We start from the raw sequence: 144,179 nt of genomic DNA on the forward strand, positions 1-144,179 counted from the left end.
GAATAAAGAATAAAGTGACGGTGACGGGCGCCCGCCACATGCAGTGTGCAGTGGCGGTGACTATCAGTGTAGTAATACACGGGCGGCTAGGCAGAGGCGCCTTTACCCCCTACACTTCCTAACCGTGTTGAGGGTCTTAACATATCTGGGATGGCCTGAAAAGGGGGAGTCATGTGTTTCCTAGAGTATTCTCTATTTAAGTTTCTTACTTGAGGGAAGGCATAATCTTGTCCTAAAATGGACAAGTCCCCCATTGAGACAGAGAATTCTTAATACTTGATCTTAAGTCTAGGGTTTTGGTCCTTTTTCAAAATCTCCTTTATCATCTTCAAATATTATGGGTCATGGATAGCTTCCTCCTTAGCTAATTCAAGGATAGCATTACTAGGCATTAATTCCATAGTCGCTAATGATTCCACCATTGAAGGTTCCTCCATAATAAGATAATTGAGGAACACATTGCGACTTAAGGCATCAGTGACCACATTCTCCTTACCAGGTCGATACCTGATCTCAAAGCATATTCTTGCAAAACCTCAATCCAACATTGTTGCCTAATATTGAGGTCAACTTAGGTGAAGATCTATTTGAGGCTCTTGTGGTCCATGACCAAAGAAAAGTTGTTGCCAAGAAAATAGTGTCACCAATGTTTGAGAGCATCAATAACTACTAACAACTCCAGGTCATGAGTAGCATAATTCTTTTCATGGGTTTTTTGCTTCCTCGAAGAATATGCTATAGGATGACCTTGCTTAGTACAGCCTAATGTAAGTGAGCTAGCATCTATGACAACTTCGAATTCATAGCTCAAGTCAGGGAGTTTCGGAATTGGTGTTGTCACTAAGCTATGCTTGAGTTTATCAAAACTTGATTGTTCGGTGGGCATCCACACTATGGCAACCTACTTTTTTAGTAGATTTGTGAGGGGTGCTGCAATTAAGACATAGTCCTTAATGAAGATCCAGTACCATCCTTAGTGGTTGGTGGAGGCCACTCTTTGACATCCTTAACCTTTGTAGGGTCTACAGAGATTCCCTCCTCTGTCACAATAAAACCAAGATATTTGATCTATCTCTTAAGGAATGCACACTTTTTCTTCTTAGCACCCCCCTCCCCCCCCCATGCCATCCCCACCCCACCCCCCCGCCCCATGACATGACACGACGCGACGCCCCCCCCCCCCACCTCCCCCCCCCATGACATCCCCACCCCACCCCCCCCCCCATGACCATGTCACTACGGGCCCCCCCTCCAAAATTCGGCCCCTCCCCCTTCCCCCCTCAACACACACCACACCATGTCACGACGTGCCCCCCCCCCAATGACATCCGCACCCCACCCCCCCTCCCCCCCATGACACGACACGACGCGATGCGCCCCCCCCCCCCCCCATGACATCCCCCCCACCCACCATGACACGACACAACGCAACGCGCCCCCCCCCCCCCCCCCCCATGATATCCCCCTCGTAGGGGCATTAGTCAATCCAAAGGACATTATTGGGAATTCAAAATGACAATATCTAGTATTGAATGCCATCTTAGGAATATCCTCATCTTTGACACGGATCTGGTAGTACCCTGACCTCAAATCAATTTTGAAGAAGATTTTTGCTCCCTACAATCAATCAAGTAACTCATCTATCCTTGGAATAGGATATTTATTCTTAATGGTCACTTGGTCCAAGCCTCTATAATCGATGCAAAGGCAAAGTGTTACATCCTTTTTCTTCTAGAACGAGACTGGAGCCCCCCAAGTAGAACTGCTGGGGCATATGTACCCTTGGTCCAATAGCTATTTGAGTTGTTCTTTTAACTCGATAGCTTAAGGAATGGACATCTTGTAGGGCCTTTTTGCAATTGGTGCAGCATCTAGCATTAGCTTAATCTCATGGTCAACTTTCCTAGGTGGTGGTAATTCTGTCAATTCTTTCAAGAATACATCCACGTACTCTTTTAACCATGATGGTCCTTCATTGGAGTCCTCTACCTGTTCCGACTTGTTTAGCTTGATCAGATAGGTGGATAATCCTTTCCTTATCCCTTGAGCTATTCGCATTGCCTTGGCTAGTTGGAGCTTTGGTTTACCGGCTTCTCCTTGAGTTGTAACTAACTCACCTTTAGGATTCCAAAAGGAAGCTTGGCCCTTTTCACAAAGGATGCGAGCATCGTAGGGGACTAGCCAATCCATCCCGAGTAGGCACTCATGGACCCCCAAATTCATTACCCTAAACTTAACAAATGTGGGCTCTTTTCTGAGTAGAAATTCCACCTTAGCAGTTTGTCTAGTGCAAGTAATTTCTCACCCATTTGCTAATTTGACAAGCGAAGTAGGTGCAACTAAAGTGGCTATTCCTAACCTTCTTGCACAAGCTGGTGAAATGAAAGAATGAGTACTGCCATAATCAATCAGGATTTTGAATTTCTTACCTTGGTAATTTGATGGAGTTTGGATCACCAAAAATTGGCAATTCGGCCCATTTTATGGAGAGTGGCATGAACTGATGCCCTCTCAATCTCAGCTTCCATGGACAGGTCTTCTTCTTCACATTGATTTCCTTAATGGCGATATTGGAAGTTTGTGCCCTTCCCATTGCTACACAACTACGGCCATGGGTAGTAGCCCTAGCTTTGCCCACTGAATTTTCCTTAACAACGATCTTCACCAAGTTTGAGACACTCTCTTTTGAAATGCTCAGGTTCCTTGCAATAAAAACACCGCAGATTCTAGTCGTTTCTTTGTGTGGGGATAAAGTCACTAATTGCATTTGCCTTCGGATTCTTCCATTGACCTCGACTCTATCCTTGTGTCCTTTTAAATTGAGCTTTCGACATCCCTAGATTCTGGTCTTTGTGAGACTAAGGTCTATTATTCCTAGATTTTGGCTAGACTTCTTGGGCAATGGGTCCTGCTCTTATCAATGCATCTTGTAAATTTGAAGGAGGCATTGATTCCAATTGAGTGTTCATTGGTGGATTTAGCCCATCACAGAACTTAGAGACTTGTTGGAAAATACTCATTGTCGGGGTGTATTTTAACAAGGAGACAAATTTTGAGTAGTACGCCTCTAGAGACAGACCCAACTATTTCAACTTAAAAAACTCATTCATCTTCTGAGTTTTGTATGCAAGTGGCATGTACCTTTACGGCATTGCTTCTTTTAGCTTATCCCAAGTTACCATGCTTTCCATGACTGCTTAATCTTTACACCACTGCTTCCACCAAAGCCTAGCTTTGCTAGTGAGTTTGAGCTTGGCAATCATAGCCTGGTTTGGAGGTGTTGTTCCTACTACATTGAAGTAATCCTCCATGGATTCAATGCATATTTTAGCATCAGCTTCAATAGACTTCCCTTTCCCATCAAATTCTGGTGGTTTGATTTGTTTGAGAAGTAATCCTCCATGGATTCAATCCATATTTTAGCATCAGCTTCAACAAACTTCCCTTTCCCATCAAATTCTGGTGGTTTGATTTCCCATCAAATTTTGGAGGTGTTGTTTCTACTACATTGAAGTAATCCTCCATGGATTCAATCCATATTTTAGCATCAGCTTCAACTGACTTCCCTTTCCCATCAAATTCTGGTGGTTTGATTTGGTTTGATTTCCCATCAAATTTTGGAGGTGTTATTCCTACTACATTGAAGTAATCCTCCATGGATTCAATCCATATTTTAGCACCAGCTTCAACAGACTTCCCTCTCCCATCAAATTCTGGTGGTTTGATTTGTTTGGGAAGAAACTTCTTCTCTTGAGCCTCTGCCGGGCTTAGTGCGTGAATAGAATTCTAATTTTACATTTGGGGTTGTCCCTGGATTCAATTTAAACTTTCGCGTTAAGATTGCATTTACACATCTCTTCATAACTTGTCTCAATGCACATATTATTTTTCATCAATATTGTGCAACAAGTTAGATAATCATAAAATTCTCATTTATTCATAAAGAGGCATAAGCCTCAAGTAAAATTATTTGGGGATAGAGAGATAGGCTAGGATGGTTTTTCTTTCAAGAGATACATCAACGCCAGGTTAAGAATTCCTTATTAAATTCAGCTACAAGGAGAGAATAGTAATATGGGTTTGGGGAATGAATTCGCAAGAAGCGATAAGTCATGGAAAGTTTAGGAAATCCCCATTTTTGATAGCCATGATGTTTGTTTCACCCCATTACTTTAATTCTATCTACCGGCAAGACTTTGACCACCTCCTCGTAGATGTAGCAAGTCTGTTCTACCTACCAAAATCCGATGTGCAGGATCGAGTTTATACTATGATGAATAACTTGATAATCTTCAAGTCCTCTAACCATTTTAGCCTCTTAAGATTGTTTTGAAGATAGGCAAACCAGTTGGGATTTATGTAGCAATAACTTGCACTCCAAGTCCAACACCTTTCCACATACAATGGTGAAGGGTTGTAGAGGCAATCCAGGATCCCCATCATGTCGGTTCTTCTGCAATAACTTGAAGAATTCATAGTAGTCCCGAACATGATATGAAATATGAGGAACCTACTCCATGCCTCGTAGGTCTAAAAGCAACAACAATCTAGAAGTGAGTAAAATAAAAATGTTTTCTAGTGAAAACATCACTTCACTCTTCCTAATTTATTCTTATCTTGATTGTGTTACTTGTTGGTTCACTCTAATACCAACTGTAACAAGTCCGGCCCTTAACACATTTTTGTAGCCCATCGGGAGGAAAAATCTAAAGGATGCCGCCTGACACTTGAAGAATGTCACATGTTTAGTTAGATAGCACCTCTGAGTCTTCCTTGCAAGGGAGTGTATTGGACAACCCTCTAAGAATCGACCTGAGTTTTTTAGGGTTCTAACAGATAGGTCATTCTAGCAGCCTTCTAGCATCGGTCTTCAAATGATCCATTTTGCACAGAGAGCATCTAAACCAAAGCGGACCCATACCACACTTGGTTCAAAGGGAATGGGGAAATGAGAGGGATGCACTACTCAACCTCTCTGTCTATAGGGCAAAGTCCCATTCCAGCCCCCTAAAACAGTCTGAGCTAGGGTTCTAACCCAGACATCCTAAGGTCAACATCTTTATTAACTTTTCAAGAAGTCTCCCAACTCACCAAGACCACCCAACCATTGGGTGCAAATGTAGATATTGTGTTCAACTCCCCTTCTTTCTATATTGTTCCTTCTCTTCCAACTTTTCCCATTAAGGACAAGGAATACATACTACTATCAGACATCCAAAGGCTCTTTAATCGCAAGGAGGATTATTGTTTAGCAATCATTGCAGAGGCTTCTGATGCTACATAGTTGATGTTGAAAATGAATCCAATGACGAGTTACTTAAATTGGACACCAAATTTGCATATGACAAGTTTATTGATGATGGGGATGCCCTTTCTCTTTGTTTCAACAAGGCAAAGGATGCTAAGAAAGAGTTGGGATTACTGATGAGGAGTTTAACCATCTTCAAGATCAACTTGGAATTTCCAATTTTGGAAGAGAGCAGTCGGAGTATGTTAAAGAGCTGCAAGTTACCAATGAGACATCATCATCAATTAATCCATGGAATCCAACTAAGCTAGAGCATGATGAAAACCAATTGGTACTATTATCTCTGATTTTTTAAGATACATTAACATATTTAAGTTTGACTTTCATTTGTTATTCGTCTTTTTTGCATTTGGAGAGTGAAGATTCTAATAACTTATTGGGATGGGGCAAAGGGTCGAGAGCTGGTGGTAGTTCATTGAAGGATGTTGCACTTAGCCATTCCTTGGAAAGGATTGATCCTCATGTTTTCTTCGTATTCCATAACATCTTCTCAGAGGAAGCAACATGGCCTATACTATGTATTAAGGCACTCACAAGGCTACTTGGTTTCTCCAGGTTATAGTATAATGTGCAGAAGGTGATGCTTTTGGAGAAGACAGCCGCAATTAGGATTTCTAGTTATAGTCCTAGTTTCTCTACTTCTAGAGCAGGATACTTTTTGGCCCTCTTGTCTTATGCATTGACATCAAATCAAACTAATATAAAATCCAAAGTTGGCTATAAGAGAAGAAAATTTCTATGTTATAGAGGAAAGATCCCTGAGGAGGAAGAAGATGTAAAAGCTCTTAAGAGCTAGCTTTGTACTTTTTTATCTTAAAAATACTATGAATTCTCAAGTTTCATTGTCATCTTCAGTATTCATTCTTTGAAGTTGTCCATCGAAAAAACCAATTGAATAGCTCCTCAAGAGCATTGCTTTTCGTAACTCCTCTTCCATGTCTTGTGCTTTGAAAAAACTTGCAAGTGCTTGATAGTGGGATTTTTCCATGCCTTGGCCACTATAAGTTGCTAGGGGGCCTTGCTCCTCTACAAAGTAAGGATGTACTACAATACAAGAGAGTAACAATCATTTTAAACCATTGGAAAATTTATCTGGATTAAATATTATCTCTCTTACCAAATAAAATGTGGTATCCTTTTCTCTCCATGGCTCCTTTATTGCTTGAATAAGACTTATAATTGAACATTTGAACTCTTTTCGATATGTGTATGTTATCTTTTGTTGCTTAAGGAGCTTTAGAAAGACATTGAGGTGTCTCCAAATCTTCATCCTTAGAAATATAAGTCGCAGTGCTTGCAATGTTTGTCATTATTCCACATAGCTCTCTCCAATACTCCCAAGTAATGCTCACCTGTTTTCTTGTATGATTTCCTAAAAAGTGTTTGGCTTTTGAGCCTCCCATAGAGACAACCAAGACATCTCTTGTTTTTCTTGAAAGTGTTGGGTCTTTTCTCAAGTAAACTTGACCCCCATAAAAACCCATTTTTGATTGTAATGCCTCACATTCTCATATTTAAAGAGACAAGCTTAATTGAGTATGCATAGATGAAATGTAACCTAAGAAGTTTGTTAATTATTCTAATCTCTGCATGCAAAGTATAAATATAAACATTTCTAAGAGGAATTGAAATAATGGGATCCCATATGTCTTCTATGTTTTTAAATTTACTCAAATCTATATAGTCTCTAGTTGGGGCTCTTCTTGCGGGACGCAAGCTACTCCAATATTTAGGCCCAACACTTTTCATGCAATAAACATAAGGATATTTTACATTTGCCCCATTGCATATTCCAAGCATACATTTGATAGTTTTTAAGACGATGCTCATATGCCATTCCATGTTAGAACTACCAACCCCATCAACCACTAACATTTCTCCTTCAATTTCAAACTTTATAATGTTTGGAATACCTAAATGAGTAAATAACCATTTCAATATTTGATGATTCTCAATTAGTACCTGAGCTACACCAACCCACCAAATCTCCATTTGGGACTGGAACTTATGCACTGGTACTTGAACCCCACCATTATTGTAGTCCAATACCTTGTTCATGATGCAAATGTTGACTCTTTCCATCTTTTGTCCTTTTTGAATATGTGTTTCATCTAACTTCAATGCAAACTTCAAAATACCATGAGATTCCTCTACCGTGAGTTTATACATATGGACTATTGCAATCTTCACTCTTGTTAAATCAACCCTTATATTGTTAAATGCATTGTATTCAAAAATAGATTTTTTTTTTGGGTTTTAGTTTGGCGTAGACCCTTCACTATGAATTTTTACCCCAAAAAACATGTGGAATCTTACGATTCATCGCAGTCCTTGCAGCTGATACTATAAGAGCCCAAGGTAACCCAAATACACTTATTCTATTACATTTAAGATTTTTAAATCATAATCTAGAGATAGCATGATAACCTTTTTGACTAATACCACAGTATCACGTCTCTATAATTTCATTTTGTTTTATTGTGTCCTTCCTTCAAGTGTGTGATCTTGTCTCGTAATGACTTATTACTATTTTCCAAAATGTCAATCTTATCTATTAGCTTGAAATTCTTGTTTGTGTAATTTATATTGCTTTTTTCATTTTGTGTATTTGAGTTATGTATGTGGAAAAATGTAGAGCATAGCCTTGTACAATAGCCAAGCATCTTGTCGTAGCCTTCTCCAACATGTTTTATGTAGTCATGAATATTGAAAAAAGGAGGAGGCTTATTTGTAGAAGGGTCCTTGGGACTATATGTTTCTTTTCTTGTATATTTGCAATTTTTTAGTCTCCATCTCATCTGTGAGTACTCAATGATGTATACTTCTCCAAGATGTATAAATTGGGTCTACTTGAATGGTAAGTTTGTACTTACATGTGCTTGCATCTGTGTTACTTGAAGAGGTGTTGCTAGACATTTTAGCAAATCAATCACAAATGAATCTCATAGTCATAAAAAAGTAAGCGCAAAGAAGAGAATGATGAAAGAGAATCGTATGTGAAAAGAAGATGCAGGAGTAGGCGAATGCAATTTTGGTGCAAATATCTTGAAAATACAAAAGCTCTCAAGTTTCAAGACAAAAATACTCGAAAAGGTGACTCTTACATAAATCAAAATATGATGGCAATCAATGACTGACCCCTTCAACGAACCAAATATTTTCTCATTAATCACATTTAACCAACCAAATTTGGCGGTTTCATTCTTTCAAAATCTCAACTAATTAGCAATTTAATCATTAGGTGAGATTTGAAGTCAAGTTTGGGCCTTGTAAGAAATTCCACCTCATCATAAAGAGAGGTAATTCAAAAATCAATAAAAATGGCTAAATTTTCAGAAAAAAGGTTTTTTCCTTTTTTTCCAAAATACAAAAATTAGCATGTAGCCTTTAAATTGAAAATTAGACTTAATTAAGGGTTTAGAGGTCACTTCTTGGAATTAAGTGCCTAGTGCTCAAAACTTGATGGCTCATACGGAATCGATTAGGATTAATGACATAGTCTCTTTTTATCAAAAGACAAGCCAAAAGACTACGTGAAGCCCTAAATTGTGCCCGCCACATTACGTTTGAAAGATTTCCACATATTCTCCCTCATTTTTTTGAAAGAAACTTCACAAATATCGCAAATAAGGATGGATGAAGGTGAATCAACATCACAAACAGAGATGGCTGGGGTAGAATCAACACCACAATGGAGATAGCTGGGGTGGAATCAACATCACAAAGGGAGATGACAATGTCCGGATCATCATCAAAGAGATACATGAGAGAGGCATATCACCCCCATGTTGAGCTTGATCGTGAGTATGAACCATTAAGTAAGAAAAACAAACCATGTCTCATGTCTTCCACATCCAAAGAACTTTGTAGGTTGCAAAAGGAAAGAGGAATATAGATCTATGGACTAATGGAAAATTGTATCCAAAAGATCCTTTGCATAACTCCGTGCCTCCATTTAGGGATATTACATCCTTAGTAAGCTTCGTTTGGAAATGGTGATAATGGCCTCTTAGGATACACTAAACATTTGGATGCTATTAGCAATGTACACAAGTTAAAAAGAGATTTGTTAGAGAAGGAGAATGCCTATTTGAGGCAAACATTAGAGCAATGTAAGCCCAAATTACTCAAAACAAGGAGACTATTTTAGACCTGGAGAAACACAGAGATCAATTGAGGCTTTAAAAAATAATATTAGGGGTTCACAAATGATGCAAGAAACTTTGAAATATTCAAGACATGAAGCTACGAAGTGGTGGTATTAAGAAAAGAATACATGCATTGAAGTAAGTAAGCTCTTTGTTACTTTTTTCACCATCTCATAAAGTATTTGTAAAATAATTTATGATAACTGAACATTTTTTACTGTGAATACATGGATATCCTAAAATCTAATGAAGAAACAAATTCAAGCATGGAGGCATCAATTGAACACTTTAAAATGCTTCTAGATAAGGAAGCTATCAAACCAATCTTGAAGGATCCAAAATATTGAAATCTTGCAAAACAAGAGATTGAGATTTTCTTGAGAGGGAGTCAACTTAGCTCAAGTGATATGCAAGCTTTGTGGATGAGGTGGGTATATCTAGCAGGGGATACACAGCTATTTACAAATCTCTTTACAGGAAATGAAGGAATCTAAGTTGCAAGGATTGATATTGCCAAACCCAACATTACTCATCAAAAGAATGCAAAAACAAGTGAATGATCAAGTTTTACAATTCTTGGGAGCTCCATTTCATATCGAAGATACGTATCATTTGGCACCAAGGGAGGCAATGGTTTACAACAAACACAACAATATATTTTACAACTTGAAGGCTCTACAGTCATACTCTATTCAATTATTTGAGGTAACTCCTGAATGTGATAGTCTCTTAAAATTTGTACTCAAGCTCGATGAGTGCCAGATTATGAAGGATAAAAAGCTAGAATGGGTCACCATTACCAAGATCAATAGGGCACTCGATCCAACAATTTCAAAGCACAATCCAAAATGGTTTAGTGTCCACTCAGAGAATAATATATTCTCTCTAGGGTCCTTTGAGGTGAACAATATATGTTAAATTGGAAGTTTACTTATGCTAATACTATTGTTTTGTCACATGTTTATAATATGTGTGTATTCTAGTTTATGTCCAAGAATTTTGAAATGTTACATTGGATTTTCCACAAGACAAATATACCCCGAATCATTAGTGAGCAAAGCAACGGGAGAATCTTGGACGTGGAAGGATTTGGAAGATTCAAAGTAGAGTGGCATCTAGGAGGTGATTTGAACACCCTAAAGTGCATGTGCAATGTCTCAAAAGGGTCCAATTCGAAGAGCCCATGCATATATTACATGCATGCTACAAAGGAACTTGACAAAAGGAATTGGAAAAAGGCACCCAATAGACACCTCAAAGATCCAAGTTTGAGAGCGGTTTTAGATATTCCCTTGCCTTGAGTCCATATCTACACAATGCATGGTTTGTGCAAGATCATTGAGAAATTGCTTTTCTTATATATATGTTTTGCTTGGACAATGCGATCTAGGTCTATGCAGGTTAAGGTGATTGTAGCACTTGAGAAGGCATTATTAGATATTGGTTTGCATGGTGGAAATGTGAAGATTGAAAGGGGTGAGAAAAGGTCAAAGGATTGTTGAGACATGCCAAATAAACTCTCCATTGGGGGTGTGAAAGCATGAAGATTTTAATCCCCACTGCCCTTCAATAATCCTAGTCAAGTAAAACATTCCACTCAAAGAATTCAATTCAACAAGTGGAAGTGCATCCACAATGCAATCGTGGACCATGCTAACAGTGGTAAAGCACGATCACGCAAGGCCAACATTTGGAAGTCTTTAGATACAATCCTTAAGTTTTGTGGCATGCATGCATGGAACTCAGTTGACTATCAGGCCTTTGAAATAGCATTGGAAATTTTTAAAAAGTCAATGGTTAGTGCATGGACTAATCAACACATTACCCACTTCATGGTATGGTATCTTCATAATATCTGATAAAGTATAGTTACTTAATTACAGGTGCATGAAGCACTAATCTGGCATCCTTTCTTATGATTTGATAGCACATTGTATATAATCATACCCCTTGGTTTGCTAAGGAATATGGTAGTTTATCAGTATGGTCAACTCAAAGTATGGAGAAAACCCATTATCACTGGCTATTTCAGCCATACAAGACATAGTGGAGGAGTAGAGAGAGCCAATAGTTTAGAAGAATTACACCAATGGACATATAGAAAACTTGTCCATAGAGCTAATAGAAAAAAATCACTAAGAACATCTAAAATCAAAAAGCAATGCAACATTTGGAGAGATAGAGAAGAAAACAATTGTGGGAGAATTCTGATGCATCGATTAAACATACCGTGTGGCGACAAACTAGACAAAAGTAAGGAAAAACTTGGATACCCATAACCAACAATTCCTCGTAAATACTTGAGGTGTTTGTAGAAATTTTGACACAGAGGAACACATAACACTTATCTATTTTTAGAAGAAACATTTTACATAACAAATATACCACTCACTTTTTTTGAAAAACTATTCTTAAGTATACAACAATGAAGCTCACTCCTCTACTCTTGTTGGTCTCTTTGAAGATGGCCCAACTTCTTCTTGTAATTGTTGCTCTAGTCTATTTAAAGATTGTCGATCAATTTTTGGAATTGATCTACTTCTAAGCAAGCGCCTTTTTCCATATTCTGCAAGCATATTGGGATCCTTGATCCCACTCATCAGTCCAAATGATGTGTATGCTAAGTAAGTGGTATTTTGCATGTAGTCTTTGGAAACCAAAGTCTTGACAAATAATTCTCATAGCTTCCTATTTCTCCAAAAAATTTTATCTTGTCTAGATTCCACCTAATTGGATACCCTCTAAGATATCTTGATAGGCCTAGTCTTCAATGCAAAAAGAGGAAACTCTGCATTGTCCCTTGAGAACTTGTGGTGGAACACAATGAACTTTGGAAAGGTGAGGCCTTTGATGTAGTGGCCCAAGGCAAAGTCCTTGCCTAAACCTCCCTTCCATTTTCCACCCACATGGCCAAGGAAACCATCTTCATACACGACAAACTGACAAATAGCAAACATACCTAGTGAGTCAGGAAAATTTTTATGAGAATCAATACGGTTTCCAAATGAACATAGTTTGTGAAATAAACCTTTTGATTTTCATCTTAATTGAGCAACTCCTCACTCCATATTTGAATGGATGATTGGCCAATTTGCAAGGACTTAGAAGTCAAGTCCTTGTTTGATCTGCCCAAGTGAGAAACATTCAATGTTTTTGTGTTGCCTCAAACTCTTCCTCTGAAGGAATGGATGATTCATATCAGAGTGCATCCTTGTATATCATAGTCAAAGTCTCTACTTGCTGCGAAGAGGTATTATGTTTCCTTGACATTTGAATCCACAAGTAGATACTTATCCCAATCCAATACAATAAGATTAGAATCTATTTCTAGATTTTGTGCAACAATGGCTAGGCACTAGTCCTCCTTAAAAAGGGTCGTGTATATCGGACAAGAGAACATATTGCCTTTTGCCAATAGGAAAGGATGGGAGAAGAGTTATGGGAACTTCACTAACATCCTCCTCAAACTCTTGCTCAACAATAGATCCCACCACCTCTGTGTTCTCTCTTCTCAAAGCTTCAACATTGAGTTGAGCACTTTGTTCCCTCTCATTGGACACATCTACTGGTTGTGAAACCTCTTGCACTCCCTTTGTCTCCACTTCACATGGCTGTTGTGTATTTTCTAGGTCTTGGACAAGGTCTTTTCCTTCATGCCCTAGCAACACATGTAGAAGGCATACAAACCCATGAAAGTACTTGATGAGACAGCACTTCTGATTGTGTGCATGGCACTGTAGGTCTACCTTTTTTATGCCCTCAAAAACCCTTAGCATTGCCTATAGAACATTTTCCTTTGGGGCTTATCACCAAAGGCATCATCCATGTGAACATACTGCAAGCCCTTGATAGGAACCTCTCCACCAGTAGACGTCTACTCCAAAAAAAGTGGCCTCGTATTCTTCAAGGTAGACTCGTGAGGCCTTGATCCATTCCTCTGCATAGACAACAATAGTAGAAAACACCTAGGATACTTGTGGTAGCAAACGCTCTTGTCCCACTCAACCAAGGAAATCTACAAGCATCTCCTCAAGTTTGTGTCCACTCCTCCTAGGCTCTCGTGCCGAAGCACTAGGAGTGCCTTCAATACTAGCAGGCTCTTGTGCCACAGTGTTAGGATTGGCTTCACTCCTCGCAGGCTCAGGAGTCCCCTCCATGTGTTGCACCTGTGGGAGCATCCATATATGCAAGCACAACTATATGAGAAATACCAATCAGCAAAGGGGGACCCGGACAACAGGAGGGGGGGGGGGTTTCAAACCCTTGAAGCCCACCCTTGTGTTGTGGGGGTCCTTAGCAGTTTGGAGCGGGATGGACCCGCACAACGTGAGGGGTGTGGGATCCAAAATATTGAGGCCCCCCCTCACATTGTGTGGGTCCTTTGGGTGGTTTGGGACGGGCACGGGGAAAAACAACACAATGCAAGGGGGGGTTCAAATCTCAAGGCCGCCCCTCGCATTGTGCTAGTCCTTGGTGGTTGTTTTGGGATGGGGGGACCACACAGCATGGGGGGTTTTCAAAATCTCAAGGCCTTCCTCTCACATTGTGTTGGTCCTTGTTTTGGGACGAGGGGACTGCATGATGCAACAGGGGGCCCTTGAGATTTTGAAACCCCCCTTCTCGCATTCTATGCTTTCAACGATCGGGGGAGGGGGACCAAGAGGTGCAAGCTACTAAACCAAAACAATAGAAGTCCAAAAGAGAGTGCAACAGGGACCGCACCTTAGGATAGAGAGTGAGAACGGACCTTCGATCAAGCAACACAAGCCAAGGGGGAGGGAGGGAGGGAGAGAGAGTAAAGCGATAGAGAGGGAGTGAGTGAGTGCAAAAATAGGGGGTGAATCTACTCCTGGATCGGTTCTTTATAGGCTTGAGTATTGCACACATGGCGATTACATGCACATTCACTACGGCATGTGTGGTGCAAGGAGCCTCGCTAGTGGATACGTGGTGCCTCACTCATTTGTTCACATGCAAAGGGACCACGGTGCGAACACATGGCATGCCCTTTTAATTCTGACATGTGTGGGTGCACATTCTTGTTTGCTGATGTGGCATCGAGTTACGTTGGCACATGTAAGCATTATATATAGCACAAAATTTGATAGTCAATTGATTTTTCACTTTGCACATTGCAAGCCTCTTGAACCTCCATAGCTCTCGGCGCTCATCTATGGTGGTGTGTCTCTCCCCCTACGAAACCTGCACAATAATGCAATATGGCCCTAACAAGCTACAAGAGAACCCTCCCCTCACGTTATGCAGGCCCTGCACAACATGAGGGGGGGTGTGGAAAAATCTCGACATGTCCCCTTCATATCATGTCATTCCCCCTGGCAGGAATGCACAATGTGAGGGGGGGCCCTTTTAATCTTGTGACCCCGTGCCCTCCCGTTGTGTGGTTCTCCCCCAGCCTATCAAAAGCTGCACAATGCAGGGGGGCAGGCCTCCTATTTTGTGGCCCGGTCCTCATGTTGTGCAGTTCCTCCACCCTCGCATTGTGCGGTTTCCTCTAGCCCCATAGACTACAAGGGGGGGCTTCTAATTTTGGGACCCCCTCACATTATGCAGTCACAGGGACTGTAGAATGCGAGGGGGTCCCAATATTAGTAGCCCTACACGGGGCTCCTAATTTTTGGACCCCCCCCCCCCACGTTCTGTGGTCCGAGCCTCCTAATTTGGGGATCCCCCCACTCCACCCTCGCATTCTGTAGTTCCCCCCACCCCGCAAAATGCGAGAGGGTGGCTTCTAATTTTGGGACCTTGCTCTCTCGCGTTGTGCAGGTTTGGTCTCTTTTATCCCATTTCTCTATTTTTTTGCCCTTTCCTCATTGGGAGTTCTAACATCAAGGAATATCCTCTAGGTAGAATGTGCCAAGATGATGCATCGGCCCCTAGGAAGTTCTAATACTATGTTTGTACTCTTTCGTAGACATGGCTAGAACAAAGCAGACCACGAGGGTAATATCATCCAAAGACCCGCACATTGCACATCAAGGAATATCCTCTAGGTAGAATGTGCCAAGATGATGCATCGGCCCCTAGCCCAAGCTTGCAGCAAGGATCTAGTTCCAGGAAGAGGATCCCCTTGTAGACCAAAGCTCATCGTAAGCAGTACCAACAACATGCCTCAATCCTTAAAGAGCTAAGGAGGATCATGCACTACCATGAGCTTGCAATTGTGAAGATGCCATTTACTAGTATTGTTAAAGATATATGCAAACCAAACAACCTAAACTTCCGTTGGCATGCCTGAGCACTAGATTGTCTGCATGAAGCTGCCAAGGACTTCATGGTAGAATTTTTTTAGGACTCCTACATTTTGGCAGCTCATGCCCATAGGGTGACAGTGATGCCTAGGGACTTCACATCCCTTAAGTTACTTAAGTTCAGATACGATAAGGTGCTGGTCCCACAATGCATTATAGGCAGGAAGATGAAGGGAATTTTAGAGATCCCTCCCCTCAAAAAGAGCAAGGAGGTAAGGGTGGATGATGTCACACCCTTGCATTCGTGCAACAGAAGGCTAAATTCCCAAAAGGTTGCCTAGGAAGAAAGGGAGGCTTGTAAGACAGAGGCCAGGGAGAGAGAGGCATGTTAGCATGCATGAGGACAATTGTGAGGCGCTTGAGATGCTGAGTCCATTTTTTCATATTGTGCTGCCTCTAAGAAGGCCACACCAGTAGCAACTCAATGCCATCTACTTTAGCGAGAAAGATATTCAACCTTCAAAAGGAGGTTAACGATCGTGTGATTACGGCAATCTTAAGGTATCATGAAACTTTGAAATTTTCGCATAGACACACTCCAATGAGCGGTTGCTTTCCAATAATACAAATTTAAATGGGAAAGGGGAAATACACATGTGATGGTAACTTTTCAAGGGATCAATCAACCTCAAAACAAATAATCACTACAAAATTTTAGGAACAGAGATCATGATAAATTCAATATGCTCCATAATTTCCTCTACCAGAGACTAGGCAAAAGATATGCACTTGAACTAATTAAATGTAGTGAATCAACCAAATCACAAGTCACAGAGTCTTAAATGTGTAAACTAATGGTGCATGAATTTAGATTCATGGAAACAAAACCAATGACATTAAAGATCTAACCTTGTATTGATATGGCCTACAACTCTAAAATGCCTCCATGGATTAGGCATCACAAGTTCAAGTCAAGTAATGACTATATTGACATGGATTGGAAGCACAAAAATATTTAGAAGTGCATGCAAAAGCCATTGCAAACACTTGTGGTGGAAGAAATGGGGAGGACTTGCCTTCTTTGATACAAAAGAGCTACCTTGAGATCAAAGGAAAAATAATTCTTGCTTCGAATATGGGGCACTACTTCTTGTGAAAAGGGCTATGGAAAAAGAATGCTCTGAATGCTATAGAGCACAGATCAGCATCAAAAGTGCATGCAAGAGCCATTGCAAACACTCGTGTGGGGAGAACTCACATGCTTCAATGCAACACAGTTAGCTTGAGATCAGAGGAAAGATAAAAATAATTATTGCATCTTCAAGTTAGGGGTGCTACTACTTGCTTCTCTTCACAGCATATTTGGAAGAAATAGAGGGAGCCTTGGCACTATGGGGGGCGGCATGTTGAAGAATGCCATCAAAATTAGGAAGATGGTGCTTTGGTGAGATGCTCCAACATTCACAACAATGATGACAACCTTTATTTGGTTGAGAGCATGTGCTTGCATTCAAAAAGTGGCGGAGAGGTTTTGGGATAGAAGACCACCCCTCTAAAGTTTTCAGTGAAAATGGAGGTTTCCACTCAAAACTGGGTACCCCCTCCACATGGCCTGGAGAGGATCCTAGTTTTCCCTAGAAACACCCTAAAAACCCCCTCTCAAAAACCATCATAGGAATAGCTCCTATGTTTGTATTAGGAAGATCATGGGGAGAGAGAGAGAGAGAGAGAGAGAGAGAGAGAGAGAGAGAGAGAGAGAGAGAGAGAGAGAGAGAGAGAGAGAGAGAGAGAGAGAGAGAGAGAGAGAGAGAGAGAGTGTGTGTGTGTGTGTGTGATTGATTTCAATTCCTTAATTCAAAATTCTTTTCCAAAGAGAGAGGGAGAGAGGGGAGGCCATCATGGATAAGCATTAGTGCTCACCAAACCTCTCTCCTTGTGCCGCATAGGCTTGGGGGCTTTCTCCTTGGTTTGGGAGTCACCCAAGCAAACCTCTAAATAATAATAGTGAAGATGGATGAGATTTGAGCAAAATTTATGTTCTTCTTGGATGGGGCATGGTGAATTTGGGATGACTTTTTCATACAAGTGTTTGCTTATTGGGTTCATGACATTGGCCATTACTTTATCAAGTATTAATATGTTGCTACTGCCAAGTAGGTGCACAACACATGTTGAGTTCAAAAGACTTTTTGATTTGGATTCCTTATTGAGGTGCAATATCCATGTCCAGAGTGACCTTGCTAAGTTCTTTTGGTAAACAAGATTCATTATGTGGAATGAGCAATTTACAATACACATATATGCTTTCAAAGCCCTTGATAGGGACCCTTGGAGTCATAATGTTGAACAATGAGACGTTTGATGGCAAGGTTGTTTTGCTTGGTGGGGATTTCATACAAATTTTGTCATTTGTGCTAAAGAGTTCCCATGATGATATTGTAAACACATCTATTTGTTATTCAAGTCTGTGATAGTACATCATTGTGTTGTAGTTGTCTTAGAATACACCATGTAGAAGATAGATCATGGAGGAATGGCTTCATCAAGTGGTTCCAATGAATAGGGATGGAAAGTGTTCTAATGGAGTTTTGAGGATATAGATACCCCCTCTAAAATGGTTTTAAATAGCCATATTATTAAAGAGTTGGTTACTTGTCTCTAATTTTAGAGAGTACTTCTTGTGCTCCATGACTCAAAAGTTTCTACTTTGAATAATCATGCATTGTGCCTTGTGCTAGGGGAGAAGAGGCAATACTACAGTCCACAAACAATCTGGATGAGGTGATTTAAAAAATATTTCCAATACTTGGTTGAATACTTGCATTCTTTGGATCTTGGGGGTGGTCTCCCTCATCGTTTGTTAATGCTCATTCTTGATTGAATACTTGCATTCTTTGGATCTTGGGGGTGATCTCCCTCGTTATTTGTTAATACTCATTCTTGGTTAAATATTTGCATTCTTTGATCTTAGGGGTGGTTCCCCTCCTCATTTGCTAGTGCTCGATAGAAATGCATGATGCTTTGAAACTTGAATTTGATGAAAGGGTTGTGTAATGGGATGAAGCTCATTTGCAAGGCATTCACCACAAAAGTCATTGATGTGGAAATTTTCATGGGCATAAACATTGGAGATAGAGTTTTATTCTAAGAATTTCCATCATTCCAAGCATTGCACATTTGTCTTCATTCCAAGAATTGCCATCATTCCAAGTATTATGCAATTGTCATTCACAATGTGAAGCGAGCAATGCCTTGTTCGGCTTGTGTTTTCCATGACAATGAACAAGTCCCAAAGTCAAAGATTATGGACATTGGGCCTATACTTGAAATTTTTAGTTAGCAACTATAGTTTCTTTAACAAGAGTGAAATCACCTTGTGGCCTATAAGTTGTTTGTGAGTGCAATTATGTTGATATGTCTACCATAAACATTGTGCATAAAGATGTATTGCAAATACTTAAATCATGAGAAAATTTTGTGCTTGCATGATCTTTGTGAGACATTACTTTTGTTTGATATTTTGGTATTGTGTGATCATATTTGGGTGCTACTATGTTGTGCAAAAAAACCATGTTGTTTCCTTAATTTTGGTTTTGGTTGTTTCCTCACTTGTGGGTTTTAATAAAATTTTAGTCAATTGAAAATTTCCTTCTCATTTGGTAATTCGTGTATGTCTCATTTTGTTCCACCTCCAAAAAACTAAATATGTGACTCTTCTGTCTTGCATGTTTTTTGGTGGTATCACTAGTGATCACTTTATCTAGAGATTGCTTTGCTAGGGTTGTGGACTAGCTTCCTAGGAATGTGAACATTGACATATATAATCCATTATATATTAAGACTAGACATGACATATACATTCAATGCTTTCATGTATTGTCTCATGCTCTATACCCTATTGTGATGTGTTCTCATATGAGCAATATATCACATTCCTAGGCTTGTTATGAGTTGCTTGATCTATCTTGATCGGTGATGTTATATCAACTTTAGAGGGTGTGCAATGCATATTTTAGAAATGTGAGGCAAGGTACTTCATTTGACACACTTATGTTTGTTTGATTTCATACATCTACAATGAATATTTACTTACTAGTCATGTTTGTTTACATGGAACAAGATAGCGAACTAGTGTTGCTATAAAGAGTTAGCTTGCACAATTTGCTAGCACTTCCCCAATGCACTTGGTATGATGGATTGTGTGAGCCTCTATGGCCACCATCGAGTAAGCACAAATTGGTTTTTTCTTAGAATGGTGCAATTGATTATATTTGTTTGGTTTCATGCTATATCCTCCAATACTTTTGTATTGTTGGGGTCAATATCAATTGTTTTTCGCCTACATTACATTAACTCTTGCCTTTTGATTTTGATATTGTGTTTTATGTGTTGTACACTAACTTTGTTGCACTATGTGTATGTTTATGACAAGTCATTTTTGAGTGTTGGAGATAATTCCTAGTATATTGTAGTACATATATTTGCTATTTTTAAGCTCTTTTAAAATAAGTAGTAAGTGTGTGCAATTTGTGCAAGTGATCAAACATTTTTGCACAAGACAAGCAGCATTTCTACATGATATTGCAAGTTATCGTGAAGCAAGACAATGAACTCCACTTCTTGAAGTGCATGAACTATGGCATTTATTCATCTCATAAGAAAAAAATATTCATAATTTGTTGCACGAATCAAGATACCATATTGAGCATAGCATGGTGCTTTCACAAAACCATGCATCATTTGTTTCTTTTTGTTGGGTAAAAATGGAGTATTGCACCAACCAAGCAAGGTGTAGCCTCGCAAACTTCACAAGCCCACCAATTGCTCAGTTAATTGGCTTGACCAACATTGTTGACTAGGTCAACTAGTTATGCTAATAGTTTGTGGAGACAATGGATGCTATTTTCAAGCTCATTTTTGTTGAAGCTGCTAGGGTAAAGGAGCCAATATATTGACAACTAACTTCTGCTCCTTTAACTAGGCATTATAAGAAACAATTTAAGCATCTACGGTGATATAAAATTTCACATTAAGGATGGAAAACTCCAACTTTATTTTGGTGCCTTGAAAAGCCCCAAATCAAGTAGACAAGAAAGAAAAGCATTATGCATTTCAAAAAAAAGGGGCTTGCTAATGGGTAGCACACATACACCTATAGAGGGACAAGACTCATGTAACTCTTTTTTGACCAATAGAGGCCATATGTTTGTCACTATGCCCATCCTCAATTGACATAGTTATGCAACATCAATGCAATCATTGAATGGGCAAAGGCTCTCATCTTATAAATAGGGGGCCATCACTTTACTAGCCACCTTATCGTATGATATATCCACGAAAATGAATCGGAGTTTTGTGTTTTACCCTAGGATAGATCCTTGAAAATGGACTAGAGTTTAACAGAAAAAATTGCAACATTATTTTAGGAATTTCCACAAAACTTATGGGCCTAGATTCTCCAGGTGCATCACACCAGTGTTTTCCTAGTCCTTTGCACTAGTATTCAAAGGTAGGATTCATATGGCAAGAGGATTCATGGGTGATTGAGTCACAAAAAAACAACAATGAGAAACTTCAAAGCTTTTGTGTGAGCCAAACATTTCTTTGTATTTAACTTAGACTTCTTGTAATGAACGGATTTGCTATTCACTTATTTGTTAAAAAGTTATGTGAAGTAAATATTAATTGATATTTCTATCATGGATATTTACTAATAAATGGTGGTGGCTTATTAAAAAAGATATCGCCTACAAAACAAACTCATACAAGACCTTTGTGCCTAGTTCTTGTGTCGGTGCTCTGCATTAATGTTACTAACACTAAGCTAACAATCTTCGGTTTAGTCATTAATCATAACTTGTGTGTGTGTGTGTGTGTGTGTGTGTGTGTGTGTGTGTGTGTGTGTGTGATATAAAGTTTATCATAATAATGAAGTTATATGTATACATCATATATTAAATTACAATTATGATGTTTATATACAATTATAAATAGATATAATTGATGTTGTAATTACATTTAAATTATAACATCATATTGAACTATAATTGTATATTGGTAGCATAATTTTATCACCTTAATATAGTGATTAGTATACTTGTTAATTAATATGATATAAATATATTAATCATGACTTAATATAATTATATTGTACTAATTAATATATATATAACATAATTATAGAGCATATATTATTGATGTAATATTTTATATATATATATATATATATATATATATATATATATATATATTATAATTGTACAGGTGATGGAATGATAAATATTACTTAATATATTAAAGTTATAATTATATTACATCTAATATATCATTTGTATATATGCTACATGCATATATAACAATATTATGTTAAATCATCATTATAACATATTATAATATATATAAAGATAAAGATACTACATATAGAAGCCATGGGTGAGGTGTGTGAGGTGGGATGGTGGACGCATGGGCAAGCCAAAGTTCTACAAGGGCTCTGTGTGTTTTGCAGGAGGCCTCTATGTGCAGCACATGTTTGCCTTGTTACAAATTTTCCTTTATTTACACTTTTTAAAACCCACCCTCGTGAAAATAATGAGACAACAAACAATGATTTGTTATAGGCTTCAATTTGATAAATAATATAAAGATTAAGTCATTGTCAAAGAGAGAGAGAAAGAGAAGCAAAGCAATGGAGATTGCCATCTTCCCTACAACCTTGCCTTCATGACTATGTGCTCGCTTGTACCTGCTCCGATTTGCAGCTGGTTGTACCCACTTGGATTAGCAGTTGTGTTGCTCTCTAGTGAACGCTTGCCAACATGATGGATCTATAGTTATGTTGCCTTGTAGTGAACCCCTACCATCACAACATAGAGAGAGAGAGAGAGAGAGAGAGAGAGAGAGAGAGAGAGAGAGAGAGAGAGAGAGAGAGAGAGAGAGAGAGAGAGAGAGAGAGAGAGAGAGAGAGAGAGAGAGAGAGAGAGAGAGAGAGAGAGAGAGAGAGAGAGAGAGAGAGAGCACCTACATGTAGAGAGGAAATCATGTTCAATTACCTCTGGATGAGATTGAAGAAGAGGTGGACCTATGCAAAATTCGGAGAGCATCAAAAAGTTGGCATCCATGGCCTCTCTTTATACCCTTGTCATGTAAAAGGGGGATTGTTGAAAGGTCAAGTTTTGCAATTCCCTGTACCCAGGTGTCTCATTGCCCATGCCTTTTGATGGTTAACTTGCCTACTCAGTAAAGAAAGAGAGATACCGGGAGGGAGGCAAAGTATCAACCTAGTAGAGGTTTCTACATTTGCACTATAGTGCATAGACATATATTATGATGAGAGAGAGAGAGAGAGAGAGATGGCAAAAAAATGTAACTCTCAATGTTATAAGGAAGAAAAAGAAAAAAGAGGAAGAGGAGGATATTCTTGGTGTTAAAAAGAGGAGAGAGAGAGAGAGAGAGAGAGAGAGAGAGAGAGAGAGAGAGAGAGAGAGAGAGAGAGAGGGCAAAAAAATGTAACTCTCAATGTTATAAGGAAGAAAAAGAAAAAAGAGGAAGAGGAGGATATTCTTGGTGTTAAAAAGGAGAGAGAGAGAGAGAGAGAGAGAGAGAGAGAGAGAGAGAGATGGCAAAAACATGTAACTCTCAATGTTATAAGGAAGAAAAAGAAAAAAGAGGAAGAGGAGGATATTCTTGGTGTTAGAGAGAGAGAGAGAGAGAGAGAGAGAGAGAGAGAGAGAGAGAGAGAGAGAGAGAGAGAGAGAGAGAGAGAAGCAAAGCGATGGAGACTGTCACAACCTACCCTACCTTCATGAGTATGTGCTTGCTTGTACCTGCTTGGATTTGTAGCTGTGATGCCCTATAGAGAACCCCTACTAGTCCTAATTGTGTGCTTGTTGGATGTGCATGCTCAGATCTGCAGTTGTATTGCCTTGTAGTGAACCTCTGCCAACATGACGGATCTATAGCTATGTTGCCTTGTAGTGAACCCCTACCAACATGACACACAGATAGTGAGAGAGAGAGCACTTGTAGGTAGAGAGGACATCATGTTCAACTATCTCTAGATAGATTGAAGAAGAGATGGATCTATGCAAAATTGGGAGAGCATCAACAAGTTGGCATCCATGGGCTCTCTTGACACCCCTATCATGTAAAAGGGGGATTGTTGAAAGGCCAAGTTCTGCAATTCCCTGTACCCATGTGTCTCACTGCCCATGCCTTTTGATGGCTAACTTGCCTGCTTAGCAGAGAAAGAGAGAGAGCGGGAGGGAGGCAAAGTATTAACCTAGCATATGTTTCTACATTTACACTATAATGCATAGGCATAGATTATGATGGGGTCGAGAGAGAGAGAGAGAGAGAGAGAGAGAGAGAGAGAGAGAGAGAGAGAGAGAGAGAGAGAGAGAGAGAGAGAGAGAGAGAGAGAGAGAGAGAGAGAGAGAGAGAGAGAGCTATAATGGAGGATTACTTTGTATGCCAAACCTCTCTACTTTTGCTGCATAGGCTTGGTGATTTTCTCCTTAGTTCGGGATATTATCAAACCAAAGCTCTAAATAATATATAGAAAATATAACTTCATATTAGAGAATTTGGAAAATTTCCAAGTTCCAATTTCAAATAAGTGATAAATATTTGATCACCTGGCTAAATCTCGATCCATATTTGAAAGTGAGATTTGGGAAGGTAGCTTATATAGTATTTAGAGTAAACTCCACCTTTAAGTAAGACAACAAGATTTGACCATTGTGGTCAAATAATAAAGGTATTGGGGCTTCCCAAAGTGCATGGAAATTCCCAAATTCTCTAATATAATGTTATATTAATATTACTTGATATATTAAATTTATAATTATACTATATTTAATATATCAATTGTATATATGCTATATGTATATATAATAATATTATGTTAAATCATTGTCATATTATGAAGATAAAGATACTAAATATATGTTAAATGGTGGGAGAGAGAGAAGCAAAGCAATGGAGATTACTCGCCCTACTTGCCTGCTGACTGCGTACATGACCTACCTTCATGACTATGTGCTCGCCTATACTTGGTTGGATTTGTAGTTGTGCTACCTTGCAATACCTTTGAGTTTAAATGTACTTTCCCCTTTGCATCCAGTCCATGCATAATGTGAAATAGTACACAAGGAAGCATGAGAATCATGAGTGCCACCTAGATCAAATGGAAACCCATTCATGGGATCATAAAATCCTTCATTAGTGGCATCCTCTTCTTCATGAACTTCATCGACCATTGGGCAAGCATCAACATGCTGTAGATTTCCCTCATGTTCCTCTTATTCTTCAACTTCAACATCTTGAGTGATCACCATATTGATTTTGAATTTTTGCACGAGAAGTTGGCATCGATGGCCTCTCTTGACACCCCCTGTCATGTAGAAGGGGGGTTGTTGAAACGTCAGGTTCTGCAATTCCCTATACCCACGTGTCTCACTGTCCGCGCCTTCTGATGGCTATCTTGCTTGCTCGGCAGAGAAAGAGAGAGAGAGTTGGAGAGTGGCAAAGAATTAGCCTAGGAGAGGTTTATAGATTATGATGGGCTTGGAGATATATATATGGCAAAGGCACGTAACTCAATGTTATAAGAAAGAAAAAGAAAAAAAGAAAGAGAGGAGATTTTTGGTGTTAAAAAGAAGGGGGGAGAGAGAGAGAGAGAGAGAGAGAGAGTGTGTGTGTGTGTGAGAGAGAGCGCGAGCTATAATGGTGGATTACTTTTGTATACCAAGCCTCTCTACTTTTACCACAGAAGCTTCAGGATTTTCTCCTTGGTTCGAAGGGTGTAAATAATATATTTTCTAAAATATAAAAAAAAAAACACCATGGAAAACAACACAGTGGTAGGGTGTATGGCCCAGGTGATCAGGCAAACACCATGATTTGGTGACATCATTTGCGTTCAATGGCAATCCCGCAGGAGGAAGGTGCGCCGCAGCAGCAATCTGCAGTCCTTAATGTCCCAAGTCCACTGGCGCAAGAATTGGTTGAGGTCTCTCTCTCTCTCTCACACACACACACACACACTGTGTATCTGTCTATCTATCTATGCGTGTGCGTGCGTGCGTGTGTTTATTAGTAGAAATGATGCATTTACCAAGTAATTACAGGTACATGATATGCTTGGTTGTATCACAGAAAATCTCACGATACTGTACTTTTTTAACTGGCGGAATTCTGAACTAACGGCATGATTTCTTGTTTGTTAAACAGTGACGTTTATCAAAACAGATACACGTTAGTAAGCTTGCGCTTCACCACTTGTTCCGTAAGACCAGCACTTCTCGTAGATGACTGCACTTTAATGTACCTTTTTACTGGCTGCAATTCTGTGAGATTGATTTTTCATGACTTAAAGGAGAAAGATTTCATAACAGAAATCTTAATACGATGAAAGCTTGCCCTTGGTTGGGTAAAAAGGTTTTCATGAACCCTCCAGTCTACCAGATCGTGGAGCGTTGCACCTAACTCGGTTTAGATGTCCGTAACATTGATTGAGGCGCTGTCGTTCTTCCCACCTGTGGATCTTTGGATTCTAGTAGGGCTAGCTTCAGTTTGTCTTCACTATTCCCTAATCTCTTTCGCTTGCATCCCCTATGGGAGTGCAAAATCTTCTAACAGTAAACATAAAGCACCTAAAAGCATCTCCATTGAAATAGAGGTATGAGAATTCTGTGGTACTTACTCTCATTGCCCGTGTTTTTGTTGGAACTAATCCCTATAGGGACCTAGTGCTTTGATCGCATCAAAGATTTGGGAAGCTTGGCACTCCTACATAGGTTGCTCTCATTGGGCTTCACACTCCAAAGCAGCATGGAGGCTTCTTCTTGGGGCTGAGGTATAACCTTCCTTGAGATGATGATGGAGGCCAATCATTTCATAGGTTTTTACCTGGTCATGGGCATTGCTCTTCTTCATTCACATGTTCAGGTGAGAGGGGGTGCTTCTCCTTTCACCATTCAGCGGTGAGAGGGGGCAGTATCACTCTCTTGGTGCTTATAGGATCTTGATCATTGTACTGATTTGGTGAACTATTCCCGTACGAGGGTAGTACTCAGCTGGTAACACTTCATTGTGCATAGCACTCTGTTTGAGCATAGCACTTTGCATTACTCCTTGTATCACCCATGCATTGATAATGTGTTAATGTGCAACGAGGCACTTTGGATACTTGTGTATGATGGTTCCTATCCAAGAATGAAAACTCCTTGCACCATGTAAGCATGTCTTTAGTTTACCTCGTGAAAGGAGCGATTGACTTTGATCCACCATATTCATAGCACATCACCATTGTGGTAGTCTACTATGGCGCATTTATGGTAGCCATTACTTGATAAGCTAAAAAAGATGTGTTGCACATTAAATCTTCATTCGCTCATTAAAACAGCCCCAAAACTCAAACTTTGCCAAAGTTTTTGTATCCCATAAGCAAACATCCAAACTTTGGGAGGATCCACATCTGTAGGTTTTCAACCATCAGCCCTTCTTCCATTGGCTGTCTAGCCCATAGGGACTGCTGCCACATCATCACCATCCCTAGGTGCTGTGTCCACTGCTGCCATCTACTGCCTTGAGCTGTTGGTAACTTGATCTAGTGCCACTTGACAATTGCATCTATAGTTTGTGTAGGCCGCCCTACTATGAAGCCTCTTCTTGAGCATCATACAGCTTGTGTCTACTGTAGTGCAGGCCCAGTTTGCATTAGATTCACCTTCTTTAGTTGTCAGTCAGCCTCCTACTGCTTTGGGTGATCGATTGCCATTATCCTTGGGTGGTTAGATTGCTGCATTTACCAGTTGCAGCCCCAGAGATTGCTGTTTTTTGGTTTGGTTTTCAGCCTACTGCTTTTCCACTTTTAGCATCATCTTAACTCTAATTGGTGGCTATATCCCTTAGAATCTGTCTTCGGTGGATGTCACTGAAACCAGTCTTCCTTCTGTGGATGGGTGGTAAATCCCTGATTACAACTTAATTACAGCAGCAAACACTAAATGCAAATCTGAAAATACAAATTTACCTACTGATCTTGGAGAATGCACACCCGATTGGCCCCAAAATTGGCGCCCCTTTTAGTATTTCTTTAGCTTTATTGAATAAAAAGTTGATTTACAATGGGATTCTCCCAATCTCCTTCGCAATCCAAACTCCCCTTGCTGTCCAAAGTGACCAGCAAGTCTTCAATCTAATTTTGCCCCTTGATTTGGACACTTAATTGGCCTTCACCCACTTCATAGACGATAGAAATGCCCCAAATTCAATGGCCAGTCCTTCACCTGAATTTAGTTGAAATTCACATTCAGCCCTGAAAAATCCCAGTCTTGGAGTTGTAAATTAGGGTTTACAGTAGAGAAATCTGAAATTTCTTAGCCTCTGGTGATCTGAATGCTGCAATCTTTGGAGTAAGGCTGTAGAAAGGCTGAGAGATGAGAGAGAATGCTGAGGAGAGAGAAAATTCAAACTTTCTTTGTGAAGAAGTGAATAAAATCTATCATGTACTGCTGCTGCCCTGTCTCAACAGCTTGTAGATGCAAAGAACTAAAGAAAATCAGTCATTTACTGTTGCTGTCCTGTCTCAACAACCTATAGATGCTGTTATGTGCTGTTGATTGGTCTTCTCATGCCCTTGGTTGCCTCAGATTGCAAATTAGACCAACAGCATTTTCTCCCTTTCTTATAGACTGAATCCACTAAAAATGCCCCTCTCCAACCTCTAAAGAGTTTTTCAGTCTTGCATGGGTATTTTTGACAAGTGGTAGCCTTTTCAAATGGTTTTTCCGACATTATTCATAATTAAATATTAATTTTCAGTATTTAAATATTAAAAATTAATCCAACAATTATTTTGGTGCCCTGAATAATAATCTGACTGGCCAATAATTAAATTGTCTAGGCAACTTCCATTCCCGAGTGTCTCTATGTCATCTTTGACTATCGGATTGGCGTTAGGTACTATTAAACACCACTTCTCTAGTGTCACCAATTGATACTTATGGCCAAATGAATGACCTTGGCCAACAATTGATACAAGATACCACCAAGTATTTGTGCAATATAACTTATAGCAACTTTTGCCTTTGATCTCTCGTGATTTTCTCGGGTCCCGGGCTCATAAATTTACTCTAACCCTGGCTACACCTTACACTTGCAACATTTACTTAATCATGTGATTAAAAATTAATCCACATGTTAAGTGAGATTTCAAAAATACATGTCCTCATGACAGTCACTCTCCAGCTACTCCTATTGCTCTGCCGATCTTGTGCACTCTTTCCTTCATTTACAACATTCATTCACTTTAGAGTTCTCTTTCTTCTTTGTTTGTGTTTTGTGTTTTGTTCTTGTGTGAGTTATTGTGTTTTAGTCATGTTTGTACATTTTGTGTTTTCTTGGTGCAAAACCTAGCATCACTCCACATGATATTAGAGCGGGTGCTCTTCTAAAGAGTATCCTGCGGTTATTGTATAGACTTAGTTTGTGTAAGATATATGAACAATATGTAACCAATTCACAATGCTTAGACTTCTTCTTTTTGGGATCCCATAGTGTCTTTTTAGGCTTCTCTATCACGGAAGGCTTTGAGGAGACATAATGGACTCCATGAGGAAGACAATGCCTCCCTTGTTTCTCCTTTTGGTATGTAGGATTCGGATCATGACTGGTTTGAATATGTCAATTTCAGTCAAGGAGGCTCTTGAAGTAGGTATATATCCACAAGTATACTTGACATTGTATAGAGTTGGTAGTCATTATTCTTGAAACCCTCCCATCTCTACCTATTTTGGTCAACACCTAGATTTTTCATCTACATATCAAAACTTAGATTTTCTGTTCTCTGCTTTTAATAGCTTAGTATTACATTCCACATTTGCATCCAACACAATAGGATTAGTATCTTTTGTTTTCATTTCTAGATCTTTTTCTGTTTCAGTACCACATGTTAGCTACCCGTAGGTAAATGCCACTTTGCACTCTGGTATATCGTTAGTGGGAATCCCACCCATTAACATTATGCCTTACTGAAACTAGCTTTCCTTCTTGGAATGGGTGGTGATAACCTGATTTAAGAGTTAATTAAAGCAATAAATATATGCACAAAAAATGAAATACACACTTTACAATAGCATTCTTGGATACTAGACACCCTGTTGGCTCCAAAATTGGCGCCCCTTGCGGTATTTCTTTAGCTTTCATTCAATTGGAAGAAGTACAACTCGAGATTCTTCAATCTCCTCCTGCTAACCAATTGCTCTTGCTGTCATAAATGACCAGCAAGCCTTTTTGGTCATTTGCCCCTTGATTCACCCAGGACTTCTTCTCCAATTTGACCCTTGGCTGGCCAAATGCTGCCCCAAATCAAATTGGGATGGGTTGGCTCCTGAAATCCCTTGATAATCCTCAATTATCAGCTGCTGATTTTAGTCCCTTGAGCCTTCAATCTCTAGCACGGATCCCAAGGTGGCTGCTAAACCCTAATTTTTGCTGTAAATTAGGGTTTACTGCAGAAATTACAGATCAGCCCACCAAAAACGGCTGAGATCTCCTCCGAATGGCTAAGAATTGCTTAGAATGGCTGAGCATAGGCTGAAGGAGATGAGAGAATGCTGTAGAGAGAGAAAATTCCGAGATTTGTCACGAAGAACTGATCAAAATCAGTTGCTACCCTGCTGTACCAGCCCCAAACGGATGCATCAACAACAATAGGAGCATCAGAGACTGTGATCTTCAGGAGAAAGTGCATCAGCAGCAATTGTCAGCTTCCCAAGGTCAAGATTATGCAATCTCCATCACCAAAATGGTCTCCAATGGCTGGGAATTGGCCCCAAAAGCTGGCAGCAACAGTCCAACACCTCTTTTCAACAGCTCCAAAATTAAAAAACGAGATTTCCCTCTCCCTTCAGCCCTATTTAGCCTTTCCTCCACTTGTATGGGAAAGTTTTGCCAAGTAGCAGCTTTCTTAATCCATTTTCAGCAATTTCCAGCCATTTAATTAATTTTCAGAATTAATTAATTCTGAAAATTAATTCAGCCCTTAATCCATGCCCAGAAAATTGACCTTGCCCATCCAAAAATTAATTGGCTAGGCCATTTGCAACCCAAAGTGGTTCCATGCATTAATTGACCCTTGGACAAGCATTAATCCATTAATTAATGCCTAGTCCCTAGTGTCACCACTGACACTTAATGGCCAATTAATGGTCCTAGGGGCAAACTGACACCAAAATTCACCTTGAATCTAACAAGTTTAACTTGTTACAACTTTTGCCTTTGACGCCCATCTTTTTCACAGGGTCCTTCGGCCTTCAATTGTGAAAAAGTAGCTTGCACCTCACATGTGCAACACATGTGCATCTTTTAATTGCACATTTGATTAATCCTTTAATCAAATGTCAATTAAACATAAGCAAAGCATAAAATTTTCACGTCCTCGTGACACTTACACACACATGCAAGTGAACACATATGTCTATCCTAGGATGTTTATGTCGGGTATGCCCTTCAGTCCCTTTGGACTTGCACCGACTATTTTGTTGGCTCCTTAGACATAGGGATATCCATCCTTTGCTTAGGGTGCGTTGCCACACATCCATGGGTCACTCCCACAGCAATTTCCATTCTCTACTTGTAGAGTCCCTATCTCACCTTATTGGGCTATTCATGCAACTACCATGCCCATACCCAATTAGTCTTGATCCACTTATGGATTCATTGTGCACACATCACGTCTACATAGTGGGCACTCTAGGGTTTAATTCCCAAGTGTTCTCCACTTCCTCACCCTATCCACCCTACCCACTGTACCCATCTTATTTCTTCCTCAGCACTACGCTGACCAGCCCTTGCAGAAGGCGACAAAGTGTTAGCAGAGAGCAAGGTAGAGGCTGCATGGGTGACTTTGGAAGCTCTCTCTCTCTCTCCCAGGCTGTAAATTGACTGAATGACTGAGATCCAACCCCAAAAACGTTTTCTCAGTTTTCATGGGCATTTCTACCAAATGGCAGCCTTCTAAATCTATTTTTCAGCATTATCCAGCCATTTAATTAAATTGCAGAATTAAATAATCTTAAAAATTAATTTTAGCCGTCCTTTTGACCTTGCCCAAAATTAAATGTGCCCATCCATAATTGGCTAGGCCATTTGCAACTTGGAGTGGTCCCCAACCTCTGTTGACCCTTGGACTGGCATTAAACCACTGATATTTCTTGGCCAAATAACTATCCTAGGGTCAAAACTAACACCAACTGACCACTAAAACCCAGTTAGGATAACTTACCACAACTTTTGCCTTTGACTTTTACTGTATTCTCAGGGTCCTTGGGCCGTTACCATGAAATAAGTGCCATATGCATCACATGTGCTAAATAACCTTGCATATTTGATTAATATCTTAATCAAATGTTATTGGCAAGATTAGAGTATCTCAAAATTTCACGTCCTCATGACATTGCTATCTGCTCCTGACCTACTTGCAGAGTCTTGAGCACCCAGGGCTCTTCCTTGGGACCTGTCACCTCGTTAGTATCAACAGACCATGTGGGATTCGGGGATCCTTTCACTTGATTCCAATCTAGAGGGTGCTAGAAGATTTGCATGGATTGTACCTAGTGTATTATTTGTGTCAGCTTTTATGGAAGATTATACAGTGCATTTCGAGTTGGAGAGTTGGCAAGAGGCTCTAAAGCATCGTAGCAGCTTGCTAGCATTGACTATAATGAGACTTGGACCTTATTGGATTATCAAAGCCACAAGAAAGTCATCGGGACCAAGTGGATCTTTAGGACTAAATCAAAAGCTGATGGATCTTTGGATAAATACAAGGCTCACCTTCTAGTGCAAGGTTTTCGACAAAACATGGCATAGATTATGAGACCTTTGTACCCACTGGACGATTGAGATCATTTTGCTTGTTGGTTGTTCTTGCTGCTCATCATGGTTGGCCAATCTATTAGATGGATGTTAAAAGTGCTTTCTTGAATGGCTATTTGAAGGAGGAAGTCTATGTGGAACAGTCTTCGGAATTTTCTTCTACTGACCATAAAGCTCTTCACGGACTGAGCAAGCACCATGTTAAAGAGTTGAAGCAAGCACCATGTTCTTGGTTCCATAGGATAGATGAGTTTCTAAGAACTCATGGATTCTATTCTACCCCTTATGACCGTTCGAGAGAGAGAGAGGCTATTCGATTCCTTTCACTCCTACGGCGTTGCAGTTGGCTCCACCAAGAGACAGTGGTTGTTGCCCACCACCCATGGCTTCACATGAGCTACATCTTATCCCACTCTTCTACTCAGGTTTGAGAGGCATGTTGGGGTCTAGCCTCTGTTCCCTTGCAGCCCTAGATACCTTCTTTGGCACCACAGGTGGTACTTTCTTCGTCATCAAATGCTTCGAAGATCGTGAGCCATGAGTTATTTGATTCCCTATTTCTCTTAGAGGGGGGCTTCAGAGGGGGATCCCATTCTTTTAGCTTTAGAGAGGGTCACTCCTCATCGTGCAGTCCTTTGCATATCTTGGCGAAAAGCCTATTTGTTCTTTATCTTCCCTTTGATGGAGTGGTCAATATTGAGCTACCATCTCACCTATTGATACCTAGGATCCACACGTTCTACCTAGTTTAGGGCCTTGGATGTTTCAGCCATGACTTGATGGTTGGGCCTTTGTATTCTTACAAGTTACCAGCATGGAGACAGAGAGCTAGTGGCTTTTCTCCTGAGGTCGAATTTTGGGCATCATTAGCATATCTTGTCTATTGTTCCTCCTTATAGATTTCCCTTCAAGTGGAATACTTGGTTTACAGGGTTGACCATCTCTCTCTCTCTCTCTCTCGTTGAGAAACCAAATTTTCAGTTTACACACTTCAGTTAGGGTTTTGCATTGATAGCCCCAAAAAGGGTTGATGTCCACATTTTGGTCTTTTTTTTAGTGGGTGTCCACATAGTGGTGCGCCACCCTAGATAACTTATGTCTATAAATAGACAATCACTTCATTCATTCTACACCACCTCCGTCATTCTTCACCCCTCTTCCTCCGTCACTCCCACACTCTTCCCTCTTTACTCTACTGCTGCCCATATCCCTACTGGAGGACATCGCTATTCACGGTCACTCTTTTACTCCCTTCAGGCTTCACTATATTTGCGTTTGGCTGCTTGGAGACCTTCTCCATATCTGGCATCACCTTCCCTAGCCTAGCGTTAGCATCTTCTTGCTTGGTGTTACCCCACATTAGGCATTAGTTTCTGTAGCCCCAAGTACTTGCGTTTTTGGGTTGACAAGCATTCAGAGGCTATGTTTACCCTCTTGGTGGCTATCCCTTCATTTAGTGTCATCATCCATTCCTTGGTGTCAACATTTGGGCTGCTCTCCTTGTGTTTGATAGTTCCTCGACACACTTTGGGATTTTCGTTTTGTTGCCTAGGCCATCTCCTCGGTATCTGAGGACTGTGGTTCACTTGCTCGATAGCTGGTGATCATCTTCCACATATTTGACCGCATCAGAGGACTATGGCTCGCTCCCTCGAGAGTTGTTCTTCACCTTCCAGTGATTACTTCGATAGCCCACTGCTTGGAGGACTACATTTTGCTCCCTTCACTGTGCAGATCTCCACTGGTGCTACCGCGTGATGCATATAGGACAATGCAGCTATCTTTTGAGCTTCAGCTCCACTGTATCAGCTTTTCTTCTCATATATCATCATTGTGTTCTTGTGTTTTTGAGTTTCTCTTCTCTCTCAATGTTTGCCGTACGCACATTGTGTTTCTCCTTACAAACCCTACCAGCTCTTTGGTCTCTTTGTCATTTTTTGACGTGGTATCAAAGCCAAAGGTGCTCATGAGCCGTGAAGATCCTTTGCATCAGATAATAGGTTGCGGATTCGGCATCATCTACTGAATTTCCCCTTCATCTCCACTGTATCACCAGAAGACAAAGATACCATTCTCTTCCTTTCCCGCCCATCCTCCCTTTACAGGTTGACACTCCGATGCTATGACTTCTCCACACATAGATGAACAGACCACTGGGTGCTCCTCTTTAGACATCACTAGAACCCCCACCGATGCTTTGCTCCTTACACGCCTGGAGTATGTGTCTATCTCGAGGTATTCGTTGTGCCACCTCTCCCTTTTGGGCCATAGAGTTTATTCTACACTGGCTTTCAGATTTTCATGCTCAAGGCAATAAGATGCATCCAATGTTCATGAAGCCCTTTCAAGCTACAGGAGGATCGATTGGTACCAGACCTCCTTGCGCTTGCCACAATGCACCGCAGGGGTTGCCACTTCTTCTAGGGTTTTAGGAATGCCACCTCGACAATCCACTGTTCTACAGTCCGCTCCATTGAGAGATAGTGATTGTTGGCTACTGTCCCCTCGAGAGTCCGCTCGTTCACGAGACAGTGAGACAGTTTGACTCCTTCTCTTACTTTGGCTTTGCAGTTCGCTCCAATGAGAGCCAGTGATTGTTGCCCACCCTTGGCTCTCATCTTTCCCTACCCTTGACTACTCAGGTTCGTGAGGCCACCTCTGGGAGTTCTACAACATCTTCAATACCTGAGATACCTTCTTCTTGGCATGACTGGCAGTGCTTTCTTTGTCTTCAGATGATTTGGAGTCTGTGATCTATGAGTTTTTAGATTCCCTTTCTTTTGTGGAGGGGGATTCAAAGGGGGATGTACTCTCTTTGCCCTTAGAGGGGGCTCCTTCTTTGGCTTTAGAGGGGGCTTCTATGTCTCCACCCTTAGGGAGGGTACCTACTCATCACGAAGTTGTCACCCACCATTTACTCTTTTGGGATGGCTGTCCAGAAACCACTTCCTTAGTTTACATACTTTAGTTAGGGTTTTGCATTGACAGCCCCAAAAAGGGTCGATGTCCACATTTTGGTCATTTTTTAAGTCGGCACCCACACAATGGTACGCCGCCCTAGACAGCTTATACCTATAAATAGGCAGTCACTTCATTCATTCTACACCACCTTAGTCATTCTTTACCCCTCTTCCTCCATCACTCCCACACTCTTCCCTCTCCACTCCACTGCTGTCCATACCCCTACTAGAGGATATTGCAGTTGCATGCCTATTTATAGAAAGTTTGGGGGATAACTCTCTAGGATCATGTTTCTTTTTAAAATAAAAGGTTTGCTTCATTAATTAAGAATGTTTTGGAGCTGTTTAAGTCAAGCTAATGTGATTGATGCTCTAAACACAAAAACACAATACCAATCGTATGACAAAGCACAAACTGATAACACAGAACATAGTTAGGGTTAGGATAACTCAAAGACAATGAACACTAATCATAGAAACAGGAAACGGCCGGAACGGCCCCTAGGCATGCGGAATCGCCGTCCTTGGCACGAAGCCGTTATGGGACACGTTGCAAATCGATGGAATGTTCCTTGTCCCATTTCAGATGGGGAACACAGCAGGGAACGCGTTCCCTGTCTGAAACAAGACAGGGAACGCCACGCGTTTCAGACAGGGAATGCCACGTGGCACCCACTTACCTTCGGCCGGCTACTGCTCCCGCCTAATAGTCTGTAGACTGCGACTGTGCATTTCCGCCCGCTTCGTCTACCCGTTCCCGCCCCCAGTGACCAGTCCGCTAGCCGCCAATCCCCCCGTCTCCTCTTGCCCTCCAACCTCTCTTCTTTCTTCTTCTTTCTCTTCCTTCTCTTCCTTCTCTTCTTCCTTCTCTTCTTCCTTCTTTTTTCTTCCTTCTCTTCACTTCTCCCTTCTCTTTCCTTCTTCCTTGGACCTTCTCCCTTGAATCTTCTTAAGTCCTCTTCCTTCTTCTCCTCTTCTCTTGAGTCTTCCTTCTTCTCTAAGTTTTAAGTTCTCCATTCTTCTCCTCTTCTCTTCTTCCTTCTCCCTTCTCTCGAGACTCGAGTTCTCGCTTCTCTCGAGCCATTTTTATTTCAATTTTCAGCCTGAAATGGCTTCATTTTCCCACCTTGCTCATCGGGCTGGTGGTCGAGGAAGAAGGTCCGATGATTAGTCATGGTGGGGAGAAGTAAATGCTGACCGCCCATTGAGTGGTGGAGGATCTTGACCATGGACTTGCAAGCTTTGCCCATACAAGCGAACAAGTGGAGCAAACAAGGTAATCCATTGAGCCGAGCATTTGTATTTCGAATTTTTATTGATTTTAATTTTTCAAAGTTACTTAAATATTAGAATATGGAATACCAATTGCCACTTGTTCTGTTTTATGCATAATCAGGTTCGAGCTCATCTCCTACATGAGCCAAATTCAGAGGTACAGTTTTGTCCGAATGTGACCTTGGAGAAGCAAAGGGAGTTTCGTGACCGTGTAGTAGGTCAACAAGCTTATCTTGCATCTAGACCATGACGTGTTGCAGTTAACCCTGCAACTTTTGTGACACCATCTTCATTAGATGTGTCTAGAGTAGGGTCAATATCAAGAAGTGCTACCTCCACACCTACTGCAGGCATTCCATCGGCCATGGCATCAATAGCGCCATATGTTGCACGTAGATAGAGGACACTTGATGCTAGTTGGGATCCCAAGAAGAAGGAAGAGGTGGGTATTTCAGTGGCATGTTTTTTTTATCGTGACCACATTCAACTTCGTGCAGCCAGGTCAGAGTATTTTAAATTGGTGTGCAAGAAGATTGGTGAGTATGGCCCTTTGTATGTACCTCCATCATCAGAGACCTTACGCACCACTTTGCTCGACAAGGAAAATTGCCTTGTTGAGCAAGCAGTAGTGACTAGAAAGAGCCTGTGGGCTAAAAATAGAGTTTCCTTGATTGCTGATGGTTGGAGTGATACACGCAAGCGATCCATTCATGGTATGGTTGCTTATTCTCGTGGGAAAATGTATTTCATATCTTCACATGATGCATCGGGGATAGAAAAGTCAGCAGATGTACTTGCAACAGAGTGGGTTACAAATATTGAGCTTATTGGCCCAGAGCATGTTGTGGGATTTGTTGCAGATGGAGATCCCGCAAATAGGGCAGCAGGTGCGATTATTTAGGGATATTATCCGCATATCACAGTTTCATATTGTATGGCTCATTGCTTGAACAACCGACTAAAGGATATTGGTAACCTATTATGGATTGCACTTGCCATAGAGCAAGGAGCTCAAATGGTTAGCTTTGTTTTGAATCACCGGTTTCTTTGCCATCACTTCTCTTTGTGGTAAAAAAAGACACTTTTAAAATACTCTGATACCAGATTTGCCTTTAACTTCTTGATGCTAGGCAGATTAAGAGAATGCAGTGGTGCCTTGAGGTAGTTATTTCTTAGTGATGAGTTCATCTCATCAACATTGGCAGATACTCCTACAGGTATCTTATGCTTGGAGAAACCAAATAACTCCACTTTTTGGGATGATGTAAAGCGGATAGATGCTATGGTATCACCTATTGTGCATTTATTGAGGGTTATGGATACTATGCAACCTTGCATTGGCAAGGTATATGAGACTATGGATAGGTTGAATGAAAAGTTGCAGGAGTTGGCACCAAATGATGAGACGTATGAGGAGATACGCCATTTAGTTGTGACGAGGTGGAACTCCTATAGCTCACCCATGCATGCAGTTGCATTTGTTGTGGATCCTGAGTTCCAGGGCAAGGGTCAAGAGAATGACACTGAGGTTATGGATGCATGGAGGCTTATATTGTTTCATCTAGTGCCTGATCATGGCAATAGACGAAAGATTAGAGATCAGCTTTCATGCTATAGGATCTTTCGGCGTTCTTTTGGTTGTGGGGATGCACAGGAGGATCGTTGTAAGATTGGGGCAGCTTTGTGGTGGGAGGACTATGGTTCGGATGGTCTTGAGTTGTAGCAACTAGCCATCTGTATTTTGAGTCAGTTAGTTAGCTCCTCTTGTTTGGAGCAATTGTGGAGTACATATGCTCACATTGCTTCAAAGAAGAGGAACCGTCTTAGTGAGGATGTTATGTAACAGTATGACAACAAAGCTCGATCCATTCACAGAGTGGGAGCTGCAACAAGAAGAGGAGACACATGTTGATGTTGAGGGAGATGCAGCAATTCATGGTACACATAATGATGAGGCTGGCACTTCAGGAGTAGCTAGAGCAGCCTCAGATTATGATGATGATCTTTGATTTAGTTTACTTATCATGAGTCTCATGATACATGACACATGTACATTGTATATGATGTTATGATCATTGATGACAGTGTGACACTTGGGCTATTGTGCTATGTCGATATTATATTTATACTTGCAGTCTTGCAGTTGCCCTTTGGGCTATTTTGGCATGCCACATTTTGCTTTAGTCTAGAGATTAGACTTTATATTTGTAGTCTTTTTTGGAGCAATGAGCATGTTTTTTCAAAGATTAGACTTCATATTTATAATCTTTTAAGTTTTTTGGCAATGGTGCCATAGGCATGTTCTTTTAGCTTAGACTTTAATTTTAGTTCATTGTTCATTGTTTTATCATTTATGGCATATGTATTATGCATTTGATAATTGAATAGCTTACCTCTTGAGCCTTGTAAGTTGCAATTCAATTTCTAATGAGGAGTTTTAGAATGATGCATGATATCTTAGAGTTAAAACTTAAAATGATTTGTCCTTATGGATTATATACCTTGGTTTTTACACTCCAAAGTCCACATGGATTATGAGTGAAATATTAATTTTTTTTTCACGAATTTTAATTTTTTAATTGCCATTCCCATTCTCACGTCCATGTTCCCTAGGTTTGGCGTGCCTATTACCGTCCCCGTCCTCGTTCCCTGTTCCCATTTCCCGTTTCATGTTTCATGTTTCTATGACACAAATAATAATGAAATGAATGAGTACTAAATATACAATGCTCATGCAGCAAACACACTATGCAGAGAAATAATATTGTACAAAAAACTCCTATATCTCGAGGATTAGGGCAGGGATAATGAGGTGGAGAATGTGTTGTACTTCGAATGGATCCCAAAAAGCAACAAGGCAGCCTCCTGATGTCGAACACCAGCAAACGCAGCCAAGGAAGGCTGGATTTGATGCAGACAGTAGTGCAGGAGAGAGAGAGAGACTAAAAACGTAGGTGAGGAGAGAGAAAACAGCAAAATGCAGCCTGTTTAGGTTGGGTGACAGGTGTAGGAGAGAGAAAACTGCCAAATGCAGCCAACAAAGGCTGGGCAACAGCTTGTAGGAGAAGGTGACAGCTGAGGAGAGAGAAAACTATGCGGGCGGTAGCTCCAGACAGCAAACGTAGGCTGGTTGTGTTGGGAATAAAGGGTCATCGTGCCTTTTACGGTGTTCGGATGTGCATGCACCCTTACACATGTACTTTATATATATTATCAAAAACCTTAAGTGTTACACTTAGTGATTATACCCATATTGAGTCTCTTGCTCTCTATCTTCCTCACTCTCTACTCTGCACTCACTCTCCCTCTCTCAACTCGTGTATCTCGATCCTTGCGCACTCTGTTAACAAACTGGTATCAGAGTAGGCAAGGAGTGCACGCTTCTCGAGGCGCAATCAATCATGAGTTGGACAGGTGATAGGTTGGTCAAGTGGCATGTCAATTGCCAGCAGGCGATGGCTTGGCAAGTAGGCAACACACTGGGTGAGCAAGCAATGGGGGTTGGACAGGTCAGCCATGACCAAGCAGGCGGCATGTGGCAGGTCAACACAGTCATTGCATCACGATTTGACAGACATTTTTCGTCATTTTTAAAAATTATTTTCTGCAATTTGTTCTCCTTTCACTGACGGGTGTTCGCATGCGCAAGCTCAGTGTGAAATTTTGAGCTGAAAAATTGGGGCTTTTCCCAGATTTGGGGATTTTGATGCAAAACAGAACAATCTGACTTAGAAATTGCAAATTTGGTGCACTTTTGTTTGGGAAATTTGGGCCTTTTCACATTTGAGTGAAATTATGTCAATTTCACAGAAATTTGTGCGCACCGGACCCAAGAAAATTGGGGCTTTTGCAGAATTTCATCAATTTTGCAAGAATTGCCTGGTATATCCACTTGGGTACATATATTGATTCAATTTGGGCGGGTTTGCCTTTGAAAATTTGGGGCTTTTGACGGCAATCATCAAATTTGTGTCCGAGAATGCATTTGGAGCAAAAATTGCAGCAGAATTTTGGGGATTTCACATGCAATTGGTGCATTGGCCTATAAATGTGGCTATAATTGATTGTGGAGTGTAGTAGCAGACATTCTCTAATTCTGAAAATCAATTTGTAGATCTGAAATTTCTGAAATTTCTTGTTTTTTTACTGCTGGTTGGTATTTTTAGGGAACCGTGGTCATTTGTGTGACATTTGGGCTTGCATTTGTTAACATTTGAGTCAATTTAGTGCTGCAAATCATGGCTGGAAACAGTTACAACAGCAGCCTTTTGCACATCAAGAAGCTTGAGGGTGCACACAATTTTGCAATATGGCAAAAGCAATGCTACAATGTCTTGGTGCAGAAGAAACATGTGAAGCCCATCAAAGCGAAGGGAATAAAACTGGTAGATATGGAACAAGAAGAGTGGGATGATTTGGATGAGCTTGCTCGCTCTACCATAGAGCTCTTAGTGTCAAACAACTAGCTCTTTAACATTGAGAAGCTGAATTCTGCTTATGAAATGTGACAAAGACTTGAGGAATTGTATGCTTAGAAAAGTGTAGAGAGCAAGGTATATTGGCTGAAAAAGTTGATGGACCTTCGCATGAAGGAAGGTACATCCATGTCTGTACATTTGAACGAGTTCAACTCAATTTTCAGTTAGCTATTTGCTTTGGATTTCCACATTGATGATGAGTTCAAGGTTGCTTTCTTGCTATGGACTTTGTGTGAAAGTTGGGATACTTTCAGGACAGCTTTGAGTAACTCAAATGATCATCTGTTATATTCTGATGTGGATAGTTCTTTGCTGATGGAAGAACTCAACAGGCAAAATAATTCAGTAAACAAGTCTTCTAATGCATTGCACACTAGGGGCAGATTTCAGCAAAAGGGCAGTTTTGAAAATAGAGCATGCAACAAGTCTCGTGGCATAAATGTGGAGTGTTATCATTGTGGCAAGAAAGGGCACTACAAACGGGGTTGTTTTCAATTGAAGGAAGAGAAAAGCAAAAGCAAAAACACTGAAGACAAACAAGGCTGAGAAAAAGGACAACCAACCTGCAAAGAAAGCAATGTGAAGATAGAGGAGGTAAATGTAGTCACTCATGAGAATGACAGTGACAATGATGTACTTCTTGCTTCTTCTTTGAGTGCACATGCATTGATTGCAGATTCTCATGAGACATGCATACTTGGATACTTGATTCAGATGCGCCTTTTCATGTTACACCACATCAGGAGTGATTTTCTGACTATAATGGAGGTGCACGTGGTGTTGTCCACTTGGGGGATAACTATGCATGTAAAATTGCAAGTATTGGCAGTGTGAAATTGGAATTTTAGCATGGCTCCGTGTTTGTTTTGCATAATGTGAGGCATGTACCTCAGCTCAAGAAGAGCTTGATAAGCACAAGGCAGCTAGATGATGAAGGCTGTCACACCACCTTTGGGGATAGCAAATGGAAAATTTGTAAGGGCTATTGTATCGTTGCCAAGGGCTCTAAAAGTGATAATTTGTATCCTTTGTATGTCTCTAGTGTGCGTGACCATGTAGTCGTCATAATTGAGTAGCCAAGTGTTTCTTTGTGGCATAGTCAAACTGAAATGAAAGTGCTTTCTCGTTTGGGTTATTTGCTGACTTTGAGGTGTACTGATTTTGAACAATGTGATGATTGTATTCATGGTAAGCATGCTCAATCGTCACATAAAATCTCTCTCTAAAGTCTTTACCCTTAAGAGTTGATACATTCAGACGTATGTTAGATGCGAGGGTTATCTCTAGGGGGAAATAAGTATCTCTAGGGAAAAATAAGTATTCAGATGTACTTTTGTTGATGATGCCACATGCAAAGTATAGATTTATCCAATCTGTCATAAGGACTAGGCATTGGATAAATTTAAAAAATTTCTGGCACTTGCTGAAAATTAGACCAACAAAACATTAAAGTGTCTTGGCTCTGACAATGGTGAGAAATTTGTGTCCAAAGCTTTTCCGGACTTTTGTGATAGCAAAGGGATTAAAAGGGAGCTCACCACCCCTCACAATCCACCCCAACATGGTATTGCAGAGTATATGAATAGGACCATTTAAGAAAGGGTTCGTAAAATGCTGTCACATGTTGCTTTACCTCATGGATTTTGGGCAGAGGCTGTTATGACAGCCATACACTTGATTAATCGGTTACCAAACAAGTCTTTTTTTTGGGGGGGGGGGGAGGAGTCCCTCAAGAAGCGTGGTTGGGCAAGCTACCTTCGTATGCTCACTTGAGAGTGTTTGGCTATGAGGCATTTGTGCACATTCGTAAGGAAGAACACAACAAACTTGAGCCAAAGTTCTATAAATGTATTTTCCTAGGATATGGTGATAAGGGTGAAATGGGTATAGGTTATGGGATCTCGAAAAAAGGAAAACTATACGTAGCAATGATGTTATCTTCAGGGAAGATTGCATACACAAATAGCTTGAAAAGACTGAGGAAGTCAGAAGGGTTGTATTCGGAGAAGATGTATTGATAGGACAGCAAAGAATGCCCGCTAGACAACAGCAAATACCTGCTGTAATGTTGGGAATAAAGGGCCATTGTACACACCCTTAGCACATTTGTACTTACATATATATATATCTATCTAAAAACCTAAAGAGGTACACTCGTGATTGTACCCACAAGTCATGTTCACTCTTCTCTCTCTACTCTGCACTCTCTCTGTCTCTTTGCTGTTAGCAAGCACTGCATGTCTCGATCCTTGCACCATCTCTAAGTTCAACCTGTAAATGGTCCTAAAAATGTAGGGAATGATGCTGAAAATGATCAGCAATATATTGCCCATGATTTACCACAATTTCAGCATGAACAGATGCCTTTGGCACAACTAGAACCAGCTGTACAACATGCTGAACCTGTTGAACAGCAAGCTGTTAATGCAGATTTGCAGGCTGAACTGCCAGCAAATCTTGATAATTGGGTCCGGAGATTGGCCAGAATGCAAAGACAGCCATATAGGTTTGTTCCTGGTGTCATTTATGTGGCTGATTATGTCATGTTGACAGATTGTGGTGAGTTGTCATGCTTCAAGGAAGCAATGGATAGAAAAGATAGCAAGAAATGGCATAAGGCTATACTGTCAGAGATGGAATCTCTCATGAAAAGTGGCACTTGGGATTTGGTGCATTTGCCTAATGCAAATGAGTTTACAAAATGAAAGTCACTTCTAGTTCTTTGCCAATGTACAAAGCATGATTGGTTGCCAAAGGGTACAAGCGAGAACATGGAATTGATTCTGATAAATTTTTTTCTCCTGTAGTCAAAGTGATTACTTTGCAAACCATTTTGGGTTTGGTTGCATCTGAAGATATGGAACTCATACAAATGGATGTAAAAACAACTTTCTTACATGGTGATTTGCACGAGAAGATCTATTTGCAACAGCGTGAGGGTTTTGTTGCAAAGGGGAAAGAGCACATGGTATATAAACTCAACAGGAGTTTGTATGGGCTGAAATAGGCACCACAAGAATGGTATCATAAATTTGATACATTTATACAATCTCAGGGATTACATAGATCTCAAGTTGATCACTAATTATACACCAAGAAGGCAGCAGATGGTAACCTTATTCTCTTGGTTTTGTATGTGGATGACATACTGATTGCATGCATGGATGCTTATGCTTTGGACTCCTTGAAACAAAGCCTACACAATAGCTTTGATATGAAGGATCTTGGTGAGGCTAATCATATTCTTGGCATGTGTATACTCAGGGACAGATCGTAGGGTCTTCTCTATTTGTCATAGCAGGAGTATGTTACTAAAGTTTTGCAGCGTTTCAACATGGAGGGGAGAAAAGCCATTTGTGTACCATTGTCTCCATATGTAAAAAATTAATGTAGATGAGAGCTCTACATCTGATGATGGAAAGGTTTAGATGGTCAAGATTCCTTATGCTTCAGCTGGTAGCTTGATGTATGGGAAGTAGTGAAGGGTATCATGAGATACCTTAAGGGCACAAACGACTTCTGCATTTGCTTTGGAAAGCAAAAGTCATGTGTTATTGGCTTCATGGATGCAGGCTATGCTAGTCATATTGACTGCAGGAAGTCTACTTTAAGATATATGTTCACGTTCACAGGGGGAGCAATCTCTTGGATATCCAGGTTGTAGAAGTGTGTTGCGTTGTCTACTATAGAGGTAGAGTATGTGGCTGCCACTAAGGCATGCAAGAAGGCTTTATGGCTTTCACGCCTGGTGAGAGAGCTTGGCATTATAGAGGTTCCTTTCCTCCACTATGATAGTCAGAGTGCTATCATGCTAGTATGGAATCCTGTCTTTCATGCAAAGACGAAGCACATACAAGTGAAGTATCATTTTATCAGGGATGTACTTGTAGCAAGAGCATTGAGCTTGTCAAGGTGCATATTGATAATAACCCTGCAGACCTTCTCAGGAAGGGTCTTCTAGCAGAGCGGTTTACTCATTGCTGCCAGATGATGGGGGTTGGATTGTATATGTATATTTCAGTTTTGTATATACATAGATTTAGCTGATTCTTTCCTCTATCTTTAGGCACGTTGCCTTTAGGTGGGAGGTTGTTGGGAATAAAGGGTTATTGTGCCTTTTGCGCTGTTCGGGTATGTACGCACCCTTACACATGTACTTTATATATATTATCAAAAACCTAAAGTGGTATACTTAGTGATTGTACCCACATCGAGTCTTCTTCTCTCTATCTTTCTCATTCTCTACTGTGCAATCACTCTCCCTCTCTCACTGTGCATATCTTAGCCTTGCGTGTCTTGATCCTTGTGCACTTTGTTTATAGGTTGATGATATGGCAGGCTGGCGATAACAGGGAAAACCAGCAGTAGCTGTCAGTAGGCTAAAATCAGCTTTGAATAGTGGGTGGAAGGTTGGAAATAGGCACCAAACTGTTGTAGACAGCAATGGCTAGCTGGGACTGCGATGTCCTTCGCATTCACAATGTGGGCAACAAGCTGAAAGAAGTGAAATCTGCAAAAAGGAGATTGAGGGAGATTGGTGGGCTACATGTGTATTTATAGAAAGCTTGGGATACCCAAATTAGGGTTTTGCATGTGGGACACAGTAAGCCTCCGAGTGTTAAACACTAGCAAATGCAACCAAGGAAGATTGGATTTGATGTAGATGGCAATGTAGGAGAGAGAAAAACTGAAAACGCACGTGAGGAGAGAAAAATTAAAAACACATATGAAGAGAGAGAAAACAACAAAACGCAGCCTGTTTAGGTTGGGCGATAGTTGTAGGTGAGAGAAAACTGCCAAATGCAGCCAGCAAAGGCTGGGCGACAGCTTGCAGGAGAAGGTGATAGCTGAGGAGAGAGAAAACTGTGCAGGTGACAGCTCCAGACAGCAATCACAGGCTGGTTGATGACGTGGCAGGCTGGCGACAGCAGGGAAAGCTAGTAGTAGCAGTTAGTAGGCTGAAATCAGCTTTGAACAGTGGGTGGAAGGCTGGAAATAGGCGCCAGACTATTGTAGGCAGCAATGGCCAGCTTGGACCGTGATGTCCTCTGCGTCTGAGGTGTGGACAGCAAGCTGAAAGACTTGAAATTTGCAAAAACAAGGTTGGGGGAGATTGGTGGGCTGCATGCCTATTTATAGAAAGTTTGGGGCACCCAAATCAGGGTTTTGCATGTGGAACACAATAACTCCCTAGGATCACGTTTCTTTTTAAAATAAAGGCTTTGCTTCATTAATTAAGCATGTTTTGGGGCTGCTTAAGTCAAGCTAATGCATTTTTAGCTCAACACCCCCTCTCGAGCCCAAAATAGAGCCATGAGAAACCACTTCTTTAGATTACACACTTCATTTAGGGTTTCGCACTAACAATTCCAAAAAGGATCGGTGTCCACTTTTTGGCCACTTTTTCAATGGGTACCCACATAGTGGTGTGCCATCCTAGATAGCTTATGCCTATAAATAGGTAGTCACTTCATTCATTCTTAAACCACCTTTCTCTTTAGTCATTCTTTACCACCTTCTTCGAATACCACTACCACTTCTCTTCTCTTACTAGCCCCTTCCACTGCCCTCACACTCCTTCAGGAGAACATTGTGGTTTGTGGCTCGTAGCTACCTTCACCCTTCCTCTTCTGCTTTAGGCGCCCTATTCCAACATCAGGTCTTGCATTTGGAGTATCTTCCACTTGGCGTCACCATCATTTGCTTAGCGTTAGCACCCTTTTCCATCAGGCTCCACCTTCACTTGCGTTTTTCAGGTTTGAGGCCTTCTCCTTGCCTAGTGTCATCATCTCTAGGTTGGCGTTAGCATCCTAATCTCTGGCAACAGTCTCCATCATTGAGCATCAGTGATTTCATCACTCGTCTATTACAGGGGCTGTTGGGCCTTGCGTTTTTACAGCTTGACTTCTCCTCCATCACATGGCGTTACTCCTCTATCACAAGGGCTACTGGGACCCGTGTTCTGTAGGCTGGCTCCTCCTCCATCACTTGCGTTACTCCTCTTTCTCAGGGGTTGCTCGGACTTGCATTTTTGCAGCTTGGCTCCTTCTTCATCACTTGGCGTCACTTGTCTCTCACAGAGGCTGTTGGGACCTACGTTTTTGTAGCCCCGCTCATCTTCCATCATCTAGTGTCATCATTATCTACCTGGCGTCAACATCTGGGTTGCTCTCTCTACGTTTGACAGCTTTGATACTCTAGGATTTGCGTTTTGTTGCTCAGGTCACTCCCCGGCATTAGAGGACTGCAGTTTGCTGCCTTGACAACTGGTGATCATCTTTCACATCTCCGACAGTATCAGAGGACTGCGGTCTACTCCCTTGATAGTTGTCTTTCACCTTCTAGTGATTATTTCGATAGCCCACTGCTTGGAGGACTGTTTTTGGCTCCCTTCACTATGTAGATTTCCCATGGGTGTTGTCGCTTGATTCAGAGAGGATAGTGCAGTTATCTTTTGAGCTTCGGCTCCATTGTATCAACTTTTCTTCTCATAGCATGATTCAGTGCATCATCACCATGTTCTTGTGTTTTTGAGTTTCTCTTCTCTCTTAGTGTTTGCCGTGCACACTGTGTTACTCCTCGTAAAACCTACTGTCTCTATGCATTGTCACTTATTTTGACATGGTATCAAAGCATACCTGTTATTTTTGTCATGGTATCAAAGCATAGGAACTCAGAGAGGTAAAGACCCTATTCATCAGAGAAGGCACAGATAAGTTGTGGGTTTGGCATCATCTACAGATTTTCCCCTTTATTTTTGCTTCATCACCAGGAGGCAGAGATACCCTTCTCTTCCTCGCCCACCCACCCACCCTTTTCTAGGTTGACACTTTAGTGCTATGACTTCTCCATAGGCAGATGGACAGACCACTGGGTGCTCCTCTTCCGGCAACACTAGTATCCCCAACGTTGCTTGCCAACTTGGACCTTTACTCCCTACCCCACTAGAGTATATGTGTCTACCCCAAGCACTCATTGTGCCACCTTTCCCTTCTGGGCCATAGAGTTTATTTTGCACTGGCTTTCAAATTTTTATACTCAAGGCAATAAGACGCATCTGATGCGCGCTATGCCCTTTCGAGCCATGGGAGGGTCGATTGGTATCATGGCCTCCTCGCGACTGCCACAATGCACTATGGAGGTAGCTTCTACTTCTTACGAGATTTTGGGAATGCCACTTCGACAACCCACAGTTCTACAGTCTGCTCCCTTGAGAGACGGTGATTGTTGGATACCGTCCCCTTGGCAGTCCGCTCCTTTGAGTGACAGTGATTGTTCGACTCCTACTTTGGCTCCGCAGTTTGCTCCACTAAGAGATAGTGACTATTTTCCACCCTTGGCTCTGTTTGAGCCTCAGCTTTTTCCACCCTCGACTACTTAGGTTCGAGAGGTCACATTTGGGAGTTCGACACCCTAGATACCTTCTTCGGCACGATCGGCGGCACTTTCTCTGTCATTAGATGATTCGGGTCTGTGATCCATGAGTTTTAAGATTCCCTATCTCTAGTAGAGGGGGCTTAAGAGGGGGATGTACACTCTTTGCCCCTAGAGGGGCTTCTACTTCTTCAGCTTTAGAGGGGGCCTTTGCACCTTCACCTTTGCTCGGGGGGGGGGGGGGGGGGGAGGGGAGGGAGGAGGGGTACCTACTCATCATGAAGTTTGTTATCCACCATTTACTCTTTTGGGATGGTTGTCTTCAAGGAGTCATTTCTCCTACTAATACCTAGGATTTTCAGAGACTGCCTAGATCAAGGCCTTGGAGGTCTAGCCGCAACTTGGTGACAAGGGCTTTGAATTCCTTCTAGCATGGAGTTATGAGGGCCTTGGAGGTCTAGCTGCAACTTGGTGACGAGGGCTTCGAATTCCTTCTAGCATGGAGTTACGGAGCTAGTGGTTTCTCTCCCGAGTTGGAGATAGGTTCTTAAGTACATCTCGTCTATTGTTTCTTACTACAGGTACCTTTTAGGTGGATGGATCTCCGGGATTCTCTTCCTTTTCATTGTATCTCTCTTTGCTCCTCTTTCTTCATCCCTTTTTGGGCTTGAGAGGGGGTGTTGAGAAACCACTTCTTCAATTCACACACTTCATTTAGGGTTTCGCATTGATAGTCCCAAAAAGGGTTGGTGTTTACATTTTGGCCACTTTTTCTGTGGGTACCTACACAGTGGTACGCCACCTAGATAGCTTATGCCTATAAACAGAGAGTTACTTCATTCGTTCTTACCACTCTCTTCAGTCATTTCTTCACCCCTTCTTTAGTCACCACCACCACCATTTCCCTTCTCTCACCAGCCCCTTCCATTGGTCTCACACACCTTCGGGAGGACATTTTGGTTGGTGGCTCTTGGCTGCCTTTACCCTTCCTCTTCTGGTTCAGACATCCCGGTATATTCAAGTATTTCCTAGACCAGTCCGTGTTCCATCGTTAGGCCTTGCGTTTCGGGCATCTCTTACCTGGCGTCACTATCCTTTGCTTGGCATCAACACCCTTCTTCGTTAGGCTGCACCTTTACTTGCGTTTTTCAGTTTGGAGGTCTCCTTCATCATTTGGTGTCATTCATCTATCATAGGGGCTGTTGGGGCCTGTGTTTTTGCAGCTTGGCTTCTCCTCCATCACTTGGTGTCATTCGTTTATCACAAGAGCTGCTAGGGCTTGTGTTTTTGCAGCCTGGCTCCTCCATCACGTGGCATCGCTCGTTTGTCATAGAGGCTGCTGGGACCTGCGTTTTTGCAGCCAGACTCATCTTCCATCATCTGGCGTCATTAGTATCCACCTGGCGTGAGCATCTGGGGGGTTCTCCTTGCATTTGATAGCTCCGACACTATGGGATTTGTGTTTTGCTACCTAGGTCACTCCCCAGCATTAGAGGACTGTGGTTTGCTCCCTTGACAGTTGGTGATATTTTTCCACATCTCTGACAGCATCTGTGGTTTGCTCCCTTGACAGTTGCCCTTTACCTTTCAGTGATTGCTTCGATAGCCACTGCTTGGAGGATTGCGTTTTGGTCCCTTCACTGTGCAGATTTCCCACAAGTATTGCCACCTGATTTAGACAGGACAGTGCAGTTATCTTTTGAGCTTCAGCTCCGTTGTATCATATTTTCTTTTCATAGAATGATTCAATGTATCATCGCCATGTTCTTCTTGTGTTTCTGAGTTTCTCTTCTCTCTTAGTGTCTGCTGTACTCTGTTACTCCTCGCAAACCCTACACTCTCTGCATCATCGCTTATTTAGATAAGGTATCAGAGGATACTTGAGCTGTATCACAAATTCCTGTACCTTGAGGATTAGGGCAGGGGTAATGAGCTGGGGAGTGTGTTGCACTCTGAATGAATCACGAAACATAGCAAGGCATCCTTTGGATGTCGAACACCAGCAAATACAGCCAAGGAAGGCTGGATTTGATGCAGATGGCAGTGTAGGAGAGAGAAATACTAAAAACGCAGATGAGGAGAGAGAAAGCAACAAAACGTAGCTTGTTTAGGCTGGGCGATAGCTGTAGGGAGAGAAAACTGCCAAATGTAGCCAGCAAAGGCTGAGCGACAGCCTGCAGGAGAAGGCGACAACTGAGGAGAGAGAGAGAAAACTATGCAGGCGGCAGCTCTAGATAGCAAATGCAGGCTTGTTGATGACGTGGCATGCTGGCGACAGCAGGGAAAACTAGCAGTAGCAGTCAGCAGGCTGAAATAAACTCCGAACAATGGGTGGAAGGCTTGAAACAAGCGCCAGACTGTTGTAGACAGCAATGCCCAGCTCGAATTCCGATGTTCTTTGCGTTTGGGGTGTGGGCAGCAAGTTGAAAGACTTATGAGAAATCTACACAGCGAAGGGAGCAAAATAGAGTCTTTCGGGCAATGGGCTATTGAAGGAATCATTGGAAGATGAAGGACAACTATTGAGGGAGTGAACCGCAGTCCTCTAATTTTGTCAGAGATGTGGGAGATGATCACCATATGTCAAAGAAGCAAATTGCAGTCCTCCGATGCTAGGGAGTGACCTGGGCAGCAAAATGCAAATCCCAGAGTGTCAAAGCTATCAAACACAAGGAGAGTAGTCGAGATGTTGACGCCAGGTGGATAATGATGACGCCAGATGATGGAAGATGAGCGGGGATGCAAAAACGTAGGTCCCAACAGTCCGTGTGAGAGACGAGTGACGCAAAGTGATGGAGGAGGAGCTAGGCTGCAAAAACGTGCCCCTGAGAAAGACAAGTGATGCCAGGTGATGGAGAAGGAGCCAGCTTGCAAAAACGCAGGTCCCAACATCCCCTATGATGGACGAGTGACGCCAGGTGATGGAGGAGAAGTCAAGCTGTAAAAACGTAGGGCCTAGCAATCCCTGTGATAGACGAGTGATGAAATCACTGATGCTCAATGATGGGGACTGTTGCTAGAGACTAGGATGGTGACGCCAACTTGGAGATGATGATGCCAAGCAAGGAGAAGGCCTTCAACTTGAAAAACGTAGGTGAAGGTGGAGCGTGATGGAAAAGGGTGTTGACATGCAAGTAGATGATGGTGACACCAGGTGGAAGATGATGGTGACACCAGGTGGAAGATGCTCCAAATGCAAAAGGGTGTTGACATGCAAGTAGATGATGGTGACACCAGGTGGAGCGTGATGGAAAAGGGTGTTGACATGCAAGTAGATGATGGTGACACCAGGTGGAAGATGCTCCAAATGCAAAGCTTGATGCTAGAATAGGGCGCTTGAAGCAGAAGAGGAAGGGTGAAGGCAGCCATGAGCCACGAACTGCAATGTTCTCCTAAAGGGGTGTGAGGGTAGTGGAAGGGGTTGGTGAGAGAAGGGAAGGGTGTCTGATACAGAGGAAGAGGGGTAAAGAATGACTGAAGGGTAGTGAGATGGTAGGAGTGAAGAATGAATGAAGTGACTACCTATTTATAGGCATAAGTTGTCTAGGGTGGCACATCACTGTTTGGGCGCCCAATGCCATAGAAACATGAAACGGGGAACGGGGAGGGGCATGGTGACGGGGATGCCAAACCTAGGGAACGGGGATGTGGGAATGGGAACGGCATTTAAAAAATTAAAATTCATGAAAAAAATTTAATATTTCACTCAAAATCCATGTGGATTTTGGAGTGTTAAAACCAAGGTATATAATCCACAAGGATAAATCATTTTAAGTTTTAACTTTAAGATATTATGCATCATTCTAAAACTACTCATTAGAAATTGAATTGCAACTTACAAGGCTCAAGAGGTAAGCTATTCAATTATAAAATGCATAATACATATGCCATAAATGATAAAACAATGAACAATGAATTGAACTTTAAAGTCTAAGCTGAGAGAACATGCCTATGGTACCATTGCCAAAAAACTTAAAAGATTACAAATATGAAGTCTAATCTTTGAAAGAACATGCTTATTGCCCCAAAAAAGACTACAAATATAAAGTCTTATCTTTAGATTGAAACAAAATGCTGCATGCCAAAATAGCCCAAAGGGCAACTGCAAGGCTGCAAGTACAAATATAATATCGGCATGGCACAATAGCCGAAGTGTCACACTGTTATCAATGATTATAATATCATATACAATGTACATGTGTCATGCATCATGAGACTCATGATAAGTAAACTAAATCAAAGATCATCATCATGATCTAAGGCTGCTCTAGCTACTCCTGAAGTGCTAGCCTCAGCATCATGTGTACCATGAATTGCTGCATCTCCCTCAACATCAACATGTGTCTCCTCTTCTTACTGCATCTCTCACTCTGTGAATGGATCGGGCTTTGTTGTCATACTGTTACATAATATCCTCAAATTAGCACTAACGAATACTAGATTGTTTGTCCTCTCCACATCAAGACGGTTCCTCTTCTTTGAAGCAATGTGAGTGTATGTACTCCACAATTGCTCCAAACAAGATGAGCTAATTGACCGACTCAAAATACGGATGGCTAATTGCTGCAACTCAGGACCATTCGAACCATAGTCCTTCCACCACAAAGCTGCCCCAATCTTACAACGATCCTCCTGTGCATCTCCACAACCAAAAGAACCCCGGAAGGTCCTATAACATGAAAACTGATCTCTGATCTTTCATCTATTGTCATGATCAGGCACTAGATGAGACAATATAAGTCTCCATGCATCCATAACCTCAGTGTCATTCTCCTGACCCTTGCCTTGGAACTCAGGATCCACAACAAATGCAGCTGCATGCATGGGTGAGCTATAGGAGTTCCACCTTGTCACAACGAAATGGTTTATCTTCTCATACCCCTCATCATTTGGTGTCAACTCCTGCAACTTTTCATTTAGCCTATCCATAGTCTCATATACCTTGCCAATGCAAGGTTCCATAACATCCATAACCCTCAATAAATGCACAATAGGTGATACCATAGCATCTATCCGCTTTTCATCATCCCAAAATGTGGAGTTATTTGCTTTCTCTAAGCATAAGATACATGTAGGAGTATCTGCCAATGTTGATGAGGTGAACTCATCATTAAGAAACAACTGCCTCAAGGTACCATTGCATTCTCTTAATCTGCCTAGCATCAAGAAGTTAAAGGCAAATCTGGTATCAGAGTATTTTAAAAGTGTCTTCTTCGACGTCAAAGAGATGTGATGGCGAAGCAATTGGTGATTCAAAACAAAGCTAACCATTTGAGCTCCTTGCTCTATGACAGGTGCAATCCATGACAGGTTACCAATATCCTTTAGTAGGTTGTTCAAGCAATGAGGCATATAATATGAAGCTGTGATATGCGGATAATATCCCTGGATAATAGCACGTGCTGCCCTATTTGTGGGCTCTCCATCTGCAACAAATTCCACAACATGCTCTGGGCCAATAAGCTCAATACTTGTAACCCACTCTGTTGCAAGTACATCTGTTGACTTTCCTGTCCCCGATGCATCATGTGAAGATATGAAATACATTTCCCCATGAGAATAAGCAACCATACCATGAATGGATCGCTTGCGTGTATCATGCCAACCATCAACAATCAAGGAAACTTCATTTTTAGCCCACAGGCTCTTTCTAGTCACTGCTGCTTGCTCAACAAGGCAATTTTCCTTGTCGAGCAAAGTGGTGCGTAAGGTCTCTGATGATGGAGGTACATACGAAGGGCCATACTCACCAATCTTCTTGCACACCAATTTAAAATACTCTGACCTGGCTGAACGAAGTTGAATGTGGTCACGATAAAAAAACATGACACTGATATATCCACCTCTTCCTTCTTCTTGGGATCCCAACTAGCATCAAGTGTGCTCTGTCTACGTGCAACATGCTGCGCTGTTGATGCCATGGCCGATGCAATGCCTGCAGTAGGTGTGGAGGTAGCACTTCTTGATATTGACCCTGCTCTAGACACATCTGATAGGGATGGTGTCACAAAAGTTGTAGGGTTAACTGCAACATGTCGTGGTCTAGATGCAATATAAGCTTGTTGACCTGCTACATGGTTACGAAGCTTCCTTTGCTTCTCCAAGGTCACATTCGGACAAAACTGTACCTCTGAAGTTAGCTCATGTAGGAGATGAGCTTGGACCTGATTATGCATAAAACGGAACAAGTGGCAATTGATATTCCATATTCTAATATTTAAGTAACTTTGAAAAATTAAAATCAATAAAAATTTGAAATACAAATGCTCGGCTCAATGGATTACCTTGTTTGCTCCACTAGTTCGCTTGTATGGGCAAAGCTTGCAAGTCCATGGTCGAGATCCTCCACCACTCAATGGGCGGTCAGCATTTACTTCTTCCCACCATGACCAATCATTGGACCTTTTTCCTTGACCACCAGCCCAACGAGCGGGGTGGGAAGATGAAGCCATTTTAGGCTGAAAATTGAAATAAAAATGGCTCGAGAGAAGTGAGAACTCGATTCTCGAGAGAAGGGAGAAGACTCAAGAGTCAAGAGTCAAGAGAGAAGGGAAAAGGATAGAAGGGAGAAGGAAGAAGAGAAAAATGGAGAACTTGGAACTTGGAGAAGAAGGAAGACTCAAGAGAAGAGGAGAAGAAGGAAGAGAACTTAAGAAGGTTCAAGGGAGAAGGTCTAAGGAAGAAGGAAGAAGAGAAGGGAGAAGTGAGGAGAAGGAAGAAGGAAGAAGAGAAGGAAGAGAAGAAAGAAGAAAGAAGAGAGGTTGGAGGCAGGAGGAGATGGGGGATTGGCGGTTGGCAGATTGGTCACTGGGGGTGGGAATGGACAGACGAAGCGGGCGGAACGCAGTCGTAGTGTGCAGACGATCAGGCGGGAGCAACGGCCGGCCAAAGGTAAGTGGGTGCCATGTGGCGTTTCTTGTTTGAAACAGGACAGGGATGTTCTATCGATTTGCAACACGTCCCTTGACAGCTTTGTGCCGGGGACGGAGATTCCGTGTGCCGGGCGGCCACTCCGGCCGTTTTCTGTTTCTCTGCTGCCCACTGAAAAAGTGGCCAAAATGTGGACACTAGCCCCCTCTGGGGTGATCACTTGGGCTCCCTTGGTAAGATAACCATCGCCTCTATAGTCTTGGTAGGTCGTTGGGTAGCTGATTGCATCCTTTGCCCGATGCCCTGGCTGCTTTGCGGTGGGACGCTTTGGGAGAAAAGAAAATATTTATCAAAACGTGATTTCTCATGGCTATGTTTTGGGCCTGAGAGGGGGTGTTGAGCTAAAAATGCATTAGCTTGACTTAAACAGACCCAAAACATGCTTAATTAATGAAGCAAACCTTTTATTTTAAAAAGAAATGCAATCTTAGAGAGTTATTGTGTCCCACATGCAAAACCTTAATTTTGGTGTCCCAGACTTTCTATAAATAGGCATACAGCCCACCACTCTCCCTTAATCTCGTTTTTGGAGATTTCACATCTTTGAACTTGCTGCCCACACCCTGGACGCGGAGAACATCGTGGTCCAAGCTGCCATTGCTATCTACAGTAGTCTGGCACGTGTTTCTAGACCTCCACCCACTATTCGGAGCTGATTTTAGGCTGTTGACTGCTGTTGCTGGTTTTCCTTGTTGTCGCCAGCCTGCCATGTCATCAACCAGTCTGCATTTGCTGTTTGGAGCTGCTGCCTGCACAGTTTTCTCTCTCCTTAGTTGTTGCCTTCTCTTGTAGGCTGTCGTCCAGCCTTCGCTGGTTGTGTTTACCAGTTTTCTCTCTCCTCTAGCTGTCGCCCAGCCTAAACAGGCTGCTTTTTGCTGTTTTCTCTCTCCTCATTTGCGTTTTACAATTTTCTCTCTCCTTGCGTTTTTAGTCTTTCTCCTGCATTTTTAGTCTTTTTCTCTCCTACACAGCTGTTTGCATCAGATCCAACCTTTCTTGGCTGCGTTTGTTGGTGTTCGACATCCGGAGCCTGCCGTGCACAATTTTCTCTCTCTTGCGTTTGTTGTTTGGACTTTGCCGCTTGAATAGTTTTCTCGCTTCTCGGTTTTGTCGCCTTCTCTTGTAGGTTGTCACCTAGCCTTTGCTGGTTGCGTTTGGCAGTTTTCTCTCCTGCAGCTGTCGCCCACCTAAATAGGCTGCGTTTTGCTGTTTTCACTCTCCTCACTTGCATTTTACTGTTTTCTCCTACGTTTTTAGTCTTTCTCTCTCCTACACTCTGCCGTTTACAGCAGATCCAGTTTTTCTTGGCTGCATTTGCTGGTGTTCGACATTCAGAGCCTGCCTTGCTGCGTTTCGGGATCGGTTCAGAGTATGACATACTCTCGAGCTCATTATCCCTGCCCTAATCCTCGAGATACAGGGGTTTGTAGTACAGTACTCACTCTCTGCATAGTGTGTTTGTTGCATGAGCATTGTATTTTCAGCAGTCATTCACTTTATTATTTATTGTGTTCATTGTCTTTGAGTTACCCTAACCCTAATTGTATTCTGTGTTATCAGTTTGTGCCTTGTCGTACGATTGGTATTGTGTTTTTGTGTTTGGAGCATCTCGTCACAGTCACCCCCACATCAGGCGTCAATTTCTACAGCCCCAGGTACCTGCATTTTTGGGTTGACAGGCCTTCACAGCTGCATTTACCCTCTTGGTGGCTGTCCCTTCATTTGGTGTCATCATCCATCTCTTGGCGTCAACATTTGGGATGCTCTCCTTGCGTTTGACAGCTCTGACACACTCTGGGATTTGCGTTTCGCTGCCCATGCCATCTCTCTGGCATTTGAGGACTGCAGTTTACTCCTTCGACAGCTGGGTGATCATCTTCTACATCTCCGATGGCCCTCAACAGCTGTCCTTAATGTCATTTGGAGTTGTCGCCATTATTAGCTGGTTGTCGCCTTGCCTACTACACTCTCGAAGGTTGGTGTGCACATTCATTTTCATCTTTAGTGCAGATTTGTCTTGTGTTTGCTGTCTAGGATGGCCACCCTACTGTGTGACACTCCTTTGGAGCTGATTCCAGTTGCTGAACACTGCTTCCTCTCAGCCAGATCTGCGTTTTCCTGGTCTTCTTGCTGATTATCATCTTCTTCATTCCAACAACCCATGAGGATTGCATTTTGCTCCCTCTACAGCTTTCCTTCCTTCTACAACATCTACTTCGATATCCTACTGCTTGGAGGACTGCGTTGCACTCCCTTCACAAATGTAGTTTCCCCCAGGTCTTGACGCTTGATCCGTGAGGACAGTGCAGCCATCTTAGAGCTTAGCTCCATTGTATCAGCATGATTGAGTGTTCATTATTCTTCATTCATCATCTTCTTCATTGTTTTTGAGTTTCTTTGTCTCAATGTTTGCCGTATGCTTTGTGTTTCTCTGGAGTCCTCGCAAACCCTACTATCTCTCGACATGGTATTAGTGCATATCGTCTCATCTTTCAACACATTCATGATTATTTCATCAGTGTGCAAAGAATAAAATAATGACTAGTCTTGTGACTTGCAAGACTTAAGAGAAACAAAACCACATTGATGAATGATGGCACACATTTGTATGAAAGGAAATTTAACCTAGTTAAAAATTCATTATCCATCCTCATTTCTCATCTAGTCTTCTGCTTTGCTAGCATTGGCTTTGACAATGCAGCCATTTTTATGCCCATACAGTGTTTCTGCTCATGACATTCACAATATCCTTACTACTGATTTTTTTGGTGTAGACAACCAGGCTTTTCCCTAGCAGTGGTTGGAGCTTATAGTCAACGTCACAGCTTGACTAAAATTGACCTTGAGTTGTTACTCTGATATACATTGCACATTGATATTATAAGGGACACGAAATATCTTTTTGTGAGGCTCATGGGGCCCTCCTGTGTAATTGGCAATCTAACCCTCTCTTTACAAAAGTGCCAAGGGGCTGTATTTAATGGGATCACTCCTTTACATTCTCTTGTGTGAGCTAGCCCACATGGAATGGTCATCCAAGCTTGGCCTAGCAGTTTCTTTTTATTGTTGGTGACCTAGAAGAGTCAGCCTGTTTTTTTCAACAATCTGCATTAATCATAGTTAGACCTCTCTCTGGTACCATTTTGCAATTAAAAAAATTGAAGGGCATTCTAATCAGTAGCAAGTTATACTTTGGTCCTTACTGCCAGGCTGCCAGATTCGGAGATATTGATGATGTGAGAGAGATTTTAGCACAAGGTGTACTTGCTGATAGCCAAGATCTGCAAGGCCGCACAGGTTAGTCATATGTCATTGTTTTCACACATACAAGATGCAGATTCAACCTCACTTCTGGTAGTGCTGACTGCAAGTAAGCATTGAAGTCCCAAAAACCTTCTGAAAACTTATCTTGTTTGAAGCTGTTCCATCAAAGATAACCTGCTATATGTTTGACAGCTCTACATATGGCAGCTGCAAATGGCTATCTAAATATTGTTCAATATCTGCTTGATCATGGAGCGGTATAGTTTTCATGATGATCTTCAATAAACCACAACTGTGTTTCATTAATTGTTTTGAACTTTCTTTTGACTGGAAAGCTTGAGTTCATTCAGCTAGCATGGAATGCTTAAATGTGATGACAAAGTTTGTGTAATGAACAGGATGTGAATGTACAGAATGATGAGAAAAACACCCCACTTCACTGGGCAGCCTTGAATGGACAAATTCAGGTATTCAAGGCTGTCAGTGCCATCTCCCAATTTTCTGATCTTTTCTGAACACCTTTCCAACCAAGCTGTACTTTACCATGACAAGTAACAAAACTTGTGTATAACAGGTGAGCCAGGAATTGATTGCAAGAGGAGCAAATGTCAGTGCTCTAAACCGGTATCCATTTAACTCTATGAAGGGACATTTTTAATATAGTTTGTTATGGAAGGGCAGTAAACCAAGCTTCTCTGATCTGGCAGTCTGAGAGGCACTTTTGAATCAAGTGATTGTAATGCAAAAACACATTTGTAAACTTTGGAGTTCTATGTGAGTTTTTTTGATTCATTCATATGTTCATCAGTTTGAATTGCACTCTGGTAATCATTTCACTCACAGATGATGTTGAGAACGTTTGAGCCAGTAAGAGTCTCTTTTGTCATTACATGTGAAGGCTGTCTTTAGATGCATAGGCCCTTATTATGTGTGCAACAAGGGCAGTGTGTATGCTATGTTAATGACCATGCACTTTGAAATCAATACTTCTTGTAGCCTGTATTATCTATGGGCACTATCTCCTCTTGCTTCAGATTTATGGAAGCCAATGGACTATAGTACTGGACCAGTTTGCTTTTATGGAAATAGTTGCATCTTTCAATACATACATTACAACATCAAGTTTCTCTCCAATTGTGAATGGTTCCTTCTCATATGTTGTAAGGGAAACCACGTGAGGTAGACCATTGCTTCTCATGAAAAATCAAGTTTTTTTGATGCTTATCAACCTTATGTTGCTGCTTTTGTTGGGCCTTGCATATCTTCTTGTTAATTACTCAAGTTTATTATGCAAGTGATTAATTGATTCGGCACCTACTTATTTATAGAGACTCAAAGGTGCAAGTCATAGCTTCTCACACAATTGAGTTCACATTTAGTTTTTATTCTGTCTTCTCTTGGAGGGTTATGTTTAGATCCTTTCTTTGAAGGCAAATTCATTTGTATCTTTTGCCATAGGTTCTTTGGCTTTCCCTTAGGTTAGTTCAGCTCCTCCTCCTAGTTTTAGGTTAGCTTACACTTCCTCTCCTCAAGTGAGTTCCACCTTACCTTTGAGTTTTTGTTGCCAATAACTCCACCCGTGCGCCATCCACCTCTCATCTACTTGCAAGGGAGTACCATTGTGACTCTTGGTGCTACCCTCTTGGGGTTCTCAGTCATGCACTCTTCTTTATGTTATAGATTTTCATCCCTTGCTTATGTTGTGGCTCTCTGTCATCGTTCAACTACTCATATAGTTTACATGCCTTTGTTGAGCCAGGCCAATATGCTGCAGCTTCTACCATTCCTCATTCTATACTTGGATGCAGTGTGCATAGTTTACCTTTTCATGTTGGGCAGTTTTGGAAAAATCCTCAAGTCTACACTCCCCAACCCTATCTTTTACTCATCTGTAACTCTCATGCAACAGTGAAGAATGTGTTTGGTGATAAGACTTGCTTCTACGTGTTGCATTTCAACTTTGTCCATGTCATGCACAAGTGCTCAAGTCTTAGGGCCTACTAGTCCTTGCTTTGGAGCCTATATTTGAACTTGGACTTACCCGTCTTGGCCTTATTCATAAATAGAGAGTTCGCAATGCTATTAAAATTGTCGAGTTGATGTAGGGTCTCTTACTTCAATTTCATTCTCAATTGTAATTGCATCAAATTGTTGGAGTCGTCTTTTCAATCATCATTGTGTGGATCAAGATTGCACTAGATGCATTGGTATTGATTATTGAACTCCTCGAGCTTTCTATTAAGAAAGGGGACGATCCAAAAGTTAAGTTGGCTGAAATTTAGGCACTTATCTTTCGAGTTTTACCATTGGCTCACTTGAGCCATACAATGATGGTGCCATTCTATTTCTTAAGTTGTCTCCCATCTATTCCAATTTTATGTAGCCAATTATTTCTTTGTATGCCTTTTTGACCTTTTGTAAGTTTGAGTGTCAGCTCCTCGGTCATGCATGATTGCATGACCAGGTTCGTAGGGAACTTTCTTCTCCTTCTCCTCTTCTTCCTCCTCCTCCTTGATAGTGTAAACGCCCCGAACAATGTAGTATGCTCAACAATTATAAAATTCATTTCTTTTCAAGACTCAATATTTTAAGAAATGGAAAGAACAAATACATAAAGCTGAATATGTCAATTTACAGCCATGGAAATATTAACTCTAGCTGAGTTAGCTAACTTACTTAAGACCTATTGTACTTTCATTCTACAATTCTAGCACTTGCAGCTCTTGAGTGTGGAACTACTGCTCACTTTTGCTCATTGTCTTGTATTCACTCTCTTTCTTTCTTCCTCCATTTCCAACATTTGATATCAGAGCTAGACATGTGGGTTCTGTCTATCCCCCCATGCATAGCCCACTTACTTGACAAAGGAAGAGGAGTTGTTGTTTTGGAAGAGAAGTTGTTGCTTTGAAGAAGGTGGTCTTGCTATTTTCAGCTTGCACATAGTCCTGTATGTAGTCTTGTACATAACTCTGCACACATAGCCTTTTTCAGCCTTACTCATAATATTCTCAGCCGTGCTTGGCATTTTCTTAGCCTTGCTCGCCATTTTCTCAACCGTGCTCGTCATTTTTTGCAAATTTGAGAAAAAACATAGAAATCATAATTTTCCAAATTTAGAGGTTTTTGAAAAATTCTGAAATTTCTCATCCGTCTCGCTCTTTTCATATCTAATTTCGAAGAAATTTTCAAATTTTCACACTCAGTGCCAAGAAATTTGGGGATTTTCGGTCAACTTTCCCAATTTCTGAAATTTCTTTGAAGAAAGTTTGGGGTTTTTGTCCGATTTGAGTTCCCGTGTATGAATCTCTATCAATATTACCAATCGTGCAATTTCTTTGACATTGGTGCAAGAAAATTTGGAGCTTTTTAGTCTTTTGGCTTCAACACGTATCATGAGGTGGATTCTAGCTGTTGTTTATTGTTGGCATGCATCTGGAGGCGACATTTTTGCAGAAATTCAGACTATACGGTACAAATTTATTCAATTTTTTTAAAATTTTACGAATCCAAGGCAAGAATCAAGTAGTACAATAGCATTAATTTGTTGTGATAATCAGATTTGGTAGTAAATGTTGGGGATTTTCAGTCAAATTTAGTGAGACTCAACATTAAATTGTTGTAAACTGTTTCCTTTTGGGCATGCATTTTGAGGCAGGTGTGGTATAACAGTGTATTGCTGTTATTTCTTGGCTGAGTGTTGATTCGGGTGATATTGTGCACATTGGGGTATTTGTGTGGTAGTTTGATATTTGTTTCGTAATTGCGTGGGGATTTTTGGGTACTTTAAGGAGTATACACCATACTTCGGCAATGAAGTATTTGGTTGTAGATTTTTATCCATTAGTGATAGCATGGCACATTAGGGAAATAATAATCAAAGTAACATTCTTGGTATTCTCACTTAAGAGAAAAAACTTGATGGCACGAACTATCCATTGTGGAGTTTTATGATTGGCAACCTTCTTGTTGCGAAGGACTTGTGGGACTATGTGACAGGTGATTTGTAGCGACCAGGAGGTATTGCATCTCTGACACCTCAGTATAATGCTCAAGGTCAGGTTGCTGCTGCTACTCCTCCTCCCTCTCCTACTGAGGATTAGAGGAAATTGGACTCGAAGGATGCACAAACACTTTCTTTGATTGCCTTGTGAGTGAATAAAATGCAGCAAACATGGTATTTTGACAATAGGGCGTTAAAGCATATCACTTCCAAGAAGTGTTTGTTTATCTTTTTGCATTCAACTCCAATTGGAAAGCATGTTACATGTGCGAACAACAGTAGTTATGATGTATGTGGCATTGGGACAGTCACTATTACTGTTGTAGATGGGTCTTGTTGGTGCTTGGTATTACAAAGAACTTGTTGTCTATCTTTGCTTTTAATAAGCATGACTTTTAGGTTATCTTTGAGGATGAAAAATGTATTGTTAGAGACAAAGAGATGGATTATGCACTTAGGTTGTCTAACACCTTGTATCAGGGTCTATTTTTGTTGGATACCTATAACAAACAGTCTCATGATGCTCTGGCAATCACTACTTTTTTGCTCGCTATGCAAAATGCGGAGCTATGGCATACCCACCGTGGACATATGAGTTTTGGGAGTTTGATGACCCTTCAACGGTGTCATATGGTAGATACATTACCTCTAGTGGAGACCCCACCTCCTCATGGATGCGAAGGATGTATTTTGGTCAAAATGCGCAGGTTTGCCTTCCAAAAAGATGGTGTAGTGCATACTATTCAAAAAATGCAGCTTATTCACTTTGATGTTTGTGGTCCCATGAGGACATGTGCACTTGGGGGTCATCTTTACTTTGTTACATTTATTGATGACTACTCTTGGTATACATAGGTGTATTGGTTGAAGGCAAATCCGATATATTTATGTATTTTAAATATCTTGCGGCAAAGCTTGAGGTTGAAACTGGCTTAAAAGTACAGAGACTTTGCATGGATAGGGGGGCGAGTACATATCTCGTGCTTTTGAGACATATTTGCTTGATCATGGCATTACGTATCAAGCTAGTGTTAGAATGACCCCTCAGTAAAATGGTGTTGTTGAAAGGAAGAATCGCTCTCTTATGGAGATGACTCGTTGTATGTTGAAAAGCAAGGGGCTGTCTCATAAATTTTGGCTAGAGAGCCTTCAGTGTGCTAATCATGTGTTGAATTGTGCACCCACTAAGGCACTGAAGATGATCACAGTGTTCAAAGCTTGGCATGGCAAGAAACCCAAAATTGACTACTTTCAGGTGTTTAGTTGCATAGTCTATGCATATGTTCCGAAAGAGCTTCGTGGGAAGCTTGATGACCATGCTATAAAATGCATATTTATTGTCTACAGTTTGGAGAGCAAGGGCTATCGCTTGTATGATCTATGCATGAAGAAAGTTTTTGTCAATAGGGATGTCATATTTGCTGAAAATGCTGCATTTTCACATGACTAGTTTCAAATGCTAGCTACCCATGACATTGGTGATGTCTTTGAGGACCTTTTGCCACTTTTTTTGGAGCATACTTGCTGTAAATGGCAGAAAAAACTTATTACAGCAAGCTGTTGCTGCACCATATGCTCTTGAACAGTAGGGTATTGATGATGGTTTGCCACATGTAGTGGAAGAAGTAGTGCAGCATAAAAGGGCTGTTGTACATGCAGTTGAAACAGTCTCGAGATGGTTGTTACAAACTCTCCAAGAGGGTAAAATGGATGCTCCTTTACCTCAACGCACTGGAAGGGCTACTAGACATGCAATACAGGATGAAAGGGGGGCACATTTGGCTGATATTACGGAAGCGGATGATTGTGATGAGCATGTCTTTATAAGCTCACTATTAGATAATGATGAGTCTACTTTCTTGGACAAAACTTAGCAAGATGTACATTGGATGCAGGCCATGCAGGATGAGTTAGACTCCATTGCTACTAACTCTACATGGGATCTTGTGGATTTATCGCTTGGTAAGAAGGCGATTGGCACAAAATGGGTTTTTAAACTTAAACGCAAGGTTGATGGTACTGTTGATAGGTACAAAGTACGATTGGTAGCAAAAGGCTATGTTTAGAAGAAGGGCATAGATTATGAGAAAACTTTTGTTCCTATATTCCGTATGAGTACAGTGAGATGTGTAATTGCTATGGCTGCAAATTATGGTTGGAAAGTACATTAGTTGGATGTTAAGACAATATTCTTGAATGGGGATTTGCATGAGGATGTTTATGTGTCACAACCTCTAGGGTTTGTGGTTAAAGGGAAAGACCACATGGTATGCAAGCTGTATAAAGCTCTTTGTGGTCTCAAACATGCTCCTTGTGTATGGTACTCGAAAGTTGATGCTTATTTGGCCAGCAAAGGGCTAAAAAATAGTCCGGCTACTCCCACTCTATACATCAAGAATGAAGGGCAGGGGACTTGCTGATTATCATTCTTTATGCAGATGACATGTTGTTCACTGGATCTACAGAGGGAAAAATTGCAGATTTTAAGGCTAAATTAAGACATGCATTTGCTATGTCACATATGGGCTATCTACACTACTATTTGGGGATTAAGTTCACCCATAATTAGCATGATATCATCATGTCACAGGTATAGCATGTTGAGAGTGGATTTAATGAAAAAATCCTTGATTCTTTTAGGCAGCCCACAAACATATTTTTTCACTTGCTCATGAAGCGGTACATGGTGATAAGAAGTAATAGGCAACAATGCATCCCAAAAATTCTTATTATATTGCTCCAAATTCTTACATTCCTTAGCATCCAACTTATTCCAAGCTGTCATGATGTCCACCTCAAAGGTACTTGTCAACCAATTCGATATAATCCACTATTTTGCTTTTGATGCATTTGGTAGTGCAATTGTGGACGATTGCAAGGATTTTAAGGGGGAGGGTTGTCATGAGGACATGTATTTTTGAAACCTCACTTAATATGTGGATTAATTTTTAATCACATGGTTAAGTAAATATTGCACATGTGAGGTGTAATTGGGGTTAGAGTAAATTTACGAGCCCGGGACCCGAGGAAATCGCAGGATGTCAAAGGCAAAAGTTGCTATAAGTTATGCCGCACAGGTACTTGGTGGTATTTGGTACCAGTTGTTAGCCTAGGTCATTCGTTTGACCATAAGTATCAGTTGGTGACACTAGGGAAGTGACGTTTAATGGTACCTAATGCCAATTTTATGGTCAAAGATGGCACTCGGAAATGGAAGTTGCCTAACCAATTTAATTATTGGCCAGTTAGATTATTTTTCAGGGCACCGAAATAATTATTAGATTAATTTTCAGTATTTAAAGACTGAAAATTAATATTTAATTATGGATAATGCTAGAAAAACCATTTGGGAAGGCTGTCAATTGTCAAAAATGCCCATGCTAGATTGAAAAACGCCTTTAGAGGCTAGACAGAGGCATTTTTAGTATATTCAGCCTGCAAGAGAGAGGGAAGAGATGCTGTTGGTTTGATTTGCAGCCATTGGAGAACCTTTTGAGGCAGCCAGGGACCAATCAACAGCAGGAGATAGCATCTACAAGCTGTTGAGACAGGGCAGCAACAGTAAATGACTGATTTTCTTTAGTTCTTTACATCTACAAGCTGTTGAGATAGGGCAGCAACAGTAAATGATAAAATTTCTTTAGTTCTTCACGAAGAAAGTCTGAATTTTCTCTCTCCTCAGTATTCTCTCTCATCTCCCAGCCTTATTCCAAAGATTGCAACATTGAGATCACCAGAGATTGAGAAATTTCAGATTTCTCTGTTATAAACCCTAATTTACAACAGAAATTAGGATTTAGCAACAGCCTCGGAGACCATCAAACTTTGAGGTACTTTTTGATGTAGACAAAGTTGTTAGAGAAGCATATGAGATGGGCAAATTTTCTCTCTATGTTTCATTTTCAGATTGTACATATTGATGGTAAAAAGAATGTTGTGGCTGATGCACTGTCACGTAAGGCACAAATTTCAGCCGTTAAGACCTAGAGTTATCACTGAAAGTCATGTTCCTCCGTATGTAGGACATAGAGGTATTGATTCCACGGTCAAGGCAGTGGAGCATTTTTTTTTATTGGCTAGCTTTGAGGCATGATGTAGAATAGTTTGTTAAGACGTGTATTAAATGCTTGAAGGTAAAGCATGATAGGCAAAAGATGCCGGGTTTGTTGCAGCCCTTGGCTATTCTAGATAGGCCTTGGCAGAGCATTGCAATGGACTTTATTTTTGAGCTTCCTAAGACACCTATAGGGAATGATGGGATATGGACTATCATTTGTAGGTTTAGCAAACAAGCCCATTCCGGTGAGGAAGAAAATAAAGACTGATCATATGACACGATTGTTTTTGCGGCACATCTTTAAGTATCATGGTATGCCAAAGTCTATCATTAGTGATCGAGACCCCCGGATGACCAGTTTATTTTGGAAGGGGTTGTTTGAGAAATGGGTACCATGTTGAAATTCTCATCATCCTTCTATCCATAGATAAATGGTCAGCCTGAGAAAGCAAATTCCACAGTGTTAGATCTTTTGAGGTGCTATTTTTCAGACCACAAGACACAGTGGGAGTAGTATTTGCCCTTTCGTTGAGTTTGCTTATAACAACACAGTGCATAGTTCTACGGGCAAAGCTCCGTTTGAGGTGGTTGAGGGTGGCAAGAAGGTACCACCTATTCTACAAACTAAGGATAAGATCTTGGAGGCTGATCATTATGTGGAAAACTTGGATGTAGCCTATGCAAAGATAAAATATGCACTTCAGAGATCTCAAAAAAAGCAAAAGAGAGCAGCTGATCGCCACAGATGTGCTTTGGGTAGCAAGAAGTTACCACATATTCTGCAAATTAAGGATAAGATCTTTGAGACTGATCGTTATGTGGAAAACTTGGATGTAGCCTATGCAAAGATAAAATATGCACTTCAGAGATCTCAAGAAAAGCATAAGAGGGCAGTTGATCGCCACAGATGTGCTTTGCAGTTTGCAGAGGGTGATTATGTATTGCTGCGTTTTGAAAAGACAAGGCTGAAAAAGATGAAAGGAAGAGAAAGATTGTATTAGAAGTTGAGTATGAGATACTATGGGCCCTTCTAGGTGTTGGAGAAGATCAACGATGTGGCATATTGGCTGAAATTACCTCCACATTGGTGGATGCACAATGCCTTTCATGTCAGTTTCTTGAGGCCTTTTCATGGTGATGTGCCAGAGAATATGTCTGCTGAAATTTAGCCTGAGGTTGAGCAGCTGGATGAGATTTTGGTACCTGAGCAGATTTTGGTATATAAGAAAAGAAAGGTCAAAGATAAAGTTTCCAGGAGATACTTGGTGAAATTTCAAAATTATTCACCAATGGATGGAAGAGGATAACTTGGTAGACCATCCTCAATTATTGCAGCTTTATCTAGATGCCTTTGAGTTAGAGCTGACTTTAGTTCGGTCTCTGTTAGGTTCAGTAGAGCAAGGGTCCGGAGTATTGTTTGATGCTCAAGGGGGAGGTAGCACTTCCACTCCTCCAGTTATGTACAGCTCTCGTATGTAGTGGATCTCGGATGTATTCAACATGCATCCAAGGTACTCCATTGATAGTATGTTTGCCATGGGGTCACTACTTAGTGTACTAGTCACTGTGAGATGTATGCATATGAGTATGAGTTTCACTCGGGCACTGGAACTATACTTTTGCATCAGCTTATGATCAATTCGGCATGAATTTTGCCTCAATTTTGAGACAAAAATTCTTATCAGTTTTAACTTAGTTTTTGATTAGCTTGAGAACCGTTTATGGTCACCTTTGGATCAATTTTGCATTAGTTTTTGGATTGATTACTGGTCAGTTTTTGCAATGAGTTTGTGATCAGTTTGGGGTTACATTTGCAGCATTTTGTGATCAGTTCTTAGATCAGCAAGTGATCAGTTTATGATAAGATTATGCTCAATTTTCAATGGTTTACATCTAGTTCCATGGGTAACAGTATATGTTATGGTGCCATTGATGTTTTAGCCATGGTTTATGCTTGGTTATGCTATGCTATGGTTTGGTTTTGCCAAATGAGTTGAGCTCATGAGAATAGACATGTCACATGATAATGTGGTGATGTTTTTTTTATAAGATTCTTTGTGAGTCTTATGGTATGTTATGATTGGTTGTTAATTTTCAACATGTGTTGGGCATATGGAATGGTTGAGCAATAGTGCACAATGTTGTGTTAACTATGATGCCTTGTGGAAGTTCCAATCCACTATTTTGCTTTTGATGCATTTAGTAGTGCAATTGTGGACGATTGCAAGGATTTTAAGGGGAAGGGCTGTCATGAGGACATGTATTTTTGAAACCTCACTTAACACATGGATTAATTTTTAATCACATGATTAAGTAAATGTTGCACATGTGAGATGCAGTTGGGGTTAGAGTAAATTTACGAGCCCGGGATCCGAGAAAATCACGGGATGTCAAAGGCAAAAGTTGCTATAAGTTCTGTTGCACAAATACTTGGTGGTATCTGATGTTAATTGTTGGTCTAGGTCATTCATTTGGCCATAAGTGTCAGTTGATGACACTAGAGAAGTGGGGTTTAATGGTATCTAACGCCAATCTGATGGTCAAAGATGGCGCAGAGACACTCAGGAATGGAAGTTGCCTAGCCAATTTAATTATTGGCCAGTTAGATTATTTTTTAGGGTACCAAAATAATTATTAGATTAATTTTTAATATTTAAAGACTGAAAATTTAATATTTAATTATGGATAATGTTGGAAAAACCATTTGGAAAGGTTGTCACTTGTCAAAAATGCCCATGCAAGATTGAAAAACGTGTTTAGAGGCTGGAGAGAGGCATTTTTAGTGTATTCAACCTGCAAGAGAGAGGGAGGAGATGCTGCTAGTCTCATTTGCAGCCATTGGAGGACCTTCTGAGGCAGCCAGGGGCAGGAGAAGACCAATCAACAGCAGGAGACAACATCTACAAGTTGTTGAGACAGGGCAACAACAGTAAATGATTGATTTTCTTCAGTTCTTTGAATCTACAAGCTATTGAGACAGGGCAATAGCAGTAAATGATAGATTTTCTTCAGTTCTTTGCGAAGAAAGTCTGAATTTTCTCTCCTCTCAGCATTCTCTCTCATCTCCTAGCCTTTCTACAGCCTTGCTGTAAAGATTGCAGCATTGAGATCACCAGAGGCTGAGAAATTTCAGATTTCTTTGCTATAAACCCTAATCTGCAGTAGAAATTAGGGTTTAGTAGCAGCCTTGGGAAGTGTGCCAGAAATTAGAAGCTCCAAGACTTGGACTCAACAGGGATGAAGCTGTTTTTAGCCTATTCAAATGGAGGGACCGGCAAATAATTGAAATTGCGGCAGTTTTCATCTCCATCAAAGCGGGTGAAGGCCAATTGATTGTCCGAATCAAGGGGCAAATCAGATTAAAGACTTGTTGGTCATTTTGAACAGCAAGGGGAGTTGGAATACTGAAAGAGATTGGGAGAATCCCATTGTAGATCAACTTTATCTTCAATTAAGTTAAATAAATATCGAAAGGGGCGCTAGTTTTGAAGCCAACAGGGTGTCCAATGCATAGTAGCAAGGGAATGCCGTTCCACCCCCTTGGGAATGTGGGAATGCGTTCCACACTAAAAAAACGCCAAAGGAACGGGGAAACGCTGCGGGGAACGCCTGTGAAGGGGGAACGGCTGGGGGAATGAAGCTGGTCTATGACTCACATAAAGCAGTAGTTCCTTCAATTAATACCTGCTCTTTTCACACAGATACATAAACAGGGACCTCACTCCCTCGCTCAACACCAGATTGGCCCCGAAGACCAGTGCCCCTCTCGGTATTTCTTTATCAATTAAAATATGGAAAGTTACAAAAATGAAATGTTCCAAAATACGTAACCTGTGAACTGTTGGTTTTCATCCTTTCTGAGTAAATCCCAGCTGCATAAGGACAGTATAGCATGACTAGAACAACATCCCTTTTAGGAAAGCATTTTTTGTGACCATAACTCAATGATTCATTTGCAGAATTGCAGTCTGCAGAACTCTATATTCTCTGTTTTTATTGTCCAACATATCCAAAACAACATCCCTTTTAGGAAAGCATTTTCTGTGACCATAACTCAGTAATTCATGTGCAGAATTGCAATCTGCAGAACTCTGTATTTACTGTTCTTACTGTCCGACATATCCAGAACAATATCCCTTTTACCTTGGCATCATTCCAGCAGTAAAACAATCCCACAAACAGCACTAAATCAGAGCTGAAAAACCCTGTTCCTGTGTGGCATGGTCATCACTTTCTTTAGTTCATGCATTGGAGAAGCCAACAGCTAGCTGCTCCTGAACCTGGACAGTGAGGCTCTTGCCTTAGTAGAAGTGCAAGGAAAATACAGAACTGTACCTTCGATGGAATCAGCCCATCATGCAGAGCATTTCCTTTGAGAATAGAGAGTTGACCAGAGGGAGCAAGCTCTACCTCCGTACATGAGTTAGAGACGAAGAAGTACTCTCCATAGCTGATGAACTTGCAGCAATCTGCCCTCAGCTCCTCAAAACTTCATTCTCAGATTTTCCCGTTATGCCTATTACGTTTTTTAAAAAACACACACACACTCTCTCTATCCTTTGGGAATTTGTGCCACATGGCATACACGTAACAATTTTCCCGTTTAAACCTTCCGATCTAAAATTCTCTATTATCGGTGCAAAATTTGACCTCGGCACAAACCAGAGAATTAATCCTCATGCAAAAACAAAGATAATGACACGAATAGATTTTGGGGTCCAAAAATAGTAACTCCCTAAATTTTAGGGATGTTGACCCCTGCATTCCTCAAGTTGTTCTGAGCAACTTTTATCATTGCAACCACATCAAAAAGTGTAATGTGGCTCAGTTACGGTGACTTTTATTCCATGAGCATTCTCACATGTGCATCTTCTGTCTTGGCCAGACTCATTGTTGTGCACTATCTCTAGTGGCTAAGCACACAGTCCCAAACCATTGGCATTCTATTCTTCAGTGTCCATTCAATATGGAACCGGTCCTAAGGCTTAGACAAACCATTAGTCCAATTTGTCCCAATGGCTGCCTCTTCTGGCCATGCAAAGATCCTGGCTTATTCCAAGAGAAATCTGGGAGTAAAAAGCAACAACTAAAGAAAAGAAATACGAAATAATTATATAAGTAAATAAAGAAAGCAACTGCAAAAAGTATCACCTCTTGGTGATAGGGAACATGGGGGAAAGTGAAGGGGAACGTAGATGCTGCCGTTTCCCAAAGGGGAACATTGAAAAAGTGATGGATAGTGTTGGGACTGCCGAAAGTGGCCTACGAGGTGTCCAGATTGTGGCGATTGGCGTGCAAACTGTCGGACTGTCGGGAGTTGGGCGATGTGTGCTGCGACTCGCGTGCATTCATTTCAACCTCTAGGTAAGAGAAAATTGCGTGCTAGACTGCAGTCTCCTCTCTCTCTCTCTCTCTCTCTCTCTCCCTCCCTCCCTCCCATTTCAAAATAATTACAGCTCTCTCTCTCTATCTTAGCTTTGTTTTTGCAACTCTCTCTCTCTCAAAACAAGCTTAGAGCCGCAGATTTTATTGTTTACAGCTATCAGCCTTTTCTTTTACTAATTACAGCTCTCTCTCTCTCTCTCTCTTTCTCTCTCTAAAACAACTCTGTTTTCACAGTAGTCTCTTTCTCTCTCTTAAAACGGGCCGAGTCTCATGAAGGGTCGACTAATGCTTTTGATTCCTGAATTTGTAGAAGTCATGGCTTCCTCGGGATCAAAGTGTTCGGGCAATAAGCGATCTTAGCCTAGTTGGTGGGACGAGGTTGAGAAAGTGGATCATTATGCATCAAAGGGATGTGCAAAGAAATGGAAATGCAAAATGTGTGAGCAATTGAAAATAGGAGGATCCAATCATGTGAAGCAACATTCATGTCATGTTGACATCAGAGCCCAAATAAATTTCTGCCCAAATACCACACCTGAAATGCGAAGGCAGCTCTTGGGCCAAGTGAAGAAGACAAAGCATGTGCAAGGAAAAAGCAAAGCAATTGATGTATCTTTTTTTAGTGGACAAGTTGATATAGTCATGGGTGATGGAGCCATACATGGGAGACTTGGAACTTTTGCATCCTCACAATCCCATCATGGAAAATGCAGTAAACAACAAACCTTGGGAATAGCTTATCCTTGTAAAAAGGACAGGGTGGATGCAGTTGTGGCAAGGTTTTTCTACCATGATTATGTTGCATTCAATGTTATAAGATCTCCTGTCACAAGACTGTGACAACTATTACCTTTTGGTTGATTTCTTTATTATATATTTTATTTGGTTTTTCTTTTTGGAAGGATCCCTCTTGAAATCTAAACGCTTGAGTTGCACGGCTAGTTTGTGAAACGGACAGGAATGTCTAGTGAGTCAAGACTGGACAGTTAAGGTCCAGTATAAGTCTGGAAGAGATTGATGGCACTGTAGATTGACAAGTCTGGAAGAGACTTGTGAAAGTGTATATGGACAAGTGTGTTGAAGGACTAGCCTGGAAGAGACTAGTTCAAAGGGAAGATGGACAAATCTGCAAGAGATTAGCCCATGTAGGGTCATCAGTGGAAATTCACTTTTAGTTGAGCTACATTGTAAATTTGGATGTAGCCATAGTCAGCAAAGATGGTCAGAAGACTAGTGGGGATGCAATGGAAGCAACTCCTAAAATTTAGGGAGTTACTATTTTTGGATCCCAGAATCTGTTTACGTCATTATCTTCGTTTTTGGACGAGGATTAATCCTCTGGTCTGTGCCGAGGTCAAATTTTGAACCGAGGATGGAGAATTTTAGACCGAAAGGTTTAAACAGGAAAATTGTTACATGTATGCCATGTGTCACAATTTGGGCATAAATTCCCAAAAGAGAGAGAGAGGGCAGCACAAAAACGAGTTTCAATGCATGGGGGGCGCATTTTGTGAAAGGGAGATGGATTGCTGCAGATGGAGAGCTCTTGAGAGCTGGTCTACCTTGTCTTTGATGCACAGAGGGTTGAGCTTGCTTCCTACTCTCTCTCTCTTTTGGGAATTTATGCCCAAATTGTGACACATGGCATACATGTAACAATTTTCCTGTTTAAACCTTTCGGTCTAAAATTCTCCATCCTCGGTTCAAAATTTGACCTTGGCACAGACCAGAGGATTAATCCTCGTGCAAAAACGAAGATAATGACGCGAACAGATTCTGGGATCCAAAAATAGTAACTCCCTAAATTTTAGGAGTTGCTTCCATTGCATCCCCACTAGACTTCTGACCATCTTTGTTGACTATGGCTACATCCAAATTTACAATGTAGCTCAACTGAAAGTGAATTTCCACTGATGATCCCACATGGGCTAATCTCTTGCAGATTTGTCCATCTTCCCTTTGAACTAGTCTCTTCCAGGCTAGTTCTTCAACACACTTGTCCATATACACTTTCACAAGTCTCTTCTAGACTTGTCAATCTACAGTGCCATCAGTCTCTTCCAGACTTATACTGGACCTTAACTGTCCAGTCTTGACTCACTAGACATTCCTGTCCGTTTCACAAACTGGCCATGCAACTCAGGCGTTTAGATTTCAAGAGGGATCCTTCCAAAAAGAAAAACCAAATAAAATATGTAATAAAGAAATCAACAAAAAGGTAATAGTTGTCACAGTCTTGTGACATCTCTCTACTTCCTTGAGATGGTCCAAGAGATTGCCAAGTATGGTCCAACCTATAAGCCTCCATCATATGAGACACTGCGTACCGCTTTGTTGCAAAAGGAAAAGGATGCAATTGAATGTGCTTTGGTAACTGTGCAAGAAAGTTGGGTGAAGAATGGTCTCTCTTTGATAGCAGATGGGTGGAGTGATACTCGAAATGGTCCATCCATGGGATGGTTGCTTATTCCCGAGGAAAGATGCAATTCATTTTCTCACATGATCCCTCAAGTATAGGAAAAAGTGCAGATCAGCTTGTGGAGGAATGGGTAGAAGGTGTTGAAAAAGTTGGGGCTAAAAAGGTAATCCGGTTTATTGCTGATGATGAGGCAACAAATAGGGTAGCAGGTACGAGACTTGAGGAGAGATATCCGCACATCACATTCAGCCCATGCTTTGCTCATTGTTTGAGCAATTTGTTGAAAGACATTGGTAGTTTGTCATGGATTGATCCCTTCATCCAAAAGGGCAAGGATATAATCAGTTTCATCCAAAGCCATCAATTCATTCTTAGTGAGTTCCGCAGGAGATCACCTAAAAAAGATCTCTTAAAGTACTTTGAGATGCGCTTTGGTTATAACTTTCTTATGACAAAGAGACTTGAGAAGGTAAGCTTACCCCTGAAGTAATTGGTGGTAAGTGATGAGTGGATGGGATGGGCTACTTCTAGATCAAGGGCTGGTATAGCAGTGGAGAACATCATACACGATCATGTATTTTGGAATGAATTGAAAAGTATCAATATTGTCATGAAGCCAATCATGCACTTGATGCGAATTGCAGATGGACGAGATTCATGCATTGGAAAGGTCCATGAGGGGATAGATCGCATGATTGAGAAGCTAGAACAGCTTGGTTTGGATGATGCAAAGTATCAAGAAGTCCGAGATTTATGTGAGGCAAGATGGAATGCTTATCACTCACCTATGCATGCAGCAGTATATGAATTAGATCCAGAGTTCCAAGGGTGCCGTCAAGAGAAGGATGAAGAGGTAATGCAGGGTTGGGACATACTGCTTTCTAGGTTGGTTTCCATTGATACTAAGAGAAGATTGGTGAAAGATCAGCTTGGTTTTTATAGAAACAAGTTAGGAAGGTTTGGGTCAGCTAATGTACAAATAGATTGGTTTAAGATTGGGGCTGCCTTGTGGTGGGAAGATTATGGGGCACGTACACCTAAGCTTCAAACATTGACAATGCGGATTTTGTCGCAAGGTGCAAGCTCCTCTCCCATTGAGCAACTATGGAGTGTATTTGGGCATGTTGCATCTAAAAAGCAGAATAGGTTTGGGACAAAACAAGTGAATGACTTGATATTTGTCAGTGCAAACTTGCGGTTGCTTGCAGATGTGGCTTCCCTCAAGGCAGAAAAGTCTATAGCTCTTGATGAAGAAGAGTCCTCTGATGATGAGGATGGGGAGACACCTATGCCTACACATATGGCCGATGATCAAGATGCTTTGGAACTTGCAAATGCTGATTTTGATGATGATATGGCTTTCTTAGACAATGTGGATGATAGTCTTTTGGATAGTCTTGTTGCTAGTGGCAGCCATGTATGATCCAATGGTTACTTTGAGAGACTTTCAAATTCCAAGTTGCCATATTTTGTCAACTAGTTACTTGATGCTTCTTGACTCTTTTTTTATGTAGTATAATCCTAGATTATCATCTATTTTGGATCTTATAAGTAATGTGCCATTTCAATGTAACCATCCTTTCATTTATGAAAAAGACTATCATGTTTTGCAAATTGTACATGTGTTTTTCAAAGAGCTTTTATGAAATATATAAATGAATAGTTTAAAATATATAAATCATATATATAGTACAAGTCGTTCCCCTTACGTTCCCGTTTCCCTTGGGGCTTCGTTCTCGTTCCCTTAGTACCCCGTGTTTCCATTCTCGTTCCCGTTCCATTGCTACTATGGTCCAATGTCCAAGATTATATGGTAAAGTGTACTTTTCAGTTTTGTGAATTTGCTAATTGCTGTAAATAGTGCTCAATTAGGTTATTTACCACCCTATTCGAGGAGAAAGTCATTCCCCTTACGTTCCCCTTATATAGATGAATAGTTTAAAATATATAAATCATATATATAGTACAAGTTGTTCCCCTTACGTTCCCGTTCCCCTTGGGGCTTCGTTCTCGTTCCCTTAGGATCCCGTGTTCCTGTTCTCGTTCCCGTTCCATTGCTACTATGGTCCAATGTCCAAGATTATATGGTAAAGCATACTTTCAGTTTTGTGAATTTGTTAATTGCTGTAAATAGTGCTTAATCAGGTTATTTACCACCCTATCCGAGGAGGAAGACTAGTTACAACCACCATTGCAATGCATTCCCTTTCAAGAAAGGACTTTGTGAAGTTTTCCCCTGAATATGCTGCATCAAACTGGTGAATGAAAATCAAAAGCTTTTAGCTTATCTTGTGCACCACTAAAGTACTTAGACTTCATTGCTTTTCCACCCTCATTATAGTCTTTTGTTGCCCCTTTGGGTGTCAAGTTGTCATACACTGGCTGCTGCAAAAAGGGTACACTCGCTGCATTTACATCAACACCAACACCAAACGGAGCATTTGCGTGACTAACATTTATTCCTTGAGCCCCATAAGCGTTTGGAAGTGTAGATGCTTTACCAAACATACTACTTTGTGCCCTAGGCATCAAGCCAATGCTACCATATATAGGGTTTTGCATATTTCTAGCCTCACAAATACATTGGGTCTTACACACCATGCATTGATTGCTACATACCATAGGGATTTGTGCCATTCATTCTCGTATACGGTCCTTGTCTAACCATAGCATGAAAAATCGTGCTTCCACCAAATATCTTAGTTGCCTCATCATAGTATGTATGCCTGGTTGTCCAAAATCCATTGGATTGGCACTTCCATGATGGCCTTGTGTTTGCATTCCTTGCCTCGTAGGGACCACGTGTTTTGTTTCATTAGCATCTTTGGGAGCTTCAAATGAAGGATTTGGCATTACCTTCAGTGCACCTTGCGATCCCAAAGGTGTAGAAGATATCTTCTTCTTTTTGCCTTTGCTATCCTTCGGAGCATTCAAAAATCGGGTAAACTGAGAATCCTTTGCCAAGATTTGTTGCTTTTCTTATTCGATTCTTGAACTAGTCATCAAACTCCTCTTCACTTTGTTGGTCATCGGTCTCATTATGCCTTGAAGGCCTTGCATCTTGCCCAACAACAACATTTTCACTTGTTGTCCATGGTTTGAGCCTTATCCATTGCATTTCCTTCATTCCCATGTGAATGTCCATACTGAGAGGCATCATCACTGCTTGATTGCATCTCACTATATGAAGATATATTGCTGTAATTTCTTAGCTGAGAGTAAAAATCAGCACTAACACAAAGCTTTGGCTTGCGAACCTCGGGTCCACCAAATCAAGGGATTGAGTGGTATCCTGTCAATGAAACCATGAAACCAGTCTTCTTTCTTGTAGTTAAGTGCTTGATCAAGGAATTACTGCCCTTTCCAAGGAAAGTTGGTTTCATGTTTCCAAGTTCTCAAATAAAACATGCCAAAAGTTGTGAATTTGGAATCTTTGTCTAGGATGATTTCAGAAGGTATATATGTAATTTGAAGATCTATTAAATAATAAGTCTTGGAGCTTGTGTGGATTTTAATGTTTTATAACATGGAATAAAATGTGATTGCTTGTTGAATCTATCAATTATGATCCAAATCATATTATAACCTTGGGGTGTTCTTGGAATACCTGAGATGAAATTGTGAGTTGGAAGGATCGAGGTGCAGCTGTGAGTTCAGTAGACAGTGTGAGAGTGAGAGACAGAGTGAAGCACGACACCCAAGAGAATAGACTGAAAGAGTGTGTCCAGAAAGTACGAAGTACAACCCTTAAACTTAGGGTTGTAGGGGGTGTTCACACCCGACACACACTAAGTGCCCATAAGTGTGTAACATAAGCACATAAGCACATAAGCACATACGACAATAAGACTATAAGTCTGGGGGAAAAAACCTCTCCTATCGAGAGTAAAAAGTGCCCCAGTGTCCTACTGATCACCGACACTCCCATATGAGCGTAGGCGTAAGTGAGGCGTGAGTCAAATACCCAACAAACCCCCCTGGAGTGAAGAGTGATCAAGAGTACAAGGATCATCCGCCACCAAAGGATATCAAATTTAAAGCATCGCAAAATGCTTCAAATTTGTCACGAGGAAGAGCTTTGGTGAAGATGTCTGCCACATTACTGGTGATAGGACAATAGACAAGGCTGATATCACCTGCATGTAGCCTCTCTCTGACAAAGTGATAATGGATCTCAATGTGTTTCGTGCGGGCATGAAACACTGGGTTCCATGCCATTGCAATGGCACTCTGACTGTCAGTGAACAAAGGAGTAGGCTCCGTAACAGATACATCCAAATCAGCTAGCAAGCGTCTAAGCCATACGCATTCACTGTGGTAGTGAAAGCTGCCTTGTATTCAGCTTCACATGACGATGTGGCAACAGTGGATTGTTTCTTGCTAAGCCAAGAAATGCAAGAAGAGCCAAGAAAGAAACAATTGCCACTAGTGGAGTGACGTGTATCATAATCACTAGCCCAATCAGAATCACTGTAAGCATGTAACTGCAGTGGTCTCCCCTTGGCATAAAGCAATCCAAGAGATCGAGTACCCTGCAAGTAACGAAAAACACGCTTGACAGCTTGCCAATGTGACATACGTGGCTGATGCATATACCTGCTCAAAGCTGAAACTGCAAACTATATGTCCGGCCTAGTGTTGCATAGATAGATAAGACATCCAATTTAGGAGCATATGTATGTATATCAAACAAATCACTGTCATTAGGTAATGACAGTTTCAGTCCAGGTTCTGTGGGAGTACAAACTGGCTTGCAATCCTGTAAGCCAAACTTCTCAAGAAGCTGCCCAATATACCTTGATTGTGATAGCCCAATAGCTCGAGCATCATGTATGAACTGGATGCCCAAGTAGTAATGCAAAACTCCCAAGTCAGACATGTCAAAAGTTTGTTGCAAATTTTGTTTGAATGCTGAAATCTGATCAGCATGTGTTCCAGTGAGCAAAAGATCATCAACATAAAGACATATAATTAGCATAGATCCCCCTTCTTTACATACGTAAAGGGTAGACTCAGATGAGCTGTTTAGAAACCCCTGACCAAGCAAGAAAGCATCTATTTTTGCATACCAAGCTCTAGGAGCTTGTTTCAAACCATATAGTGCCTTTTTGAGCTTGCATACCAAATGTTCTGAGCCTTCAACTGCAAAACCAATGGGCTGCTGTACATAAACTTCCTCCTGAAGTTCTCCATGTAAAAATGCAGTCTTGATATCTAGCTGATGCACTGTCCAACCATAATGTGCAGCCAAAGCAATCATAGACCTGATGGTCGTCATACGGGAAGTAGGAGCAAATGTCTCCTCATAATCAATGCCCTTTTTTTGTGCGTAGCCTTTAGCTACAAGCCGTGCCTTGTATTTATCAATGGATCCATTTGCTTTCCTTTTCAGTTTGTAGACCCATTTCGTTCCAATGGCTTTCTTCCCAAATGGCAAGGACACCAAATCCCAAGTTTGATTCTTAGTAATAGAATCTAATTCAGCTTGCATTGCTGCCATCCAATGCACACTGTGTTGTGCATCCTCATAACATTCAGGCTCTTCATTATCAAAAGTACTTGCTGCCATAACAAACTCCATGGTATGTGCTGAATCATGCAAACGAGTTTGCCTTCTAGTACGACCAGCCATGGGTGCATCCAAAGGACTATCTTGCATAGTCTGCAAATACCATCTAGGTAACTGTCTAGCTTCCTAACTGTGTGCAAGCTCTTGCTGAATTTCAGTTTTAGCATTATGCTGAATATTCCGATCAGCCAATGGCTGAATTTCTGCACTTTCCATAGGAGCAGTTGGCTGAACATTAGGTTCATTTTCTGAAGCTCCAGCTGAATCACCAAAAGTAATGGGCAGCAGCCCTTCAAAAACATCACGGGCAGCCTGATATGTGTCCAAACCAGCCAAGGATAATTCTGATTTTTCATCAAAAACAACATCCCTGTTGACAAAAACCTTCTTTGTAACGGGATCATAGAGTCTGTAGCCTTTGGTCTCATTGCTATATCCCATAAAAATGCACTTAACAGCCTTGTTGTCCAACTTTTTTCTAAGTACCTGTGGAATATGGGCATAGGCAAGACACCCAAAGGTACGAAAGTGACCAACAGAAGGTTTACGGCTGTTCCAAGCCTCAAAAGGTGTGATGGTCTTCAAGGCTTTGGTAGGGCATCTGTTCAAAATATGGCAAGCACACATGACTGCTTCCATCCAAAAACTATGAGGCAAGCTCTTTGCCTTCAGCATACATTTGGCCATCTCCATGAGTGACCGATTCTTCCTCTCTGCTACCCCATTCTGCTGTGGAGTATAGGCAGTAGTGCACTGATGGACTATGCCTTTCTGCTTCAAAAAAGAATTCAGCATAGAGGACATGTATTCCCCCCCTCGGTTCGAACGGAGAGTCTTAATTTTGCATCCAGATTGATTTTCAACAAGTGCACTGAAAGCCAAAAATGCATCATACACTTCTGACTTCTTTTTCAAACAGTAGACCCAACAAAAACGTGTAAAGTCATCAATGAATGTCACAAAATAGTAACAACCGCCCAATGACATTGTTTGCATAGGCCCACAAACATCTGAATGCACCAACTGCAATCTGGTTGTTGCTCTGAAAGCAACATCACGGGGAAATGAGAAACGATGCATTTTCCCCAAAATGCATCCCTCGCATAAGTGCTCAGGAGGTCTCTCCAAGAGAGGTAAGCTATCCAACATCTGAGTACGCTGCAAAAGCATCAAACTGCCAAAGTTTACATGCCCCAAACGAGCATGCCATAACTCTGCCTGTATCATAGCAGGAGTAAGAGTGGATGTCAAATATGCCGACTGATCTACTGAAAGAGCATCCAACTCATATAAACCATGACACAAAGATCCTGTCAAGACCAAAGTCATGCATTCTTTATCTCTAACCATGCAACGGTCATCATCAAATGTGACTTGCAAACCATAACGTGCCAAAGAAGAAATAGAAAGCAAATTCTTCTTGATTCTAGGCACAAACAAAGCATCCTGCAGGTGGAGAATAGAGCCATTAATGGCTGTGAGCTGAATCTCCCCAATACCACGAACAGGGTATGATGCATTATTGGCACACTGTACAGATTTCCCAACGGGAGGTGCACTAACTGAAGCAAACAAATCTCTGTGAGATGTAATATGTCTAGAAGCACCACTGTCAAAGAACCAAGTGTCAGCATCCTCTGTAGAGCTAAGTGCTCTATCGGCCCAAGAGATGTCCTAATTGCAAGTGTAAAAACAATAGTCCCTGTCCACAACAAAGGACGCGGACTCACTAGCAGTGGAAGGAGTAGTAGAAACAGACATTCCTGACTCCTTCTTTTTCTCTTTGGCAATGCGCTTCCTGCACTCAGTGATATAGTGGCCTGGCTTCTTACAATAATGACATTTTCCCTTTTTAGCTTGCGTCCCCCCTTGTGTCTGATTCTGCGATGTGCCCGAAGTGCCAGAACTCTGTGGAGCATTTTTCACCTTGCTGTTTTTGCCTTTCTGTCTTGCCACAAAAGCCTGCTTAGAGACTATAGCATCCACACCACTATTTTTCCTTGTTTGCTCCTCCTCTAGAAGCAAACTAACCAGCTGAATACAAGTGAGTGAGTGCTCGGCAATCCTCATGGTGAGGTTCAATGCAGTATGAAAAGACAAGTACGAAGGAGGTAAGAAATTCAAGGTGGTGGATACCAACTGTGCATCCGAAAAATACTCATCTACATTCATGAGCTGCTCCCTCAAGTCCTGAATCTTATTTAAGTGATTTTGCATAGAATCACCCTCATTCATCTTCAAAGTCTCTAACTCTTTCTTCAAGAAAGAGATCCGAGTCTCATTCTTTCCTACAAACATATGCTCCAAAGTCAACCATGCATCTCGTGAAGAAGATGCTGAACGAATGTGAGGGATGATGGACCGCTGAACTGCCAGAGCAATCGGCGACAAGGCCTGTGCATCACGTGTATCCCAAGCTTTTTGAGCTGCAGTTCTTGGAGGAAGTGGCTGAGGTGGAGCGGGCTGAGGTCCCCGTTGTCCACGCGCGCCATGAGGAGGAGGAGTAACGGGAGCTACAACTCCCGGTCGAGTTTCCTCTCCACTGACATAATCCCATAAATTCTTGGCCACTAATACATTCTTCATCATGAATGACCATAGCGAGTAATTGTTTCCGTCCAATCTGTCTTCCTTGGATACATACGTAAATACATCACCTCCCTGATTTGCCATGATGACAAATTTCCAAAGACAAATGAGCAATGTCAAAGCAGTAAGGACTGGAAATCTGCAAATTTCCAGAAATTGCAGCAAACACACTTCTGCAATTAATGTGCAAGGGCGTACTCTATCAAAAACTGTCTTTTAATGCACGCTTCCCAAGGTGCAAACAGTGCTCAGCAACATTGTTATATCAAAATCCCCAAAAATTTTGCCAAAATTTCTGTCAAAACAGTCTTTCTGTGACTGTAACAGCAGTTCATATGCAACTGTCCTCAAAATACACAAAAGCCCCAAAATTTTTCTGATGAACCAGTCCAAAAATTTGCATCAAATTTATCCCACACCTGTATCCTGTATGCTGTGCCTGCCGCGTATGAACCTCCTCTTCCAGAACTTTGTTCTGGAGTAAAATAAAAATTTTTGTTAAAAAATACCTGACGTGGATTGCAGGCTGACAGGGCAGTGTGGCAGGTCGCTGGTCAAACGGAAGTCTTCGGGCTGTCAGAGCGGGCGAACAGGACGCAGGTTGCTGACGTGGACTACAGGCTGACGGTCGCTGGTCAGACAGTGTCGGGCGGGCTGCTGACGTGCCACAGGCAGGCGGTGGAGACGTTTGCGCCTCAAACTGGAGAGTTGCGCGCTGTAATCTGGAGCTGCGGGCTGGCGTGAGAAGCTGCACGCTGGCAGACTGACGGGGGCAGGGGCACGCTGAGTAGGCGCAGGGCAGAGAGTGGCGCTTGGCTGAGATGGCGGCGCCTGCTGGTGCAGCGGCAGCACGCAGGTACAGGGCGAGACTGCTGGCGAACAGGATCAGGCGTTGCTGGCGGGCAGACGAGCTGCAGGTCGATTGGGCAGAGCTGGCGGGGGTTGCAGACAGCAAACTGAAGACTGCTCTGATGCCAAATGTGAGATGGAAGGATCGAGGTGCAGCTGTGAGTTCAGTAGACAGTGTGAGTGAGAGACAGAGTGAAGCACGACACCCAAGAGAATAGACTGAAAGAGTGTGTCCAGAAAGTACAAAGTACAACCCTTAAACTTAGGGTTGTAGGGGGTGTTCACACCCGACACACACTAAGTGCCCATAAGTGTGTAACATAAGCACATAAGCACATACGACAATAAGACTATAAGTCTGGGGGAAAAAACCTCTCCTACCGAGAGTAAAAAGTGCCCCAGTGTCCTACTGATCACCGACAATCCCATATGAGCGTAGGCGTAAGTGAGGCGTGAGTCAAATACCCAACAGAAATCCATTATGATAGATTTCCATGGAGCATCATATAGTGGAAGAGATTGTAGCAATCTTGGAGTCTTCTTTCTATCATACTTGGATTTTTGATACGCTAAGCTAAACAAGCCTGGATAAAGCTATGCATATCTCTTCATAATGTTGGCCAATAAAAAAATGTCAAGTGCACTTAAAGTGACATTGAAGAGGTTGATGACTTTCTTTAAGCAGCATAAGTCAAAATACTCTCATCTACAGGAGGCATTTGGTAGCTCTCTAGGTTATCTAGAAATTTTCTTTACTAAATTAAGAGGCAAGAAAATCAAAAAGCTCTCAATTACCATGAATCTATTTCACATGACTAGCAATGGAATGACTTGTAAGATCAAATGCATTGTCAAGCTATCTTTAAATTATGTAAATATTACTCTTGAGACTTAAATCTACAAGGCATGATTGGGGATTGATAACATAAGCATTGGTAACAACTTATGTAACCAAAAGTTCTCTTGTGCGAAAAGCAGTTTTGTGTGTATCATGTGATATTGCCCTGATTTCGTGATAACCACTCTTTCGATTAATATGGCTGAAAACATTTGGGCCTCCTAGATGATCCAAAATGTCGTCAACCTTGGAAATAGGAAATCGATTCCTCACAATGATTTTGTTGAGGGCTTGATAATTGATGCAATTTTTGAACGTGCCATTCTTCTCTTGAATAGGAGAAATTAGTGAACAAAATGATGAGCTACTTGGTGGGATTAGCCTATGATTGAGTAGAACTTTGACTTGCTTTTTGATTTCTTCCTACTAAGGGCGGCTCACATGGTATGGTGCTATATTAGGAGAATTGCTTGGAATAATATCAACATGGTGGTCTTCTAGCCTTTTTGGGGGAAGTTGATAAGGAATATCTTTTGAAAGACAATATTTATACTTTCCCAAGTGTCTACGTTGTGAAGATATGCTAGGGTTTGCACTGAGGAAGCACATAAAGTATGACCATGATTGAAATACAAAGACTTAGATAGTGACGTGCAAAACTCAAATACTAAACGTAAAACACAAAACTCAAAACTCAAAATGCAAAAACACAAACATAGATAGAGAAAAAAGAGAACTTTGAAGTGAATGAATCAATGTAGTAAATGAATGTTAGTGTAGAGAATGCCCAAGGGCAGAGCAATAAGTGTGACATCCATTGAAGCCGAATCCTGAGTGCTATAACCACTAGGTGGAGAGGGCTAGGTAGCAAAATGTAGCTTGTAAGAGCGTAGTTGTGATGATAGAGACCTCTAGAGTAGTGGCAGCAGCAGGGCGACCAAGGCAGCAGCAAAACACAGCAGTTTGGGCACTTGGCTAATCAGGGCAGCAGTTGGAAATGGCTGAACAGGTGCTGAAGACTGTTGTGGAGCCTGTCCGGAGCAGGAGTGAAGAACAAGCTGCCGTTTGGCAAAGCTGGGGCAGCAAACACAGGTCAGACTGCTGCAATGGTGATACGGACTGCTGATGACTGATCAGGAACGACAAACACAGCAGTAGAAACCTTGAGAACAGCAGGACAATGGTTGGAATCGGGTTGCCTAGGGCTGGAAGGTGATGGGCTACAGTCCATGATGGCTGGACAGCATATGGTTGGTGGTTATGGCTGAAATCTACACGTGAACGTGAGAAACATGCACAAAAGGATGGGGCTGAATGGTGGGCAATATGTCTATTTATGGATGTGGAAGGACCCGCCCAATTAGGGTTTTGCATGTGGGACATAGAAGCTCTATAGAACTGCTTCCCATTTAATGAAACTCTCTAGAATGGCTCCCCGTTTAATGAAACTTTTGGTAATTTACTGTTTTGGGGTTGTTTTAAAGAGCTAATCAATGGATAATGAATTTTTATTCAACACCCCTTCCTAGGCCCAAAAATTGGAACCAAAAAGGGACTTGAAGAAAAGCTCAAGCTTATTTTTATCCCAAGGCATCCCATCCCAAAGCAGCTAGGGCATCAAACAAAGAGTGCACGTTGGTTGCGCAATGGCCTACCAAGACTATAGAGGCAATGATTATCTTACCAAGGGAGTCCAAGCGACCTCCCCAGAGAGGCCAAGGCATCGGACAAAGGGTACTCGTCGGCTGTCGAGTGGCCTAGCAAGACCTACAAAGGGGGATGGGACCACATTGAACTTTTTTTTCCCTTGTCGAGAATAGGTATGGTTTGTGGTCTTTCAAGTAACTATGCCTAGTGGAGAGAATGAAAAGGGACGGTTAGATCCAATACATTACAAAATAGACAAGCTAACCCAACTACTTGAGGGTGTGGATGATGAAGGATGGTGAGGTGGTAGTAAGGTGGTGAAGAACCACCAGTGAGATGGCTCAAAATCCACTCAAGTGTGCTCTGCACAATGAGATGCATAGTAGTATGCTACATGATGAGAATGTGTATGCAGCAAGTATCACTTGGACAGTGTCCCTCTTGGGAAAATTGTTTATTTGTCAAAGTGCCCTTTACAAAGACGATGAAATCATGCAACTCAAAGAAGAAGATACAATAGGGGGGAGCTCGATGTTGAGGATAAATGCTGAATCCTATAGAATACCATGAAAGGGTAGGAACCCCCTTTCAACGTTGGGTGTCGATACTGAAGCAGGAAGAGAAGCTTGATGTCGGTCTTCGTATACTTACATCCATCAACCGATCATTGCCAATGAAATGCCTTACGAGGTGGAGAAGGGGACCGAGATGAAGGTGCAGAGGATGACTATGTGTTTATGAGCTCACTGTTGGATGGTAATAACCTACTTTTGATGAAGCCCAACAAGATGCACATTGGTTTTGCAGGCCATGCAAGTAGAGTTGGACTGCATTGCCACTAACCGTACAACTTCTAGGTTTTGTGGTGAAAGGAAAATAGCATTTGGTTTGCAAGTTGCATAAGGATCTTCATGGTTTGAAGGAGGCTCCTCATACATAGTATTCAAAAATTGATGCTTATTTGGCCAACATTGGGTTAAAAAATAATCCAAGTACTCCCACTTTGTACGTTAAGAAGGGGGAGACTTGATGGTTATCATTCTCTATGTAGATGCTATGTTGGTCACCGGACCTTGAGAGGATAAAATTGCAGATTTTAAGATTCATTTGAAACATGCTATTGTCATCTTAGATATGACCTGCTTACACTATCATTTGGGGATTCAATTCACCCAAAATCAGCATGGTATCATTATGTCATAGTCACAATATGTGGACAAGTTGTTGCAAAGGTTGAACATGCAAAGATTGTAAGTCTATGAGCACTCCGACGGAGCTAGGGCTGAAGCTTTCCATGCATGATGGTAGTGAGATGCTTGATGTTGCAATTTACAGCTAGGCTGTTGGCCGTCTTATTTATCTTTGCAACACACGCCTTGACATACAGTTTGTAGTATCTTAGGTGAGTAGGTTTATGCACAGCCCATGGACAGTACATTGGTAAGTTATTAAGTGGATCTTTTGCTATTTGCAAGGTATTGAGGCATATGCATTATATTTTCCCGAGGGGGAGACTTACAACTACAAGCTTACAGCGATTCAGATTGGGTTGGTGACTCAAGACACTTGACAATCTACTAGTGGACATTGTTTCTTTTTTGGGCCGTTCATGCATTTCATGGCTTAGCAAGAAACAACCTATAGTGGCTACCTCATCTTGTTTGGCTGAGTACAAGGTAGCTTTCATAGCAAGAGTTGAATGTGTATGGTTGCGTAGATTGTTGGCTAATCTACAAATCTCACTAGAGGGTCCTACACCCATTTTTTTTGATGGTCAAAGTTCTAGTGGAGAAGCACGAAATCTTGTGTTTCATGCTCGCATGAAACACATTGAGGTTCACTATCATTATGTTAGAGAAAGATGTTATGTAGGAGAGATCAGCTTGGTGTATGTTCCTACATAGGAAAATGTTGCAGACATTTCCTTAAACTCACTATCCTTTGGTGATTGATCTTCCCTGTACTTCATCACATTGGCGGGGTGTTAGAATTTGCCAATTTTGGGTGGTGCCCAATGTAATTTGTGTGGTGTGGACACTTATTATAAAGTGTCATTGTGGGGTGTGTACACCTAGTGCCTTAGGACAGAAGGAAGTGACAGAAGGAAGTGACAGTAGGCTCTAGAGTAAATAAACTTAACTCTAGTTAGTTGGTGGAAGTGTGATTAGGTCAAACCTTAGACCTAAACGGTAGTAGTACTTTCACCTATACTTTCAGTTCAGCAAGCAAGTGCACTCTCCTATTTTGCTCTCACACTGTCTACTGTTCACTCTCTTGTCTCTCTCCCCTCCATAGCTGGTCCTGTTTTTCACATTTTCTCTCTTTGATTATTTGCTAAATCAAAATATTCAGATTAGACTGGCTAGGTCTTTGAAACGCCTATCATTGCCTAAACACAATTTGGATCGCGAGGGGTCACCAATCAACAGTCATGACTGTTTCTGGAGAAGCCACAACTAAAAACAGCAGTCATGATTGGGAAATCTGCAGACATGAATGTGTTCCCTGCATCCATGGCTGTACTAGGGCTGCCACAACTGTATTGATTGCACTCCAGGGCTGTCACAATTGCAAATAACTGGCCGCGACAGCATTCATTGCTGGAAAGGCTGCCATGAGTACATGAAAACTGCCAAAATCATGTTAAATGGTGGATAGAGCACTGAGGATGACCTGTGCAGCAGCTGTCAGAGTTTGTGACAGCAACTTAGGGCAAAGCTGGATTGATTTAAGAGCTGTCACCCTTTGAGATCATTGCCTGATTGAGAGATGGTTTATGTTAGTGAGGATTGCTTGATGTCTTGAGGAGGAATTGTTATCGACAGTCTGCCTTGTAGTCCTTTATCCATTGCTGGTCATTCCAATTTGTGTAATGCTCTTGAAAAAGGATAAAGAACTACCACAAAGAGTGCCAACCTCGGAGCCAATCTGCATCTTCATTATTGAGTAGGAGCATTATAGCTCCCCATGGTTGTGATTTCTTTTGTTGATCTGCCGATTTGTTCACATGTGTATGCTTAAGTAATGTTTACTTGGCTACAGTTTATTCCTATAGGCCAGTTTCATCTCCCCATTGGTGATGTGCAGCAATGCCACAAAACCACACGTGGTAGATGTGTCTTTTGCACCACATGTGATGTGATGCTACTGGTCTTTTCATTTCTTGCCCTATGGCTGGACAAGTATGGAGTTGGCATTTCTTGAGTGTGTACTTTTGTGACACAACAATGTACAACCATTGGTTTATGGGTCTTGAGAGGATGCCATCGACAGTCACTTTGCGGCAGGAGTATCCTTGTCCCTTCTATTTTTTGCATTTGATCGGTCTCTGGCATTATTTGGAAGACTTGAAATGCCTTCATTTTTGATTCAACCTTGGGTATCCATGGTCATTTGGACTGCATCTGAGGACTATTGTCATGGTTAGTGGGCTTCATCATTTCTGCAGGTATTGTCCTTGGAGAGGTGGCTATCACATGGATGGAGACAAACTGTTCCAATCTGATTATGCCTACGTCGTGATTGGGTTTTCGTTTCCTCAGTAGCCATTTGCCTTCTTGTGTAGTCTTCTACTTGTCCTTCACAGTACCTGGTTGGCTACGAGTCCCTTTGTAAATATTACTGTTCTTGGATTCGAAATCCTTTGAAAAGAGAGGGAGTATGTGTGTGTGTGTGTTTGTCGGGGGGGGGGGGGGATGTGAATATTTCTATTCTTTATTTCAAAATGAAGGGGAGGGAGTAAATATTGGTTGGCTTCTGGAACCATGGGCCCGGTTAGCTGAGCTTCCATGGCCCTGGGAAGTTGAGACTGGAAGAGTTTTCAGTGTAGCTTAGACTAAATACATAGACTACTATGATGATAGTGATTTGGGGGGTAAAGCATATGGCTATGCAATATCCAGGGGAGCTTCTCTTATGTCTTTCCAGACCATAAGGCGAGGTTGATTCAGTCTACTGGGCATTGCTACAGACAGAAACACATTGCTAGCATCATTGCATGGTACATTCGCACAGCTAAGATGTAGGTATACCATTTTGGGCTCTTCTACTTCAGAGGCCTTGCAGATCTGGATAGAGATCATTGATGCCATCAGAGGAAGATGGGACAGGCTGGATTGTTATGCAGAGGGCATGCAGAGGTGATTGAAGGCTTTCCTAGCCAGCTGGGATGTAGACATGTTCTTTCACACTACTACTTACATGTCTTGGAAGTGTATTCCTCCAATTGTATATTTATTAAATCTATTACAGCCTACAGGCTTTCTCCCTTCAGAGCTGGCAGCCTGGAGGTTTTCCTATCCTTTTCATTAAATACCGTCTGGATTTGTACTGTTGTGTACTTTTTGATTCAGGTGATGTGGTTTTAATAGAATTTTCATGGCTTGGAAGAAGCACTGATTACACAAACCAATCATCAGAGATGTTAAAGAGTGTGCTAAGGCCAAGTGCAAATAGGTAGTCTTATCAATTAAAACCAGTTATTTCAGTCGGAGAATTTATCTAAATGTAGGAGTCTTACCACCTAGTTGATCCCTTCATTTATTGGCATGGAAATATCTGAGTGTTGTTGTGAGGTAGAGAGTCCTCAATCATATCTATACTTATATCTTGCATGTTCCTTGCAGGTATGAACGCACTCCCATAGATGAAGCTGTTAGCAGAGGGAAGCAAGATGTTGTTGATGCTTTAGTAACTGCAAGTGCTGCTTCCTTATTAGCTGTGACAGATGTTCACGAATGATTACTGGCCAGATGTTGTCATATCATTATCCTAACTGTTAGCATGAAGGTGAATGGCTGCTAACAACATGGGGGTTCTGTGTATATGCATAAACAGCTGAGGGATTCTGAGCTGAGCACTGCAAATGTGGTGGTCCAAAGACAAGGAATTGGTGGAAAAGCCGCTATAAGTTTAAGAACAAAATAAAATAGGCCTTGGTAATTGAATTTGCTGTAGGGTCCCAGGTTCCTTATACTATGCAGGGTTGCCAATGTCTTGAGCTGAACGTTGCCCTTGTGTGCGCGCGCGTGCACAGAGAGAGAGAGAGAGAGAGAGAGAGAGAGAGAGAGAGAGAGAGATTTCGTAATTAATACAATTACCTTTTACGAAAAAAAGAGAGAGAGAGAGAGAGAGATTTCGTCTTCGCCTCAGCGCGAGGTGAGGCGGTGGAGAGAGAGAGAGAGAGAGAGAGAGCAAGAGAGAGGACGGGAGAGAGAAGATGGACAGACATGCCACCTCTGTCTTGTGATGCTGTGTTCCTGCCCCGTGCGCCGCCTGTTTCCCTGCTTCTGATTAGCGCAGGGTCCCGTTTTGCCCTGCCTGACACTTCGTCTCCTGCCCTTACCCTCGTGAGGCCTTTCTTCTGCCCTGCTCGAGCTACGTCTGTCTTCTGCCCTGCTCGCGCTCTGTCCCAGCATGGCTGTCTATCATCGTTGATCTACTCTGACAATCTTGTGGCGCCCTGCCCTGTCTCTACTGCTGACAGCAAGGGTCAGACGACTTGCTCTATTCCCGGGCAGACTGTAGCAGCAGGTCTGTCATTGTGAAAGTGACTGCTGACTGAAGACACCTGTGACACAGGATGACAGCAGACTATTGATCTGTACCTATTTGTCAATATGCACAGAGAGAGACAGCGCGCCTTGCAAATAAGCTTCAGATCTCTTGTTAAAGTGGTGATACAACATGGCGGGTTTGGACATGGCCTTTATTGACCAAACGGTAGCAGCCCTTGGTCCGGATTCTGAAACAGAGGAACCAGATGGTTCCTTGCACAGAGGAGATGCCCCCTGGTCCTGACTTCTAGCCTGTGGGCAAACATACCAAGCATACTTTGGTAGACACAATGGATCATCAGGAACGTTCTTATGCTCAGGTTGCTTCTGATTCTGTGGATTCTCAGGATGTTGACTGGGAGCATTTGTTGGAGTTTGCCAACACTCTGCTTGGTGATTATGTTCAACATAATCATAACCTGTTTTCTGACTCTGAAACTGAAGATGTTTTGGAAGCCACTGTGGATCCCAAAAATGTTTTGCGCTCATTCTCAATGTTTTATGAACGTGCTGTTATACTCTTCTTCACTGGTAGGATTCCAGTCCTTTCCTATATTCGCCAGTGGCTGCAAAATCTACTACAAGGGGAGTGTGTGGAAGAGATTTTTGTTGGGCCCCGAGGCTTTTATGAGGTGCTGTTGAAATCCGAGAAGCATCGTGCCAATCTGTTGACTAAACTGCCATTGTTATTTGATCGCCGTTTGGTCCATGTTGTACCATGGCACCCAATGGCAGATTTTCAACGCTTGCTTCAACATGAATGCCCGGTGTGGGTTGAAGTGGAAAACTGTCCGGCTGTCTATTGGCCACGGTTAAAGGATGCCATGGCTGTTGTGGGCACTGTTTTGGTTCCCCCGAGCCTAAGGGCCACGAATAGTAACCGTTTGTGTATGTTGTGGGACACTGCTCGGAAAAGGCCTGCTTGGTTATGTCTTAATTGCTCTGGCATGCATCCTTTGCACTTTCGTTTGAAATGGGGTAACTTTGTAGGGCATTGTTTTTCGTGTGGAAAATTGGGGCATTTTATGGCCGAATGTCCCGTGAAGCAACTAACTTCAGATGTTGAGCATGTTTTGCCTCCCATGGAAGATATGGTGCTTGATGCTCCATCGCAGGATGCGACCCAGCCACCTAAAGTTTTGGATAAAGGCAAACAACATGTTTCGGGTTTGGATTTCCGTGACAATGACTGGGTAGATGTACGTGCCAAAAAAGGTAAAAGGTTTGATGCTGGCATGGCGGATACTGTGCCTCGTGCTTCACAAGATTCCTTGCGTACGTATATGTGCAGGAAAGACATGTTATCTTCAGAGCACACTACTCATGCTATGGTTTCTTTTGCTCCTCGCAATCAGCCCACTAGGACCCACTTGCTAAGTTGGCTTTTGATGCTAGAGGTAACGTGATTACCCCATGGGATCATCGTTATCTCCGTTCCATCCCCAAGACAGTGGATACACCATCTACCTCTAAATCTGGCCGTCAGAACTCTTTTGCCGTGTCAGCTGATTTTTTGGATGAGGGAGTCCTTGACATTCTAGTAGAAAAGGTTAAATCGAGGCAAGCTTTGCCTCGTTCTTGATTTTCTTTTTTTTAATACACATGAAGATAGCCACGTGGAATGTGCAAGGCATTTGTTCTCTTAATAAGCAACATGCCATGTGGAGTTTATTGCATGAGAATCAGTGGGATGTCTTGTGTGCTGTTGAGTACAAGAGTCACGGTGAAGCAGGAAAAGTTGTGGATTGCCATGGGTTTCGCTTGTTTTATGCAGGGACACATGCCATGCATTATTCTGGTGTGCTTATGATTGTACATGAGAAATATCAGCCTGTTCTTATTAAAAATGATGTGTATGGTCGTTTTGTGGTGATTGAAGTTTTATTTGAAGGAGAGATCTTATGGTTACTTAGGCTCTATGCTCCAAATGACCCTTTATCCCGCCGGGATCTTTGGAATACTTTGCAGATCTCCTTGTCACTTGGCAGACGGGGTTTTTTGATGGGGGATTTTAATGTGTGTTGATCCTTCACAGGCCACATCAGAGCATTCGGTGATGGATGCTCCGAAAAGCCGTGTGTGGAATGCATTTGCTCTTGCCGTACTTAAGCAAGATCTCTGGTCATGGCTACACCCTTCTTCTACAGGGTTTACTTTTCATTCTGCGCAGTATACAACTACATGGACCGCATGTACATCATGCAGGATGATGCTTTTCTTCCTGAGATGTTGGAAATGAAAGTGTTTCAGCAATATGCTTTGTCGGACCATTTTTCTTTACAGCTTGAGATGCTTGTTCAACCCATTGCACCGTTTAAGCAATTTCTGGATAGACTCTCTTTGCTTTTCAACTCGTCTTGTTTGAAGCGTTCAATCTTCCAGGGTTATATGCAACAATTGATTGATAGATTTTTATTGGACTTCTCCTCTGAGGGCAATGCTTCTTTTGAACGATTGCTCTCTAATGTGCACCGGGTTGGTCGGCAGTATGGGATCCATCATGCCTCTCTTTGTCGGCGGCGTCAACAAGCAGCGGAGAAATTACTGGCTTTGGTTCGTTCTCTACTAGTGGAGACTTCAGATGATGTATTTCTGCTGCCATTGGCTATGCGTTTGGCTGATCTTATTAAAGAGTTTCAGTTGAAATCTTATCAGCAGGCCAAATTGCAAAATTTGATCGAGAATTTGCAAGATAGTGCTTGTCAAACTCATAAGTTCTTTCGAGCTCTCCATGCATCTTCTGCTCGAGAGAATATGACTAGACTCCAGGATGCAGAAGGTCAAATGGTCATTGATCCTCAAACTATTGTGAATATGTATAGGAATTATTTTCTAGACCTTCTTGGTTCTACTCCTTCACCTTCTGACCAAATTACTCATGCCCGCTCAGTTTTCTATGATTTGGTCCGCAATCAGGTTCCACATGACATGCAAACTACTTTGGAGACAGATATTCGTGAGGCGGAGGTTATGGATGTTTTGTTACACTTGCCCAAGGATAAAAGTCCCGGTTGGGATGGTCTCACCAATGAATTCTTTGAGGTTTTTGCTACCCGGCTGGTGAAACCATTGACGGCTATGTTTCAACAGGTTTGGGAAACGGGGTTCATGCCTTCCTCATGGAAAGGACTTATCAAACTGCTTCCAAAAGTTCCTTCGCCGTCTATGTTGAAACATTGGTGACCGCTTTCTTTGATGGGTTCTATGTATAAAATCTTTTCCAAAGTCATGGCGAATCGGCTCCATAAGCATCTTCCGGCCATTGTGCATCCTCTTCAATATGGTTTCATTAAGGGCCGAAACATTCTGCATAATGTCTTAAATGTGCAAATGGCTATTGACTATGCAAGGCACTCTAATCAAGAGGTGGTATTGATTCAATTGGACCTGGAAAAGGCTTTTGATTATTTAGATTGGTCTTTTATTGCAGAACTGATGTCTACTATGGGCTTTGGTACTCGGATGTCTCGTTTGATCTACACCATTAATGCTGCAGCTTCTTCGCGAGTTATGCTGAATGGTGGAGTTACCGAGCCATTTGTCCTTACACGCTCTGTGAGACAGGGTTGCCCTTTGAGTCCTCTCTTTTTTGCCCTTGCGACTCATCCGGTTCTTTCGATGTTATCTCATATGGCAGCTTCTACTCAGTTGGCTGGATTGTCTCTTCCTTTTGGACAGCACTTCATTAGTCAATCCTTGGCTGATGACAGCTTTATGATTTTGTGTGCGGTCAAGGATAATCTTCGCAAAGCATTAGAGGTTTGGACTCTCTTTGGTCATGCTTCTGGTCTTCATATCAATGCTTTGAAATCAGCCATTCTCAGTTGCACGGAGTCAGATTTGCAGTCATTGGACCGGCCGGGAATGGTTGTTCCCCGTGGTTCCATTGTCAGGCATCTTGGGTACCCTTTGGGTGTTGATGTTCGGACGAAGCAACTACTAGAGGATTTCATAGAAACTGGCAGTTAAGTTTCCATATTGGAAGTCATAGGCTTGGCCCTTCCATGTTCGCCTCAAAGTGGCTCAGACAATTATGTTGCCAATGCTCACATATTTCTTGCCATTGCTGCCTTGGACTACTACTACATTGAATGCTCTTACTCAAGACATTCGTTTCATGTTATGGAAGGACTCCTTGCATGCAGGCATTTCATGGATTTCTTGGTCGCATGCATGTACCCCCAAACGCATGGGTGGTGGGGCTATTTTGGATGCCGAAACTCATATGCTGGCACTCCGTTGGTCTCTTTTTCGTGCCATGTGCTTGGATCATCACCCATGGGTCTTTATAGCCCGTTATTTTCTTGAAGATCACGGGCTTGTGCATGATAATACCCAAATTCGGAGCTCCTGGTGGCATGTTCTTAATGCAGACTCTCGGTTTTCTAGTCCTTCATCATCCCTGCTTGCTCATTTGGTGTTCCTGGAAATTGGTTCTCCAGAAGGCTCAGTGGCATCCAACGGAGGACTGCTTAGCTACTAACTCTTTTCAACTGGAATTGTTGGCAGCCTCACGATTACTTTCTTGGGAAGGCAAACAGGAGCCCAGACCAAAATTTAACCGGATGACACGTTTGGGCTTGACGTCAGTTGCAGATGCCATCCTTGCCAGTCGCAATGTGTTGATATCGTTTCGTACAGCCAGGAGGCTTTTCAGGATCCCTCGTGGATATCGTGATTTATGGGGACAGCTTTTGATGGTGCTCCAAAGCAGACAACCCTTTCCTGCCCTTGCTTTGGATCATCCCTGGCAGGATTGGGACCTTGCAGGCCGGCTGAATTTGGAAAAGGCCTCAGCTAACCAGGTGTATCATCTTCTGATTAAAGATCATCAATGGCTGGTTACTAAAGCTAATATTGTATGGGGATTGCATAAATCTCAGTCATAGTGGAAGGTAACTGTGATGGAGGGCTGGTTGAACAAGATACCTTTCAAATGCAAGGTCTTTCTTTGGAGGGTGATGATTGGGGGTCTTCCTCTTGCTTCAGCCCTTTCCAAGCGTCGAATCTCCAACGACAATTGTTTCTTTTGCACCACCAGTGTGGAATCAGCCCGTCATCGATTTATTTCTTGCCCTCTCGCTAATAAAATCTGGTCACTCTTGTCGGAGGTTTGGCAAGCAGCGGTTGGTTTCTCGCTAAGCCCTTTTGATTGGGTTTTTGTGCGGCCCAAATACCCCACGCCAGCACAGTCGCATATGAAGATCCTGTTTCACTTTCTTAGATACTGGGGCTGTTGGCACAATTAGACCATTCGGAATGCTTTTCTTTTTGATTCAGCCTCTAATGTTCCGAGACATATTGCTAGGCTTAAAGGTCTCTTGCATTGGCATGTAGATCTCATTCGGCACTCTGACTTACTTCCTCGGTAGGACTTACTTCCCTGGCATATGGCAATTTCCTCTGCGTCTTTGCCATGACTTATGTAACTCTTTTGTCGTTTAGTACTTTATAAATATAACATCCATTACAAAAAGAGAGAGAGAGAGAGAGAGAGAGAGAGAGAGAGAGAGAGATTAATGTCTTCTGAGGCCAAAATTGGCTTATGAGACGAAACATGTACAATGATGATCCTCACTAGACATCAGTGTAACATGCTAAAAGATAATGAGTGATATACTGTGCAATGAAGCTAGGGTGATGTACAATACAATACCTATGTATGGATACAAGAGAATGATGGGGCATCTTTATGAAGTAATATATGCCTAGCTGTGTTGCTGAATGTGATGCATTGATAACTAGCTCCACCAAGTCAGGATCGGTGGAGTAGAGTGTATCATACATCCTTGATGAGAAACTATGGGGGTAGCATCTAGATTGATCTATCAGCGCTCAGGTATTGCTCGTGTTGCTGGTGGATTTGCTATAGGGTCCCAGGTTCCCTATAGTATGCAGGGTTGCTGATGTCTTGAGCTGAAAGTTGTGCTCGTGCACGTGTGCATGCATGCACGAGCACATGGTCGCGCACAACCACCTACCCACCCACACAGATTAATGTCTTCTGAGGCCAAAATTGGTCTATGAGACAAAACCATGTACAATGATGATCGTCACTAGACATCAAAGTATGACATGCTAAAAGACAATTGAGTGATATATTGTGCAATGAAGCTAGGGTGGTGTACAATACAATACCCATGTATGGAGACGAGAGGATGATGGGGCATCTATATGGAGTTGTATGTGCCTACCCGCATGGCTGAATGTGATGTATTGATAACTAGCTCCATGAGGTCGGGATCAGTGGGGTAGAGTAGATCATACATCCTTGGTGAGATAGTATGGGGGTAACATCTAGATTGATCCATCAGCTCTTAGGTATTGCTTGTGTCGCTGGTGGATCTCCCTTATCTCTTTGTGGGAACCTTGCACCGATGGTCAATGTGTTGCTTTGATCTTCCTAGTACTCTGGACTCTCACCCCTCTTTGTGTAGGTTTTGTGTGAGTGGTTTTTGTCTGGAAGAAATTGATGAGCTGTGACTTGTCGCTCCCCTCTCTGTAGAGTGCATGCTTGTAATAATGATGTGTACAGGCTTGAAGGAACCAGTCCAAGCGACATTGGTGTGGGAACTCCATGACAAGTTTGAGGGAGGTGTCTCTAAATATTGTGGGGTACTTGGCTCAAACTATACTTTAGGCTCTGCATGATGTTTATGTAGTGACCCTCACTCTCCATCTCTTGGCATAGTCTATATGTCCACTCAACTTTGGGAGGCGTGGGCTGCTCTCTTAGCCTCAGATCTTGAGCCAATGAGAAGAGACACTTGAGTTGTCCAATGGTTACTGTATCTCATGTGGCATTTATATGTCTAGATATCCATGTCTCTCATTGAAATTGTTTGTGGTAGTCCTCATAAAGTGATCCTTGTGGTATGACATCTTTGGGGGAAGGGACTACCAAGGTGAGATCCACGTATGTTGTATATGTAGGTGGTAAAGGCCTTGTTGCACTATGAAGTTTCTCTTTTTGTGTGAGATGTGTATGAAGGGGGAGTGATGCAACCAAAGATGCAAACACCCTAGGCCGATACACGACAACCATGAGATATTGAAGCACTTGTAAGTATGAAATCCCACTAATCTATATAACTCAAGCCTAGCAAATCTTTGGGATTCTTGACGGCCTATTTAGATCAAGTCCATAGAGATATAGTTGCATGTCTTGTGTACACTCATTTTTTAGTATCTTAACTCAAAAGAACCATGATTGCAAGAAAATGTTGCATGCACATGTAAATGTACATTAAAGCTAGAATTATGCCATGTGCCTTAGGTTTTTAGGAATGTTAATGGCAAACAAAATGTGTTTAGAGCTCAATAAGTATTGATGAGAACATTTAGAAAGTACTCCATGCCATCACACAACAATTCAAAAGAATCTTTGATGATCCAAGAGGCTTAGATGACCAATTGGTGCTCATCCTATTTGTGGATGGTTCTCATTACACATGTACTTGTTATTCATATATGAGGGTGATTGGCAAGGATGATTTATACATACGAGGGTGATTTGTGGATGGTTCTCATTATATGAAATTGTTGTATACATATGAGGGTGATTGACAAGGGTGGCGTTAGCAACCATGTATGCAACATATGAAAGTTGGGGGATGAATGTCAACCTAAAACTTGTAGACATGCTTGCTTTGGAATACACATGCAGGTATGCCCTTGCAAGTTATGGGAGTGAGAATGATAAGTACTATAGAACATGAAGTAAGATCAAGAAAAAGGAGGGTGGAAGTTATGGAGGCTCAAATCAATGGGATTTTGGCATTTGTAAGGTCAAATGCTTCGGATTTTTTAGTTGTTTTGCAAGTGCAATACATTTTGATATATAAAGGGCTTCATAGTAGAGGTATAATAGTGCAAATATTGGTCCTAGGGATAAGCCTTTCCTCAAATAATATGTCATCAACACTACTTCATATGGCTGAATTTATCATGAATGACTCTTGTTCCAATCTAATGGAAAAATTTGCAAAATAGAAATTATATTTGTTTTTTGATGGAAGAGAAGGAAAACAAATTTAGAAGAAGTTGAAATGATCATCCCAACATCTAGGATTAAAGATAAGGTGAAGATTTATTGTTTGTTACCTTGGTTGCATTTAGGAAATCTCAACAAAAAGAAAGTCTATAGGAGGAAGCTAAATGAGTAGCTTTACATTCCTTGTTCAAATACTAGATGGAGACCCCAACAGTAGGAACTCTAAAGGGCATATCATATTGCTTTACATAACAGTTTCATTAATGTTTAGGGGGGAGTGATGTTGAACAAGAGTAAATTAGTGAAAGCTTTTCGAACCATGCAAACTACTTGAGCCTCCGTGGTCTTGGGAAGTTGAGACTAGTGGAATTTAATGTAGATTAGATTAAACACATAGACTACTTGAGCCTCCATATGGCGGTGGGAAGTTGAGACTAGTGGAATTTAGTGTAGGCTAGATTAAGCACATAGACTTCTATGATAATGTGTGAGTAATAGTTTTTAATAAGAGATCAACATGTGGCTATAGAATATGTAGGGAAGCATGCCTTTTTCATCTCAAACCATGACATAGGATGGTTTGAAGGGCCTATTGGGCACTATAATAGACAATCCCTCGTCGCATGGTAGATTTAGGCACCTAAGATGCCAACATGCTACAAATTATTGGGCCTATTCTACTTCAAAGATCCATTGCAAATATGGATAGAGGTTGTTTATGGCCTTAAAAATAGATGGGACAAGCTTTAGGTGGCTTAGATATTGATGTAGAGTAGATGGGGTGAGTTCATAACCACTTAAGGTTTACATACCTTTCACACTTTTCCAATTTGACATGAAAAAAAAAATCAAAGATAATTGAGCCTCTAACCTTAGCATCATTTTCACTTTGCAATATAATGATGTGAATGCTTTTTTGTGAGTTCATGCAAAAGATGAGGTTGTGAGTTTATATGTTGTACATAAATATATTGCTCAAGTCCTTTTGATAAAAGGACTTGAGAAACTATAACAACTTCGATACATGACATCACTTACGACTTCGATGTGAAAATGCAAAACCAACATAAGACAATACTCTAGCTTAGGTTACTAAAAGTAGTAAGGTAGCTAGTTTGTGCCAAAAGAAAGCTCTTAGTATGTTACTCTTTATCAATCAAACTCCAACAAATGATCCAAAAAAATTTGCACTTGCAATGGTACTCAAATGGTTTAAAAGGAGCCACCCATGTGGATACAAATAGGAGGTGCCCTCTTACTATAAAAGTTAATTATTTATTTGTTGTCCTTGCAACCACATGCAAATTTTTTGTGCTTTATATGTCTCATGTTTACTATTCAAAAACATAAAAAAAACTTATGTTCACTATTAAACGTGTAAGTTATTGTGGTGCTAGTGTAATATGTTTAAAGGTCTAGTGCATGTGTAATCTCATTATGTGCATTTGCCTTCATTTTGTGTTTGATTGTGTGATTGAGGGGACACACACACACACACACACACACACACACACACACACACACACACACACACACACACACACACACACACACACACACACACACACACACACGCACACGCATAGGTTGGATCTTCACTCTTACCTTGATATTCATATAGAAAGCTTTAGGCCTTTTGTCGACTTGGGCTTTGTATATTGTTATTGGGTATCTTGTCATCTTTGTGATGAGCTTATATTGTAGTCTCAACTAACCATTGTGTTGCTAGCTTGGTTGTCTAGGTGTAGGCCCATGCATACACACATTCTTTGTAATGTCATGTGACACCCATTTATTGTCTCTTTGTACTCTTGCTAGGAAAAAAACTTGTCAATCTCATAGGAGAAACATTTTTGAAGCTTACCATTTATCAATTGAAACTTTTTGTATTGTCATTTGTTGCAACATATCAATTTTAGACGTCTTTGTATCCAAGTAAAGTTGAAATGTTAGATGGTTTCATTGACATAGACCCACACTATAAACCAAAATTAAGATATGGATTTATGAATATAAAGTATATCAAATGATTTGAGATTTGTAGAAAGAAGCTTGAAGGGGAGGGGTTATGAGGATTATGTTCGGTGGTGCACTTTTTTGGTAGGATATATAAAATTTGGCCAAGAAAAAGAACCTTGATCTTGTGTTCGATATTATGATTGGTGAGTTTCTTTCTTTTGTGGTCAATAGATGAGGGGTTGATGGGGTGCACATGCATGAAAGGAAGTATAGATGAAGATATGGAGCTTGTGTATGCTAACATCATGGATGGTGTGCCCAATTTGATACGAAGAAAGTCAAAAGGGCACATAAGATGATCTAGAATTCATAATTAAGCAAGCAATATAAGTTATTGGGTGGTGAAAAGGGGGTTCTCAAAGCTCGTATGCTTCTCTCTAGGAAAGCTCCAAATTCTATATGCCAACTTTACTTTGACCTTTTTTTCTAATTTATGGGCAAAGGGACTATGAGAGATGGTTTAGAACAAATCCCAATTGAAGGCCTTCTTGCATAAATCTTTAAGTGATTGTATTTAGATTTGCAATGAGGACACATTGGATTCCTTACAAGAGTGCGGGCTTCAAAGAAAACTTTTATGTATGATGTGCCTTGGTTTGCTAACTTTTTCCCAAAAGAGTTTTGGCTTTATGAGTACCATTTGTAGATTAGATTCATTGCATTGCTTGACTAAGTGGAAAGAGACGTTGTTGCTTGGCTAAGGTGTTTGGTAGGGCACTAATGTTCCTTGTCTTCCACAAGGTGCTACCAAGGCTAAGAAAAGAGCATGCATGCTTTGGAACCATTGGATGTTCTCAAGATTTTAGATAAAATGGAATAAAAATGATTACACAAGTGTCATCTCTCTCTTCCTAGATGTTTGTTTCTATAATAAGATAGTTTTTTTTTTGAAGAGTGTTTTTAGAAAGGTTATGATTCTTGATAATAAAAAATGGCTCATGATTTGTGAAAAATCATTGAAACCAAGAGAGAATCATCTAGTCAATGTAAACTTTTGGTTAGGGATTAATCAAATATGGTTTTATGAAGGTTTAAATATCTAATAAAGGAGCATCTGATAGTATTATCTTACTTATGCTTAACAATGGGACATTGACAAACTATTGTTCTTTCAAGAATTCACATATACCTACGGCTCAAACTACCTCTCACATAGTTAGCTCATACTCTAGCTTTGAACCATCTATACTCGCATTTCTCACTCCTTACTAAAGCAAGTAAGCAAAATTTTCCATGATGAGCGTAGTTTTTTGGTGGCCGCCACAATCCAAGTGATGGCCTTTGTGCAACCATCTTGCATGCTTCCAACAAGACATCCACTCGTTCTAGATTCTTCTCAATCTCTAGTTTCAAGATAGCCATGCAATAAGAAGAACAATGATCCATTTTTCAATTTCATTATTACAATTGATTTTAAGGGTTATTAAGGGATTAGAAAGAAAATATTCACACACGGCAATTGACTTTGCTTTAGGCTACACATGGTTTGATGTTCCAATTGCGAGGGATTCTCATCGCATTCTTTGGAAATATCTGCTTCACTATATCTTCTTCTTCTAAGGTTTCATCTCATATCTCTTTGGATGAGTCAAAAGAGATATCTAGGATGGTAGAACCATAACCTTTCTAAGATCCATATACCTTCAAGACTACTTGTCCCAAGGGTAGGACTTCTTGGAACCAATGAGTTAGTACCCTTACTTTGAATAGCCAAGGTGTACCTAAGAGAAGTGGGTAAGAAGTACCGTATCAACAACATTTGACCACCAATGAGTCAATGTCCTTGCTTTGAATAGCCAAGGTGTACCTAAGAAGTGGAACCAATGAATTAGTGTCCTTACTTTCAATAGCCAAGGTGTAGCTAAGAGAAGTGGGTAAGAAGTACCATATCAATTGCATTTAACCACTAGGTAAGTGAGCTAGTTATCATTTACTGGCCAAGGTGGTCTTCATATAAGAGAGAAGTCCCAAGGGTTTTACCTTGTTAAGATCCACTAATTTTATAAGCCATTGAATCGAGTGTATTTTCCTTGTGTCATCATTTTGTTCAGTATGTTAAAACCTTGCTTCTTCTTCTTTCTTCTATCTTGCATCTACTCTAGAAAATAAGTATCTTTAGTATGATTTTTTCTTAGAAAGTAATAATAGAAGGAACTTGGTATTGTTGGCTTTTGAGTATATTGAATGGCTAAGTGTCCTACTTGATGGCATTTACCATACCATGTGTTTGATCTATGTATCCTCGGTTGCTTTTCTCACATTTGTGGCACTAACAATTATTGCTTTTATATTTTTCAATTGCTCTAGTAATACATCAATCAACTCCTCATTATGCTTACTAGTGAATAAGATAAATAATCCTTTAGACTTTCATCTCAGAGGTGGCTTTGTTAAGGGTTGGAGCATTGTGTTGAAGCATAGTTAGCATCTATGGATAACGATATGTCACAATACCTAAAACGGGACTTGGTTGCTACATTTCACTTAGCACTAAGGTAAACAAGACTCCTCTTCCTTGTGCTATATGTATCCTAGCTTCCACCTCATCATACAATGTAGTCCATCTCTTTCTACAAGTTTGCAAGTCTTCTCAATTTGACAAAGTCTCTTGCCTTTGGTGGCAATCCCCCACGGAATAACTCATTCTAGATTCCTCCATCTAAATTATGGCTTGTCCATCTCTCTTTAATATGTCTTGTACTTTAGAAATTTATTATTGGACTCTTTCCCCAATCAAGCAATTGAAATTCATAACTCATCTCCTCTTCAAATCCTTTTCACTTGAACTTGGTGAGGAGGAAGGCATACTTTAGTTTGTTCCAAGTGCCAAACGATCAAGCTATATCTCTCATGCAACTAAAACATCTACATTGGAAGGTGGTATGAAATATTTCCAGCCAATGCTCTTGCCTCTTGGCATTTTTGGCCACACATGCTACCATGAACTCTAGGACATGGAGATCAAGGTTCTCATTATACTCCTTTAAAGTTGGCAATGAGACTACATTTACAAGATGATAGTCCACATCTCTAAGATGGATCTAGCTAGAAAGAGAGCCTTGCTTTACAATTTGAACCCTTAGGACTTAAAGCTCTACAAGGGCGCCAATAGATTTTTCAACTACTACTTTTTTTGCTACTCTATCTTGCAATCTTGGTCTTTTAATGTAACTTTAGAGAAATTGGGAAGCTTGTCTCCTTTTATCAATTCATTCATTCTAGTGATGGTGCACCCTTGGGTGTTAGTGCCATATAAAAAGGAATCAGAGGTACAATGTTATACCTTAAATTTGGGAAGATTATTTTTCCAATAGCCTTTTTACTTCTTGATATCAAATCTTATTGACTTCCACTTTCATACCACTATACAAATGAAGAAAGGGGTTATTTAAATCTATAAACTTAGTTTGCTTAGGAACTCAATAGAGTCATCCCAATAACAATACTACCTTGGAAAATTCAGTTTTGTAAAGTAGTGAATATCACCCAATCTACTAGTGTCAATGGGTTTTTAGTTAAACAAAGAGGAGGTTATCACCCAAGAACCCCAAGTATCTTATTGGAGAGTGCCCATGGAGAGATTCTAGCTTTTCTCCTTAGTACAAATCTTTATTGCCCAATACTTTGGTAGCTTTTTGAATATCTCCAATAAATCTTCCATTTCTCCTTTTTTTTCTTGATAAATTAAATTCTTTCTAAATAGTTCAAACAAGAACATAGGCTTCATCGCCTCCATTAAAAAGTGGAAACATACCCATTTTCAAGGCTTGCATCAGAAACACATTGTGTTGACTTCATAGGTGGATGAATTGATTGTATAATGCCTTGGAAATGAAGTTTTGTAATTATTCCTAGTATTTAGACTTTTAATATCTTTCACAGTAATATTTTCCCTTTCAACAATGCCATTTCTTCAAATTTTTAGACTCTTGTATTGTTTGTTTTTAACCCAAAATGGCAATGACTACAAGGTAAAGAAGAAACTTGCCAAAGCAATCAAAGAAAAAGGTCAAAGGAGTCAATAGAGGTCATCCATCAAAGGAAAGAAGTAATCGTGAAGAAAAAATAAGCAAGAAAGAAGATTAATTGCGTACCATCAAGTGATAGATTAATTTTTGATTTTTTGTGGAAAAATTTTAAGCATCAAAACCCTTTAAGTAGAACATCTTAGTCAATATTTATATCTTATTGAAATATTTTTGTAAAATAAAGTGCTAGTCACACTCTCTCACATACATTGTATTTGTTTTTCAAATGAATTCACATATGTATAGAAAGTCCTAGATAAGAATGATGAACTATGGGCAAGTTAATTAAGTTTTGTAAAAGTTTGTGAATCTAATGTAAAGTACTAATTTATCATAAGTTATCCGCAAAGTCTTGAACCTCATTGTAACTAGGCAAGATGAATGGACAAGAGAGGAAAATGGTTGAGATTGCCAACTCATGAAGCCTATGGTATTAAAACTCCAAAACAAATATAATTTCTCATTCTTGTGTGTCTAAATTTATGAGCCCTTGCTTCCACCACCATAGCTTTGATGGAAAGTGAGTGAGAGCTTGAGGTGAGAGCTTAGTTGAGGCTTCTCCTCCCATGCTCTCGTACATGTTCTACTCTTTTTCCACAATTCTCACTTTTGATAAGGGCTTGAAGCCATTGCCATTTCTGGAGTGAGAGAGTGGGATACAAGTTGAGAGGAAGAGAGAGTGGGATAGAGGTTGAGAGAAAGAGAGAGCGTGTGATAGTGAGAGTGTTGAGAGCTTAAGAGTAGCTTCCCTTCTCTTCATTTCTTAAAATTTCTCCTTCTCATGTTTCTTTTCTTGCAGCAGCGGCGGTGGATGGATTAGGGATAAAAGGATACAATGTGATTGAAGAAGCCACACTTGAATTGTGAAACCGTCAAAGCACAACTTGATGGATTGAAATACAATAGTAGAGAGGTGATGTTTAGTGAGTCTAGTACATCCTTTGAGACTACTATTGCTTTTATAAATCCTTGGAGTAGAGTGAAGAGAGCATAGTTAGTCTAGATGTAGAATACTATAATGTGCCTATCTAATGAATGCTCAATAGCACGATTTTGGTAGTCTATTAAGGGATCTATCTAGGCGATTCTATCCAAAACTCCCAAGGAATATCCAAAATTTGTGGCCTAGGGTCTCTTGAGTCTACCCTCGTAGAGGAAGCTCCACCTCATCCCCACAAGGATCAACCTTAAAAAGGGGGTCCCAAAAGTCTTCTAAGGTCTCCTAATAAAAGTTAAAGTATTGATTGTGGGTAGCTGCTTATGTAAGATATCCTGAATCAAAGTAGACTAGTGTCATAATTGATTCAAAGATAATGGGAAATGAGGGGGAGCGAGGCAAGCATTTCAACCCTTGTACTCATAGGGTAAATTTACATTCATGCCCCCTAGAATGACACTAAGTGACGTTCTAAGATGACAATCTAGGAAAGTCAAATGCTTAGCTCTTCTTGGATCTTCCTAATTTAACATTGTCATGGAAAACCTCTAGGCTAATTGAGACCACCATATTGTAGGATAAATCCATTGGGGATTCACCCATCCACTTCCTTTGAAGGATTGGTTTTAGTTTTCTTATTAATACTAACCCAATTGTGTTTGACATTTATAAACAACCTCCTTAATTTGACATGTTATGCACAAGTTTTTAAACATAATTTTAGATTATAGACACAAAGAAAAATTCAAACAATCTTTTAGAAGAAAGTAATAAATAATATATTTATCCATATATTCTCCAAGGCATAATCCAAAGCTCATGTTTCATCCCTTCTATTGAGACATGTATCCAAGCACCTAGATACTGGTTTCCAACTCTCAAGAATAGAGTCTTCCAATGTCTAGAGAATTTAGAAAACAAAGGTTTCTATGTCGGCCCAACATGGGGTGTCAAGAGTCTTATTGACCCGCAAGCTACTACAAGAGCAAATATTGCCTTTGATGGTGGCCTTCTCACCTCTCGACCTTCAGCTAGTGTTATGTCTCTTGCCTTTATCAACATCTCTATGGCACGATTTGGAGGTCATCCAGTTGTGCCTCAAATCTTCCTTTTATAAGCCTTGGGATGAGTATAACTCCCCCCCTTATATGAGATTTTCAAGCTTTAAACAAAAGCAAGGCAAACAACCTATCATCAACTATGAAATCATCTCTTTTTATAAAGATCCACAAGCGTATCATAAAATGTTTTGATAAAAACCAAGACGATTCCTTTGAATTCTCCACAAGAAATGATATGTTTTACAGCATAGTCCTCATAAAGAGTGCAAGTATCTAAGAGATCAACACTAAAGGTTTGTGAATTACGAATTACCAACTTTCATGTACACTTGGACACAAACTTATCATTTTGTCTCTTTGAACTAGACTATTGGAAAGTCTCCTAGCACTGTTTGGACCATTCCCTTGTGAAGGGGAATTAACAAGTTCTTTTTCATTACTTATTGATGAAGTATCTTTCTTGTTCTCTATGGTAGGATTCAAATCAAGTGTTTTATTTAGAGTTTTCCCTGGAAACCTAATGATGATGCTTTATCAAGAAATTGATACCTTTCTTGTTCCCATGTACATCACGATTTAAGAACTGCGGGCCTCATAAATGAATAGAAACAAGGGTTTATTTTCGAGAATACAAACAAGGGTTTCTTTGGAGAATGCAAGCCGATCATATCTTTTAATTTATGTGCATAAGCACCAGTGTGACTACACTTGGGGTTTGAGAAGGTCAAGAATAGGGGTTGGAGTGTGGAAAGTACTTGGGGGGTTCTCTTGCTACACGTACATTCGAATTAGTCTCATTTGATGGGGTAGTTGAATTAATGCAACGATGTGAAGCCATCCTTTATCCATGGGTCTTGGAATCTCCAAGCTTCATCTTTGGTACAAGCAATCCTCGATGAGGCACTGACTGAATCACCATCATTGCTTTTGATTATGTGCTTTTTTAGAGCTTTTTGTCCTTTTAAGTCCTTCCAAATCACCATGATTGGAAAAAGCTTACCTTGAGTATACCAACACCTCTATCCTAAGTGTGAGTGGTGTATTACCTTGAGTGCACACAATCTCCACCACTATTATGCATAAAGGCATCACCTTTAGTATCCATAGTGCTTTGCCCTAAGTATTCGCCATCTTCACCCTTAGTGTTCCATCACCTTGAGTGTCCACCTTGAATATCCTTCATCTCCATCTTGAGTGCTTGAAAAAGTGCCATGATTGGGTGTGTATCCATATAGCCTTGACTATGAACATTAGAGAAGGCATAAAAGCACCCTACTTTATCATTTAAAAATAAATAATAGGCCTCAATTTCTTGACAAAATCAATATATTAGGATCATTATGAATCATTACAACCTCCTTTCTTTTCCTTCCTGGCTTGAAATCCATTTACAACTTATCATTTACATCCATAGCCTCAAGGGAGGCCACCATGGTGTATTCTCATTAGGGAAAAAAACACTTCAAAAAAGAAACTTGTAAGAAAATACGTTAGGTGAGATTTGGACTCAAGTTTGGGCCATGTAGCTAGTAGACAGGTGAAGATCACAATCCTCATGACATTACATGTTTTTGTGGATTTTTTTAATCATGAGGAAGTTTGGAAAACAACATCAATGTTCATATGTAAATTAGAAAAATGTATGGACTTAGTCAAAGAGCTGAGATATAAAAGAAGTGTGTGTGATTATGTCCAAAGTGGAATGGAAATCTATTGTTTGCAAATATATGATTACATCACAATATTTTATTTTGACTTTATATTACATAAGATGACATTATATGAATTGAAAGATCGTGGCAATTGATCAAGACTTACAAGATGATGCTGATAATCTTGTGATGATGTTGGACGTTTTGTTGGAGGATGAGCTCTTAACGATGCTTAGTGTAAGGGCAAACATCTCATTATGTCAAGTGTGAATGGACCTAACGAATGAGGACCTAAATATCCCTGCTGCTTATTGTTCAAGTGTAATAGTTACAAGGTAAATAGAATATGCAATCCAAAAGTGTAGTACATTGTGTAAGGTACATTTTTCATGTTTGCAAATAACGTGAATCATAGTGAACCTTACTTATGTGTAGGTGCCCCAGAGAAAAGAGAGAAATACTTTATGTAAGGACATTCACACTACACAAATTTTCCTCTTGTCTCAATAGTACAAATGGAAATATAGATGCAAAATTGTAAGAAGGACAAAAAAGTGATACAAAAACTATTTGAATTCCATTTCCAATGATGGCAATATGATTACAAAAGCTCTGGATTATGTACAAGAGGGCAATTTCCTCTTGTATCCTTGTGTTGAGTTGGCTAGAAAGCATCTCCCTGTGTGAATATCATAATCAATCATGCTCCAATGAGATCTACAAGGCAAGGATGACAATAAAGTTTGGAAATAAGAGAAAGATTTGAGATAACTCAAAAGAAACATACCAAAAAAGCCTTGCCTTTCATGTTATGCCATAACCAGGTGTTGTAGGAGATCCAAATTGCAATCTTGATACCATGGGCACACATCCAAATATGATGTTCTTTCATGGGTCAAAACTATCGATAGGAGAGAATCTATGATGAAAACTTTCTCTTGAACATCAAAGGGAAGATTTATAGGAATTGAGCTGTAAAAGCAAATTGAGGTATAAGTTCTCCATAGAGTAGTCTTAAGCTTGCTTTGACTACTTCTCATTTTGAAGTAGGGGAGTATGTTTTTGCGCTGTTTGCACTGAAAACACACTCCCTTATGAAGATGAAAAATTAGGCTATATAAGCCTTGGCTATGGCTTAAGCAAGCTTCTACATTGACTCCTCAAGCGTCACAGCAAGCACATAGGGATACTTCTCACTCTCATGATCATTCTTGATCTCCCAAACCCTAGCTATGGCAGACTTTATGACAATAGTGAAATTTTTTGAAATTTCTTGAAGAGATCAAAGGGCTTTTACTCTATCAAGCTTCTTCGAGCTTCCTCAACACTCAAGGGTTCGGCGTTGAACCATTCTTGGACTCGAAGCTTCAAGGATAGTTGGCTATGGAGTCAAAACAGGGCAGCAAGATTTAGGCATCAAATTCTTGGATTATTCTCTTCCATTTCATGGGGCTTTTACTCTAAATCACTTGAGCGAACTCTCTTCTACTTCAAGTATTCAAGATCTTGAAGAATCCAAGCAATGCATTCAAGATTGAAGGCCAATCTTCTCTTGAACTACAAGTATGACATGGATTGAAGAATTTCTTTGAAATACCCATCAAAGAGGCTTCAAATTCAAGGGATTTTCATCTATACTACTCATTGGAGCTGAAGACTTGATCTAGACATCATTCTTGGATCATATTTGAAGCTAATGTGTGGGATTATGGAGTCTATTCTTATCTTGATCATTTGTTGGATTCAAGAAGACGATCAATCAACCTTTATGGCTAAAGTTTGACTCAAGCAACATCTTCTTCTTCAATCATTGAAATAGGTACTTCTATTACTCTTCTTTAATCTCTCCAATTCCTCATCCAATCGTTGTTGCATTTCCTATTGTTGAAGGAGAGGTTAAGTAGAGTACTCTTGCATTGAGCTTCAATCTCAACATTGATAAAATGAACCATAACACTCAAGTATTGAGGCATTGAATCTTGAATCCCAAGCATGAATTAATTGATGAATCAGTCCATTGAAATTGAGGTCTATCATTACTCTTTGCATTGTTTGATTGATCAGTCCATAGCATTAACCATACAATTTCCATTCAATTTTGCTAATGGATTGCTTAACCTCTAGCTTTGGGATCTTTTGCTAATTCAATCTATTGAGAGTACCCTAGAAATTTGTAAAAGGTGAGCGTGGTAAACGAGTGAGTCACTGATTACTATAAGTAAACCTTTCTCATCCTCATTTACATACATTTTACCTTCCAATTCTTGCATATCATGGAAATATCAAAATCTTGATTCAGCCATGCATATCATGCCATGGTTTTTAAGAATACTAGCTCTTCCATGTATATTCCAACTGAGGAAAACGTCGAAGCCGGATGAGATAGCAAGATGATAGTGAGATGACCCTTCCTTGCTATTTATGACTTGCAAAGTATATTCCAACCTAGCACAGAAGAAACTTTGCAAACCTTTCGGAGTTCAGAGCCCATTTAGGTGCCTGACCGCCATTTTATCCCTCATCATAGGTGGTGGACCACATAAGACCACTTGGGAAAGAGTGGACAAAGACTTGAAGACTTTTGGTACCAAACAGGGCAGTAGGTGACAGTTTTGAACAGAGATACAAGTCGGTTGTACTTTAGTGTCCACAGGGGATTCTTAATGATCTATAAATTTGCACACCTTCCGTAGTTTCAGAGCCCCCCTTAAACAAACGGGATGCCTTTATAAATCATGTTACAAGAGTGTTTTTAGGTAGATGGTTTAAAGACTCAAAAAAGTCGATCTTTAGATGGATTGGAGGCATAATTGACCACCAATTCTTTGGGTACATCAGGAATGTTGGGGCATTTGCTAGTGATATGCCTTGTCTTCTTACATTTGTTACATTTCATTTTTTCAGGATACTTCTTCCAATAGTTGTTTACAATATGTCCTTTTTCCTTACAGAAAGAACATCTAGTGAGAAGTGTATGTATCAATACTTGATCACGAGAAGTTGAAGATGCTTGACTGGTGCTGCCTTCTTTGTGGTTCCTCTTTTCTTCATCGAAATAGGATTGGATGGTACTTGCCAATGTAGGATTTGGAATGTTGGTAAGAGTGGTTACAAGGGTAGGAAACACCTTTTTTACAGCTTTTAGGAGAATAGCAATAGCATCTTCTTCATGTATTGGAGCTTGTACTGAGGCAAGCTATGCCACAAGTCCCTTCATGTGAGAAATGAATTTTCCCAAGTCTTCTCCTGATCTATATTCCAAGCTAAAGAATTCAATTTTAAGGAAGATTTTAGTATTTTTACTAGTGGCTCCATAGATCTTTTCAAGCTCATCCCATTTTTCTTTAGTAGTATTTAGTTGATCAACATGATGAATCAAGGACTCATCTAAGTGTAACATGATGATTGCCTAGGCATGTTGGTCATCCTCTACATCAACCATACTTGTAGAGTTTATAGCTCTAATGCCTTGAATGAGAGGTCAATATGCTCTCTCCATCATCTTGTACTTGATAAGTACATGCCATGGGTGGAAATCTTTGCCATCAAATTTTTGAATTTGAGGACGGACATCAACATATGTTGTGGCCATTGGGAAGGTCTTACTACTTGCTAGAACAATGGCAATGTCTAGTCCCTTACAAACTTGCCACTGAATGTGGAAGCAAATCAAACACTTGATATCAAATTTGTAATGCGAAGAAAGGCTGAAAATCATACATATGTAATATTTCAAAATATGACTTTGATGGTCCTTTCTTATGTGCAATCTTCTTCCAAGGTTTAATGGTCTTTTTAGGCTTCAATGATCTAAACCTAGACTGGACTTCGGGCTCCTCCTTGTGGTATGGCTCAATGGATGAACCTTGTGTTGGACAAGGATGGTCTATGATTTCAATGCTTGTTGCTAATGATTCCGAGGAGAGTACAATGACACTCATCCTTCTAATTTCATTGTCCAGTGTACTTGAAAAAAGTCACTCAAGATATGCAATACTATTCTAGTGTTTGATGGTCTATGTGTTTATAATTGTACACATAGCCTTACAACTTGAAGCAAAGCACTCAGTTGTTTTAATTTCCTGATAAAAACATTCTTATTATGTAAGTATTAGCAGCAATGATGATTAAACAATGTGCCTTAGTGCTTAGAAGCACTCATATGTAGCTCATGTTACTCGAGATGGTAAATGTTGGTCTTGATAAGCTTTGATGATGACTTTCCAAGTGCACGAACCTCTGAGATAAGGTTCCCAAATTAGTAATTGACTCAAAAGGAGTTAAATCACTGTTAATGACCAAACACTGAGAAATTTGAAAGTTGAAGAAGCTTGAAGCTTCCTGGTTATGGCTGCCAGGAAACTAACAATTAGGGTTTGGCTTCTAGTAGCCAGTAAAGGTGAAATTTTCTCAAGCCCTCTTAGGGGGAGATGGCCCACTAGGGGGGCTATGAAAGCCCTATGGTGGCCCCATTGATTGCACCGCTCGCTGCCCACGCCAATCCTGGAGATGTCACGCTATCAAAAACATCGCCGATTCTGTGTTTCAAGCAATGCCGTCCACCATGTCAACTAATCCCAAGCTTTGTTGTGCCAGGCTGAATTTTCCAGAGCTAAGGAGAAGATCTCCAAAAGAAACCAGGGCTGAAAGTGCTTCTATTGCCCACACCAGCTCCTCCAAGGTCAGGGGGTCTAGCTGGGTATGGAGTTTGAAGGTCCAAAATGAGAGAGATGGAGATTATCTTGTGCACTTAGTGGAGCTGAGGTTTGAGGAAGCTGAAGAGATCATAGGAGGCTCTGATACCATGTGGAGAATCAGAGTTGCAGTTGGAAAAAGTGTGCACAAGAGGGAGATAGGAGCTCAAAGTACAAGAACAAAATCTTGTTTACTAAGTTGCTGAAGGTACAACTTGGGTACACTCTATCTCTAGTTTGATAGTGACCCATAGGCTATTTATATAGCCTCTGCCTAGCTAGGGTTAGGGTTTCCCCTGCCCTTTAGGCTATTCACACTTATCTGTCCTCATACACCCTTGCTTACAGTGGGTTCCTATGCCTATCTTCTAACAAACATGCCAAACTTCACTAATTCAAGAGATAATGGACATTAAGATTATTCCCTGCATGATGATAGAAATGAGTTTGTACATGGATGTCATCCCTTCTATAAAGAGTTTGGTTCTCAACATACTCAAGCTCATAATGTAAGAGATGATCAAGGGTAGTATGCACATGATAAAGCAAGGAATGGAGACAGTTTTCAGCATGTTGAAGATCATGATGATAGGTTGCCACATGGGATATCTACTCATAACCAACAATCACATGGGAACTCATTGTTTGGTCGTCAATCTTTTGAAAATAATCAAAATGGATAGCATTCATTTACTCCTAATCATGGACAGCAATCAATGAGTGATCATTTTAATAGGTACTAGTCTTTAAGACATACCAATCATAATGGGCATCACTATCATTATGCCAAGGAATAAAAGGACAAGATCAGCATATCCAATTTCAAAGGAGATAACCCTTCACCGATCGAACTTGAGGAATGGATCAACAAATTGGAAATGTATTTCACTCTCTATCCACGCAATGATTAAGCAAAAATTTATTATGTAGCCCTACACCTAGAGGGATATGCACATACGTGGTGGAGATATATGAGCAAGATTGGGGAGAATTTTCAGTCTTGGGAGGACTTCAAATCAGCCACCATGACTCAAGTGTTCGTGTCACTGATGGAGAAGGAAAGGCTTGAAAGGAAATGGTATGATCTTAGACAAAGGGGTTCTATTGTGAGGGAGTTTCCAGAGAGTTCTTAAACCTTTCCATGTATGTGGAAGGCATTTCCGATTCAGCCAAACTGAACAAATATATTTTTGGACTTGATCCAAACCTTTCAGTTGAAGTTGGGGTAGCCAAGCCTACAAATGTCCATGTAGCCATTCAATATGTTGAAAGGTACAACCAAAAGTATAGAAGAGATTTGACTTCATTTCAGCCTAAAATAGGAATGAATTATCAATCAAATTAGGCTATGAGATTTGGACAGCAGTTCAACCAACAAAGAGAGGGATTTAGAGCAGAAAACAGGTTTCAAAATAATTTCCCCAAGGTTCCAACTTACCCTATATCATATGCTTCAAAACAAGGCAATAATTTCAGATATAATGCTAATCCAAAAGGAGAATTCAAGAAGGCTGAAGGTGCAGTTAAGCAGTATCCCAATAACAACAGCAACAAGGCACTTCCCAATGACAAATCTAAGGGTCTATGCTATAAATGTGGGGAGAAATTGTCTCCTGAGCACAAGAAGAAGTGCAAAGGATATATGGCAAAGTCTAATATGCTAAATATTGAAGACTCTAATGAAGAGGAGACACAAGAAGGAAATATTTTTGCAAATAGAGGTAGTTTCTACTTGTGATTAGATGCATGAGCATGATGATCACGACACACATGAGGAGTTAGAGCCAATTAATAGTTTCCCTTATGATCAAGATGGTCCATTTGATCTTGGTGGATCAGAGATTGATGATCCTTCTATGGTTTCTTGTTAGCCCATGTTATGTTCCATATCTCAGGATGCATGGATGGGTTGTAAAGGTGAAAATACACTTCGGCTCAAGGGTACTATAAATTCAAAGGTTGCTCATATTCTCATTGATATTGGTAGCACACATAGTTTTGTCAATGCCAAATCATTGTATGAGCTGAAGTTGCTACCTCAAGAAATAGATGCCCCATTGAAGGTACAAGTGGCTAATGGTGCTCAAGAGTTGAGCAAAGAGATATGTCGGCAGACTCCTATTAAATTATCACAGACTTGCATTCTTATGACGGATTTGATTGTCCGTGATATGGGTCCTATTGACATCATCATTGGCTGTGATTGGCTTAAATAGCTTGGAAAATTTTCTTTGGATTTAAATCAGATGTTCATGGGGTTTACTTGGAATGGACAGCAAGTAAAACTTAATGGCATAGAGAAAAAGCAAGTGGAAATAATCAACAAGAAGAAGATGAAGAAGGAAATTAATGCTACGTTTTACATTTTCACACTTCTTCTATCAAAGGCAGATGAAAATCAGCAATCTACTTCACCTAAGGAGCAAGATCCATGTCTATCTAAACTTTTGGAAGAGTTTAAGGACATATTCCAGCCACCTACATCATTGCCTCCTCAGCGAGAAGTGGATCATCCTATTGATTTAATGCATGACACTAAACCCATCAACAAACCTCCTTAAAGGTTATCCAAGTATGAGAGAGAAGAAATAGAGAAACATGTTAAAGACTTGATGGAAATGAGGTTTATTCAGCCTAGTCAGTCATCTTTTGCTTATCTTGTACTACTTGTCAAATGGGTCATTTAGGATGTTATTGACTATAGAGACTTAAACAAGAGCACCATAAAGAACAAGTACCGAATCCCCCGCATTGATGATTTGTTGGATGAACTCAAGGATGCAAGAGTTTTCACTAAGATAGACTTAAGGTCAGGGTATCACCAAATCAAGATGAAAGTAGGGGATGAGTACGATACAACTTTTAGGATAGAAAGAGGTCTCTACCACTTCCTAGTTATGCCATTTGGACTTTCAAATGCACCTGCCATTTGGATGACTTTCAAAACTTGGATATTGATGGTAGTAATGAGACCCAACCTAGTGAGGACAATAAATCCATTACCTAGCTCCCCACATACCCCCATTCTTGGTGCCCTCAGAGTTTCCACATTCTAAGAGGGTGCTAAACAATATGCCATTCTGTCTATGGAAGTTCTAGGTGACTCCATGAGAAGAGGCATTATCAATATAAGAGATGGTGTTAGCATTGTGAATCATAGGACATGGGGAAACCCTCCGATCAAGCCTATCCACATTGATCTCACCATCTTCGATGGTTCTAAGGTATGCCATCTCCATGTATTGAAGGATTGGCCAATGAATATCATTGGTGTCAAGTTCTTTGTCACACTTTTGATCATGAAAGGAGATGACTATGACCCCGACCCTGGATGCACCATATGCAACTTATTGAAGATTGGGGAAATGGCCTTATCTTTTTGGAAAATCATACTGAGGCTATGTGCATTGAAATGGCTAATTGAAAGGCTATCTCAGTCAACCTAGATGCTATTTTTAGCTTATTGCGAGTTGACACCATGTGTCCCCCATCACAAATGCCCTTGAACAAATATGTTCCATGCCTCTAGGATGAGCAAGATGGGCTTCATATTCTGGCCACCTTGGAGTTTCCATTCATTGAGGAAGAAGACTAGAAATATGCCAACAAACATCTGATTCAAGACACACTTAAAAAAGCTCCAATAAACAAGCTTGATATCTCTAATGAACTTCCCTCTGTGTTATTGTTGATTATGTATATTGGCCCATCCCAAAACATCTAAGCCAAAGGCTTTTTTGCACCCACTAATAGACTTGAGCTTCATAAACTCCTCTCATTAAGGAGACCAACCTTCAAGAACATGGGCAAGGCTGACCTACTTATCTTTGAAGAGCTCTTAACATGTTCCATATGGCATTGGATTGAACTCCATCAACTTTTGTTTCATTATCACAATAACCTTTTTGTCTCTATGATTCCCTTGATGAATCCAATACAGAGGATGATATTGACTTTGAAGATGAACCAACTGAGTAAGAAAGTGATACACATTCTGATGCAAATTATGACTTTAATAGAAGAACAATTGAGCAAATCACTGTGGATCAAAAACCTTCCAAACACCCCACGTTTCTCATTGATGTTGGCCTTATCTATGTTAAATCTAACTTAGAATGGTTGGAGTACCTAAGAGCCATGGATTATGATCAACTAGAATCCCATACTTTTGATCCCACTTCCAACCCTGATTTGTCACTACCAAACCCTCACAAGACCCACCCTTTGACATTCCACCACCATCAATGGAGTCTAATGCAAAGTCTGATGCTAGCACTTGGATCCTAAAATACATCATCATACCCCAACTCTCCACTCCAAGAGGAACTTGTTGATTCACTTGATAAGGAATCATTTTAAGGAAGCTAGATCTTAGGGCACATCAAGGGAGGACCTCTTGGGCTTGCTCAAATGACCTATCATCCTAAGTTTTTCACGGCACAATAACTTTTCACTAATTGGGTCCTCATGTGGGGAAATACTTTAGGCTTGATGCATATCCTAGTTGCACTTGCATGCACACAAATCACTGCACAAGTAAGTTAGACACACCCCTTAGGGAGAGCACAAGTTGGCTTACAAGACTTTTGTAGATGATTATTTGAAGGACTAAAGACATATCAGCACCGTTGACTTCTACATCCTTAGCATTCCATGATTTCTTCTTCAGTAGAACTATTATTGATCCTTCATGCTGCCATCATTTTCCATCATTGAGCCACATCTTTTGGACATCATCAACAACATCAACAGGAGCATATCATTCTTCGTCAACAAAAGTTCTTCCTGTGTAGCATTTATTCCTCCATTAGGACTACTTCTTCGTTGATTGTTTCCACCATTCCACATCTTCAGTGCAAGCTAAAGCATGCTATCTATGATGTGAATGCCATGGGGCTAGTAGGGGGCTAATGTTAATAGTATTTTATAAAGGCTAAAGTCAAAGAAGGTCAAAGAAAAGTCAAAGTGCAAGTGCTGGCTACTATTTTTTGGAAGGATTATAATTTTGTGATCTTCATTGTATTATTTTGGGAACTTATATATTATTTTTATACTTATGGACACCAAATTATTAGGGATGTATTAATTTGTGAGAGTTGTGCACATTGTATTTATTACTCGCAGTTGTATTTGTCGCACCTTCAAGTGTTGTATGGGTTGCACACATGTATTTGTGATGATGTTAGCATAGGCTTGGACTATTTAGACTCAAGTACAAGCATGCTATGAGGATTGACTTGCCTAGATCTGACAAAGCAAGTAGGATGTCCAAAAGAGGGCGCAAACCCTAATTCACAACTCTCAAACTCACTTTGCTCCCTTTGTCTTTAAACTCAAGAGGAGATTATATTGCTTTCTCTGTAAAAGAAGCACACACCCTCTCACATTCATGTTCTTCCTCTTTGTTCTTCCTCTTTGCATTGCTTCTCCTACATGGGCTCAAAGAAGTGAAAGCAAGAGGGGTGAGGCTATTCTTCTTCTCCATGATCATCCAAACTCATGTTTTCATTATGTTTCCTGAAAGGGGAAATGGGGAAGGCACAACTTATAGCAAGAGAGGAGAGGGAGTGGGGAGAAGAAGTAAGGTAGAAGACTGTGGCAAGGGATATCAACCCACAATAGTCCCCCCCCCCCCCCCCCCTTGATGGGGGCACTATTGTTACAAAAATGACCATGGGATATGGACACATTTACTCATGCTACCATGGGCAAGAAGCCCTCTAGTGGGGGGACTATCAAGCCCCCTATGAGGGGCATGAGGCCTTTTTTAGTCCACTTTGGAGGGCTAGGGAAGGCACCTTTTCCACCCTCCTTCAAGAGGCTTGTGGAACCCCACTCCCCCCAACAATAAGGGAGGTCCCCTACTAGCCATTGGCATAGAAGGAGATGGTTGGCACAAGGGGATGTCCCACTTATTGGTGGACTTCCCCTTAGGATAAAAATTAATTTTTTAAAGTTTTGATTTATTTTTTAATTAATTGATTTTGATTTATGTTTACATTAATTTTTTTATTTTTGTAGCTTTTGGAGATACATCCTGTAAGAAGATGGAAAGACTTATATTTTAGAAATAGATTATTAATAATACCTTGTCACATTGACACAGGTAAAAAAGGTGTGAGATGTAATTTTTACCACATTTGAAAATAATACAATTACTTTATTAAGGTGGGCCACCCAGGCTCTTGTGCCTCCCACCCCCCTTTAAACTACCTGTGTCATGGACCATTTGTGCAAATGTAAAGGGTCCCAAGGAGTCTTGATTATCCCCTCACATCAACCCCACTATAATAGGCATGGATGGGGTGCAAGAACCCCGCCATAATAGGTGCAACTGCTATTGAGGCTTGTAATAGGCATGGCCCACCCACCCCCACAATAATAGATGCAATTAGGAGGGCCTGCACCTTCAGCATTGACAACTTGTGAGGGGTTGCATGCCCCATACCTTAATCTATAAGGATTTGGGCAAGAGGAGGCTTCATATGTCCCCTCTCCCCCTCCCCCTCCCCCTTCTTATATGCTCATTTTATTTGGCAAGGGGGGGGGGGATAACTCACTACCAGCCCCACCGTAAAACAAGCCAGATCAGGGGCACTTGCATCTTTAGATAGTCTTTGGGATCTTGGGTGCCCCCTATCCCAAGGCACTCGCACCTCTTTGGGACCATCTACGCATGTGCAAATGGTCCATATGGGGGTTGGATGGTCCATCCCTACATCTACAAGGAGTGGAGTCATGGAAGGCTTCCTATGCTTCCTCCCCCCATCCCTACCTTTTATGTGCTCTTTTTATTAGGAAGAGCGAACCTCAACTCCACTATCCCCTTCTTTACATTCTCATTTTATTAGGAAGGGGGAGACTCAACCCCCACTCCACTAAACATGGCCTAAGAGGGGGTGGTTCTATAAGAAGAGGAGTGACGGGAGGTATCTTACGATTGGAATGTTTTTAAAATCAAAAAGTATTTTAAGGGGAATGGGGGAGATAGAATGCTTTAGATGCCCTAATATCCTTATACAATATTTTATTAGGAAAGGGGGGACTCACCCCCACCCACCATAATAGACGGTTGGGGGGGCTCACCTCCCACCCCCATCATAATAGGCATGTGGCAGGCCTGCATATCCTCAAGTTTATTTGTAGCACACCATAATAGGCATGGCCACACCAACCACTGTAATATGTGTGATTCAAGGGCCTACAACACCTTGGGATCATCTACATGTGCACAAATTTTCTTTTATTGTGGGTGTCATCAAACCTCCTCTCTCTACCTAACTCTCTACTCCCCTCTCTACTTAACTCTCGACAAAACTTGTCAAAGAGAGAACTAGAGAGAGAGAAAGAGAGAGAAGACTGCAGAAGAGAGAGAAAGACTATAGGAAGAGAAAGAAGAAGAGTGATGAGGAGAGAGAAAGACTAGATTTGGAGAGAGAAAGAAAGGAAAGAGAGAGAAGTCATGGAAGCTGTGAGCAAGATGGGAGAGAAGGACAGTAGTTGTATTAATGTGTCAAAAAATATATGAAAAATTACATGTCCTCTCCTTTTATACCAATGTCAGTGTGACATGGCATAATATCAATATTATTTTACACTAGGTCCTTATTACCAACTTCTTACAATCCATCCCTTCCCAAAAGTTTTTGTCCTAAAAAACAAACATGAAAGACTAGAAAAGGATGGATAGAACAGAGTACTACTATGTTTTTACAGCTTTACAAATGGGAAAATGAATGAAGTATGACCAACCATATGGACTAAAATTGAAGAACAAGAGTAGGCCTCAGCTATATACATGATGTGGAATACTTCAAAAGTATATGGAGCCATAAAATCTTCAAATAGCTTGCTATGTAAACAGACCCTATTGGACCAAATCTGCTATAACTTCTACTAGAAGTGTCCAAATGAGGCATGCCATATATCAAAATGGAGCTCTTGAAGAGTAATTTAAGCCCATGCAGATAGCTTAATTCTAAAAATTAGGCACGATAAAAACTTTTCTAAAACAGAGTGTTGTCCTAATCCTGTCTGCATCATCACTAGCTCCATAATCAATAGTCTTCAGCCAAAACCAATGTATCCCTTAAGAAAGGAAACTCATCCAATATAGAATTAGGCTCCAAGAAGCTTCCTTAGGTGGTAAACCTCTCCATTTGATCAAATATTCCATGATAGAATGAGATCGAAGCTTCTTTTCACGCTGACCTATAACAGCCTCTGGGATGCACTGAACAAGACCTTCTTAGGTGGCAGCTCATCAACTATATTCACTGGATCACCATAAAAAGGCTTGAGGTGACTAACATGGAAGACATTGTGAATCTTTGTGGAAGAGGGAAGCTCTAATCTGTATGCCAAGTCTCCAATTCGCTTAAGGATCTGGTAAGGGCCATAAAACCTGTGGGCAAGCTTATTACTAGATCCATCTTTTAATGTAGAGTACATGGACTTGGGCACCTTCAGTAAGACCAAATCTCCTTCTTGGAACTCTAAAGGCCACCTCTTCTCATCAGCATACATCTTCATTTGGTCTTGAGCTTTCCTAAGATTCATCTTGCATTGCTGAAGAAGGGTTTGCATTCTTTCTAACTCTTCCTTCCCATGAGGATTGATCCTTTCATTAAAGATGACTGTGGGTAAGGGCACCTTGTAACCATACAAAGCCTCGAAGGGTGAAACTCCAATAATAGCGTGGGTAGAATTGTTATAAGCAAACTCAGCCAAGTGTAACCAAGAACCCCATGAAGTTTGGACATCATAGCAGAAATGGCGAAGATAAGTCTCCAACCATTTATTGACTCTTTCTGTATGTCCATCAGTTTGTGGATGATAGGCCGTAGATGGAGCCAATTTAGTGCCCATAGATGTAAATACTGCCTGCCAAAAGTTACTCATAAACTTTGAGTCTCTATCATGAACAATCACCTGCGGTAATCCATGTAGTCTAAAAATATGCTCCGTAAATTGACTGGCCACTTGAGAGGCAGTAAACTGAATCTTGGTTGGAATAAAATGGGCTACCTTGGTGAGTCTATCTACCACCACATATATATTATTCTATCCCTTCTTCGTAGTAGGCAAGCTAGTAATGAAATCCATAGTAATATGAGTCCATTTACCTGTAGGAATAGGTAATGGCTATAACAAACCTCCTAGCTTATGGGTGCTATCCTTATTTTGCTGACAAGGCATACAATTCATGACAAAATCCTTGATATCTTTCCACATTCCTTTCCAATAGAAACTTTTACTGATCCTATCATAGGTCTTGAAAACTCCTAAATATCCAGCTAAAGGCGAAGAATGTAATTCCTCCATAATTTTTCGTGTAAAAGAAGAGGTAGAAGGAATAACAATCTTGCCTTTCAGCCAAATAAGGCCATTTTTGAATTGATAATGTGAGTTTTCTTCCATAAGACCTTGCTGTAATTTCTGAAAAATATGGCTGAATTCTTCATCCAAAAGATAAGCCTCATGTAATTCTTCAATCCAATCATTATGCAATTCAGTCATAGCTGAAACTTTGCAAGCCCACATAGAAGAAAGAGAATCAGCCACTATATTGTCTTTACCCCTCGTATGAGTGATGTCAAAATCATAATTCTATAGTGTAGCTACCCATCGACGCTGCTTAGGAGTAAGATTGGACTGAGTAAGGAAATACTTAAGAACCATGTGATCAATGTGTACTCTGAATCAGCTACCATACAAGTAATGGTGCCACTTCTTAAGTGCATGTAAGATAGCCAACATCTCCTGGTCATAAACATTTATGGCCATTTCTTTATCTGTAAGCTTACGGCTCTCAAAGGCAATCAATCCATGCTCCTGTAACAAAACAGCCCCAATGCCATGGCCACTAGCATCACACTATATAGTAAATTCTTTGGAGAAGTCCGAGCATACTAAGATAGGAGCACAGGTAAGGAGTCCCTTTAATTGGTTGAAGCTACTACGTGCAAGAGCATCCCAAAAGAAAGCCTCCTTCTTCAACCTATCAGTGAAAGGAGCTGCAATGGTAGCATAATGCTCGATGAATCGACAATAGAATGAAGATAAACCAAGGAATCCTCTAAGAGAAGTAGTAGTAGTGGGTGTTGGCCAATCTTTTATACATTGCACCTTCTTGGAATCAGCCTGTATTCCTTTTTCACTGACAATATGTCCCAAGTATTCCACTTCAGTCTGCATGAAAGTACACTTCTTCTCCTTAGCAAAAAGCCTGTGATGTCTCAATACATCAAAAACCCTCCTCATAAGTGATTCTGTAAAGTCTTACTATAGATCAGAATGTCATCAAAGAACACCAAGACAAACTGAAAGAGGAAAAGTTGTAAAATCTTATTCATCAGGCTCTGGAAGGTAGCTGGAGCATTTATAAGCCCAAATGTCATCACTAAGAAATGATAGAGCCCCCGATCAGTCTTGAAAGCAGTCTTGACTTCATCACCCTCTCGCATGCGAATCTGATGATACCCTAACCTCAAATCAATCTTCATAAAGAATTGAGCTCCCTTGAGCTCATCAAGCAAATCATCAATTATAGGTATTGGATACCTGTTCTTCACTGTGATCTTATTAAGATCCCTGTAGTCAATGCACATTCTGAAAGATCCATCTTTCTTTTGTACTAACAGAACTAGAGATGCATAAGGTGAAGAACTTGGTTCAATGAATCCCATCTCAAGAAGTTCCTTGATTTGCTTGGCTACTTCCTCTTGTTCACACTTTGATAATCTGTAAGGTGGCTTATTGATTGTCTTTGAGTTGGGCTCCAAATCAATAGGGTGATCTATTGCTCTCTTGGGAGGCAATGAAGTAGGCACCTCAAACAAATCCTTATACTCCTCAAGAAGAGCTGTCAAGGCTGGATGGTTTGTTGAATTATTGGACTGATCTTGCATCTCTTTATTCAAATGCAAAAAAAATATTTGTGAGTGCCTCTTGTACTCCCTTTTGATTTGTTGAATGATAATAAGCTGAAAATCTGATCTACTAGGAAGTCCCTGTAAATGGATGAGCTGTCCATTGAAGATAAATTCCATATACACTGTGGGAAATCCATAGTGATCCTGCCTAATATCATCAACCAATCACAACCGAGTACGATGTCTATAGGCCCCATTTCCAAAGTGATCAAGTTTACTTTTGCTTCAAAATTTTTAGCCAGCTATAAAGAAACCTGTGGGCATATCTGTGTCCTGGTTTCCTCTTCATCATTGGCCACTTGAACTCTAATGGACTTTTGTAAATCTGTGGGAATACAATTCAACTTGTCCATGATGGACTTATTCACAAAACTATGGGTACTGCCACTGTCTATCAGAATGAACACTGACTTTCCATGAATGTTAGCCTTCATACGGAGTGTATTAGGGCTCTTAGATCCTGTCCAAGCATCCATGAAAATAGAACAATTAGTGGCAGCAGCAAGTGGCTCATGAGAAGTCCCACCTGGATCAAAAGGAACACTTCCACTTGGATCAAAAGGAAAAGAGTCGGCTGGATCATAGAAATACTCTCACCCAACTTCTTCCTCAAGATTTTCATTTTCAGCATTAAGTGCAATTGCATTAGCTTCATCCATCTCATCTTCAAAATCCTCAAAGACTAACATACTCTGAAGCTTGGGTTTGACATTTTTGTATACACACTTTGAGGCATGATCAGGTGTATACTTTTCCCCACACTTGAAACATAAGCCTTTCTCCTTTCTTTCTTTGTAAAGATCCATAGGAATAGACTTAGGATTTATGTTGGCTGAAATGGATTTAGGCTTGTTGTCCCCTTGTTTGAGGTCAACACTAGGACTGTTTGTTGTCCTGAGATTACTTTGAGATCTACAAGCATTGAATGGTGGATAAGTTGATACCCATAAGCTCCCATTTGGCACATGATTGCTTCCATAAGTGTTACAACTTGCCCCTATTTAAAGACAGTCCTTGGCTGTCCAGAACTAGGCTGAAATGAAGATTCTCTTCTATATTTTCTTCCATACCGCTCCGCAAGCTCAATAGTCTTAAAGAGGGAAGTAGGGTATTGTGCCATGACATCAGCTATTAAAGATGGCTCTAAACCATGCATGTACTTGTGGAGCTTAGCCTCATCACTTATGCTTTCTACATACATGGTTAGGTTGAGAAATTGGTTAGTGTACTCTCTTACACCTAGGCCTCTTTGTTCCAAACCATACCATCTCCGTGCCAATTTCTCTTTTTCAAGAGGGGAGACAAATACTTCAGCCATAAGTGCCTTGAAAGCTTCCCAATTCTCTACAAGTATGTTTTCCTTTTTAATATACCTCCACCAAGTATGGAAAAATCCCTCCAAATGCAAAGAAGTGAAATGAGTCTTCATGTCATCAGTTTTAGGGAATATGTCAAAGTAGGATTCCATCTTAGAGGTCCACTCCTCTAAATCAGATGGTGAAGATGACTGACCATTAAATTTGGCTAAACAATCTTGTCCTTTAGTTCTCTTTCATGGAATGATTGTTGCCCCAAAATAGACTGATCATGAGTACCATGCATTGAACCCCCAAATTGAGATGGAAATCTCCCAATAGGTGGCTGAGAACCACTATGCAATCTTCCTGTTGGTAAAGGACCCCTAGAAATTTGAGTATTCAGCCCAAAATCTTGAGAGTTAGCTCCATTCAAACTGCCCAAATAGTCATCATGCCTTTGTGAAGCCTCATCTACTTCATATTGGCTGTTTGGGATGCCTCTTCTTCCAATAATCCCATGACTATGACCATTTTGGTTAGATGGCTGAAGTGGAACTGAAGGCTCACTGTTTGAATAAGCTTTCTCCTTAGCTTCTTTAGATCCCATTTGCATCTCCATCCATTGGGAAAATTGTGCCATAATTTGAGCATTAGATTCCACCAACTTGTCAATAGAAGTCTTTGTTTGAGTCGTTGAATCTACTAATTTCTCAATGGAAGACTTCGTTTGATCAGTAGACAAGACCATTTGCTCCATTCTTGATAATAGGGCCTCATGATGTTCTCTATGTCTTTGTTCATGTACGCACAAGGTATTATTGAGTGTACTAACTTCCCCTTGTTGTTGAGGCTCTTCAGGTCTCTCTTGAGGTGCATTATCCAACATGGAATCTTTGATTTGCTGAGCATAATCATCCTGGACCTTATTTTTACCCTTATGTCCTGCCATAATAGTGCAGTCCTGCAATAACCCTTGTCAGAAAAATGGCTATAACTTTTTCTAGGGAACTCCGATTCCAAAATTTTTTAGTTCAAATCGAAGCCAAGAATGCCCTCTTCGAGATGAGCTATAGCATGATATAACAAATTTAGGACAGAAAATTTTGCAACTCAATTTTCGAGTTTGAACTGTCCAGGCCTGCACCTTGTTTTAACCTGTAAGTGCCCTGTCTTGACCCTGTAAGGTAAAATAGTAACCCCAAATGGTTACCAAACCCTGGCTGAGTAGGACCTGTGGGTACCCTGTAGTACCTACACATGTACTTCAGTAATGAAGGGTGTACCTGTAATAACCTGTAAATGCCCTATAGTGCCCTGTAAAATCCCTGTTTTACCCTATTTTGATCCTGAAGATACTTGAGCCTTTGAAAACTCTTCAATCTTCAATTCTCCACTCGTTGTACCTGTGTGAGGGATAAAATGGCATGGCAGGCTCCCTACATGGGCTCCAAATCACCAAGAGGTGGGCAAAGTTCCCCCCAGGTCGGTTGGTTGCACCCCTTCGAGATCTTTGCTAGTGAGGGAGGGTCACCTCTCTTTTGTCCCACTATCTCCCCTGGCATCCACCTTTTTCCTCGATGGGTATATCAACATGGTAGTAGCTTGCTAATCTAATCAATTAGCATGAAATGCATTTCTGAAATATTCATTCAGCCCCTTTCATGAGATGCAATTGAATGAAATCTTGAAAGTTTGGATAGGGAAAGGATCTTACCAATGCAATTTAGTGGCTCCCTGATTGCTTTAGTACTTACCCTTGTACAATATTTCAGCTTGGGCAAAAGAATTCAACCAAAACAAATCAAGGTTATGCATCAGACTTGGCAAATGATATCTATGATGAAGTAATGATTGAATCAAGACTGAAATTCAATGGAATAGGCTGAGATTAATGAGGAATAACACTAATCTCTGATCTATTGATCAATTTAGAGAATTAATTGATCAATAATCTCCCATCAACAAGTGAAAAAGCATTAGCAAGTGGATTATTGAGAGATTTCAGAGATTAAGTAAAAGAAATACCTCGATTAAGCTTGAAGAAGATGATAGATGTCAGCTCCAATCCCATTGATGGAAGAATTCTTTAAAATCCACCGTAAATCTATCATAAAGCTTGAAATATCCACAGAATCAGTCCATACAAGCTTCAATATGATCAAATTCGTGAAGAATCAATGCCCCGTGCTTGCTTGAATACTTGAATACCAAAGATTCAAGCCTCTTGAAGAAAAGCCCCAAAATAATCCTTCAATTTGAGCTCCAATGTCCTCCACGAGCTGAAATCTCTACAATGTCTTCAATCTTGAAGTCTATCTGACTTGTACATAGTACTAGAGAAGCCTTGGAGGTCGGAGAAGTCCAAAATTTGAAGAAATTTGAGCTTCCAAGTCTGTGGCTATGGCTGCCCTGTTGTGTTTTAGGGTTTTGAACAAAGGAGATGAAGATTAGAGTTCCCCTCCAACTGGAAGTTGCTGAAATAATGCCTGATGAAGTGCTTCAAATCATGCAACCAATTTGTAGAAGATCTATAGCAGATCAGGAAGAGATTTAGAGTAAGAAAATCAGTGCATTTTTTGGCGCAAATTTCGGGCTGCATGCTGCTCCATCTCCTGCATCAACCACCTGATCAGGATACTCAACTTGAAGCTCAGATGATAAGGAATCATTGCCCCATGGTTTGGCTATGAGAAATGATCAGTAGAGAGAGAACTTGGAAGATTTCTTGGCAGCCACCATTGAAGCTTCAACGAAAAGCTTGGAAGAGAGAGAAGAGAAGCTCCCTTTTGAAAAGTAACTGGGGTTTAACCTCAAACTAAGCCCGGTTAACTCTCCTTTACCCTAGTTACCTCCAATTTTGCATGAAATTTGATGACGACCTGCCACTTTAGCCATCCTTCGTCATATCTGACCTTGGATATCTCCAGATGTAGTCTCTCACTAACTGTAGATGGTCTGCAGCACTCCACTAGTCAGTGTCTTGTACAATACTTGTCTGAAATTGATTTTGATGGAAGAAAATGGGACTGAAAAATAGAAGGAAAATTTGATCAAAGACCAATGCTCTAATACCACTTGTCAGAGAGAGAACTAGAGAGAGAGAGAGGGGAGAGAGAAGATTGCAAAAGAGAGAGAAAGACTGCAGGAAGAGAGAGAAGAAGAGTGATGAGGAGAGAGAAATACTAGATTTGGAGAGAGAAACACAGGAAAGAGAGAAGCCATGGAAGCTGTGAGCAAGATGGGAGAGAAGGACATTAATTGTATTAATGTGTCAAAAAAGATATGAAAAATTACATGTCCTCTCCTTTTATACCAATGTCAGTGTGACATGGCATAATATCAATATTATTTTACACATTGTCCTTATTCCCAGCTTCTTGCAAAACTTGCCTTAAATATTATGACATTGATCAATGCTAAAAATTACTATTACATTGTGAGAGAAGAAAATAGACAATATATATAAGAATCATGGTGTACTTGGAAAATTGGGGACATCGTGAATGTCTTACAACTCGGTGTCCTCTTCTCTTCAACCTATGCTCATTATGACAAACCTCTCACAACCAAAAATATATAATCTAGGGTTTTTCTTTTTATTAGTCATAATTGTTACTTTTTCTAGTCTTTTATGCGTCCTCATGTGGAGAATTTAATATGCCTTTTATGTTGCCTTATTTTTCATTGTTTATTTCGTAAAACTTTAAAGAATTGATGGATCTAGAATCTAGGAAGATGTGTCACGACTATAGAGTAACTTTTGCTTTGAAAATTAGTTATTTCTTTTAAAGCATAAGTAATTAGCTAATTATTAATTTGTAATAACTCTTTCATTGTCTCCGTTTGTTTTGGGGGGGGGGGGGGGGGGGGGGGCGCACTTGCACCCCTCAAGATTTCTTAATCCTCCACAAAACTCCCCTCTCTACCTAACTCTCAACAAAACTTGCTTCAAATATTATGACACGCATCGACGCTAAAGATTACCGTTACATTGTGAGAGAAGAAAATAGACAATATATATAAGAACCATGGTGTACTTGGAAAATTGGGGACATCATGGATGTCTTACAGCTCTTCATCCTCTTCTCTTCAACCTATGCTCATTATGACAAATCTCTCACAAGCAAAATTATATATTCTAGGGCTTTTCTTTTTATTAGTCATAATTGTTGTCAATTTTTCTAGTCTTTTATGTGTCATCTTTTTTTTATATATTCAAGAATTCTTTTCATGACAATTTTCCTAATGTGGAGAATTTATTGTGCCTTTTATGTTGCTTTATTTTTCATTGTTTAAGTCATAAAACTTCAAGGAATTGATCGATCTAGAGTCTAGGAGGACATTCAACCATAGAGTAACTTGTGCTTTGAAAAATAGTTCTTACTTCTATAGAATAAGTAATTAGTTAATTATTAATTTGTAATGACTTTTTCATTGTCTCCATTTTTCTAGTTTACTTTATGACACAAGGTAAACAAGGATTCGGGGGGGCTAGGCTTGCACCCCTTATGACTTCTACCTAATCCTCAAAAAAATTCTCCTCTCTGTCTAACTCTCAACATTTACGTGTCAAAAGTAGAGTATCTTGTGCTTTGAAAAATAGTTCTTCCTTCTATAGAATAAGTAATTATTTAATTATTAATTCGTAATGACTTTTTCATTATCTCCATTGTTCTAGTTTGCATCACGACACAAGGTAGAGGAGAGGAGGGGTCACTCCCTCCATCCTCATCCAAGTACTAAAAAACATTTCCAATTGATAAAATTTATAAAAAACTTTATAAATCTCACTAATTTTTATTATTTTTTCATCTAGATACTCCCGTAATAAAGTTACACTTTGGTCTATGCAGACTATCTCATAGCTTTAATGAGGAGACATCTTTGTGAGCCATTTTTGAGTCTTCAAAGAGATGATGTGGTCGTGATAGCAGTAGAAGATGCATTATTGTGGATGATGAGGCTATTGAAAACATTGTTGAAGAGGCTAGTAATGAAATTTTGCCTTTGGCATTAAGTGAGAGGGCTTTCACTTATGAGGCAACCCACATCTCATATTATAACTCACTTGGTTTGCAACCTATGGTGGTTGAGGAGGAGGAGGAGGATGGTAGCTTGCTCTTAAGAAGAATCATGTGCACTACATTGGAAAGTAGGTTTGAATTGGGATTTTGTCAAATGTGTTGGCTTCACTTTTTGTCCTTTGAAAATTAGAACCTCTACTAATCCCTTAACACCACCTTGTTCCATATGAAGACATAAGGCCTACCTCTTCTTTTGCTTCATGGTTGACCCCTTCTTTTTACAATGTCTCCTATATGGAGACAATAGGCAACTTTCTTGTTTCTCTCAACACACCCTTTGGTGAGACCATAGCGATAACATATGGATGAGTGAGGACTAGTATGGAGGGAGGTTAACGTGCAATTTGATGATGTGAATTGACCAATGAATTGGCTGACCAAATACAAAAAAAGTTATTGGTTTGGGATGGCAACCAAGGATTGAAAACATGGCTAAAAAGATTAAAGGATGTATGTCCAATTATAGATACCTTTATTAAAAAAAGCTATCACTATTGTCATGCTAGTGATTCTTTTTTGTTTTTTAGGTGTAATACATGCAGATGATATTGAGAGATATGCGAGACTCTGATGCCAATAATTTTACAGAAGTTGATAAGAGAAAAGAAGGGGAGCTATTGCTTTCTCTTGATTCAAGCAATGCATGTGTAAAATTGTGTTGCAATTTCATGTGTTATGCAAATAAAATTTAATTGACATTTTACTCTCATATATAAGTTCTTTGCTAGACTTCCTCATTATATATTTGTATGATGTTAGTGCAATTACATAATCATCTCATTTTAATACATAGGGATAATGTTGTTTTTATGACAATTAAGTACAAACCATGAATAGATTAAGTTTGCAAGGAAGCACATGTTATATAAAATTTGCAATCAAACATGTTTTGACAATATCAATACCACTTGTAAATATAAACTGGCAAATATGAAGAAAATATAATCAAGTTGGTATTAGAGTGTCAAAACATGTTTGATTGCAAATTTTATATAACATGTGCTTCCTTGCAAACTTAATCTATTCATGGTTTGTACTTAATTGTCATAAAAACAACATTATCCCTATGTATTAAAATGAGATGATTATGTAATTGCACTAACATCATACAAATATATAATGAGGAAGTCTAGCAAAGAACTTATATATGAGAGTAAAATGTCACAACAATTACCTGTTATGAAAAGGTTGTAATCCTAGGTCTATGCACTATCGGTCTAGCTCACCACACCAGCAAAAATGTTGGTGATTGTATGCTTCTCCTCAATACAAATAGATAACAACCACCTGTGGCATGAACAAATCCATTAGTTCTTAGTAATACATGCATGATAAAAGCATTGGGTCCTCATTGGGCCACACATTATACTCGTTATCTTTGCATATAAATTGTACTCATAAATGTGGGATGAATGCCCCATGCCTCCTCACAAATATTGGTTGTGCACTTTGATGTGCTCATGTGGAAGGCCTTTTCTTCTGTCTCCTTACATGTTGCAATTTAAATCAAAGAGGATTTGTGATAATTCCTTGCATCTATCCCTCTTCATGATGGGCTAAGGATACCCCTTGAGAAGATTACCACCATAGGGATTCTCACCTAAGTAATAAGAAATGGGTTATCTCATTTGGACATGTGGCTCGATTTACTATAGCTTGCACGCAATATGGGCTAATGTATTTCATACTTCTTCCTCAATCTTGTTAGTGTAAACATGTCTACCATCAAGGTAAGTGTTTTATAATGAGAAAACCTAACCTGGTTTGCATGCTTGATGACTATGGCAGATGATTTGTAAGGCTATATGCAATGAACCAGTCTTATATTGCCAAATACTGCTATAACAATAAATAGAGAAGAAGAGAACTAATTCCATAGTGGGCATTCAGCAAACTACATTATCTCTACACGAAGACTAATAGGGAAGTGAATCCACACCAACTTCCATGACTCAGTGCACCTCAATCTCCTTTATGAATTCATCCACTCTATGATATAAAATATCACATAGTGTGAGACACATGAAGATGTTGAGGGTAAAAGTAGAAGAAGTTATAGGAAAGCTTTAAAAAATATTGAATTACCCACATGGTAGGGTGCTCCACAATGGTTGACATATCATCAATAATTACCTTTTCCATAGTCTACGTAGTTGATACATTCCTATGAGAATACATTGAGAGGGTAGTTCTAGTGGGCATAGGTTGATATTATGGAGCTTCAAGGAAAATGGGTCTCTAGTTGTTCTTCATAGTTAGATACAATCCTACAGCTGATATCTCAAAGTTAGTGCTTTTCAAGATTCTAGGGTCTATGCCAATGTGGGTCTAGTCTTTAAATAATAGGCTCAATATAAATATATATAATGACCACTTTGTACAAGGTCTCAAGAACAATTCCCCCTAGGCATCCAACTAATGTGAATTATCACAAGTTTTTTGGCTCAAGTTATTATTGGGTAGGCTCAAGTTTATAGAATAATGGTATAATTTGGAAAGAGGGAGGTCTCCCACAAGCACAAGACAAGGAGAGAGTGTTATACTCTAGAACGGAGCACATGTAAGATGTGACAGATGCATCTATCAAGGCTTTGGGCACCTAAATGTTGTGCAAGTATCAAATCTTTGGCTTAAGGTATTATCCTTCGAGGATTAAGTTAAACCAAGATTTGCACTTGAGGTAAATATTTATGTGTGCATGAGTTCCTTAACAATAGAAGTGTAATAAGTAACTTTAATACAAGGTGCAGGTCATGCTAAAATGGTGAAATCTCAAGTACAAAAGTGTCACATACATAAAAAACAAGTGTATTCAATGTAATTCTTAGCTTGAGGTATTCTCTATCAAGGTATCTTTTGCATACAAGGGGTTCCAATCGCAAGCATGTTCAAGGGAATGCCAGTTAGTAAGCCTAAATAAGGATCAAGGTTGGGATACTCAACTTGAGGTATAAAGCATAACTCAAAGCACAAATATTTGACCTCAAATTTTTTTTCCAGAGTCACAAGAAAATGTATGTGGGGGTCTTCTAAGCACAACAAAATGGAGGGTTTTCTAATCACAACAAAGCACTGTGACAAACTCTCTAGTATTGAACAAGCACTAGTGAGACATTATGACTATGTGGGAGGTGGGAAACATCCACCTTTAGGAGGTGTAGGGTAGCCAAATAATCTCCAACACAAAAACTAGAAGGAAAAAGAACCTTGTAGAATATATTCCAATGTATGTAGCCTAGATTTTGGGTAGAATGATAGTAATAGGAATAGCCACACCCTCATAGATGGCCTATTGAACTACCCAGTGCTTGATAAGGTCCCTACAGAAGAGAACTTCACATAGAGAGGCTCTTAAATAATTGTGAGATATAGAGTCAAGAATGCCTTACATCGTTACTTGTTAGGCCAAATATCTTAGACAAGGGCATGGAGTTCAAGTATAGTTGACATTTCTATCAATGGTTACACCTATGACAAAGAGATAGCAATAAAAAAATAGAAAGTACAAAAGTGATCCAATAAGAACAATTAAGATGTAAAACGCCATCTTAGGAAACAATAAAAGCATGCATACCAAGATTTTTCTTTCAAAAGTATTAAACTACTAGGATTATGAAAGTCTACGGAAGCTACAAAATAGCAAGTGAATAGAGCATGACAAATAGTATGATGCAACAATTCCCAAAATTTGAGAGCTAAGCTGTGGAATTCTTGACCCCCTACTACTATCTCGAGGCCTCCTACTGATTGTTGTCTTAGTGGTGGGTTGGGTTGCTAGGTGAGAGGCTGATTGGACCCTAGGATTTGATTAACTATTACTATTTGGATTACCTTATTAGTGACATTTGGGGATCTTTGAATTTGAGTATTCACCCACTTGTCAAAGATGCGGATCTAGAGCATGGAAAAGCTATGGAGGTTGGAAGGTAGAGACCAAACTCATGATGACATAGACAAAGAAGAGACAACTGTTACACAAGTGAATTAGGTTTCAAGATTGAGACTTGAACTCATAAAGACATACTTGTGTATTAGACAGACAATGACAATGACACTAACTGAAAGAGGAAAGCATCATGATATTGTATTCATCTCATATGAAAGTGATAGTCAAGTACAACATTATATAGAGTTCTTTGGTAGCACTTAACATCCACTGTGCATATGGGATTTTGTCTCTCTTCATAGAATGGACTGCATCTTCCTAGCCTAGCTGTCCTATACAAAGGGACTAAAGTAGGTGTGATTGCAAATATCTCAACACCCCTCCTCAATCACAACCAAAAGTGCACAATGTGTAGAGGCTTTAGTAAAAGCAACACCTGCAAAGTGTGGGCACACCATAAACATGGCAAAACACTAGAGGCTATCGCAGAAAAGGCTAAGTGTGGGTACCACAAACATGATGGACATCCAGAGGCTGTAGCAAGGGCTTTACACACCTCTGTACAAGGATAACTGAGGAGTTTTACAAGTTTATGTTTAATACATTAGGGCTAGGAAACACAAAACTAAAAAAGTCTATTTGAATAGAAGGACTAATGAGGTTTGTCCTTCTCCTAGTGGTCTTCTTCTTCTTCTTCCTTTGATCCATTTTCTTTTTCTTCTTGGACTGCAACTAGATAGGCCTTTTACGACCTCTTTCTTGCGTGGCAGAACTTCTCGGTGTGTCCGGTCCTTTTGCAGAAGTCATAGAAGAGCTGATCCTTCTTGCCTTTGTACCTGTTGCCAACATATAATGCATGCTCATCTCTAGAGGTACTTGGTTCTTCCTTAGTTTTTAGCTTCTTTTCCTCTTCTAACAGTGATGCTTGGATATCAACAAGTTCAGGATTTGGCATGTTGATTAAAGTTGTTGATACATTATTATATTCAGGAGGCAAACTCTTAAGTAGAACACCGATGCAAACATCTTCTTCCATTTTAATGTTGATTCCTGCAAGTTGGGTTAGAAGTCCTTCCATGTAATTTAGATGTGTGGCAAGTGATGTGCTCAAGCCTGAAAAACTCAATCAGGAGACCATACTTTGATGATTTAGATTGTGCACCGAACAAGGTATCAAGTCTCTTCCATGTATCCTATGAGGTCTCACAGTTATCCACATGGTGGATATAGCTATCATCTAGCTCCAGTTTGATAATGGCCTGGGCCTTATCATCATTATTTTGCCAAGTTACAGCAAGATCCGCATCACGAGGCTTCTTTTCTTTTCCAGTGGTAATGGCCCAGAGGCCCTTCGTCATCAGGATGAGTTTGATGCGGGTCTGCCAGGTGTGAAACCCGACTCCTTTGAATCGAGCAGTTGGAGAGTCTTTGCCCATGTTAGACTTAACGGGAATAGTAGAAAATCAACTTCAGAATTTTGAGATTTATCAGTGGAAGAGCAGATTACAATGTGTCAAGAGACACAAGTAATGATAGTGTGAAAACACACTGCGGAGACTATGTCTGTGTTGATGTTGAGCTTGAATCTTCTTTGTTCGGGGTCGTCGATCCTTCTTCAATATTTCTAGGTTCTTCCCCTCCTTGATTTGATTCTGGGACAATAGATCTGAGTAACAAATGCTTCACTTGATTGAGAAGAAGCAAGAGCTTGAAGTGAAAGAAGAAGCTTGAATTAAAGTGGCTATGGTGGCTTGGTCTTCAATTCTTCCAAATGTTCAAGATCTCCCCTCCTTGATGATTTGATGGGAAAGTTGATCAAATCAAAGTGGCAAGGGCTTTGTTGAGTCCTGAGGAGAGAGAAACTGATGAATTTTTGAGCTTGAAGCTCAAAGCTATGGTGGACTGTGTTAGGTTTTCTGCAGCCTGGTTGGTTTTTTTCTCTGTGTGGGCTGTATACTTGATCATTTCCCAAACTTTTTACATGGATAGAAAGCTTATGTCATAGCCTTCCAAAGCCCCATGGTCGCAGGCTGAACTTCATCGTGTGCTGATGGTGCTGATGGTACGAACAGGAAGAGGTGCAGATCTAGTAGCGAGAGGAAATTTTCGCAATGCTGGACAATTGGGAGGCCAATGTTGCAATGTAATGTGATAAAGAGAAGCGCCTGGAAGTGAGGAGGAGATCCTTAGAAGAAAGAGTGGCAAGATAGAGCCTCTATTGTGAGATCCAGGAGCTCAAATGACTGCAGGCCCTGTCTGGCTATGGCTGCCAACTAGGCAAGATGGGCAAAAGTGAGGAAATGGAGTTCATGTACTCAAGCTAAGCTAGAGCTAAGCTGGGAGGAGTGAGAGGAGACCTGTAGGAGCAGAGAGAAGGGTTGTGCCATGCTCAGCCAACTCTGATACCATGTCAAAGATGCGGATCTAGAGCATGGCAAAGCTATGGAGGTTGGAAGGTAGAGACCAAACTCATGATGACATAGACAAAGAAGAGACAACTGTTACACAAGTGAATTAGGTTTCAAGATTGAGACCTAAACTCATAAAGACATTCTTGTGTATTAGACAGACAATGACAATGACACTAACTGAAAGAGGAAAGCATCATGATATTGTATTCATCTCATATGAAAGTGATAGTCAAGTACAACATTATATAGAGTTCTTTGGTAGCACTTAACATCCACTGTGCATATGGGATTTTGTCTCTCTTCATAGAATGGACTGCATCTTCCTAGCCTAGCTGTCCTATACAAAGGGACTAAAGTAGGTGTGATTGCAAATATCTCAACACCACTATTGTGATATCAATTGCAACCATCGAATACTACATGCTTGTTATTCATCCTACTACTTGCTTTTAATAAATAGGAGTTATTTCGGGTAAAAAAAAGCCATACGAATACATAAAATTTGTAATTGTTGTTATGTTATCACATATCAAATTATGGCTTTATCTTAATCATAGTCGTATGCGGAAAAGGGAAATACTATGTCGAACATGATTTCCACTTTATTTTACTAGTCTATTCCATGATTACTATATGCGAATGCTTTGTTGTGTTGAACTATCAATCTAATTTCACAATCCATTTCACAACTTTATAGAGAGAGTCTGTAAATGTGTGGATATCAATAAAGAAATTCAAGGACTTATTAGTTAGTAGCTAAGATGTGAATCAGATTTCTTCTCACCCTATTTTTCTCCATCCTAGGTGGTCATTCCAAGGTTGCAAGAGATTAAAGATCAAGAGGAGAATTAAGTTTACAATAGTGTTTGGAACACAAGATAGTATGATTAGAACAAAATCATGAAGGTTAAAGGATCACGAAGAGTGTGTAAAGTGCATGAAAGAGAACTAAACATAAGATCCTAACCATTTCAATATTGAATAGGTTAGTGTTTGCTCGCTTTTGGACAATCTTCACGAGGAAAAATACATGAAAGAGGACTACCATGAAGATGTAATAGAGATGTATTAGTGAATATCCATAATTTGGCTGGCAGAGGGGCCCACCTTAGGGCAGCTCTAGGAGCTCCGAGAAATGGTCTATGCTAGCACCCAGGCTACCCTAGGGTGGGCCCCTCTGCCAACCAGTGAATTAGATAGTTGATCATGGGCATAGTGATTGTGTGAAGTGTGAGGATAATCGGACTGGAGGATGGCAAGTGGCACCTCAAACTTGAGGATTATGAGAGTGGTAGACATCCTTGAGAGGAAGTGGTGTGCCACCTCAAATTAGGCTGTGGGAGAGGGGTGAGTGAAGAAAGTCGATCATGGGCATGGTGATTGTGGGGAGTGTGAGGATAATCAGACTAGAGGATGGCAAGTGGCACCTCAAACTTGAGGATTATGAGAGTGGTAGACATCCTTGAGAGGAAGTGGGGCACCACCTCATCGTGATTTTTGTATCATTAGGAAGTGAAGTGGAGTGGAGACTCCTGGGCGTCGTATGTGAAGTTGGTTCGAATCCCGACACCATCCCATTTTGGTGTAATCGAATGGCTCGCGGGGCACACGTGCTCTCAATGATGCAATGGTGCCTTTCAATCGTAATGATCCAAGATCACCTTTCAATCTATATGTTGTAGAAGATATACATATGTGTATGTGTATGTATACCTACCTACCTACATACATACATACATAACTACATACATACATACATACATTCGTGTGTGTATATGTATGTACATATAAATAGATGTACGCACTATGTATATACTTACAATTATCAGAAACTATTGTTGTGGAGCACTGTATGGCTAACAATGTATGAGCAACATTGATGTCTACATCATTAAATATATGCATGCACACATAGGGAAGAAAAGAGAGTCGAGCACATTCCATGTTATGACTTGCTATGTGTCGCTTGCATTTTTATTGAAAATTGCTAGTTGGGTTTCTTTTCTTAATTGTATTGTATTTCTCAAACATCATGTTTACACTCTTTTGCTTCCATTTTTTTGTGATATTTATCAATCTTCAACTTACAAATGGCCTCTTTGATGCCTCCCATTTAGGTCAAATGCATGTCAAACCACATCCTCTAGGGCATTGTAGGGATATAAGCTTATATTTATAGTCAATAGATTGAATCCTTCTTAGGGTCCAACATCCATTGTAAGAAGCTAAATATAATGAGAATTGTGTTCAATGGGGCCCCAAAAATGTCATGAAGGGGAGCAAGATCAACACCAACATTCAATGAAGTATTTCAAGAAGAGAAGCAACAAGATCACCATTTCATGTGTGAGAAATGGAAGTTGGTACACAAAAAAGATGATACACGACACAAGCATCCTTGATAAGAAGGTGGTGGCAAAAATAAAATGCAAAGAAATATCCAAAGCCCCCCATAAATTTCACGAGCGATACATGAAGTAGTTGTGGGACCTCTTATGTTTGAGGAACCACCAAACTTGCAGGGGAACAAGGACATTTTGCAATGAAAATGAGGAAAGTAGTAGATACAATACAAACTTGCTATTACAAGCTAGGGTATATTGGGAACTAGGGATCAAAAACAAAAGGATGCCCTCACAAGTTACAACGTTTCATTTGATGGTGTGGGAGAAACTAGCACATGTCCAATGGGTGATGGTGGATGTGTAGGCGGTAAGGATGGAGAAAGTCTACACCAGAGAGCAATTTTGGAACAAGATTGTCAACTTCATTAACAAAGTAATTTGCAATTGTGGAGTAGCATAGCATCAATCAAGCATTGTAGGCCACGACTCCATCATGGTGGAGCAAAGTAAAGTGTATGGGATAGATTAGATGTCATATCAAATGTGGCAAGGGAATTCAAAATTTTTCACAAGTTGTGGTGGCTCTGAGCTTCTTCTCTAAATGATGACACCCTAGGAAGGGAAGGCCAAAGGCATAAGTAAGGTGGTTTTTCCACATGATATTGCACACACTATATGCACAAAACCATGGTGTATACCCTAGGGACCCCTCTAGTTTATAAGGTAGAAGCAAGCACAAACATTACCCATGAGAACATATGCAACCTATTGAATGCACAATTCAAGTTAGGAATGATCACAAGGAGAGAGGTCCATATGGCCACAACTGCTGATGGCACTTACCTAGCCTCCCATGTTAGACTTTTGTCATGCCCCATAAGGAGTTTTTCTATGCTCACATTGAAACATCATAGTGGAACTAACTGTTTAAGATCTCACATCTAACTTCTCTTAGATACACCATGTGTACACTCATAATTATTTTGATATGTAACTTCTTTTTTAGCATCCACTCAATGTAATAATATGAGGATATCTAATAAAGCATGATTTGATTGACATAAACAATGGAGTGAAAGCTCACCCAAAATAAAGATATTCCAAAGAAGCTCACTGAAGGAAGCTCACAAAAAAATTTCCCATTGTATTATGTACTTACATTCACCCCACAAACAGGTGTCATTGCATTTAGAGGTGTTTCATAAGTAAAAGTATAAGTTAGTAGCTTATGTTAGTATAATTAAGTAGATTAATTATCATGTTAATAATAATGTTAATTATAATAATATTATTAAGAGAAAAGATTAAGATTAGAAGATAAGGGGGAAAGGGTCAATGGTCAGTCGATCACCTTTAAAGGGACCCCACCCCTTGGTCACATGCTGACCCCTATCCCCCCTCCTTTACATGCAAATGGGGTGACACCACCATCTCATGGCCCCCCAATCCTACCATCCCCCCTCTCCCACAGCCATATCCTCCCACCATGTGCCCCCGTCAATTGTAGTCATGTGAGATGACCCCCTGGGTGCCCTAAGCATTGCCACGTGGCCTAAAGGGGGCGCAGGGGGAGCTCCATATAAGTCAAACCTCCCCTCTTGATTTTTTTGATAATAAAACAAAAATATCATTTTAAGATGGTGATAGAGTGGGAATGAACACCATGTGAGTGTGAGGAGTGCCCTAGCTGTTCAGAGTACCCATTGAGTGATATACCCAAGCAAGAGATCGAGCTTTGAAAAAGTGAGTTTGAGTCCATGCAATGTTCACTACTATGCTAAGTCGAGGTGCTATAGTCCTGCATTAACAAATATATTATTTCTTTATTAAATATTTCAAATTAGAGATAGGTGAACACATCATGCCACAAGACATAATGAGGTTGGCTGATCTAGATGAGGCTCCCAATGCACCAAAGGAGTTCAACATTAAAAAAAGACCTAAAAAGAGATTGATCTTTATGAAGACAAGATATTGTGAAAGCTAAATGTGAGGAGTTGTTTTCTAGCAATAATAACTCCTATAGTGCTCTCTAGCAAAAGAAATGCATCCTGTAATGTCTCCTTTTCCCGTGACCCTCGTGCTCCCCCGGGCCTCCTCCATAGGAACAGTCCCCCCCTAAATTTTTTTACATTTTTTTATCTCTCCCTCTCTCTCCCCTTGCCATGGCATGGCAAGGAGAGAGGGAGAGAGAGAGGGGGGTTACATGTGGGAGCTGGGGGCATGCAGGCCGTAGGTGGCAGCGGACAGCTGCGCCCCCTATAAAACCTCCCTCTCCTCCCTCCTTCAGAGGCAGCGGCCCCCCTCCAGCATCCGCAGGCTGCTGAGCACCCCCTCCCTTGTGTCGACGGCAATAGAGCGATGCTCCCCCTCGCTCTGGGAAAAAGCGGCCCCTCCTCCAGCTCAAGCACAAAACCCTTTTCCCCCCTCCGGTTGCAGCAGGCACCGCCCCCACCTGAGCGTGACGTCAGCACCCCCCATGAGCAAAAAAGGAGGTGAAGAGAAGGAGAGGGAGAGGAGAAGAGGTAGAGGGAGAGAAGGAGAAGAAGAAGAAGAGGAGAAGAGGGAGAGAGAGGAGGAGAAGAGAAGGAAGGGAAGAAGAGAAGAGGGAGAAGAGAAGGAGAAGAGAAGAAGTGAAGAAGAAGGAGAGAGGAAGAAGGGGTGGGTGAGAGAAGTAGAGGAAGAGAAGGAGGAGAAGAGAAGGAGGAGGAGTGGTAGAAAAAAAGGAAGTAGTGGGGAAAAAGAAAGAAGGAGGGAGAGAGAGAAGAGAAGGAGTGGTAGAAAAAAAGGAAGTAGTGGGGAAAAAGAAAGAAGGAGGGAGAGAGAGAAGAGAAAGAGGAAAGAGAAGAGGAGGAAGAGAGAGAGAAGGAAAAGGAGAGAAGAGAAAGAAGGACGAGAGAGAAGAGGAGGAAGAGAGAGAGAGAGGAGGAGGAGAGAAGGAGAAAGAAAGAAGAAGGAGAGGGAGAGAGAAGAGAGAGAAGAGGGAAGGGAGAAGAGAAGAGGGAGAGAAGAGAGAAGAAGGAGAAGAAAGAAGGAGGGAGAGAGAAAAAGAAGAAGGAGAAGAAAGAAGGAGGGAGAGCGAAAAAGAAGAGGGAGAAGAAGAGAAAAGAGAGAAGGGGGGGAGAGAGAAGAAGGGAATGAGAAGAAAAGAAGGAGAAGTAGAAGAGGAAGAAGAAAGGGTGAAAGGAGAGAGAAGAGAAGTAGTGGAAGAAGAAGAAGAAGAAGAGGTAGTAAGAGGAGAAGAAGAGAGGGAGAGAGAGAGAGAGTAGGAGAATAAGTGGAGAAAGAAGAGAGGGAGAGAGAGAGAGAGAGTAGGAGATTAAGTGAAAAGAAGAAGAAGAGAGAGAGGAAGAAAAAAAGAAGTGAGAGTTGGTAACTGCAAGGAGCCACGCCCCAAACCACCCTCTTGGCGAAGGATCCCCATCCAACGGTCTTTTCTACCAAACCTGTCAACCCGAAACCCATCAAGGTCTGGACTGCCCAATCTCCGCGAGGCGAGTGGCTCCCAAGAAGAAAGTCGCAGAAAGCATAGGTGCCCAACCCATCAGTAACGCTGGAGAGCCGACCGAAACAACCAACGTAGCACACATGAATCAAGCCCAGGTTCTAAGTATTAAAAATTAATTTAGGAACTATTTCTCAGGGAAGGGATTAAAGGATTGATGTCATGCATAGGGTTTTGTTTACTCTAGGAACTAAGTTGCATGCACGGAACGGCAGAGTTTGGAATTCGCACAAGAGTTTATATGCATGAAATGATAGCTTTTACTTACATAAAATGATAAGGTTTTTGCATTATTTCACATAAGATAATAGCTTTTAAACCAGTTCAGTGCATGAATAGTCGTTTAGAATTCATGCTTCGCGATCATGACTAAAAGAAACACATGAAATGATAGTTTTGGATGGATAGAAACCTAGACCTTCATGAAATCCAGTGCATTAGGAATAAGTATAATTGCATGTGAATTGTTTTATCGATCATGCTATGGACTATCACAAATGGATACGCTCCTAGCTTAATTGAAGCTTGCGACCTAACCCTAAATGGATTGTTGACCCAAGCTATGCTTGGTTGTTTGAAAAGGTTGTAAATCCTTTG

The 144,179-nt window shown here is 40.7% G+C and overlaps 1 protein-coding gene and 1 pseudogene across 1 annotated transcript; both read left to right on the top strand.

Annotated features, from left to right (window-relative positions):
* Positions 1 to 25,356: 25,356 nt before the first annotated feature.
* LOC148023294 (uncharacterized) lies at positions 25,357 to 91,126 on the top strand. Its single transcript, XM_087696337.1, has 6 exons — positions 25,357 to 25,674; positions 58,773 to 58,860; positions 59,020 to 59,084; positions 59,226 to 59,294; positions 59,402 to 59,451; positions 90,806 to 91,126. The coding sequence occupies exons 1-6, from the start codon at positions 25,588 to 25,590 to the stop codon at positions 90,918 to 90,920; spliced, it is 474 nt and encodes a 157-aa protein (XP_087552463.1). The 5' UTR covers positions 25,357 to 25,587; the 3' UTR covers positions 90,921 to 91,126.
* Positions 72,054 to 83,590, top strand: LOC148023295 (uncharacterized; annotated as a pseudogene).
* Positions 91,127 to 144,179: the final 53,053 nt, after the last annotated feature.

Source organism: Lygodium microphyllum, chromosome 16, assembly GCF_053477565.2.
Source record: "Lygodium microphyllum isolate KBCC chromosome 16, Lygodium_microphyllum_v1.1.10, whole genome shotgun sequence".
Classification (NCBI taxonomy): Eukaryota; Viridiplantae; Streptophyta; class Polypodiopsida; order Schizaeales; family Lygodiaceae; genus Lygodium; species Lygodium microphyllum.

Bases quoted from the DNA above. Each gene is read 5' to 3' on its own strand.
- LOC148023294 (XM_087696337.1), top strand. From the start codon at position 25,588: ATGGCAATCCCGCAGGAGGAAGGTGCGCCGCAGCAGCAATCTGCAGTC. The intron at 58,861-59,019 runs GTTAGTCATATG...TATGTTTGACAG, and splicing joins AGATCTGCAAGGCCGCACAG to CTCTACATATGGCAGCTGCA. The intron at 59,452-90,805 runs GTATCCATTTAA...TGTTCCTTGCAG, and splicing joins AATGTCAGTGCTCTAAACCG to GTATGAACGCACTCCCATAG.